General features: G+C 39.9%; 6 protein-coding genes and 1 long non-coding RNA gene across 14 annotated transcripts in view; 4 read left to right on the top strand and 3 right to left on the bottom strand.

The window, feature by feature from the left end:
* The first annotated feature begins 15,570 nt into the window (after nt 1–15,570).
* On the top strand, nt 15,571–38,600 carry tank (TRAF family member-associated NFKB activator). 3 transcript variants are annotated; one of them, XR_828898.5, is made up of 11 exons: nt 15,571–15,745; nt 16,764–16,905; nt 17,115–17,226; nt 17,633–17,742; nt 18,608–18,681; nt 18,763–18,881; nt 19,469–19,875; nt 22,305–22,647; nt 22,918–22,983; nt 25,795–25,918; nt 38,504–38,600. XR_828898.5 is itself a non-coding variant. In XM_010890864.5 (8 exons), exons 2-8 carry the CDS (start codon nt 16,807–16,809, stop codon nt 22,485–22,487), a joined length of 1,104 nt encoding a protein of 367 aa, XP_010889166.1. In that variant the 5' UTR covers nt 15,571–15,745; nt 16,764–16,806; the 3' UTR covers nt 22,488–22,782. The 3 variants fall into 3 exon arrangements, 1 of the variants encoding a protein (XP_010889166.1); XR_828897.5 differs by lacking the exon at nt 25,795–25,918; XM_010890864.5 differs by lacking the exons at nt 22,918–22,983; nt 25,795–25,918; nt 38,504–38,600 and having other exon boundaries at nt 22,305–22,782.
* A 9,760-nt stretch (nt 38,601–48,360) lies between these two features.
* tbr1b (T-box brain transcription factor 1b) lies at nt 48,361–53,582 on the top strand. Of its 2 annotated transcripts, none has more exons than XM_010890867.3 (6): nt 48,361–49,161; nt 49,555–49,688; nt 49,914–50,035; nt 50,348–50,506; nt 50,665–50,726; nt 51,305–53,582. In XM_010890867.3, the coding sequence occupies exons 1-6, from the start codon at nt 48,470–48,472 to the stop codon at nt 52,143–52,145; spliced, it is 2,010 nt and encodes a 669-aa protein (XP_010889169.1). In that variant the 5' UTR covers nt 48,361–48,469; the 3' UTR covers nt 52,146–53,582. The 2 variants fall into 2 exon arrangements, with proteins under 2 accessions (XP_010889169.1, XP_010889168.1); XM_010890866.3 differs by having other exon boundaries at nt 49,534–49,688.
* A 5,971-nt stretch (nt 53,583–59,553) lies between these two features.
* slc4a10b (solute carrier family 4 member 10b) lies at nt 59,554–100,750 on the top strand. 5 transcript variants are annotated; one of them, XM_010890868.4, is made up of 27 exons: nt 59,554–59,821; nt 62,776–62,802; nt 72,187–72,268; nt 73,849–73,995; nt 74,411–74,549; nt 76,452–76,612; nt 76,936–77,124; nt 81,534–81,625; nt 85,046–85,203; nt 85,350–85,437; nt 86,995–87,141; nt 87,256–87,350; nt 88,816–88,990; nt 89,211–89,344; nt 91,994–92,239; nt 92,366–92,471; nt 92,817–92,978; nt 93,602–93,715; nt 93,812–93,973; nt 94,173–94,424; nt 96,336–96,404; nt 96,599–96,772; nt 97,007–97,129; nt 97,305–97,369; nt 97,509–97,613; nt 97,992–98,028; nt 98,689–100,750. In XM_010890868.4, the coding sequence occupies exons 1-26, from the start codon at nt 59,774–59,776 to the stop codon at nt 98,008–98,010; spliced, it is 3,279 nt and encodes a 1,092-aa protein (XP_010889170.1). In that variant the 5' UTR covers nt 59,554–59,773; the 3' UTR covers nt 98,011–98,028; nt 98,689–100,750. The 5 variants fall into 5 exon arrangements, with proteins under 5 accessions (XP_010889170.1, XP_010889171.1, XP_010889172.1 ...); XM_010890869.4 differs by lacking the exons at nt 59,554–59,821; nt 62,776–62,802 and adding an exon at nt 63,943–64,171; XM_010890870.4 differs by lacking the exons at nt 59,554–59,821; nt 62,776–62,802 and adding an exon at nt 70,202–70,449.
* A 1,121-nt stretch (nt 100,751–101,871) lies between these two features.
* Nucleotides 101,872–103,257, bottom strand: gcgb (glucagon b). Its single transcript, XM_010890871.5, has 4 exons — nt 103,148–103,257; nt 102,886–102,991; nt 102,624–102,779; nt 101,872–102,250 (listed from the first exon to the last, which is right to left on the bottom strand). Exons 2-4 carry the CDS (start codon nt 102,978–102,980, stop codon nt 102,130–102,132), a joined length of 372 nt encoding a protein of 123 aa, XP_010889173.1. The 5' UTR covers nt 102,981–102,991; nt 103,148–103,257; the 3' UTR covers nt 101,872–102,129.
* Nucleotides 103,258–106,337: 3,080 nt separating this feature from the next.
* fap (fibroblast activation protein, alpha) lies at nt 106,338–118,653 on the bottom strand. Its single transcript, XM_010890872.4, has 26 exons — nt 118,325–118,653; nt 118,027–118,111; nt 117,376–117,468; nt 117,145–117,239; nt 116,977–117,051; nt 116,836–116,888; nt 116,669–116,741; nt 115,869–115,989; nt 115,621–115,775; nt 114,968–115,065; nt 114,736–114,865; nt 114,513–114,551; nt 114,321–114,419; nt 114,100–114,170; nt 113,935–113,988; nt 110,311–110,435; nt 108,753–108,803; nt 108,541–108,639; nt 108,374–108,443; nt 108,034–108,228; nt 107,740–107,794; nt 107,562–107,661; nt 107,394–107,452; nt 107,212–107,284; nt 106,883–106,956; nt 106,338–106,458 (listed from the first exon to the last, which is right to left on the bottom strand). Exons 1-26 carry the CDS (start codon nt 118,325–118,327, stop codon nt 106,357–106,359), a joined length of 2,247 nt encoding a protein of 748 aa, XP_010889174.2. The 5' UTR covers nt 118,328–118,653; the 3' UTR covers nt 106,338–106,356.
* LOC109616705 lies at nt 116,677–119,310 on the top strand. Its single transcript, XR_002197948.2, has 4 exons — nt 116,677–116,764; nt 117,229–117,265; nt 118,034–118,120; nt 119,193–119,310. It is a non-coding gene; the product is annotated as an uncharacterized LOC109616705 (long non-coding RNA).
* Nucleotides 119,311–125,361: 6,051 nt separating this feature from the next.
* ifih1 (interferon induced with helicase C domain 1) overlaps nt 125,362–144,179 on the bottom strand; it is a 20,249-nt gene continuing 1,431 nt past the window's right edge. The window contains exons 4-16 of the mRNA XM_010890873.5: nt 143,773–143,844; nt 140,449–140,666; nt 138,012–138,222; nt 136,607–136,824; nt 136,073–136,174; nt 135,210–135,333; nt 134,819–135,034; nt 132,104–132,360; nt 131,521–131,670; nt 131,230–131,391; nt 127,415–127,608; nt 127,104–127,197; nt 125,362–125,875 (exon numbers count right to left, since the gene is read on the bottom strand). Of these exons, the coding sequence (XP_010889175.2) occupies nt 125,681–125,875; nt 127,104–127,197; nt 127,415–127,608; nt 131,230–131,391; nt 131,521–131,670; nt 132,104–132,360; nt 134,819–135,034; nt 135,210–135,333; nt 136,073–136,174; nt 136,607–136,824; nt 138,012–138,222; nt 140,449–140,666; nt 143,773–143,844 (2,213 nt within the window). The 3' untranslated portion in view covers nt 125,362–125,680. The remainder of the gene's footprint in view (nt 125,876–127,103; nt 127,198–127,414; nt 127,609–131,229; nt 131,392–131,520; nt 131,671–132,103; nt 132,361–134,818; nt 135,035–135,209; nt 135,334–136,072; nt 136,175–136,606; nt 136,825–138,011; nt 138,223–140,448; nt 140,667–143,772; nt 143,845–144,179) is intronic.

Genomic DNA, 144,179 nt, shown 5'->3' with positions numbered 1-144,179 from the left:
GACACTGTGGTGAAAAATTTGGTCACCTATAGCATCTGTGTACTGGAAAAAAAATTTGGTTAAGAGAGAAGTGTGATAAGACACTGACTGGCTGCTTTGATTCTCCTGCAACTATGCAAGCCCATACTTATGAATTTAAGATTTTCTTTTACAAATTATAAAGAATATTATCAATAAATAATTTTAGATTTTTAATAACTCCTTTAGAACTGGTATTAGTACTGTTGGTATTATATCCTGTGACCAGAGAAGGCTGTCAAAAGGGTTTCATTGTCTGTTATTACACAATCTGCTCCTTCATCATGAGGCCTTTATGCCCTCAGATCATGTTATCACAATGTTAAGTTACACAAGTCACACAATAATATTTCTCATTCATGCTTTATTCAACATAATTTGTGAAAGCAGGATGCTTCTTCTCCATAATTCCTGGACATTAACCCTAACTTCCTAGTTTTTACTAGTGTGAGCCAATAAGCCAACCCTTCAATGCTGGAATCTATTAGAACAAATAAGCGGTTCTAAAATTAGATTAGATTCAACTTTATAGTCATTGAACATGTACAAGTACAGTAAAACGAAATGCAGTTAACATCTAATCAGAAGTGCAAATAGAAGAGGGCAGATAATTTACAAGTATTTACACGTATTAAGTATATAGATATGCAAAGGTGGCAAATGCAGTACAAATGGCAATACTCAATGTGCAATTAAGGAAAATAGAGGGCAGAAAATGAAAGTATTAAGTATAGTGTATGTTACAAGTGGGATAATACTTATGCAGGTATAAATGACAGTTCTAAGTGGCATTCTAGATGTGCAATCGAGGGAACTTGAAGGAGTAAGGTAGCATGTGCAACTGGGATGCAGAGATAGCAACAATGAGGTCCCCGACGTAAATATGCGTATGTAACAAGTGCAAAAATGCACATACAATGGCAATTCTAAATGTGCAAAGAGGCAAATAGAATGTGTAAGGTGCATGTTCAACTGAAATGCAGGGATAGCAGCAGTGAGGTTCCCAAGGTAGACATACCTGTAACAACTGAAAACTTTTGTTATCAGACTTTGCAAGGCAGTGTCAGAGTAGTACAAAGGGAGTAGTGCAACAAGATCCCTGAGATCTTGGATCACAGAGTTCACAGAATTCTCTGGGTCACTGAGTTCAGCAGGGTTACAGCAGATGGAAATAAACTGTTCCTGAGCATGCTAATGAGGGAAAGACCTGTACTGCCTGCCTGAAGGTAGGAGGGCAACCACTTTGTGGCATAGATGTGAAGGGTCCCGGATGATCCTGTGCGCCCTGCACAGACATTGATTGTGCTGGAGGTCTACGATGGCTGGAAGCTGGGCACCAGTGACGTGCTGGGCGGTTTTCACCTCCTGTTGCAAGTCAGTCAGAATGCTTTCGATTGTGCAGTGGTAAAAGTTCACAAGGATCTTGGAGGACAGGTGGGCTTTCTTCAGCCTCCTCAAAAAGTACAGGCGCTGCTATGCCTTTTTAACCCGGGCTGAGGTGTTAAGGGTCCAGGAGAAGTCCTCGGAGATGTGGACACAGGAATTTAAAGCTAAAATAGGGATCTTCTCAACAGTTCATTAATCATTTACACATTCTAAACATACTATGAAACATGGTATTAATTATCTTATATATATATATATATATATATATATACATACATCATTCATACATAATGTATTCATTTGGCCATCAGAAAATTCACAAATGCCTCTCTTGATTTCATTGTCTCAGATCATCTGTTATGTGCAAAGCAGCACATATTTGTTACAGAAACTTGGAGGCTCTTTCAAAGATCAAAGATTTGCTAGATGAACTTCTGCAGAAAAACACAATCAGTCAAGCAGATAAAGATGAGATTCTGAAGAAAAATAATCCTGTGAAGAGAAACAAGGCTTGGGAAATCATTGACATGGTGCTGCGGAAGGGAGAAAAGGCCTGTAAGTAAATGATATGTCTGCTGGCTGAACTTGACCCTAGTCTCAACCAATCATGGATGACCAACTGAGGGAACTGGCTACAGAGGTTGTAAGTCTGAATATGGACACATTCCACATTAAATTACATATTCATATCAGTCATTTAGCAGACAATCTTATCCAGAGCAAATTACAGTTAGTCCAATCATGTTGGTAACTAGGTCAGTGCTAAAAAGAAAATAAGTAGGGGTTCATGACGAAGTTGGACGGTAGTACACACAAACACCTATTGCAGCATAAACCTATATAACCATTAAATGGCTGGAATTAAATAAAATCTCTGTATAAAAAGATGGAAATCAAATTAATGTCCACAAGATGTGTAAATTATGGTATTCCCAAGACAGATCTAAACTGCACTGTCACGGTACGGAGTAGGCATCACACAAGGAGCAGAGCTGAAGTTTTAGTCATCTTAGCAATGAACAGACAACAACAAAACGAGCTGCTGAGTGCAAACCGTAACACAAACAACAAACCATACCATGTGTGGAGAATGACCCAACATAAATAGGATCCCCAATTAGAGGCCCTGACTACGTCAGGCCCTGACTACGACCCCCTGGTGTATTGAGCTGCCTAGAGGCCCCCAGCCAGGACCTGACATGCACAGTAGGCCAACATTACTGCGAGGGGAAAAAAACATACCATATACTGTATTTCTGCATAGAAGATGTAAATACATATCCCTATGAAACTCTGAGATGGTCTGTTGAGGTTAAGATGGTTGCATTGATATTTTACCGGTAAAGAGAAAACTCAGAGAGAAAACTTTGTTCATTGGGAGCACCTGAATTTCGACTGCCAGCTAAAGGAAGCCTGTGAAGCAGGCAACATAACAAAACTTCCTTCCCCTTCCAGTCGAAAAGGGGGCTAAATAGTCTCAAAATCCCTGAATCTGGCAACAATGGCGTATCTTACGTGCATTATGCCAATACGTCTCTTTCAAAATTGCTAATCATCTTGTTAGACGGTAGACATGAGTAAAAAAAATAGGCAAGCAGTGTTTAATAGCGCAGCAACAATGTTGTCTGAACAAGCTCACGTAAAACACCAAAAGATTACGTCCTTATTTAGAAAAGCCAGAGAGGAAGCCATCATCAGCCACTCCACAGACAAAACACTGCCTCCAGCAGCAGCACATCAGCACATCCAGTAGTTTATATTAAATCAAAGATCAATAAACCAGCTCATTTAAACTATTATGCACATTAGATTTTTTTTTAACTTTGGTTTTATGTTATGTTGTGTTAATTGTGTATGCTGGCATACATAGGGAGAAGCAAGACAAATAGATAGATAAAGAGAGAAATGCATGATGTGTATGTATTCATTATTGCACAAAGAGTACACGGGGCATAGGTAAACATCTGAGCTTGGCCCTCCCAGATTGAGCAGCAGTTTTGACATTACTGTATACTTTGTATAAAAAAAAAAGAACGCAGACATTTTACTAACAGGACATGCACAATAGGGCATCAGTGCTGACAGCTGGACTGAACTATTTGTCACCGTCTTCCAGAGTTTGTGAGCATAGTGTGGATGGACTAAAGCAAAGAGTTGAGTGCGCATCATTTTGCTTGAGCGTGGGGCAGTTATCCAATATTTAAGAGTGGCAGCTATCTGTCTTGCTCCGTTTACACTCTGGTAGCACTCCGTCATGAGTAACATTCATCAGCATTTTTGTTACATTCATTACTTTTTGGATGTTGGCAACTCAAGCAATACCGGTGAAATATTTAACATTGAGTGCATCTTAACAATAATACATAGGAAACCCAAGGACACTGTACAGCAAAAACCAAATAGAAAACAAGAAGAACCAGAAAGAAAGAACCAGAAAGAAAGAAAAGATTACAAAACTATGAAGCACAACTGAAACTAACTGAGGTTCAAGCTACACAGAGAGAAAAGCCAGCATGAACAAGTTTAAGTCTGTGGAGAAGGACTCTTAAGTAGTGGGTGGCTGAAGGGAGAGAGTTCCAGAGTTTAGGGGCCTCAACACTGGATATCTGGTCCCCCATGGTACAGAGTCTAGTTTTTGGAATGGTGAGAAGTCCAGCATCAGAGGAGTGGAGACTACGAGAGGGGGTATGTATGTGAGACTGAAGCAATATTTGTGAGAGTGAGCACTGTGCAAAGAAAAAGTAGGATTTCCAACAGCTCATCTCTGCTCACTTACTCTGGTCACTGCTGGTCATTGACGGATAACAAGCTACTCTATTAGTTAAGTCATGTCTTTATTAAGCTTTACTAGACCTATTTTGTGCCAAGCCTTCAATGTGCAATTTAGAATAGACTTGGAAAGTGGAACCGCCCATATTATGCCACCTTGGTTCCATGGGTCATGTGACCCATACATTTTTACCATAGACATTTAAATAAAAGGACTGGTTATGGACGTTTGCAATGATCAGTCAGTCCGCAAAGCTATCAAGTGAACGATCACTTTCAAAGCTCGGAAATTACAATTGCAAAATGATGGAAAAAAGCAAACTACTTATCCCATCAAATATTGCGTTCTGTATTGTCCAACTAAATACAGGTCTCCTCATATAGCATGCACATTGATCTGATGCGCAAACACTGAAGTCTGGAAGCTATAGCTAGCATAACATTGTTTGTTAACAGTCCCAATGCAACACGACCACAGTGTCCTTCAAAATAAAAGTGCCCTTCAAAATTCTATTTCAAGCCCAAATGCAACAATACATTTTGTATGTGTCACACCTATTTGAAGACGCAAGTAGCCAGTCTACCTTTTAATAATGGTTACCGCACTGAAATGATATTAACAAATTGGATTATGTATATTATCTCATGATAATAATGTACACTCACCTAAAGGATTATTAGGAACACCTGTTCAATTTCTCATTAATGCAATTATCTAATCAACCAATCACATGGCAGTTGCTTCAATGCATTTAGGGGTGTGGTCCTGGTCAAGACAATCTCCTGAACTCCAAACTGAATGTCAGAATGGGAAAGAAAGGTGATTCAAGCAATTTTGAGCGTGGCATAGTTGTTGGTGCCAGACGGGCCGGTCTGAGTATTTCACAACCTGCTCAGTTACTGGGATTTTCACGCACAACCATTTCTAGGGTTTACAAAGAATGGTGTGAAAAGGGAAAAACATCCAGTATGCGGCAGTCCTGTGGGAGAAAATGCCTTGTTGATGCTAGAGGTCAGAGGAGAATCGGCCGACTGATTCAAGCTGATAGAAGAGCAACTTTGACTGAAATAACCACTCGTTACAACCGAGGTATGCAGCAAAGCATTTGTGAAGCCACAACACGCACAACCTTGAGGCGGATGGGCTACAACAGCAGAAGACCCCACCGGGTACCACTCATCTCCACTACAAATAGGAAAAAGAGGCTACAATTTGTACGAGCTCACCAAAATTGGACAGTTGAAGACTGGAAGAATGTTGCCTGGTCTGATGAGTCTCGATTTCTGTTGAGACATTCAGATGGTAGAGTCAGAATTTGGCGTAAACAGAATGAGAACATGGATCCATCATGCCTTGTTACCACTGTGCAGGCTGGTGGTGGTGGTGTAATGGTGTGGGGGATGTTTTCTTGGCACACTTTAGGCCCCTTAGTGCCAATTGGGCATCATTTAAATGCCATACGGCCTACCTGAGCATTGTTTCTGACCATGTCCATCCCTTTTTGACCACCATGTATCCATCCTCTGATGGCTACTTCCAGCAGGATAATGCACCATGTCACAAAGCTCGAATCATTTCAAATTGGTTTCTTGAACATGACAATGAGTTCACTGTACTGAAATGGCCCCCACAGTCACCAGATCTCAACCCAATAGAGCATCTTTGGGATGTGGTGGAATGGGAGCTTCGTGCCCTGGATGTGCATCCCACAAATCTCCATCAACTGCAAGATGCTATCCTATCAATATGGGCCAACATTTCTAAAGAATGCTTTCAGCACCTTGTTGAATCAATGCCACGTATAATTAAGGCAGTTCTGAAGGCGAAAGGGGGTTAAACACAGTATTAGTATGGTGTTCCTAATAATCCTTTAGGTGAGTATATATTACTTAGCCTATTGTTCATGCAAACCACTAGTTACATAAATGGATGTCCTGCATCAACATTGACAAAATTACAGTACAAACTATGTTCCTGCAAAAAACTTTAATATTAACTTCACTTGTTTTTTCACATCATGGAAAAGTCTGCCCAAGACACCATTATAATGGCGTATGGCTAACCAGTGGTGCCACTATCATTTTGAGGTGAATCTTCAGTGACTCCGGCATGCAATTACCTTTAGGACTCCATATTTCCACTCTGTATTTCTGCCATGCACGCTCAATATGCTGAGAATGAGCACCCGTGTCAGGATCAGCAGAGTTTACTTTTATGGCAGACAGAATACTGGCTAAATAGTTTCTTCAAGTTTGACCATTAGGCCCATGTTCATGACAGGTTATGGTCTTGGTTACTGTCATGTTGTCATAAAAAAAGACACTGACAGGTTATGTTGTCTCAGTTAATGTCAAGTTGTCATAACAAAGACATTGACAGGATATTTTGTCTCAGTTAATGTCAAGTTGTCATAACAAATACATTGGCATGTTATGTTGTCTCAGTTAATGTCAAGTTTTCATAACAAAGACATCCTAAACAATGTCAACCTTGCATAAAAAATGACATAATCAACTGAATGACACCTAATGACAACATTCATAAAAGTTCAAAATGATTCCTTCATGTGTCATGTCATGGTTATGGTAGTGTCATGACAGTGTCATGTCACTCTTATGCACACCCCTTCAAATAAAGTAGGCATAACTCGTTTTAGTGGTTATAGTATTACATTAGGCAATAACATGTTTTTGTATTTGAAATCCCTGAACAGAAGGTCAGCTGCATGTCCTGCAAAATGAATGTGTGCTTGGTGACCAGTCCTAAAGTAGCTGTAGGAATTTCCTTCTACAAGAGAGCTGGATACCTCAACAGGAGAGGGATGGGTTACTACAGAGGAATGTGGTGTTTGGAGACAAGGCACAGGAGATTATAGATATGGTTTTATAGAAAGGAGATGAAATGTGAAATTATGATCACACTCCTGTACAATCTAGACAGTCACCTCTATAATACTGCTGTCTGGATTTACTAGGCCTGATTTATACTCCTGTACTATACAGTTTGTGGTGTTATATCACATGAGAATCACATTGTTTGAAGCCAAACATATGATGTCAGACATGCTCTTTCAATTGATTGGATTAAGAATGATTAGTGACTTTTTTTATTACATGGGGTATCTGGAGGATAAAGCCTCCTGAAAATATGAAAACGGTTGACCCTGCCCAAGACAAAATGTATTTTCACATCACCCTCTCCAAGCCTTCTGGAAAAAAACACGACCTTCCCCATTACAGTTACGTCCACTGTTCTGGCACAACGCCACCTTGAACGTATACAATTCACTTTCTATGGATAGCGTCAAGGCGTTGTTGACAGTTGCGCAAAGCATCTCGGGAAGGCGGCGCGGCCATGTGAGCAGTTCCAGCATGTAATGAATTGGGTCCACGGTCAATATATTGCAAATGAATGAGGCTAGCGTGAGGTGTTTATCCAATGGAATTAGAGTCTACCAAATGGAGGAAAAGCTAATTATAGCGGTTACAGAGATTCCCCTTTTACATGACTCTTCCTTGCCATCCTACCAGTTTGGAGGATGGTGGCAGATATTCTTGGTGTCTCAGGTGGGTTTTAAAAGTTAGCACTATGTTAATAAAATTTGTTTATAGCATTGAGTTGTTTGTTTTATATGGCGGTACCACCAGGGGTGACTGGTCATTAGGGGCAGGTGGGGCACAGCCCCACCTGTTGTCAACAGAAAGAACAGCAACAAAATTATGTTATTTTTATTTCTCGAACATTACTTCCTATAATTTATTATCTATGAATATAGCATCTTCCTAAATTGCATATCATTTGTGTTAGGATTATATTTCATGTTCATTAGTCCCTGCCTTGCTGCTTCAGACTGCGTTCTGCTGATTCAAGTTCGCAGTAGTAGGCCATAGGCTAAGCATAAGTGTGGGGCTAGCCCCTCTCTCACAATGCAATGTACACTGTACGTGTGAAAATATTAATACGCATGCTCAGAATGTTAGTGTGATGTAGATCACACAAATCTAATGCCAAGTAGGGCTAACAGCCGGTAGCCCCACTACAGCATAATTCCGTATTTCAGACCTGATTGGCTGTCTGTCTGTCTGGCGCCAACATTAGTTGGCAAGAAGAGTGAGGAGGGTAGATTGTCTTAGCTAGTTTGTTAGCTTCACAAACGCCAGATAACTTGAGAAAAGGAATAAAGTGGATTTCGTGCTAGAGCACCGGTTTGAAACCCTCAATTTGGAGGAGAAACTTGAAGTAAAGCGACTTGGTGCCCATCAGCCACGGGATATTGTCATCACTCAAACTGCTGGTAAAAGTAACCGCAGGTTTAACGTGGAGTGGTTTTTGAAGAAAAAGTGGCTAACGGTTAGCATCCAAAAGAATGCACTCTTCTATTTGCTATTTGGTGGAAATGGTACTTGGTCGAGGATGGGTTACAAAGATTTGAAACATCTTTCTGAGAGGATTGAAAAACATGAGAGCAGCGGAATGTTTTCATCTGGACAATGCTGTGAAATCGGGCTCACTTGGAAGGGTAAATGTCACAGCCCAAGTTGACAGTGCGTACAGGTGCTCCATTGACTAGCAAAACAAACAGGTGGAGGAAAACAGGTACGTTCTCAGTTGGATCATAACATGCATTAAACAGTGTGGAAAATGTGAAACCGCACTGCAGAGGCACAACGAGTCGGTGGACTCCCTGAATCCTGGAATATTCAGATGCATTTTCGAGACTATGTGTGAGGGCGATTCGAGTCTTCAGAGGCACTATGATGCTCAGCCCATCTTCAAAGGGACACCTAGCACTGTACAAAACGAACTGTTAGACTGTATGTATGAGGTGTACAGGGAGGAGATAGCCAAGCAAGTGGACGAGGCATCATTTGTTGCCATACAGGCAGATGAGACAACTGATGTCTCCTGTAAATCACAAATGGTGGTTGTGTTGCAATACATGTTACCTGACAATACAGTGACAGAGAGGTTTTTGGAGTTTGTGGAAGTCAAAGATAAAACTGGACTTGGCCTCATTAATAGCATCAAGGGTGTGCTGGAACCACTGAAGCTGGGAGAAAAGCTGATTGCTCAGACTTATGATGGTGCGGCTGTAATAAGTGGAAACGTCTGATGGGTACAGACGCTAATAAAAGAGACATACCCACATGCCCAGTTTGTTCACTGCTATGCTCACCAACTGAACCTGACCTTGCAGCAACTTTGTTCAGCAAGGATGAGCATCCTGAAGGTGTTTTTTGCAGACTTAACTGCCGCAACACGCTCCAAAAATGTGTTGCGGCATTTGCTGAGGCAACACAGACACGCATTCCAAGGCCACCCGCTGTACGATGGAACTTTAAAAGTAGAACTATCAATGCAGTTTGGGAAAACTGTGCTGCGCTTCTTCTATGTATGGAGGACATACACACACAACCAGGATAGGATGAGGCCACCAAAAGTGAGGCATATGGCCTGTCAAACTAACTCTGGGGCCGAGCCTTTCAGCAGCTGCTGGAAGAAGAAAAAACTCCTTATGCCAGAAGTTTATGTTTTATACAACACTCTGCAAAAACGGAGCATCGATGCATCTGGGATTTGCAGTGCGCTCACCCGTTTCAAGGAGAATGTGCAGAATATGCAGAAGCAAACTGATGAATGGGCTGCCACCGTTCATGTTTCCATGCTTATCTATTAAGGTTGTTGTCATAGAATGGATCTGTATCCCTAAAAAGTAGTCTTTCTGCTTCGTTATGGCCTTCAGTGGTGTTGAGCTCATTGCTGCTTGTGTATGGCCCTGTAGGCACATTGGTTCTGAGCTTGGTTGCATTCCTAATTTAGGTTTGTAAATGTGACAGTGGTAATTTTACATGTATGTGAGAGAGAAGGAGAGCAATTACACAAGAAGGTCTTTCACTTTCTCCAGTATGTGTACTACAACACCTGGTAGAAGCAAGCTGCTCTGTTGTTAAAAGCGTTTGTGGAGCCACGCTGTTTGTTGATGTGTTAAATAAACACATCAGTAGCAAGAGGGAGTTTTGTAGCTTTACTGGTATGTATCCTATATTTTGAAATGGTTTGTGCCACACCAATTTTTTGGCAAAGAAAAAGCTCAGATTTCCCAACCTTATGCAAATCACCTGCACCGCTGGGGACTGACCAATCACAAGATTTTGCGTAGGTGGTTGTGAAATGCTCTCTGCACAATTAAAAGAACAGATAACTTTAGTTCCACAATAAAAGTTCCATTGTCTGCTTTTGCAGTACTTAAAAAAAACTATTTAGTTGTAGTGATGGGATTCCGTGAGCTGCACGACTGCACAATATTTTCCTACAGAGACGCAAACAAAAAAATGCAGCGTGGAGATAGGTGGCCGAGATAGTTGGTGCTTCAGGTGTCAATATTACATATTTAGCTATGTTAACTGAATGGTGGCTACCTAATTCTAGCAAGCTGGTTTACTAGCTAGCATTGAAGGTTGTGTCAGAATTACATCAATGAGGCATATGAATTGAGTAGAGAAATATAAAATGTAATCAGTGGCCAGTCAGGCATATCAGGCACCTAGGTTCCCAAGTGGATTTCCCAAACACATAAAACACAGAGACACACATTAAAACACACAATCACCCCTCAAAACAACATACAAATAAACTACACAATATAGTTTATGGCCTGTGTTTTGACTGTTGCGAATCAAAATACTGTATTTTGATTTGTGTTGCATTAGTTTATGCGACTAGGTTCAGAATTATATACTAAAGATTTATTTTGGATCTAATGACGGCTCTCTAATTTATCTGGTGTCCTGTTGAATCTAGAAAGAACCCTTGGACCACAAGTCCACTTACGTTAGCTAAATAGTGGCTACCTAATTCTAGCAAGCTGGTTTGCTAGCTAGCATTGAAGATTGTGTCAGAATTACATCAATGAGACATATGAATTGAATAGAGAAATATAAAATGGAAAAATCTATTAAAATAAGTTTCTATTCCAATTTTAACCATTGCAATAAGCTGACTCCTTCATACAAATTTGCTATGCTCAAATCTTGATACACAGCTTACCTGCTGTTATAACGCTAGCACGGCCCTAGTTACGCCCACAAGTGAAGCACTCTGGGCGATCCTAGCGGTGGTTATCCAAAATTTTGTGAACAGTGTGAATGTCGCTAGCATCGCCCAGAGTGCTTTGCTTCTAGCATACTTGTGGGCATGTACAATAAAGTCAATGACCCGATGTACAAACACTGCACAGAGTTCTGAGTCTTTGGCCCAATCCCAATGTTCCCCCTAAACCCTCACAGACTTAACTGATGTGACCTGGTAAATGATTGAGTGCAAGAGGCTGCAAGGGCTCAAAATGCTATAAATAGTAATGGGACAGCACTTTGCGACTTTCATGTTACCTTGACAACGCTGAAACATGTTGCACACTATTGGGTTTGAGACTTTTATTTTACATTTTTTACTTTCTTCACGGCCAAGGCACTTAATAGACTGACTGCCTGATTTATGTCTTGCAGGCTCTTGCCCTACATAATAATAATCAATATTCGCATAGTTAAGTAAAAACTAAAATAAATAGTTGAATAAACTAGATGTGTAATAAGGTGATTACAAAACTCTGATTTCATGTGTTCAATGTGCCATCTTATATCCTTGTTAAAGTAGTGTAGTTTACCTTTCTTCTCTTATAAAGCGGGTTTTCTGGGATTTTTCTCTCGCTTCCGGGCTTCCCTTGGTAACCCCAACACTATGAACTGTGGGCAGTTCCCTCAGGCAAAGTCTATGGAAATGCGGACTTACAAAAAGGGTGCATAAAGGGTTCAAATGCCCTACAGTGTTTCCACTGGTGCCAAACACTGGTGTTTAAGCCTAAAGTCCAGATTTCTTTCTGTTTCCACTGACACGGGCCAGTCGGCCACTAGACCATGGCCGAGTTGTCTGGCTATCACTTGGTGACAAGTCACAGACTTTAGGACTCACGCCTGATGTCCACCAGATACGTCAACATTTAGAGTATGTTATTTTTGTCGGTTGTCCTGTACTTATATTTTCGTACTTGACGCATGTGTACTTTCACAAGGTATACGGATGGAAGCAGGGAGATTATTTTTGCAGTCTCTAGAGAACCTGCTCTATATGACTAAAGTGCAAAGGGCCTATTGCCCCCAGGACATCAACTCCAAAAATGCTGCCTGGAGCAGGATTGCTACTACAGTCATATATGCGCAGTTGAATGACTGAATGCCTGTTATAATTGTGGAAAACAAGTGCTGGTGATTCAGCTCAGTTAGAGAATGGTTTGCATTGTACAGTGGTTGTTACAATGCGAGCTAACAGTCAGCTATCTACTTAACTCGTTTTTGAGTTGGTTAGGTAGGCTACTGTAGCCACTTGAATTATTTTATTCAGCAGATTATCACATTTAGCTTGAACAATGTAGATTTGACATGGTAAAGAATGTAACGACCCTGTGTTCATTTAAAGTTCTAAGTTGCTAAGTTATGTTTCATTAGGGGGCGGGGCCTGACAGTTAGGTGGGGCTGTTTTACAGAGTGTAACGTCCAGCAGTGAGGAGGGCATCTCTGGGGACTCGGGGACAGCAGGGGCATGTCCAGGGGTCTCCGGCCATAGCTTATATAAGGTGGGGTTTTGGCAGGCATCTCTCTCTCTTGTGGCTCCACTCCTGTGTGTGATAGAGCAGTGGTTCCCAACCAGGGGTACTAGGACCCCTGGGGGTACTTGGCCTCTCCACAGGGGGTACTTGAAAACACTCATGACACCATAGACTTACTAGTGAAATTAACATGAGGGGGTACTTAAGGGGTTCTGAAAGCAGTGCAAAAACATTTTGGGGGTACAGTAACTGAAAAAGGTTGGGAGACACTGTGATAGAGAACCGTAACGTGTGATTCTTGTCTGAGCTAGCTACAGATAGGAGAGAGTTTGTCAAGGGTCTGTGTGTTAACAGATATTGTTGGGCGTATACAGTGGCCACACAGCTGTCTTGTTAGTGTTAATAAATTCTACCCGGTGTTCTTTACCTCTGACTCCGACTCCTGATTTAGCATCCCGGCCAGGGGTGTTACAATAATATAACGTTTGATAAACCTGCAATTTTTTTAATAGTCGGCTATGGTCTGCAGAACCTATAACACAAAATTATCCTATTAAAGGTAGATAGTTTTGACAAAATACTTATTAAACTGGTTTAGCTGCAGTGTCACGAGTGTAGGTGGAGAAGGAGACGGTCACAGGTGTTGGAGGAAGAAATTATGTATTACTTAAGTTCAAACGCTGTATTGTAAACAAACTGAGCATGGCGTTATTGTTATTTTACTATCAGAAAAATATCGCCTTTTATTTTTAGTAACCGGAAAACCAAATCGCGTTGATAGTTTACTCCTCCCTCCCCACGTGAGCCCCTCCTTAAGTCCTTGGTACCAAATGTATAGTGGAAACAGAAAAGTCTGGAGCCAACATTAGCATATATCACTGGGTGTGATTTAGCGAGAACGCGCTTCATGCTCCGTGAGTGTGGACATTGGGATTGGGCCTTTGTTTCCTTGTCCTGTTCTTTGTCGCGCTTTTCCACAATGCAAATCAATACGTTTTTCATTGACGTGGGGCCGCTGTGGAGAACAAGCCGTTTCCCTGATTATCATCAGTATATTAAAACAGGAATGCCATAATCGATGTTCAGCATGCAATCTTGAAACCATTCCTTCTCTACAAGACTTTATAAAATGGAGGAAAACAACTCGTAGGCATGCTGATAGTCTAACCATCCACATGGACTGTTCTCTACATTGGGTTGCAGCAACTCCGCCAACACAGGATACTGTCCACTCACTTTTCCCCCAACTGAACATATCTCTTCGACTCCAAAAGTTGAATATTTCATGAAAATCTACAGCTAACAGAGATTGCAAATAAATTCTTAAATTGTTCTGCAGAGAACATAGTTTACGCTCGCGTTCCTTCCGTAAATACGCACATACATGTTGCGCTATGTCCACGATCTGGATACGCCAAGCACAAAGACGGACATATCAAATAGCCGATATAAAGGGGATATAGAAATTATGTTCCACCAGCCAATATGTCAGTTGGAAAAATCTTTTAACTTGCTTACCATTTTCCCATGTAATTTCTTCCTTCACATCCAGTGAGTATTCATATATTTAGCGTGCGTATCAAAATACTTAGGGAATATGTAGTTTGGATAGTTTCTGTATTTGGCAAGGTAAAAATAATCTGTTGCTCTGCTCTTGAGAAACGCACTACATTTTATTGCTCGTGAAAGTCGTTCTAAATGTGTCTGCTAGGTTTTCTAAAACATTTATTTAATATAAATAGGCAAGGCTTTATCAAGACATTAGAACAGAACTGATTCCTGGCTAAATACAGATGATGTGGAACTGTTGAATTCATAATGCAGGCAATCGTGATGTGTAAATGGTCTTCATACAACATCCTTCCAATGCGTCATACATGGTGCCCACATTGGGCAGGCGCGTGTGTGCTATCTGGGGACTCTTCTTATTCCTATTTGATTCATTTTGTGTTGGTCTATGATTTCCTAGAAAACGAAGTGGTTCAACTAACTCTTTTGCTCAACTTACCCTTACCCCACTCTCCCCTATTTATGGTCATCAGTTGTAACTATATCTATTTATTGTGTCTGCTAGCCGCTTATGTTTTAGCGTTTCTTAATTTTCGTTATCCACCTATGAATACAATGCATGATTTACTCGTGCAGAAAGTATTTGAAAGCCAATTGCTGCCCTCTGCTGGTCACTGTTAGATTTAACACTAGTTCCACAGTTTCATGCACATTATGGTGTTTACAAACGGACTATTTTTCAGTGATCAGTGTGAAACATACAAACTAATAATAATTAATGTAGTTTAAACATTTTCGAAATATATGCATGAAGATGTTTTTTGTGTAGTTATTTTTGTGAAAGCTATTCTTTGCTTTTGACTACACAGTACCAGAGGCATGACCCCCTGTGCATATACCAGAATCATTACAATAACAGGGCCTTGTGCATGGCCACAATGTAGTCAATTCTCAAACAGCTATTGATGCTTTTTCTACATAGGCCATGCATTTTATATTTTCCTTTCTCACTTAATCTGTTGGAGGCCAAAAGGGTTTACCAAAATTTGATCAAAACTTTCTGCTATGGTTTTTCACATGTTCAACAGTGTGAGAACACTCACCAGACAGTGTGGCAGTAAATTCTACACATACCTTTTCTGCCATTTAACTTTGTTTTATCTGATTACTTTTTACATGCAAAACATTGCAGACGTGTAGGCAGCAAGAAGAACCCTCAACTTGCTAAGCCACCCAGCACGAACTCACTACCTCAAAGTTGATTGGTCAGAGTCCAGCTAGGCGGAAGTCTGCTAGGCGCGGGGATTCCCCGAGGGAAGTTCCCAGCGCATTATAAAACATGTAAAATATTACATTTGTACGAAATACACCATATCCTCTCCCGCACGCCGTAAATATAGGCCATTTGAAGAATAAGAAGTTGTCGCAGTATCAAAACAATAGTTCATTTTCGAATGAAGGTAAGATACTGCAATTATAGGCTACAGTCAGTATACAAAAGTTGAGGGCGAACTGAACGAGTATCTGGTTTTATCTGTTGTAGAGAACTAACTCAAATTGTTACCTGTTTATACTCGACACACAAAAAAACCAGAACTATAATGTATCGACTTTCAAAACTCACTAACGAATGTCAACATTCTACTATGTAGCCAGTTCTCGCTTGCCTTGCTACAATGTTGCTACAATTAAGCTACAGCGGTGCGTCTTCATAGTATAACGCTACTGTCTACAATCATAGGCTATACAGTGACTGTAGTATTATACTGTCTTAAACGTGTGTTAGAGTAACCAACGTTATCAGAGTAGGCGAACATGCTCAGTGCTCATTGTAAACCCAGATGTCTGAATTTTTTTTTACAAGACTCCCAGAGAAAGAAATCCCAAATTATTTTCAGTGTTAGATCTTTCATAGTTTCACGTTCTAGGTCATTGTTGACTTAGTAGCGAATGGCTGATCATGTCATACTATTTAGAACTTTATTCATAACGATAGGCTATTTGTTAGCTGTCATTACTAATGGCTAACAACACTAAGGTGTTGTTAACCTAAACTATATATTATAAATGACAAAATCTATTAACGCCAACATTGTGTGTGAACATAATCATTCTGAATATCTTTTTTTCTACACATTAGTGTTTTGTCCTTTGTATGTTCTAATGTATGAACCAGTCTTTACTTCATACGTAAAAAATCATGCCATTAATTGACCATGACTCTGTACACTTGGAGATATTATGTTGGTTTTCATTGTCTTATCAAGATGCTTTGTATGATTATTCTGAAATATTTGTTTTTTATTTCTAAAATTAGCCAGTACAGGCATAAAAGAGAAGTAGCTTGTGCACTTACCCCAGTTTCATGACGAGAAGACTTGGTTTTTAAAAAACATTAATTCTAGTGTTTCAATGATTATTAGTCAAAATAATGTGCTAATATGCTTAAATCCTTGGTTGTGTGATCATTTACAACAGGGCCTATGAGTACTGTGTCAGTGATGATTGTGGAGCACACGGCATGGAGAGGAATATTGGAGACCAGCTCAACAAGGCCTTTGAAGCTTACCGCCAGGCCTCTATCGAGAGAGACAATGCCAAAAGGGAACTACAGCAGACGGTATTATGCTTAATTCATGGTGATAGAAAACATACTCTTCTCAGTCACCTATGAGATGTCAGCTTCGTCCAGTGAGATGTGTCATTGCCTTCTACTTAATTGAAGCATCTGGAGATTACAGTAATTTACAATAGATGCAACAAAAGGCTACCTACCTGCAAACTGATGACATTCATGATAAATATGTAATGGAAGGTTTACTTTTGCAGAGTGAATTTTATAAACAGCACACTCAGAATCTTCAGAAACAGATAGAAGACCAGCAAAGTTTGATTTTGACACTCAAAGCTCAGTTGATATCAACAACTAAGCAACCCTCAGGTAAATAACAAGTAATTATTGTTTTATTAACACTGTTGTTTGCATGCTGACATACATTCAGGCTTATTCAGTTCAACACCAGTGAAAAAAACCCACCAGTGAAACAGTGGCCTGAGTGGTCTAGCGGTTAGTGCCGCCACCTACAGAACACATTCTTTTCGGTTTCTGAGTAGGGTGCAATCTAGCTGCCTTTGTCAAAAACTATTGACCTATATTTCCCATATCTCTCTCCACTAAAATCCTTAAATATTTACAACCCCCCCCCCCAAAAAAAAAAGTTAAATGGTCCTGTAACAAATATTATTGCTGTTTCAGGACATAGTACAATTCACATAACAAATTAAATTTCCTGTGTTCACTGAATGATTGGCCTACATTACATTTTTGTATGTTGTTTGATTCGTAGGAGAGGTCACAGATGAGGCTGCTCCTAGAAAACAGGAAGAGGAAACATTGTTTTCTTCCAACCATCTCCTTGACAACACAGGCAACTTCTTCAGGAAGATTCGTTACTTGGTAGCCATGTTTGTCATGATTAATGAAACAATCCACCTAAGTGGAGAATTGTTGGTTGTCTAATCGTGGTTACACATGACTCAGACAGACAAATGTAAGGGTGGGAATGGCATGAAGCATTTTCTGTTTTTCTTCTCAAATTAAAATAACAGTTCTTCTCACCTTCATGTGCAAGCACACATGCATGCGCATTTGAACACACACATACATGCAAACAGCCAAACAAACATTTTGTTATTGTTCATAAGCTGCATATTCCCTTGTAGATTTTCTCCAAGTCATGATAAAAATAACTTAATATGTTATGCCAAACGCAATACAATAGCTCAACTTCCTGTGGCATGGGTCATCTTTTCCTCTGTTTCCTCTATAATATGGAAAACTATAGATTTTGCCTGAAAACATAACAAAACTGAACATATTTGACCAGTGCAAAAACGGAATTATTTAAGTGATTTATTTTTCTGTTTGTTTAAAAGAACTAAAACATGTGTTTGTAATTTTGTCAAACTGTACTATCTTGTTCTTGCATGTCAAGAGTAAACACACGTACCTTCTTTCACCAACAGGTGGTGCTAGAGGATAGCATCACCGAACCTCAGTGTCATAAGACAGCTGCCTCATTGTTGAGAAGTAATTCCCTAATAGATCACAGGGCAACAACTATGTCATTAGAATAACTAACAATAATCAAATGTTGTTTTGTTTTAATCTGGAACTGTTGTAATTAAGTCAGATTTGTGATTCATAAAATGATTATGTTATTCATGAAACTATTTACATTAATATAGGATTTCTGACAAACATTTCGGTCAGGATAGTTAATATTAGTAAGTTCTTCAATGCCAATGTATCTGTTTTTCAGAAGGAGAATATGGAAACTATAGAGCTTGTTTCACCTTCACCACTCACAGCACCTGTAGCCAGCAATGTTGAGAAGTATGTGCATTACTCATGACTACATTTACTTTATTTTTGGATGAAAAGCAGCTTTCTGACTTGCCTTTCTTTGTCTCTCAGTAAAGACGTTATTGAGGCATTTCAAGCTCTTCAGGGGAAATTCCAGCAGATACGGACATTAACGCTGAGACAAAAAAATCACCTGAAAAAATTCTGCAGAGGAAATGACTTGGCAAATGGTAATATTAAAGTCTGCACAAAGTAATTTTGGATTTTAGAAATTACTTATAGTTTTTTCAGCACTACTTATAGCCTGAACAAGAGTCTAATTATAGCCTAATTACAAGTTAAACTGTAATTTAATTAAAATGGAGAAAACATCTTGAGTTCGGATATTTTATAATACGAAATGGAGAATTGATATATGGTCACATTAGCTTTGTTCCAGTACACAGATATTAACACCTTCACCAGAACAGTAGGACTACATGAATGCCTGGTTGGCCTGTTAAACCAAAGGTGGAGAGCCATGGTTTAACTAAGCTGATAAACAAGCATCTTTATTCCACAGGCACATGCTTTGATGTGGCGCTGCCTAGTTACATAATTATGTTAATAGAAAAATATGTAGGAATGTTTACAGTGTGCAATTAGAATACTCAAAAAACAAAGATGTTCTTGAAATTAATAATAAGTGTTTGATTATAGATGATGATTTGAACCTACTCATACTCAAATGCATAATACCGTAGTAGTACCGTCATTGTGAGGATGTTAAGAATGGAACAAAAACCAAATAACAAAAGCCTTGTTTGCCATTCGACAGAGCAGCAGTTCTCCATGCCCATACAATGTACAGACGTGACGGCGGAGCTGGCGGAGAGGCCCTTCCCTTCCGTGTCGGCTTTGAGGCCAGGAGTTGACTTGCATCACCCACCCACGCCCCTGGCCCCCCGTGGGGCCGGCCCAGAGGACAGGGACCTGGTGGAATCTCTCACCAGTCTCCGTGTCAAGTTCCCCCCCCCCACAGACAGTGAATATGAGTTCCTGAACAGCGCTTCTGAGAAACAGATTGACCTGGCCATGCCAAGACAGCGGCCAGCAGTCAGCGGTGGGCCCGCTGTCGTGGAGGAAATGTCTATGGAGCTGTCCGACCAGTTCCTGTATCCCACGTCTCCCCCTCACCCCACCTCCCCCTCCGCCTCGCTCGAAAGTGTGCGTGGACCCCAGCAGGTGAGATTCCTAGGAAATGCTCTTTTCTTAATTTGCTGGTAAAAGTAGGAAATTCTCAACACCTGATTTGTTCTGGCAAATGAATAAGACCAAATTATTTTTTTTTAAACTACCTCACATGTTGCCATTGTTGAGTCTCTGAAAGTTGTTAATCAAGATAAGAGGTCATTCTTCTTTGATTTCTAACCAAACTTACCCCTTGACACAGCACTCCTGCAGATGTATACCTGCAGACAGGATTGGGTAGATTACGGTTACCTGTCCACATTTGTTACCAGTAACGTAACTTTTTGATTACTCAAACTCAGTAACTTATTCCGATTACTTTGAATTACTTTTAGATTACTTTCATATTAAGAGGCATTAGGAAAAAAATAGGAATAGCCTAAAACCAATTTAACACATCTTGCGGGATCATTCAATGTAAGAGTTTACATAGCTGGCCAAAAACGGAATTTGCATTTTACCCTTTGGGTTATGTACAGTGTCTGTAGAAAGGGTTTCTAAACCATTGCTTACTATTTCAATATGATTGGGCTACATCTCTAGATTACAAGCTAAATGTCTGTCAGACATTCAGTCATTCCAATTTATCTATTAACCCTCGATCTTCCAGAATATGACTTTTTATCTGAACATAACCCAAAATCAAAGGACGTGTTAGCCTATTCTTTTATTTGTGTTATATTCATGTTTTTAATTGCTTACAATATTAACTGCCAAATTCTCGAACAGGGTATTGACATTGTGGTATTAAAAAAAATCAAGCTATCCATAGCTTTTCGCGCGTGCACTAAATCTTCAGTAGTCTGAAGTTTTTCTTCAAAACCTCCAACGTGGTCAAAACGCTGCCAAAGAATCAGGCACGCGAATGCACGTTTGCAATAGTGAACACCCGCTCATAAATGCGTTTTACCCGCGTGAACGTAACCTGCGATTATTAGGGCCACCAAAACGCGAATGAAAAAAATAAACTGTGATTATATACCTGCGCTCTTATCTTAAATTCAATCTCGTCAGCAGCCAATGATAACAAATGAACACAATTTTCTGAGATGTAAAGCAAGCAGGATCACATGGCCTAACAGTATGTACGGAGTTGAGGTGGCAGCCATTTAAACTAGCGCTTCATCCGTCACTAGATGGTTGTGCGCGTCCACCTTTGCGCGCATGATCACACGCACAACTGAGGCGCGCAACATTACATAAAGAAATCAAACATGCAACGAATCGTAATTATTTCACGCACCTATTTTTTTATTTAAGTTCTAAAGTAATCATTATTTTTTCAAAATATCTGTAATCAGATGACTATATTTTATTTGGAACCATAACAGATTACAGTTACAGTTTACACCCCAACTCTGCCTGCAGGAGACCAGTTTCAACTAATTGAAATATAAAAATGGTATCTACTTCCAATGATAATTGTAGTAATAATAATAATAATGCATTCTTTTATGTATAGAATGGAAAAGAGACGTTCAGAAAAATAGATAGTTGATGGATGATCTTGGCATGCATGGTAGTTCATTCATGGCTTTACTGGTCAGGGTCAGACATGATACGGAGAGGGGTCACATCCAGGGGGCTTAAGAGTTGTTTGTCAGTGAACTCAGTGGTGTTTCTCAGTAGTAGTGCCTGAAGATAAATACATTCCCATTACAAAACAACGTGTTTTGGGTGATAATGTTTTTTTTACCATGCATTTTGAGGGTTTTTGTAGTATGGTTACAGTTTGTTTTCATAAGTTTTGATGTCTGAACAAGAATAATCAATCTTTTAGGGCTACCATTATCAGTCCAGCTTTACGGCAATATCAAGGCAGAGATTTCAAAATGATAGAAAAACTGTCTTTTCGTTTCCGTTACGTGGTATTTTGCTAATACACAGCAATTTACCTCACAGATTTCATCATCCGACTGTCATATCACTGGATGTTTACATTAGATGTTTAGCTGTCATGTTTATTGTTTTAAAAAGGTCAGTGGGCCTTCATTGAGTATTTTATGGAAATGCTTTTTGCTTTATCAATACACAACAGAAATATACCTATGTTATGAAATGCTCTGCTATGGTTAAAGGTGGTAGAACACCCACACTTTCAAATATTGTTTTGCTGCTGATCATTTAATTGGTTGGATTTCTACTGTATATAACTTGGCATGCATTGTCATTGAGACATGCACCATTCAGGAAACAAGAAATGTTTCAATCCTACTGTAGCAATTATTACAATAGTCCAAATAATAGGCCAGGACCTCAGACAGGGCGTTAAAGTGGGACACAGTTTGCTTGTATTCCCCTGCGCGACGGATCTTTCACCACTAGAGAGTGGGACACATAGGCTCCTGTAAGTGGGTGAGTGTAAGCCATGCTAAGTGTATGAATAATAGAGTATAAAGTGGAGTGTTTGTCCCTCTGTGTAGGCCCTGTGGAGCCCTGAGCTTTGCGACGCTACAGCAATGAAGGCTGCGAGTGTGGAGCCGCAACAAGCGATCAACAACAACAGCCCTGATATCTGTGCCTACTGCAACGCGGTAGTTCCCCAAGACCACATGAAGAGCCACCTTTTTACTCATTGCCAGAGGGAAAGTGAAGCCAGCAATTGACACTAGCAGACACTGGCTGGCCAATGCAACACCTCTAGGATTGATTCATGGTTAATTCATGTCTTTGTTGCCCTGCCATGAATTGCATGCTGTGCTGGATGTCACATCACGCTGCCGTTTGAACGGGACTAGAACCCCCACTCCATCATTTATTTAATTTGTAAGACTTGAATGGTACATTTGACTGTTTTTGTCATAAGATATTACTTGGAAATGGTATGTCTAGACCAGACCTATGAAATGATATTGTAAAGTGTATAGGTCTGTAATAAAATATTCATTTAATCATGATTAATCATTGTAATGTCCAAATCAGATTATTTTGATTTGTCTTTATTGAAGACAGGGATTTGTTTACATACTGCTTATACATGTGGGCCTACCTGTCTCCCCAAAAGCAGTAAGAAATTGATACTGCATGTATTTTCAGGAGAACATCCACTAAGGTCTTTGAGGAGAGCATCTGCTTTGATTCTACACGTGGATCTGGAAATGTGTGAGTCGTAAAAATGATTGAAGCATTGAACATTCTTTTTGCAGTTATGACATATCGTAACCATACATACATATTGAGGGAATAAGATGCTACATTACATTCTTTTTTTAATCTAGAAAGACATACGCCAGCATAATGTTACTAATCAATTTATAGTAATGATCTCTAGCAGCATTTAAATTATTATGCTGTGCACATGTTGGTTAGTGAACTACTGGTCACAGGAGTTTTAATTAAAAGTAGGCAATACATAAATACTAATAGGCTAAATTTGCTTTTGTAATTTGTAGCAGCTGTATGGTATGCGTAGTACAGAAAGTGAAATCATTCCAGTTAATTAAAACAATTTATAAGTTATAACACCATATGGTCATTGAAAGCAGATTTGTGCAGGTAAACAGGTTAATTAAAACTTTGTGTTACTCCACATACCATCGAGTACAGGCTCATCTCTTCAATTACATGCACAATTATCTTACAATTTGTGGCGTAATGTTTTTTATCTATTTAGATAATGGGTACAGCTTAATTAACTGATGAATATACAAATGAGCATGGTTTATTTTATTTGGTTGGTGAAAAATGTGCTTACATTATCAAATGTAATAGAGTTTTATTCCTATTCATGTCATATATCGATGACCAGCTAGTAACAGTATACTGAATACACAAGCTGTTAGCAACACAGTCATTTCTCCTGATTAGACTTAACCTCTTGCCTACAAATAGCTTTTGACTTCCGTAATATTTATTCACAGCTTTGCAAACAATTGTAGTAATTTCCACTATCTTGTGTGATGTGTTAGGCAAATAGGGAAGCTATGGGTATTAAAACACATCCGTGTGCAGTGAGGACCTTGCAGCCCTTCGGATATGGGCTGGTAACACTTGTGCTGTGCAGACGAGCTGGTGTGAACACTGTAAACGGGTTCTTTTATTAATCCCATTTTAAATGCTTTACTCAGAAAAATGAGCGCTTCATAGCCACTTAATTTCCTTTATGCATATTCGGATCATATTTAATTTTGTCTTATCGCCCTTCAATAATCAGTGAATAATAAAAACTAAAACACAACATTGTCAGTGAATAATCACTGACATTATTGCCTGATTATATATGACTTCAGTCATCCCTGTGATTACGGACAAATCTTCTTTGATGGAGGAGTATCAGAAAGTGAGCAGAACATTACACTAACGTTCAAAAGTTTGGGGTCACTTAGAAATGTCCTTGTTATTGAAAGAATAGCCCATATTTTGTCCATTAATATAACATAAAATTGTTTAGAAATACAGTGTAGATATTGTTGTACTGTAAATGACTATTGTAGTATTTACAGGAGGCATTATCTTAATACATTATAAAATACAGAGGCCATTATCCGCAACCCTCAGTCCTGTGTTCCAGTGGCACATTGTGTTTGTTTATCATTTTAAAAGGCTTGTTGATCATTAAAAGATATGTTAGCACCTATCAAAACTGAAGCCATAAAACTGGCCTTCTTAAGAATAGTTGAGCATCTGGAGCATCAGCAATTTTGGGTTCAACTACAGGCTCAAAATGGCCAGAAATAAATAACTTTCTTCTGGAACTCATCAATATATTCTTGTTCTGAGAAAAGAAGGCTATTTGCTGCAATAAATTGCCAAGAAACTGAAGATCTCTCTCAACACGGACAAATACATTATAGTGTTTAGCTTGAAAAATTAACGCCTCACAGGTCCTCAACTGGCAGCTTCATTAAATAGTACCCACAATACACCAGTCTCAACATACATCAGCCATATCTCAGACTGGCCAATATAAAGAAAAGATTAAGATGGGCTAAAGAACACAGCCACTGGACAGAGGAAGTTGAAAACAAAGTGTTATGGACAGACAAGGGGTGAAATCCTTTCAGATTACCACAACTAGAATGCCAAAGGTCTACAAGGCTGTAATTGCTGCAAATGTAGGATTCTTTGACAAAAGCAAAGTTTCAATTAAAAATCATTATTTCTAACCTTGTCTATGACTATATTTCCTATTCATTTTGCTATATTTCCTGTTCAAACCCATGTCCTGTATGTTTTTATAGAAAACAAGGAAATTTCTAAGTGACCCCAAACTTCTGAATGGTTGCGTATATCCAAAGAGTGAGGAGAGCTGTGCTATTCATTCTTTTTGACCTATGCTAGCATTGTATTTGATACATTTGTTGCTGTTCAAGTGGACAAGGAAAGATCAAGGAAGACAGTGCCACACAAATCCAAACACAATAGATTATCTGAGAGGCAAATCGCTGAAACAACCTGTCATTGTGCTGTATTTACAAAGCTGAATATTACATTTGGGTCATGTGATGTACAGTCCAATGTGCCAAACATAATGTGCTACGCGTAACTTGGATGAACATAAACTGCTGAATTTTTACATCAAATTATGGACAGTGAAAGAGAGAGAATTTATTTAGGAAAATTTTGTAAATACAAATAACCAATGTCCCTAATGATTGTGCATTGCGAATCTGTGAAGAGTTGAACATGGTGCAGACTGTATGGTTCTCTCTCTGGAATCATCGACAGATGCTTGCACATAATTATGTTGTCACTGCTTGTTATTTGGAAGACAGAAGCTGCACTGACAGCTAGCTTTATGATGATTTTTTTCCCTTTTATATGTTTACTCACTTGTTAATAAAGCAAGGTGGACAGCGAGAGGAGAAAGTCACTTGAGCTCTTGGGAGCCCATTCTATGCCCACCTTGAGGCTTCCAGCTTGTGTACCTAACCTAATCTTGTTGTTCCGTTTGATTTGTGTCGACTCTGGCAGGTATGTTTGGAGGGATGAATTGAGGACCATAAAAAAATGAAAGAGGAGGAGGAAGATGGATATGGATTGAGAGTTAGAAGCAGCAGGATGATTACGAGGTGTCAAAATTGCCAGGAGCAAAAAGGTGAAAGCAATCAGGGGTGAGAAGAGTGCAGCATCCGTGAGGGGCAACTAATTATCCATCTCATTTGTGGAGAGCAGCATTTGAGTCAGCGCTAGCCCGCCGAACGGTGACAGATTGGTGCGGAGGAGAGGGGAGGTGTTAGAACAATGGAGCCCAGCTCACCATCATTACTGCATGCTAATCATGGAGTACTGCTGCACTGCCATTCTGAGCCGCAGAGTTCAGGGGAAAAATAGGAAGTCACCAGCTTCAGGGGACTCTAGTCAATTCCAACTGGAAGGGAAATAGGGAGAATCTGACATATTTGTGCTGGCACTAGTTCTGCCAACACTTGAATGAGCCAAAAAAGGTCCTCATATGCAGGAGTTTGATTTGTGTGGCGTGTATCACGTTTCTGTATTCTAATAAGCTTAGAAATGAGTCTGCACACCTGCTGAAGTTTTTTTCATTATAATTCAACTCTCAAATAAATTTAATAGAACTTGAAATATGGATTTTGTATTATCAATTACACAACTAATGTTGATGTTTACACAAAGAAACATTTCCTGACAACCAAACAAATTCCTCCAGTGGCATACTTGAATATTTCTGAGAGTAAATCCTCATGTGCTACTGCCATTACTCTGGGGTTAACAGTGCAGCTTAGGCTGGAAGGATAAACCACATTTTGAACAAGTCCAATGGGGCCATAGCAAGATCACTTGTCAATCTCATCACATTTAACACTAACACACTAAAAAGTGGTAGGCCCCCATGCACCACCGATTCCACACCACTGTGGGGTGATTTGGGATGCCATGTTTCCATGTACGTCTTCAGCCATTAGTATCCATTTGAATTATCTCAAGTCGTACGTTTTTATATTTCTTTGTTGTTTGTGGTAAGTTAGAAGACATCTACACAATGTTGTTCTGACATTGTACGTTAAACGGTACGCATAGAGGAGACTTATCTAGTTGTATTATCAGCAGTTGACTTACCTTGATTTTACATTACACACTAAGTTGACAGTGCGTCCACTTTATTGGATTTATTCATAATGAAATTAAAGTCTAGAATGTTTTTAATGGTAAACCTCTGTAGAGCCATCACACTTTTGCTTACCAGTGCATCTGGAGAAAACAAAATAAAATGTTTGTTAGATCGAAAAGGATGACAGATTCTGGAATATTAGTGTTAATTAACGAGAGGTTTCATCAAGCCTCGTAATTACCACCAACGTGTAGGAAGTTTAATGAGTAGACTTTTGATTGCTGCATTGTTTACAGTGGCTCTTTGGCTTTTACTTTTTTTTTTGGTGAGACTCAGCAGGTTGGAAATGCCCAGCCAGGTATGAATGGTAAAACGCTAAATGTAATGAACATTATTTAAAAAAATGTGTCATCACATATTGTGATATTTGAAGGTCTTGTCTAGTTGTTTGCAAAATCATATTTTTTATTGTCTTTATAATCTTACAAAATATCTCATCTTCTAGACAGGTGTTTTGCTTTCCTGTCTTAAATCTTTTCATGTTTTGAAAAACAAGCGTTCAGTGTAGATGTCTGTGCACACATGCTCAGCGGATGTATTAAGGCCACCTGGCCAGGACAGCATCTCCACATCAATGTCATGCAGACAATTAACGACTCATGAGAGAAACATATTCAGTTATCCACGTGCCGGTCACAGTGGAGCTTGGAACTGCCAAACCTCCTGGCATAGCGAGCCCAACGTATCACCTCACCCTTTTCATGCCATGTGCTGGGTGGCATCGTGCTCTTTGTGTTGGAGCGGTAGGATTCACCGCTGTCAGATTGAAATGTGTTGAAGCCATTGTTGCATTTGGAACGCCTCGGAGCGGCCCCTCTCTCCACGGTGTGTTTGTTTCTGTGCTGGTTTGAGAGGCCTGATTTCTGGAGAACTGATTTGGCAGTCACAGCAAGTGATGACAGAGGCAGTGGTGAGATCACACCCGGAACCCCAAAGGATTCTTCCATTTCATGGGACCTAGAGGCTGAGTGGTACGCACAGGAGTAGTGATCAGTGGGATCTGTGTCATTTTAATAATGCCATTGCTAAAATATCACTCTGTTACTAATTCCCATTAAGTCTCACACATTTTTTATTTTTTTTTGTTCTTTTATTGAATCCAGAAAAGCAGGTGTGGGGAAAAAATGAAAATAAAAAGAACAGACAATTTTGACAATTTAAAGAGAGCAGTTAAGAAAATATAGGTAGGAGTTTCAGTGGATAGGCAATAAACAGTAGCAGTGGTAGCAGCAATATAAGCGATACCTGTGTCGAGGGCGTTAAGTGTGTGAGTCAGTATACGTTTGTGTTCATGTTATGTATAAAGAAGTGCGTGTGCATGTTTGCGAGTTTGTGAGTCTAGTCTGTGAATAATGTAAATTCTAAAGGGGTAGTGCAAAAAGGTTGAGTGATGCGGGTAGCCATTTTATAATCACTAAGTGGTCTTGATTAACAGTCTTATGACTTGATGGGAGAAGCTATGCAGTCCTGTCAATTACAGACTTGAGGCTCTGGTTCCACATGCCAGGCCTGCCATGTGGTACAATAGTGTATTACTTGGCTGGCTGGGGTCATGGACTGTTTTTAGGGCCTTCCTCTGGCACTGCCTGGTGGAGAGGTCTGGATGACCTGGCGTTTGACCCCAGTGATTGAATGACAGGTGACACTCTTAAACACCTTGAGATTGGGATTGGTACAGTTTGGTGGTGATGCTACCTGTCAAGATGCTCTTACTGTTTCTGCTGTAGATCTGTTTGAGGATCTGATGCCACATATTTTCAGTCCCCTAAAGGGAAGGGGGCTTTCGCTGACTTTCATCCCAACTGTCTGGGTGTTTGTAGACCACATCAGTTTATTCATCTTGAAGCTCTCTATTCGCTCGATTTCAACCTTGACAACAGGGATGGTTGCGTTCTCACCTTTTCTACTCCAGTAGTCCACAACTGGCAAATTTGTCTTCTGGACATCTAGGTCTCTGACCTCCTCCCTACATGTGTCTTGTCATCATCCCGGATCAGGCTTACAACCAAGGTGTTCTCCTCAAACTTGATGGAAACAAAAGGTTGTGGGTGAACAGTAAGTACAGGAGGGGACTAAGCATGCACCCCTGAGGAGCCTCTGTGTTCAGGGTAAGCGTGGCGTATGTGTAGTTTCTGACACTCACCACCTCTGGGTGGACGGCAGGACGGCCAGGATTCAGTTGCAGACCGAGGTGTTTCGGTCCCTGGCTCTTGGACATAGTGTTGTCGACATCACTGTGGCCAGCAGCATAGCAGCCTGCTTCCCACTGTCAATTTGCCTCTGAAGCTAAGCAGGGTTGGTCCTGGTTGGTCCCTGAAAGGCAGACCAGATGCTGCAGGAGGTGGTGTTGGAGTCCAGGTTGGAGGGCTGTGTGGAGTGCAGTCAAGACTGTGTTAACTGTGCTTCTGTTACGTTACGGTACTGTATGGTACGGTACAGTAATGTGAAAAATGTAGTACACCTAGAGTGACCACACTTTCAAACCCCCAAACAGGGATTCTTAAGTGTACCACACGTTCATGCACAAGCTTATGTACGCACGTTGGTCATCGTGCATGTTTGTGGTTGGTGGAGCAGGGGAGCTGGCCCTGTTACTGTTTTCACTGCCCCGTATGTTTCTCCACTCCCTTGAGATTTGATGAGAATTGCTGCTTTAAGCAGTTTTACGCAGTTGACTGTTTGGCTCCGACTTGTGTGTGGAAATATTGCAGTATTATTACAATAATTATTATAAATTTAATTGTGGTGAAAACCGGGACAATTTAGTAGTGAATGTCAAAAACCGGGACATTTCAGTGTTTTACAGATTTTTGTCGGGACCCGGGACACCTAGATTGAAACCGGGACAATCCCGGGCAAAACGGGATGTCTGGTTACCCTAAATACACCCCTTGGAAAGTCGTTTTAGCGTAATGCACCCTAGCAGTCCATATTATGTCTAGCCTATTATTTAGCGATTGTTAACCTGTTTAAACCGTTTTACTCACATCAGCTACAGAAGGCGAGATCACACAGTCATCCGGAACAGCTGGTTTAATCAAGCATGGTTCTACGTTAGGAGCCTCAAACAAGCGTAGAAGCCTGTTAGCTCATCGGGTGGGCTTGCACGGCTGGGCAGCTTGCAGCTGGTTATCCCTTTGTTCTGTGGGATAGTTTACAAACCCTGGCCCCTCAGATAGTTTGTGTAAAGGATTCCACCATAGCCCTGTATTTACATGTTGCCTATTTGATGGCAATATGCATCAGGATTTCTGTCCTGATGCTTGAAAGCAGCTGCTTTGACATTAAGCTTGGTTTAAATGTTACTTTTAACATGAGGCTTCTAGTTACGATATATATATATTGGTTGCTCCTTACTTAGCTTTTTGTTGTGCAGGATATGTTAGTCCCATGTTGGAGAACAGCACTTTGCTTAAGTTATAAGAAATCCTACCACTCAAGCAAAGCGTTTGTTTCTAATACAAAATAAGACTAACGACCAGTTCCAGCTCATTGAAACAGACTAAATGTTTGGCCGGTTAAAGAGGGTGATCATATGTATATTGCTTTCCTTTAAAGGATTAGCATTTGCTTATGATGTACAGTATATAAGGATTCCCAAAATGTTGGGAAAATGACACTGATGCCTTTGCCAAACTTTAAGGCCGTAATTTTGTTTCTGTAGTTAGATGATGAGCATTCGCACATCTAATAAGTGCATTTGTCTTTCCAGTTAGACAAATTTAAACAAGCCTGGTTTGCTTTCCACTGTAAAAACAGGCACATATCTGTATAATCATTGGTTTTAATGACATGACAGCCTTAGTAAAGATGAGCGAAAAAGGCTCTGAAAAATTGGCCTTGTAGTCAGCTGGATGATTTTACGCTCCAAATATGACAAAAATCCAAACTTAAAATTAGGTCAAATGAAATTTGCAAATTACTAATAAATAATTCAATATTTATTTAAAAATGATATCTCATGATTATTGGCATTTGTGAATGTAGTACTTTGACGTTAGTTATGGCCCCACCACACCAACAGTATCCCCACATATTCCCCTCAGAAGACAGGAGGGGCACAGTACTAATACTGTTAAAAATATATATATTTCTGCTTTATTTGACAGGAAAGTGTGGAAAGATTAGAGTTTTTGCTGAAGGGACACTGGGCCAGATTTGAACCCAGGCTTACACCCCTGGACCAATCAAGGCCACAGTATACATTATTCTAGTCACTCTTACTTAAAGACTAACATCAATAACACAAACCATACAGAAACCAAAAAGAGACAGAGGAAGCAGTGCAGCATAAGAGGCTGGCATCCAATTGGTTTAACCGTGCTCAGATTTTGCCACGCGCTCACGCCTAACAGTTTCTACTGTATATTGTCTGGCCAAGGGCACCACAATGCCTCTAGACTGCATCCCTTCTTGTGGGCAGCCACATTAGTACTAAGAAACACAAAGGATTACATTTGCTCATGGTTGAGAACGAGGGCAATACATTGTGCCTTCGGGGAAGTATTCAGCCATGTTCACTTAATCCACATGTTGGGTCACAACCAGTGAAATGGCCAAAACAATAAAAGTAGCCAGCTCATTACACTAGGTAACTTGGCAATTGGAGTAAGATGTGATATCATTGGTCTCTCTCGCTGTTACTCTGGTCTACACTTGCAGGCTAAATACAGACAATCCCACGGATATATCAGGGGTGAACCGGTTCTATATTTCCTCACCATGTGGCGCTGATCACAACTCATGGGACTGTTGCCAAAGTTTGAGCTAATTTGGAGAAACACTTTAACGAACCAGTGGAACGATATTAAACATTTCTTAAAGGAGTTTCTTAATGTTTTCTTGGGGTGCTGCAAATTATATATGTACTTAAAGAACAGCTCTTTGTCATGATATATTGGTCATATACAGTACAACATTCCTTTGTACTTCAGTAAAAGGAATGCTTCTAAACAGTCCAGCGCACACAATGTTATATACACTGAACCAAATTATAAACGCAACACTTGTTTTTGCCCCCATTTATCATGAGCTGAACTCAAAGATCTAAGACTTTCTTTATGTACACAAAAGGCCTATTTCTGGTGTGACCACCATTTGCCTCACACAGTGCAACACATCTCCTTCGAGTAGAGTTGATCAGGTTATCGATTGGGGCCTGTGGAATGTTGGTCCACTCCTCTTCAATGGCTGTGCGAAGTTGCTGGATATTGGCAGGACCTGGAACACGCTGTCGTATACGTCGATCCAGAGCATCCCAAACATGCTCAATGGGTGACATGTCCGGTGAGTATGCTGGCCATGCAAAAACTGGGATATTTTCAGCTTCCAGGAATTGTGTACAGATCCTTGCAACATGGGGCTGTGCATTATCATGCCGCAACATGAGGTGATGGTCGTGGATGAATGGCACAACAATGGGCCTCAGGATCTCTTCGCTGTATCTCAGTGCATTCAAAATGGCATCAATAAAATGCACTTGTGTACGTTGTCCATAACACATGCCTGCCCATACCATAACCCCACCGCCACCATGGTCCACTAGATCCACAACGTTGACATCAGCAAACCGCTCACCCACATGACGCCATACACGCTGTCTGCCATCTGCCTTGTCCAGTGAAAACCGTGATTCATCCATGAAAAGAACACCTCTCCAAAGTGCCAGACGCCATCGAATGTGAGCGTTTGCCCACTCAAGTCGGTTACGACGACGAACTGCAGTCAGGTCGAGACCCCGATAAGGACGACTAGCATGCAGATGAGCTTCCCTGATAGAGTTTCTGACAGTTTGTGCAGAAATTCATTGGTTATGCAAACCGATTGTTGCAGCAGCTGTCCGGGTGGCTGGTCTCAGATGATCTTGGAGGTGAAGATGCTGGATGTGGAGGTCCTGGGCTGGTGTGGTTACACGTGGTCTGCGGTTGTGAGGCCAGTTGGATATACTGCCAAATTCTCTGAAATGCCTTTTGAGATGGCTTATGGTAGAGAAATGAACATTCAATTCACGGGCAACAGCTCTGGTGGACATTTCTGCAGTCAGCATGCCAATTGCACGCTCCCTCAAAACTTGCAACATCTGTGGTGTGTGATGGAACTGCACATTTTAGAGTGGCCTTTGTTGTGGCCAGCCTAAGGCACACCTGTGCAATAACCATGCTGTCTAATCAGCATATTGATATGCTACACTTGTGAGGTGGATGGATTATCTCGGCAAACGAGAAATGCTCACTAACATAGATTTAGACAGATTTGTGAACAGTATTTGAGAGAAATAGGCCTTTTGTGTACATAGAGAAAGTCTTAGATCTTTGAGTTCAGCTCATGATAAATGGGGACAAAAAGTGTTGCGTTTATAATTTAGTTCAATGTTTGGGTTAATATACAGTACATTAAAACCTTTTGCGCAGTGAAAGAGGAGGGGTTTCCACGATTCTCATCTTTTCACTAGACGAAAAAGTCAGTTAACGTCTCCTATATTGATAGTTATTGTATTGTACTTCACGAATGAAAGAAGAACTAGCGTTGTTGTACCATGAAATGAAATAGTGTGAGGTTCATCTTCAGTCTTGCTAGCAATTGCTCAATTGTTATGACTACTCCAAGTAGTAAGTTAGTAGATACTAAGCCTGTTACTGGCTAATAAGCTGTTAAAACGGCCCGTAGCAAAAGCTGTACTGTTCATTGATGCAATTTGTGGTGGAAGTACACTTAATAAGAAACGTTAGTTGGTTTAACACAATGCTTAATGGTTTCTAGTGAAATATTCAAACTTGCCGTGATGTTAATGCTTGCAAAATGATCTAATGTCTAGAGGCTATACCGACACTTAGTATGCATCCAGCTTCGTGGCGTCGTGGTTAGAGATGCAGCCTCACACATAGGATTCCCACGTTCAAATCCACCTAGGGCTACAACGTTCATCCCTTCTGGTCACGGGCTTACCGAACTAGGCTTGACTGGTTCCTTTTCTTGTTTTGTCAGCAATTTACAACCCTGTCTCCAAAAGTTGCAACACTTTGTAAAATGTAAATAAAAACAGAACGTGATGATGTGCAAATCATTTATACCCTACATTCAATAGAAAATTGTAAAAAGACAACATACAAAATTTCATTTTATTGTTTCTTGAAAAATATATGCCCACTTTGATTTTGATGCCAGCAACACGTTTAAAAATGTTTTGGACTGTGGCAACAAAATACTGGAAAAGTTTTGTAATGCGAAAAAAAACGAGTAATGTTGAACAATATATACAGGTTTTGGTTCCACATATGCTGCCATCCAGACAATGTATTTTTCAGGGAGGGCCTTGCTTATTTCAGCAAGACAATGCCAAACCATATTATGCGTGTATTATAACAGCATGGCTCTGTAGTGAAAGAGTCTGGGTGCTAAACTGGCCTGCCTGCAGTCAGGACCTGTCATCCATTGAAAACATTTGGCCCATTAAGAAACGTAAAATACGACATAGGACACCCTGCACTGTTGAGCAGCTGAAATCCTATATCAAGCAAGAATGGGAATACATTTAAATTAAAAAACTACAGCAATTTTTAAAAGAAGAGGTGATGCAACACAATAGTTGACATGCCCCTGTCCCAAATATTTTGAAACATGTTGCTGGCATCAAATTCAAAATGGGTATGTATTTTTCCCAAAACAATAACATTTCTCAGTTTCAACATTTGATATGAAGTGTTTGTACTACAGCAATTACACTAAACCTAATTTTCTTTTATTATTTCAGTTGTTCATTATGTCAATGTTACCTGCCACTTCATTAACACTAATTTGTACATGTTTGTCCAAGAAAAATGGGTTGGCGTCACCACAGATTTTATCACCCTGATGGACAATTCACAGCAAGGGGGCAAATTGTATGGTTAAAACAATTATTGACACATACACACATTTCTGACCACTGTATAAATGCTTCTGGACATTAGCATTGGATCCTTGTTAAAGGGTTTAAAGTGTACTCATTCTGATTGCATGCTCAAAAGGGCCCTGGGATTAAATTTTTCATCACCCAACGTTTTTGAAACCTGTTGCAGTTTGACAAAGGTTAGAGCTTGTCTTGTCCCTACCCTAAACCCTTCCCCTTACTCCAACTGTAACCTTGATCCTTGCCTAACCTTAACACTCTAACCGTTTTAGAAATAAACTGACATTTTGTGATTTTGGAGTTGAAATGTAAGCCTCATCCTCTCCTTGTGAATGGTTGAAAGTGATTTTCATTTTTATTACAACCAAAAATCAGGCATGGCTTTTTCACTGGAATTTAGTTGTGCTTTTAAAGGTTTGTATAAATCATGATAACACTGGAGATTCAACAACATTCTCGCTATCTTTGTGGATGAATAAAGGTTGACATTCAAGTTTTCCACATTGAAATTATGTTTTGTGTTCATATAAATGGCCCTCGTCAGTATTGTTTCATGGTGGGTCTCAAAAACGGTGTCATGTCAGTGCTTCGGGATTATCATGAGAATACATGCTGAGAAAATTGGTATAAAGGCTAGTTATTGAGGCAGATTTGGTAGATAGACATTTGTGACATTGAAAGCCACTGTCCTAAAGAAATGTCTTCTTCTTCACTGCCTCTCTGTATCTGCCATGCAGGTGGTTGTTCAGAATAACACATGGGGGCAGGATGGAGGGTGGGGGGGGGGGGGGGTTAATAGAAGAAAATGGTAACTCGTATTTCAAGGGTTAAGGCATGAAAGAATCCATTCTCAGTTTAATGACCTTGCCTTGCTGGCTAGGACAACAGGGAACACGGTCTTGAGTAGTACTGAATTTGCCAATTAACACCTCCGATAACAGGCTGCCTCTGAACAACACCCGCACCAGGAACGGAGGGGCAACTCACGTGCACTTCGTTTTTAATCCGTTGATTTAGGATTTTTTTTCAGGGACCAAAAATTCTGCATATGCCAAGTAATTGTTTGCCCATGTACAGCAAATCATTGTTTGTCCAAACCAATTCTCCTTTTAAGAGAAAAAGAAGAACCTGTTATAGATTTTGTCCATCAGGCATCTATTATATTAATAGTCATCACTGACTGTAAGGCTGGTAATGTTGGAAGGGCTGTCTTTTTTTCGTGTGCCTCATGAATCCTTATGCACTGGACATTCTATTTTCGCACTTGCCCATATGGCCATGTTCAGCTTCAATTAGAACAACCACGCTGGTGTCTAAGATACTGCTGCTCTACCATTTATTCTTTCTGGTTTTGTTTGTCTTACATGGAAATAAAGAAAATACAATCTGAGTTTCAATAATCTCTTGATTTTTATGTCAGAAAATCTTGACTCTATTTTTGATATTCATTTTACTCCTCCCCTTAAGTTTCACACATGTTTATCAGCCTTACAAACAACACCTCTTCTGGGTGTGAAGTCCCAGGTGAAATCACCATGGGCACTCCTTGAAGTCCCTTTGCAGGTAGAGGGTCCTCGGTTTTCAGCCTGTAATGATAGGGGCAAATAACAAAACCAGAAACACCTTTGTCTATGTGTAAGGTGGACATCCTCACTAGCTTAATGAATGAAAACTGCCAAAGATGTAATTGAAAAAGGTGCTCGCACACCACTGTAAATGTCCAGTGAATTGTGCTAGTGGAGACACCACAATCATACCATAACACTTGGTTTCACAATTCATTAGCAGGTATTTTAACAGTATATAACGACAGAAGGACGGCTAAATAATTGATACCAGTTTACACCATAGGAAAAGGTGACGTGATCCTTGATAATAATACATGGGACTGATATAGCGCTTTTCAAAGACCCAAAGTCACTTGATCTGTCTAATGATGTTAACAAATTGAGGTGAAGGAGGACTTGTTGGATAACACTTTCAGGTGTGAGCTATGTACAGTTACGTTGACAAAGACCCCTGTCTTAACACTTTGTCATCATAACAGCTTTGGAAACTGTGAAAATTGTATTCAACTTTAAATGCAGCCAAATCCGTTCCCTGGTAACACATGCTATCCAGGTTATTAGATCATAGCATTCCCCTTTTTCTGATGACCATTCTGTTGTCCATTGTATATGTACATGGACCTTGCTATAGAGGTCCACACATAAATCCATTTATTTATTCAGTGTTAAGAAACCATCTGGCTTTTGTAGATCCGAAAGTCATTCTGGCAGCCCAGTTCCCTGACTGACACCTCATTGCATTAGTGGGCGGATGACAGCTTCATTAATGATCAGTCTCTTTGCTCTGCTTCTCAGACCGTCTGAATGTCACCGCGTCAAATATCTATCTATCTCTCTCTCCACTGTTTGTTTTTGATAAAGTGTGCTTTGTCTATTCACCTGGAGTCTTTGTTACAATGTTAATCTCGTCTATTGTTTTAACAGTCTTGTTGGATAGTGAGAGGTAGCACTTTTTGCGTTGCCTTTGTCAAAGCTGTGAAAATGGCACACCATATGTAATGCTCCTGCTTGCTGTTAGCCCCGCCAATTCCCCATGGATCAGCCGTCCTCGTGCCAATTTTCACACTCACTCACTCTCTCTCTCTCTCTCTCTCTCTTTGTCTGTTAGATTAGATTGAAGTTCATGGGTTTGATATCTTATTAGTTTTATTTTATAGTTGGTATTATGTTTGTTGGAAGTTGAAAATTGAGTGGTAGTCAAAATGTGTTGGATAGTTTTAGACAAATCAGAATATTATATTCTGGTTATGTTTTTCTGTCTTTTAATTCAGCCCAAGACAAATTGGCTGCCTATTTTCTTCACACCTTTCTCTATCTGGGGATAGCAACCGCAATTCTCTCCCGTCCTTACCTGTGACAACAACCTACAAAATGCTCCTGTAGTGCCCTCATCTGCAAGTTACAGACCCTGTTCTGTCGTTGCATCGAGATGTTATTTTCTTCTTTCTTCACTGCGTGTCCCTGTGGTTTTTACATTTACACAATGCATAGAATTACATAAGAACAATATGTAGGTGTCTTGTAGGTCCGCCTACTTTAAAAAAAAGTTAGCTACCATTTTAAACAGTACAAGCACACTGATCATGTTCCATTTAGAACTGGCAGTCAAACCATGATTTCAACCAACAGATGGAGAATAGATTGATTTAAATATGTACATTTGGATTTGGAGCATTTTCACGTTTTGTAATACTACTCTATCTATGGAACCTATTCAGTCTCGCTGTCACTGTGTTAGTGATGAACTTGTCCAGAAACACTGTAGCTCCACTACTGTAGATTCCCTGCCATGTCTGTGGAGATATGCACTGGGACATCCCTACGTAACTGCATTATTAAACCACACTCCCTACCTCTTGGAGGGAAAAGGCGACTGTTGAATATTTGAAGGAAATATTAGATTTTTTATTTAAGAATATAGATTTAGATGGGGAGAAATGGGTTGATGTACAGTGACAGTATCAGCTGAGATGGTCCATAGAGATGTTGTTGAGTTTCCAGCCTTTGGGACATCTAATGCTATTCAGTAAAATCTTTCAGTCTTTTGGAAATGTGCCGCTGTACAAATAATGTTTTTCTTTTTCTTCTCTATAGCCGACTGTCTCAGCCTTGTGTGACGAAACGTCCAGTACTCCACTGAAGAACATAGGCATGCACTTTACTTGCAGCAATAAAGAAGTCATAATCTGAACAGACCATTGACCATTGACTTTATTTGATATTTCTAAACTCTTCCATGAAAATACAGCATACAGCTGAATCATGTAGGATGCTATATTGAAAGGGGCTAAACATGCCGTACAACTTTTCAGATGCCACACGAGCTAGGCTAAGTATTGATCCATCTGGCTCTGAAGACAATGTCATGTCACCTCCGTGTTTAAGTGTTAACTTGTCAGGATCTGATGATCTCCCTGTCAGATTCGGGAGAAGATGTCCATGTGACGTCTCCGTCTCTGGAGTGCATCATCACGGAACACGATCTGTTCACTTTTCAACCGCGTTAAAAGACACCTAATAAGTAAGTTGGTGTGTGTCTCTGTATTGCATTGTTGCGTTGAAGAGGAAAGGGGAGCCCTGTCGATTTGGATTAGTTCAGTCTATTTCTGTCGCAATGGTGGATTCTATTCGCTTCAACAGTTGTCACCCACCTCTGAATGTGAACAAAGGCTCAGCAGCAGAACAACGCTGTGCAAATTGCTTCATGATGGATGAGTCCCTGTGTTGATTTAATTGATACTAAATGGTGGGTATCCAGTCTCGGGTGCTGAAAGGCTACAAACTGTCTCAGCCAAGGTGTGGTAATGGGGGAGAATTGAAAGCAACCTCTACTACTAATGTGCATCTGGCCTAATGTTAGAACACCTTCCACTTCTAATGTACAGCTGGCCTAATGTTAGCACACCTTCCATAATTCACTCACAGCACCCATTCTGGTGTGGCCGTGTTAAAAAAGACACAGCTTTTTCATCTGCCTGATTTCTACCCATTTTGGTGCAGGTGCCCAGTCATTTTGGGATTGGCAGAGCTTCTTATAAGTCTATCTTGTGCTGCTGCCCTGAGATGGTGCTGATGAGGGTTATCAAAGCCACCCTGGTTCTAACTGCAGGTTGTCTAGAGACCAGATTAACACCTAGTGGAGAATCACAGTCTGGTTGGAGCATGCAGGCTGTGCTGTGGTGAAAGTGGATCCCTTCCAGGTTGTATATCTACCAGGTATGCTTTTATTTCTCACCTTCACCCTTCACCTCCACATGAAAGACAATGGGACACTACACAATGTGTAACAAAGGGTATACATGAACTAAAAGGCCCAGTGATTTTTACATGAAAGGAATCCAACTTGCTTGATCCTTTAGGTTCAGGTCATTCTAGTTAATCCAGTGTCAACTCAATTCAAGGATAACTCTTGTGACAGCCTACACGACTGTCATAGTTTCATTTTTAAAGCGGCATGAATATATTTGTTTTTCGCCTATGTTTGTTTGTCATAAAGAAGAGATATGTCAGTCTGACAATCATGTCACATTTCTGTCCTCTCAACATGAAGCATAGTTTCTCCCTGTAGAATTCAGAAATGATCATTAACCTTTCCTATGGTTTCCTCCCTTGCCTGGTCGCCTCTCCTCCCTTTCTGGTTCCTGGCCCCATATGCCGCTTTCTTATTTCCTGCCTGTAGACAGCAGGGAGTAGCTCTATTATCACCTTCACAGAGCTGTCTTTGAATGTGAGAGGCAATTCCATTTCACTTTGCCATAGGGAGGAGGAAAGAGTGAGGCGCACAGTGCAGCACAGAAATTGTCAAAGGGCTACCTCTCTGAGTGGAACCGGACACAGTTTGTGGGCTTGTATTCCTTCTTTTTTTTTTACTTCTTTTTATTCAAACTATTTTAAATGTATTGTAAGTAGACCTATAATGCTGGTCTAAAAATTCATCCTGAAGTTTAAAATGACTTTATATATGCCTGGCCGTGACCCGTAGACCTCATTGTTCCTCAGAGTAAAGTCTCCTCCTGAAATATTAATGGACATAAACCAGCGATATATAACACTGCTGTGAAACTGTGCTAAACATATTGAAGATGGCTCTAAAGCTTTTCGCTCTTGAATGTTCACTCAGCCATTTTGTGCAGCGACTGTGTTTGGCTGTCTTATTTCTGGCTTTGGCTATTTGGGTTGGGTTCCAGCTTTTATCAGTCACTATACCTTTGACAGATAGGGAGTCTGACTGTATTGCTCCAGGATAAATTAAACATGAGTCAGAGAGATAATCTGTGAGCCTCTCTTTTCACACTGCATTCCCAATGAGTTGAGTGTTGGCCTGCTGCGGTTGCCTGCTACTTTAATGAAGATTATTCTTGTAACATGACAATCAGCTGTGTGCTCCCATTTTTCAAATATCCTCTATTCTGTACCTTGCCTGTAAATTTGGGAGAGTTAGGGTAATTTACTTTGAAATATCATATGTTGGTGTTACGTAATATCTACTAATTAAGCCATGAATATGTTTTGCACAATGTTGTTTTTCCCCCAGATATATAAATATGCTCACGTGGTTTTCAAGTTAACATTTAGCCAACACACTGCTGAAAAACAGATGAGTAAATGAACTGGTTTCATAGCTATTTTCATTACAATATAGTTGTATGTAGTTTTATCTTCAGTGATTTCTGACATACTTGTTTTCATCAGAGGGGCACTGCTAAGGATATTAGAGATTTGGGCCGAAGTAAAATGTGCACACTTTGTGGAATGGCTAGTCTTAAGATGCAGCTGGTGTTTTATAAATAATTTCAAAGTTACAAACATCAGCCCCACAATCACAGCGATTCACTGATATTCATTTGGCATAAGTCAGTTTCATTTATTTGTGCTTTTCATCAGAAATGGCTTTAAAAGTAGAGTTTGCCTGAATTTTTTATGCCACGGGCTTACCAGGGACTGTGTGACCAGGGACTGTGGCCCATGTTCTTCACTTGTAGAAGTCTGAAAGTGCATGGCAGCAGAAATAACAAAATGGTCACAAACCCCAGCTGCACTCCCAGGGTCACAAAGTCCAGTAAATATTTAAAGGGAGTAGCAACAAACTGCACTGTTGATAACAGGCCAGTAGAAGGTGATAAAAGAAGTTTTAGTTGGAACATTAGCCCTTTTCTACACTTTGTGATTTCTGACATTATATCCACCTAGACCTGATAACCCTATATAATACACATCAGTGATTTAGCTAGGCAAAGCTGTAGAGAATAGAGTAGCGTGCAAATGAATATTGTAATGGCTTTAAATAGTGGTATTTGTCCTCATATACATTTTTTTACCACATTGCTGATTCTAGCGAGAACATAACGCTTAGTACTTCACTCCAAATGCTTGAGTTAAAATTTGTGTTAGTATAATTACAAAGTGTACATAATGTTTAGTATTGAACTCCAAATGCTTGAGTTCAAATATGGTGCAATCTGGACATCTGGATGCTCAGTAGCCATTTGCCTTCCACAGTAAAAAATGAAAAGTATTTCACAGCTTTAATCATTATCGCTCTATTAGTGTTCCTCTAAAAAGGCATGCTAATTTTTATATCCTGATCACAAGATACCAATACCTTGAAAATGTGTAACACTGCAGCCGAGGTCTTGAAATATTTCAGAGGGTGAAGCAAACAAACAACATAATCCCACCTTTTTTTGGCTAACAACGTGGAGTAGGATGATATGATATTCAGCCTTTCCACTGAAAATATTAGTTTTGTGAATCCAAGCGGGTTTGTGAGTTCAGGTTGACAACCGGAGTTTCCTTTTAGTTAGGACTCCAAAGTATTCAGAGACACCTTACGTCACCTGCCTTTTTACTGACAGCCAGGTAAAGCTTTGTGGTCAAGAATCAAAGGGATCTCTGACTCAAGGACCTAAAAGGACATCAATAATGAGGGCTATAGGAGTGCACTTCTGGGGATGACATGGTCGAGTGTCTGGCTGGGTCTCAGAGAGTGGGAGGATGGCTAATAAGGGTTTAAAAGCCACAACTGTCCACCAGCTGTCTTTTACCCAAAGTGCACTCTGATTCTTTCTGACAGTGGGAGATCTGTGGCCACAGGAGACCACTGGGGCCAACAATTATGTTAGAGTCAAGCAAACAAAGGCTTAAGACAAATTAGTCAGACTAATTACGCCTAGGAGTAAATTAGTTGCTTCCCTTTTACTATTCAAAAGCCAGAGAAAAATAAAAAATTGTAACTTGATTTATTGATGAACATTCCAATGTGACGTCTGGCAAACAACATATAAATAACTTAAAAGGCATCTTAAATGCATTCCCATGAAATTTTTAGTGCCACTGTAATATAAGCCACTACCTGTCATGAATCACAAATAACCTTGGTTCTATCCTCTTAGTTCAGCTCAGTATCCCTCATTCCTTATTACTGGCCTGACAGGGAAATGTTTACCCATCCGACAAGAGAGATGCCATTTCATACTCACAAAAAGCAATTGCTTCTGACTGGAGCAGCACACTCTGCCCCCCTATTCTTGCTGGCTATAATTTTGTTGTCATTTTGTGTGCTGTGATCACATCATTGATGTGACAGTGCCGGGCATTAGGTAAAGTCCCTGAGCTTGTGCTCACTTTCAGGCTTTTTCTCCCCTTGTCATCCACATTGATTAGATTAGACCCAGGTGGCAAACATGGGTCTTTGGGACATCAAAGAAAAGGACGATACCTTTCTCAAATTTCTGATTTAAAATGTCCAAAGATTATGTTTATGATATTATTATATAAGAGAAACTGGCTGGAAGCCATGGGCAGATGTGTTGGGTGGTCAGTCCTTACACTAAGTTAGTTTAATGCTTTCCTTGATGGTTATATTATGGTTTTTTTTTGTGTCTGGGTTTTCTAGTTGAATGACCTGCCCATTTGTTTATAGGTTTCTTAAAAATATATAAAAGATATAAATATATAAAATATGAGTTTTAATCAAATGGACTGAAGTGAAGAAAGTATTGTTATTTTATATCTTCCATGTACTGATGAAGATTTTTTGACCAAAAGCTCAATTATTAAACAAACAGCTTTTGACTGGAAGTTTGTAGAAACTTTTTAGTTTTCAGCACCTTCACCTTACCTTTTGTCTTTCACAGTGAGGTACATTCTGACCTTATATATTCCATTTCAAGAATGCTTATATTTACAGTAAAAGAAAAATGTAATAATTCCATATTGTCTTTATATAGTCTGGTCAAGGGAAGGCTATGTGCTGAACCTAAGGTGTGGTTCTTCTCTAACCTGCACAATAAGGTCCTGAGGGACTGACTGGCCACGGCATGGATAATCACCCTGGTCCCTCTGTGGTCATAGCCTCTAGCTGGGCTAATAAGACCGAAGTAATGGGGCTAATAACAAACAAATGGGAATAGAGAATTGGAAGAACACAGGCTGTACTACTGCTGCTGCACGGCTGATTCAACAATTGGTTCTAGAAAAGCGAGCCCACTTATTAAAGATCAGCGATGGAAGTGAAGCTTAATCCTGTAATGAGGAAAATGCCTGTGCCAGCTCCTGGTTAGAGACACAGACAAGCCCATGCTTGTACGTTTTACAGGAATAGATTGCTGGACCCTATTGCCCTCCTGTAATGACCTCTCTTGTTAGCCTCACAGATGCACAGCTCTTTATTAAAAATCAAAGACTTTCACCTCTCTGGGAAATCCACTATATCCAAGATGGAGTGTGTTTTGCACCATGTCGTTTTTGCTTGGTTTGTGGTTTAATGAACACTGTGCAACTTTATTGAACCAGAATGTGAATATTCCTCTGGATAACTTTTTTTTTTAAAGGAAAATGTTCATTAAAGTGAAATAAACAGAATGTATAACCATTTTACTTCAGTTCACTTTACGGATTTTCAATAGGCTGTGCTGGCCAGTTTAGTTATGAGCAGTGAAGTGCTTTGAACTGTGTGAATTTTATGGATCCTTGTAGTTTCAACGGCACTCCTGATTGTTCACATTAAGTAAGGTTATCTGCACACAAAAATATGATTATTGGGACTGGTTAGGGAAGCCTATTCAATTCTGCATTGCAGATTTTTACTTTGATATGTGTGCCTTCTGTATTTTCTCATCTACTCTGTCCTGTAAAGGAAAAAGCATTTTCTCAACAGTACTTGCATGACTACCAGTGTCCACCATAAGCCCCAGACTGAAATCTCAAATGTACCCTTGTGCCCGAGATGCTGGGACTCAGCCAGCGCTACAATAACGTAATCAGATGGTTATTCTGCTCCCTGTGAGTTAAAACATGAGTATGAACACTGCACATGTTTGCTGGAATTTTCGATGTCATGATGTCAAATATGTGGAAATGTGGGCATCCCAACTGCTGGCACTGAAGTCAAAACACAGAACATGTAAAAATATGTTTACCTTCACCTCTGCACTGCATAGTTTGCATTGTGGGTATTAAGTGTAACATTCAAATTGTTTTTGACTCAGGAGGTAAAAAACCCAGCACTGGTGTTAGTTACTAAAGTTAGAAGCAACAATTCCAAATCTACCTTAAACTAAGCCATGTCAGCAGTTTAAGTAATATACTGAAGTGCTATTTTGTACATTGTTATATACTCTATAGCAAAGTTGTGCAAAAATGACATAGTTTGAACATATTTTAACACCGCAACAGAGTTTTATAAGAATAATTTTAACACCCGTACTGAAAATATAAAAAAAATAAGCATATTGCCATGCCCACATGGTACATTCATGTCATATGTTAAAAACAAGACGTTGGCATCATAGTGTTGCTTTGTTGAGCATGAAGACAGGTCATTTAATTCCAAAGAAGACCAATCAAGTTTCCAAAGAATATCTGATCCCCTCCATGCATGCACAATTTGGATAATATGTTTCAGATTGTAAGTAAATAAATAGTAGGAATTTCTGCAGCCATACAAAGAAAGACATTGCATCGTCTTGGCTGGACCACAACATTCTTATTGGATCCCATCCAACGATGCTGTCATAGTGCCCCACATGAATGAAACTCATACTGAAAAATAATCACGATGAAAAGATGAGATTGAACTTTTTGGCAAAATAGTGCCCTAAAAATGCACAAATTTTACTCCTTGTATAATTAATTAGGACCTTACATTTCCATGAACTGTAAATGTTCATGATTAATTCCACATTCATGTTGCAATGTTAAATTAACTGACTCGTACTAATTCATGTGAAATATGACAAGTAATATACTTTTCCTTCCAAAATTTTTTAATTTACATTTGAATCTTGTAGGCGATGTTCTTATCCAGAATGACATGCGTAAGCGTTAATTGTCTCACTCAAGGACAGATTGACAGATGTTTACCAGCTCAATCTAGCAACCGTTTGATTAGCAGTCAGAAGCTCTCACCGCTGGGCTATCTGCCACCTTCCTGGAATGCGTGAACCAGCACAGCCACACCACCATGTGGTGGTGCATCCAGGCCAAGTAACACTATTGATTTCAATTTATCTGGTGAAGCTCAACCTAGGTGTCTTGTAAACCAGAAGAACCAAAGTCTAGGCAATTGATGACATTTTTTATGTCTAAGGCAAAATTAATCATCAGTAGTCAAGTTCCTCTTTACATTCAGTCAGTCTGTTACACTAGCAGCTCCCTCACCACACCGCTGGCTAACTGAGGTATTATAGTCATTCTACTTCTAGATTATGTTCATAAACAACATATTACACATCCCGAACAAAATGGAAGGTTTGAGAAAAATGCTTGTTTCTCTCAAAACTCCCGGACTGCAACTTTAACTGATATCTGAGAAGCTTGGCCATAGGCTTTGGTTTAATTATGATGTGCAGAAGATCCTTGTTTGCACCCTGTCATAACTGGGCTCAGACAGATCTTTGTGAGGAAGAGGAGGACAATGGGAAGGAGGAGGAGAAATAGGTCAGAGTGGCTGGTACCTAAAGTGGCTTGTACCTAAGGTGTTTCAGTGACCACACATGCATAATTACTGTAGGTCTTACCTTGACTTTGACCTGAGGAGTGGCAAGGGCTTGATGCTCTTCTGGTGCGCAGCAGGAGACCTGGGTTTGGCCTGCTGGTTACACCATTCTGAAGTCAATGCAGGAGACCTTGGATTGCGCCTGCTGGTTACACCATTCTGAAGTCAATGCAGGAGACCTGGGTTTGCGCTTGCTGGTTACACCATTCTGAAGTCAATGCAGGTGGCCTGGGTTTGCGCCTTGCTGGTAACACCATTCTGAAGTCATTGCAGGAGACCTGGGTTTGTGCCTGCTGGTTACATCATTCTGAAGTCAATGCACAGAGGCCCTGGACATGTAATTATTGCATGGGGTATGTAACTCCTTCCTGGTTCACATATGAAGCAATTGCATACCGTGTACAAATTGAAATTTCACTTTTCTTTTTACTTTTTCTTATTTTAATCAAACAAATTATGCACAAAAGTGTTCTCAAACTTCTACATTAAAATTACATGTGTATATATATATATATATCCAATTATCCGTTATCATGTAAGCATACATTTTAATGTAGAATATATACATTTTATATATATATATATATATATACACATATACATATACATGGTTTAACAGTTCTATTGGGCACAAAACAATCTGAAAACCAGCCAAAACGAACTTGCAATGCATCCAACACTTTGGAGAGTGACAAGCTTGATACTGTCATTGGTGCTTAGAATATGTTACCAGTATCAAAATGTGCGACTACTATTTTGCACTTATAATTGTACTTGTACAAAATTTCAGCCTACAGTACATTTCAGTGATGCACTATGTACATGAATTTATAAAAATATACAATACCATTAATCATCCGACCTGATATAAAACTATAAATGCGTAGGTCGTTAACCTGGTAAGGGTTTTCTTATCAGTTTCACCAATTATCATTTATGTATTTATAATAAAATAAAATGAGCACACCAGTGTATTATTTACAGTGGTATGATTCAACAACATTGAACAAGATTTTATGATTTTGTCGTTAGAATTCTAAAATGTCATGGAGGCATTGTTTGGTATTCTATGCACACACGAAACTGGGGTTCAATCTCCTTGTCAATCCTTCCCACGCAATGACCTTATCTTGCTGACCAGCTAAATGAAGAAAAATCATGAAATGTCATTTAAATCGGGTAAAATAATGTAAGATTTTACTATATTTTTTTTCAGAAAATATTTGTATTGATGATTTTGTTTTGTCTTTCTGGCTGATTTGATTATGATGTTGTTATTTTATTTGTCAGCGCACTCGCAGTTATGAGTGCTCTGATTCATAACTTTATACCATTGTAATGAAATATTTACCTGCCTTGGGACTCATAAACACACCTTCAGAGGAACGGTATGATTTCACGCTATATCACAAACATGTTATAGCATGAAGTGCCCTGCCTGTCATTGCCTGACATTTTTTGGTATGTTAATAATATATTTTTTCCCCTCCTGTAAACATATTTTGCCACTCTTACCACATGAATAGGTAAACAACACATATTCACCCTAATAATCTCGTAATCTACATGTGCAAAACGGGGTTTTATATCCCCAGCACACCGTTTTTTGTTTTTATTACTACATCCACCACGAGTAAGCAAAGCCTATAACATTTTTAAATAGTTGACATATAGGTGTGATATCTACACAGATACTGAATTTTAAATCAAGAAATCAATATTTTTATCAGATTATGACTTGACGCTTGATTGTCTCTAAGCAAATATGGGTTTATGCACAGCGCCCTCATGATTATCCTAATTAAGAGCTGTCTAATTAAATTACTGTCTTGAGCTAACCAATCGCAATAGTTGATTCATTAGCAATGCAGGAAGAGAGAAGAAAAGGAAATCCTTTCTGATTGCTGGATGGTGTCAATTGGTTAATTTGCTCTCTATGTCTATTTACTCTAAATGTCTCAAACCATAGGAAGGCGTTTTTTCGTTTGCCATAGAGTTAGGCGTGTGCAAAACCTTGTGATTTCATATAGGTTGCGTTAATAGCGGTTTGCCATTGGAAAGATATGCAGCTCGAGAATTGCATTTTGCCAGCTAGTGTGCTCTCCAGGAAATGTCTGAATGTGGGCAGTGTCTACCCAAGCTCCGATGGATCTGAGCTCTCCTGTCTGGACCATCCTATTATTTCTGCAAGTGACAACCTGGAGAGAAGTTCACCTCTGAAAAAAAAATCAAGAGGGATGACGAATCAGTCAGAGGCAGACAATTTCCCCGACTCCAAGGACGCATCAGGGGACGTCCAGAGAGGCAAGCTCTCTCCTGATCTACACGGAGTCTCTGAAATTCGTCATAATTTCGATGGATCTTCAGGAGAAAGGTATATTTTTTCTCAATCTAGCCAACCACAGTCAGTCTCCGCAACTTCAGGTGCTATGTTCCCATACCCAAGTCAACATGGACCAGCGCACCCGGCTTTTTCTATTGGGAGTCCTAGTCGTTATATGGCCCACCATCCAGTCATTACTAATGGAGCGTACAACAGTCTTCTGACCAACAGCTCTCCGCAAGGCTATCCAACCGCGGGGTACCCATACACGCAACAGTATGGACACACTTATCAAGGAGCCGCATTCTACCAATTTTCCTCGGCGCAAACCGGTCTGGTGCCTGGTAAAGCGCAGGTGTATTTGTGCAACAGGGCCTTGTGGCTGAAGTTTCACAGACATCAAACCGAGATGATAATAACCAAACAAGGAAGGTAGGTGTTACTGCTACATTCACTTAATTACATATTTGGATGCGAATATTGGATTGAACCATTTGATGCATTTATTTAATTACATGTTAGTAATTAGCAGACCAGAGCGGCTAATAGTTATATAAATATTATTTCAATGTTTCGTTTTAGGATCATTCAATTTTTATTTCTTTATTGTATTTTCTTCGATTGAATTGAAAAACATTTACAGACTATTTTCTTGTGTTGTTGCATCGGCAAAATATTTTTTTGAATTTGATGAATCACCAAACATTTGGTTCTGTTAAGCACGAAATGTTGCAACACATCGCCCGATCCTGTCACCAGATCAGAAATTTTTTACATAAGGTTTCTTCATTATTATTATTACAGACGAATGTTTCCCTTTTTGAGTTTCAACATTTCTGGTCTCGATCCGACGGCGCACTACAACATATTTGTGGATGTTATTCTTGCTGATCCAAATCACTGGCGATTCCAGGGTGGCAAATGGGTACCATGTGGCAAAGCCGACACAAATGTGACAGGTAGGCTACGTTCCTGTACGTCTAAATCTGTTAATAACATTTTATTGATAATGGTTAATATTTAAGAACAGGTTCATCTTATCATTTTTGTATTATAGTATTATGTTAACTGAAAAGCCAAGCTAATAAGCATCACCAACCTATTTGAAACTGTCTTGTGATTTGATTTCTGATGTGATCTAATAATAAGACATTTTAATATTTTCGTTTCTTTACTTCCTACAGGAAACAGAGTGTACATGCACCCTGACTCACCAAACACAGGTGCGCACTGGATGCGCCAAGAAATATCATTTGGAAAGTTAAAATTAACCAACAATAAAGGAGGTTCAAACAACACCGGACAAGTGAGCTACTTGTGTTTATATGCTTAAGTAACTAAATGTAAAATATTATAGACAATGATATTCGTATGGTGTGTGTGTTACGGTCACAGATATTACGCAGGGAAACACTAGTTATGTTTTCCCCATTACTGAATAATAATCTGCAATTTAACTTGACTAAAATGCTATGTTATGCTTTAAAAAATAATCTATAAATCAAGTCTGCACTTTGGTTAATTTACACAAAGAAAATAGCATGTGTTAATGGCTTTAAATGTAGGTGAAAATGACTGTCTTTATTTATGGAACGTCTTTTTTTACTTGCACCTCCAGATGGTTGTCCTACAGTCCCTTCACAAATACCAACCTAGGCTCCATGTGGTGGAAGTCAACGAAGATGGAACTGAAGACTCTAGCCAACCTGGAAGAGTTCAGACTTTCACCTTTCCAGAAACACAGTTTATTGCGGTCACAGCCTACCAGAATACCGATGTAAGAAATCTTATTGATGATAATGCAATTTGTTTATTGTCGTAGGGTTATTAGTCAGTCAAAAACAACAGTTTCTTGCATTTTGGTAATAGCGACAATGGAAAAAGCACTAGCCTAATAGCTGATATTTCTAATTACTGCCTCTTTTTTGTGTGCAGATTACGCAGCTCAAAATTGACCACAATCCTTTTGCTAAAGGATTTCGAGACAACTATGACACGTAAGATTATTTTACATTATTGCTTGTGCTTTGTATGAAAGTATTACGCGCTTCTCCGATTATAAATAAAAAATGTCAACTAAATGAAAACAACACATCTGAGACAAAACCAATGTATTATGTATTTAAAGTGTGTGAATAATACCTAAAGACATTTAAAAAAATGCTCAAGAAAACTTTTATTAAGCATTTTTTATAGTCATTCGCATGTTTTTGCGATGTTGTGATATGGTTGGGTAGTGTAAAGGAACAAAATAGCCGCCATAACATATTTTCTTGAATTGGAATGGGCACTTACTGATCCTCAAATTGGGAGCGAGGACTTTTTTCTGTCTTAGTCATATCTAATTAATATATATCTCTTTTTATTTTCCCCATTAACTATAATTACCACATTATGGTTATTGTTATAACGATACTGGTAGCCAATGTCTCCTGTATTTACTGATGCCTCCTCCAAAAAACAGCATATCAAATTAGCAATTAGAAAAGGTTTGTTCCTTTATTTTACGTCTCTTTGGCAGAGACAGTTATACTGCAAGATTCATAATTTGTCTTTTTCTCACTTATCTTTTCAGTGTCTATACAGGTTGTGACATTGACCGGTTAACGCCATCACCGGGTGACTCGCCTCGCTCTCAGATCGTGCCTGGTGCGAGATACGCCATGGCTGGTTCTTTTCTACAGGACCAATTTGTCAGCAGTTATGCCAAATCTCGCTTTCACCCTGGCGTAGGGACCGGTCCTGGCACGGACCGCAGCGTCCCACTTAGTAACAGCTTGCTATCCCAGCAACAAACCGAAGAGCCGACAGTTGCATCCCCGCAGCGATGGTTTGTCACCCCTGCCAACAACCGACTGGACTTTGCAGCCTCGGCATACGACGCGGCCGCAGCTGCTGATTTTGCCGGTAACGCGGCCACCCTCCTGTCCTACGCAGCGGCTGGAGTAAAGGCACTTCCTCTTCCTACCGCAGGTTGCTCAAACAGGCCTCTAGGTTACTATGCCGACCCATCCGGCTGGGGCACACGCACACCACCCCAGTACTGCAGTAAGTCTAGCTCTGTTCTCTCTTGCTGGCCTACAAATTCGGTTGGTGGCAGAACAGGCACCTCCAACTACCTGGTTGATGACGCGGAAGCGATTCCAACGGAGAGGTCACCCATCGGTGGGTCGGATGAGGCAAAACCAAAAGATTTATCCGAACCCAACTGGATAGAGACGCCGTCTTCGATAAAGTCTATTGACTCAAGTGATTCTGGGATCTTTGAGCAAGCCAAACGGAGAAGAATTTCACCGACTGCCACACCAGTAACGGAAACAGTGTCCCAGTTGAAATCTGAGATGTTGGCTCCAAGAGAGTGTGAGAAAAATTGCGCAAAGGACATTGGTTACTATAGTTTCTATCCGCACAGTTAGACAAACACAACACAATGCACCAATCACGTGTTCTTTTTCGATTATAATATATTTGCCCAATTCCCAGCATTAAAAAAGGATTTGAGAATGTGGGCTTAACAGCAAGCAGGGGTGAATTTAGGCCCTATAGGCCTACTAGCCAAATGTAACCGAAATTCTTCCATTTAACATTATTAGTTTGCTATCTGAGAAAGCTATTTATTTAATGACAACAATTTTAATCAACCTCTATTGTCTATTGTAATTATGAAAATAATGTATATACTATTTAACCATTTAGTGTTATTGTGAAATTAATTTAAACTATTCGATTTTTGATATTTCCATGAATAGAAATAGGCTACTCGTTGGTTGTGATTAAAAACCCATGTTGTAGGACTATGCTATAGTCTAGTGATGTTAAACAATTTCTTCGATAAGATCAACTATTGAGAGTCTGATGGCTATATCGTTCTGTATAATACTGTTAGCGGCAAGATCAGGGTCTCGTTTGACAGTTTCGATGTAACTTAAACGTTACGGTTATTGTAGATGCGTTTTTGTTGAATTCTACTTCCGTGCACCCGCTCCTAGAGATGTTGCCATGGCTGTACATAAGCTATTGAGGCATCATATCACAGATACATCGTTAACTCACAAATTACAGGCAGTAGCAGAGTTGCAAAATATAATCATGATTGAACATCATGTTGCCTAATCGTCGTTTTGCAGTCTATGATCGATGATTTATTGCTTTAAATATGATTGAACATAAGCCCATGATGCCCATTTGCCTTTGAATGCAAACAATTTTTTTTTCATCGTTAGCTTGTTTGTAACAACTGCAAAAGGTTTTGCAACTTTTGTCTTTTTTATTATCGACAGTCAGATAGGCTTTTCTTCTTGCTGCTAAAGATCTTGACGCTGCGAAGTCTCTGACCAACGAGCCCCTGATCTGTAGACATGTCATTATTTCTGTACCCTAGTATTCTATGGCCATCGTTTTCAATCAGTGTCAGTACAAAATATAACAATGTTAGACATTAAGGGCGCAGCCATTTTCTGACACGAAAAAAGACGGACCTAATAGGTGTGGTTATAAGCGTTATACATGATTATTTAGTGTACATTTTAGTACCTTATTAATGAGATAAAAATGTTTTAATTCTTAATTCTTTCTCGGACCTTCCATATCTTTTGTAATAGGTTGTGCGTTTTGTGGACAGCTTCTGTATCTGCTGTAATGTGCTTCATTGCAATAAAAATGATATACAAACGAACGAAGAAAGGATGAATATTACGGTACATTACAAGTTCATATTGGTAGTCACCATGCAGTATGCTCGTGCAGATATAAGTGGAGGTGCGCAATTAACCCACATTTTATAATTGACACGACTCACCCTTTTTTGTACAACATAGCACATATATAATTTAACGTTAATTGGCTAAAATGTAAGCAGGTTACTAAGATATTTAGTTAATACTTTGACCATGAGTACATTCATGCAGATAATACTTTCAATTAAAGTAAATTATTGAAGAAATTAATACAATTCCCTTCACCTATTCTTTTGTTTATAACACGGAGGTTTATTTGAAGAAACAATAGTTCCCAAGTCTATATCCATATAGTTCTAATTGATAATATATTCTTTCCAATATCAAACTTTATAGAGTTTAACGTAATGTTGTGATTGAACAATCAAGACTTTAGCCAATGCAGGGCGGAGAGTTCTCTTGTAAAGTGCATGGCCTTAACACATTGTAAGCTCAATCAGAAAATGTATCAACATATTGCACTTCACTTTTACTGTCACAAAAGTTGTCAGTTGAAACAGATTAGCAAAAAAGGCGATATAAAATAAACAAAATACATTCACATATGTGGAATATATTTTATTTCACTATTGGATTCAAAGGAATCAATCAAAAGTACTCTTCCCAAATTATAAATATATTACACAAAAAAGTGTCAACATAATTGCCACCACTGTTTTTAATACTTTAATATCCTACCCTGCAAGAGTGTTATTATTAATTCAATTAGACAACACATTGCCTGGTATATTCCTCCATAAATAATATTTACAGATCCTTGAGTTCTTTTGGTCTGCGCACCCACTTCATTTCAAACTTCAATGTAATTTTGTTGTCAATTAAACATTTAATTTTGGATTTCAGTGTGTGATTGGGGTCATTGTTCTTGCTTGTCTATCAGCCTGAGGTCAAGTTCTAGCTTTTTGGGACAGGTAACCAGGTTCATAATGACATGGGACTCAGGACTAGTGAAACCAAAACAGCCCCATAACACAATATATATGTCCATAATGTCCTGGTTTGGAGGTCTGGTCACACTGCCTCCAATGCGCAAAAGCGAGTGCCAGCAGGGTATAAATTGGTCAGCAGCATTTAATGCAAAACCCAATTAACCTGTTTGTCAATCAGTGGTCCTTAACTAGCGTTCCCAGTAGGCAATGGCTTCTTGAGGCCGCAAGGCTTGGGATTTCTGTCTTACCACTCACCGGCTTCAGAAACACATTTATTTTCTGAGACCCTGTTGTGGCCTCCCTTATTTACAGCATTCTCTAAAATCCCTTCAATATAACACATTTTAAATATTGGCTCTCATGGCGTTGGCTGTGGGTTGGGGCCCTAGGTTGGGTGCGCAGGAGTGTGCTTGGGTTTCATCTATCTCTGGGAAAGTGTGCTCTTGCACCTCATTACCTGCTTTCTAATATATGGCTTCCACAGCCAAGAAAGCAAAATGTTGTGCAAAGGATCCAATAACAAATCTGTGAGGTAATGATGAAAAATGGAAGTCCAGGGCCCTTTTGAGCATGCAATCAGAATGAGTACACTTTAAACCCTTCAACAAGGATCCAATGCTAATGTCTAGAAGCATTTATACAGTGGTCAGAAATGTGTGTATGTGTCAATAATTGTTTTAACCATACAATTTGCCCCCTTGCTGTGAATTGTCCATCAGGGTGATACAATCTGTGATGACGCCTATACATTTTTCTTGGACAAACTTGTACACATTTTTTTTAGGTTTAGGGTAATTGCTGTAGTACAAACACTTCATATCAAATGTTTTTTTTTGGGAACAGAGGAGACCAATTGCTGTAGTTTAGAAAGTGAAATGTATTCCAATTCTTTTCGATTTCAGCTGCTCAACAGTGCAGGGTCTCCTTTTCGTATTTTTCATTGCATAATGCGCCAAATGTTTTCAATAGGTGACAGGTCTGTTTAGCACCCAGACTCTTTTACTACAGAGCCATGCTGTTGTAATACAAGCAGGATGTGTTTTGACATTTCTTATTGACATAAACAAGGCGTTCCCTGAAAAAGACATCACCTGAATGGCAGCATATGTTGCTCCAAAACCTGTATATATTGTTCAGCATTAGTGACTCATGCCATGTGCGCTAATGCAACCCCATACCATCACAGATGCTGGTTTTTGAACTGATAATTAGCAAGATGGTCCCTCTCCTCTTTAGCCCAGAGGATGTGGTGTCCATGATTCCAAAAAAATATTTCAAATTTTCATTTGTGAGACCACAGGACAGTTTTCTACTTTGCCTCAGTCCATCTTAAATGAGCTTGGGCACAGAGAAGGTGGCAGCCTTTCTGGATCTTGTGTAAATTCTTCTTCGCATTGTAGAGTTTTAACTTGCATTTGTAATGTACTGTGTTCACAGACAATGGTTTTCCAAAGTGTTCCTGAGCCCATGCAATTATGTCTACTACAGAATTGTGTCTGTTTTTAATGCAGTGCCACCTGAGGGCCTGAAGATCACAGCCATCCAATTTTGGTTTTCAGCCTTGTCCCTTGTGTATAGAGATTTATCCAGATTCTCAGAATCTTTCAATGATATTATGTACCATAGATGATGAGATCCCGAAACTCTTTGCAATTTTACGTGGAGAAACATTATTGTTAAATTGCTGCACTATTTGCCTGCACAGTCTTTCACAGAGTGGTGAACCCCTTCCCATCTTTGCATCTGTAAGATGCATCCTCTCTGGGATGCTCTTTTTATACCTAATCATATTACAGACCTGTTGCCAATTATCTTAATTCGTTTTGAGATGTTCCACCTTTTTTTGCATTACACAACTTTTCCAGTCTTTTGTTCCCCCTGTCCCAGCTATTTTGAAATGTGTTGTTGGCATCAAATTCAAAGTGGGCAAATATCTTTCACGAAACAACAATGTTGTCTTTGTAATATTTTCTATTGAATATAGGGTTTGAATTATTTGCACATCATTGCATTCGGTTTTACTTTACATTTCCCACATTTTTTGGAAAAGGATTGTACATTAAAATTAAAGAGTTAAAATACCAGAAAATTATGACTTATTTATAGATACAACTGCGTAAAACCCATTGTTTTCTTTTTGGAATTACTTAAAGCTTCACATGTTTTCTATAGTCACACCACTGGACAAATGGAAGGCTCAAATATATCAAATGTACATTTAAAATCAATCTAAATTTAAACTGTAATGTGGCCAAATAACATTTTGCGTTATTTAAACTGTTAATTTTAATTGTTCTTTAGGTTATGGCCAAATGTTAACTCCCCAAATGCTACAAGTAAACACTGAAAAGTAACACTGAAAAATATTAACACTGAAAAGTAACAAAATCGTTGTGTGTTTAAAACAAGTCAAAATTGTATGTGGCCTCCCTCACAATGCAAAACTACCAATTTGCTTTTGTAAATTGTTATGCAATTTGTTCAAGTAGACCTGTGGTAAATTTTTCCAAGCTTCCAAGTATTTGTAAGGATTTGCCATACATCTTTAATGACTGGCTTATTTTGTGATCCCACACATATCCAAACAGAGGTTTCAAGTCTTGCTCTTCTTTGCGATGTTTAGGTTCATTGTCATGCAGAAAGACTTCAAAATATTGTCCACAAAGTGACAGTGTTGTCACGTCTTCTCACGACATTTGGAGCGTGGACTCCTGTTTGTTGTTATTGCCCTCACCTGTGTTCTTTATCACTGTCCCTATATAAGTTCCTCCTTCCCTAGTGAATCTTGTCCATCATTATTTGGTTCTCATTCCATTGCAGCATGTTGTTTCTGTTTTTGTTACTTCTAAGTTTCGTTATTAAAAGTCTTACGCTCTCCCTGAGCCTGTGTCCTGCCTCATACCTGCAGTGTTACACTAATTAATGAATTTCTCAGCACCAGAATATCTTTCATTTTTAAGCCGTTATGCTTCGGTTGTCATGGGGTTTGCCTTTTTATTTGCAATGATTGAACCAATCAACTATATTTTAGAACGAAATGTGTCTGTTTATATCCTTAATCATGTATATGTCTTTGAGCACAAAGGTTGTCCTTGACATTAATTGGAGGCCGTGTCAACAAATGAAAGCCAACATTCATTGTTGTGTGTACGTTCTAAATGTTGCTGACTCAGTCAGAGTTGAAGGACTCGTTTTTTGACATATAGGTAAAATCTGGACCAAATCTGAACCAGTTATAGATTGAATGTAATGTACTGTATACATAATTAAAGTGTATTGTACTGTAATCTACTTAATTCAGTTTAGATTACATTAGTGTACAGAACTGTTTAATTCAATCTAGAAATACTGAAATAATCTGTACTGTACTCTAAGGTACTCCACTATATACTGAAAATCCCTGTTCTGTGCACTAATTTACATTACTGTGCTGGATTATTCTCTAATAAACTGTAATGTGCGGTAGGCTCCTGTGCTGTCCCAGGTTTTCCGGAAAATATGTATTTTTTCTACGTTTTCTTGTTATGATGAGGGTGATTGTGACAAGAAACTCCTGTCATCTATGTTACAACTATCCAGAATGCTAATTAAAATGTTTGCACATGGCTAAAACTAATCAATAAGCACTCCCATCACACATCTCGACAAATCTTGATCTGTGGCTTAGACCACTGCATCATTTCGGAACCCACTTACATCAATGTTTTGAGATCCTAACCAGAATAGACCACATGGATGACCTCACCTAGGGACAAAAATGTTCAATGTATCTTGAAATTGCTACACAGTGCTGGTTGTCCCAGTATGCAGTACTGGGGTAACCTACCCCTGTGATGATAAACCTCTTGCTCCCTTTAGAAAACCTTTGTACAGGTTTAGAGGGAAGGAAACCCCTTTTGTTTAGGCATTGATTGTAAACCAGTGACCAGGGACAAGGCAATATCTGTCCTCTGTTACTCAGAAGGATACGTAGGCACCACTGTCATGTAGTGGCACTTATAATGCACCATATGGTGTACTTTATTTGTTCAGTATCTTTTTGTTCAAAAATATAACTAATGATGGATCGGGCTAAATGAAGACTTACAGTGTGGCTGAGCTGTGAAAAGCTTTCCCCACTGCAATACCATTTTCTACAATGGTCATTTAACAAAGATATGTTCTGGAGGCAAAGACTACTTCACTAATGCAGTGTTGCTGTTCCATTTACATACACCAGAGGGCGTCAAATGCTTTCCCATTACGTTATGCTGTACGTGAATAAGCAAGATGAATAAGTCCAGCCCAACTTCACCTGTTGACTAAATTATTGTTTGAATAAATATATTTCTTTATTGCCAAGCAGTGGACATTGTGCCCAGCAGCAAAGAGTGATGATATTTGAGTTGGATGATGTATTTTGTCGGATGAGATTATGGGTTATGTATAGCAGGGGGTTAGGGGATGTGTTGCACCTTAGTTAGTGGGAGCACCTTGGAAGCAAAAAGCCAAGAGAGAGCAGAACGCTTTTCAGCCAAGGTCAAACCGGAAAGTGCATTTGGAGAAAGCAAATTATCTAGCTGTGATGGACTGTAGACAGGTTAAGTAGCATAACCTCCAGGCTTTGTAACCTCCAAGACATATCTTCATTTAAGTAGACACAGAGCCACAATAAGTACTTGAGATCTATGGGCGCCATTAAATCTGGTGAGTCAGGGGTAGCTGGTGGTTATGATATATGTTCCTATGGACTGACCAAGTGTGTATGACCTTGGAGATGCTATAGGTGTTGAGGGAATAGGGCATACATCTAAAAACATCCTGATCTGATCTGACAGGCAGAGAGCACATTTTGTCTACCAAATAAACTATAGATACAAATAGACTATAGATCCCATTTTAATAACAATATGAAAGGATATGTAAATTACGAATTACAGTATAGCTACCCTCAGTTGTCAATTTTACTCGGCTGAATCAATCAGTTGTGTGAAGTTTATCTCATGTTATATCTTTTATTTCCTCTGTTTCCTTTGGTTTCCTTTCATTTGGTTTTATGTGCTTAGTTGTTATTTTATCTTCATTATAACATCCAGATAGGATTGCCAAAAACTATCCATTCAAGAGAATAACCATAAAAAGATGGGCTCCCCAATCTATTCTGTCGCGTCACGTTAAGGCAAGAGGTTTGGTATGCTCATGGTTTGTTAGCATGGATAAAATTTAAGCGGCGCCCCTGTGAGGAATAAAGCTATACGACAATAACGACTGCTAAACATGTGACCAGAGCGTGTCAGACAGTTTTTCGCACCGCACTTTTCAGACCTGACAGGAATAGTAAAAAGAACAGCAGCCATCCACGATTCCATTCACCGGGCATTATTGTTCAGGGAACGCAAGATGGACATCAATGACCAAGGCGCTCAAATGGAGCCGCTACTGCAAACGGTAAGGAGACATTCGCTACCATTACACTTGACAAATTCAGCAGACGTTATCTTCTTGTGGCGCATTTATTAGGCTATAGATTATCCCGTGTGTGTCTTTTCATTGTATCTGATACAAACATGTCACTGTAAAGTCAATTAGACATGATGAAAGCAGCATGTTGAATGTAGTTTACCACAGTGGCATATTCTATAGTCGATCACCTCAACAGAGCATTATTAACATAATTAGATTGACAGAAAATCAGGTAACCTATATATTTTCTATCTAATATCAACCACCTGCAGCAGCTTCTAAAAAAAAAACATATTCCTTTCACACGGCAATCCTAACAACCTATTTTGTGTTTTAATGTTAAAATTAAGGAAATCATTTTTCTTGTCGGAGGAAATCCCTTGCATTGGGACTTCGTATATGTAAAATGATTCCCATAGGTTATAGAATATTATTACGTTGCTAATTAATGTGTTTGAATCTGATTAATAATTGCTGACTTTTCTAAATTGTCTGCCACTTTAGGCATATCAGCAGTCATACAGTTTTCATGAATATCCACATTTTATTTGCATTATAGTAAGTGCCTCTAGCAGATGCCATTTCATTTCAGTTTGGTTAAACCAGTTTTAAACCTGTGATTAGATAATACACACACACACACACACACAAAAAACATTGTCTATACTTACGCTCACATTAAACAAAATCACATGTACATTTCACTAGTAAGCCTATGGTGTCATGAGTTTTCTCATGTACCCCCGGGGGTCCTCGTACCCCTGGTTGGGAACCACTGCTCTAGGGGTTGTCTCAGTGTGCTGGCCAACTAAAATGAGGAATCAGACATGTTTTCTCCATTCATAATTGCACCTACCGTGTCCTCTGTAAGTATTGGCATAGTAAGCATTTATTTATTATTTTAGTTCTATACTCCAAAAGTTTTGTTTTTAAGTGAACAATAACTGTACATTTTAAAGTAATGTTGAGCTTCTATGTCATATCGGTTTAACATTTGGAAGTAACCACACTTTTAATGCATAGTCCCTTGTTTCAGGGCACCAAATGTATTGGGTTAATTGGCCTGAGGTGTTTTTGGTTTGTTATGCGTATTCCTTCACATTATTATTATTATTATTATGCAGGCTCAAGGGATTATGTTACTGGTATCTTTCAACATTAGGACTAAAGAGGTGTCGATGAAAGTCAAGGAAGCTATGACGAGGTTGAACAATCTGAAGAAAAAAACTAAATTAGAATCATAGACAAAACCATGAGACAACCAGTGTGTGATCTGGTACAGAGGTGCAATGCAATGTGTCTGCCACTACCATCCACAGAATTCTTCACCAGCAGTAATGCAGAGACTTACACTGCAAGGTGAAAATCATTTTATAGTACCCAAGAAAGCCCTTAGAGTATAGATAAGACAAAGATAAAGAATTGTATCAGTGATATCAAAAGACAAAAATATGAAGAAAAAAGTTTCTGATCATACAGACTTATTCAAGAAATACAGTGAAAGGGGGTGTTATGTATGGCTGCCACTAGAACTCGCTCACTTGTTTTTATTGATAATTTAAAGGATTATTGCAGCAGCAATGTGACTTCGGAAGTGTACTGAAACATCCTTTCTGCGAAACTCATTGGATAGCACATCATCATATGACAAGACAGACCACCCCAAACAAACTGCCATGGCCAGTCAGTCATTGTTACTATTTAAATCCAACTGAAGAGACCTGAGGAAAAAATATGCTTTACAACAAGTGTTTACCATTGGAAGCACTGGAGAACTGGAGCTAGGAGATACTGATGCTGCTGTTGTAATACCTATAGAGACTATATAAGGGGATCCTGCATTTTAGGCTTAGGGGGTCTGTAATCCGGCATATAGCCGTATTCAGTATTTACCGGACTAAATTATTCCTTAGTTTATAGCATACAGTATGTTGCACTGATCAGAACCTTAAAAACACATTGGCTAGTTACATTGGAATGATGGACTTACTGTGGGTAAATTCAGTGACTGAACAGGCCTGAAATATTGTCCTCAGTGCATGTCTGTGGGAGCCTGTTATAAAGGGACAGATGCGAGCAACACTACAAAGTGGTCTGGATTTAAAGAAAAAAAACATTTTTATGCACTACAGGCGTCTCTGCCAGTCACTTCAGAAGAGATTTGCTTTCAGTCTCCATCTGCTGTTGACAGTGAAGCTTTTTGTAAAACCCCTCGAAGTATGATCCCCTTTTGGCATCAGTGGGGAGTTGACTGGCAGGTGGGGGAGGCGGTTCTGTTGGAGAGTTGACTTCTTGTCTCATACCGACGTTGCACTCCCTTAATTGGCGAGGTGAATCAGAATGCTCTGTGGGTTGTCGGAAGCCATGTGGAATGATGAGTAATCTCTGCCTACAGCCTGGTGTTCCTGACACAGAGCTCTTGGAAAATGCACTTTGGTGCTCACGTTACTAAATCAAACCTCACACTTCATCAGCAGTTGTTAAGTTCATTAATTTAGTTCAGATACGTTTACATTATATCAGGCGAATGTTGTTAAAAGTCCACATCCAAAACAAGCATGAAGACAATAGCTTTAGGGCTTTCTTGTCACCATCAAGTATTCTGTGTTTGTACTGTGCACAAGAAAATGCCAAATTCTTTTTTGTTTTTCATTCAGACGTTTATTCCGCAGGCATCATAACTGTAAAGACTGCATGTACCTTTCTACATTTAGTCCTATTTAGTGCACTACGTTTGATCAGTGGCATTTAGCTTTCATGGCAAGACCCCCAACCCTGCTGGGAAGAACTGGTGGCTCAAATGGATGTGATTAATGGCCCATAGATAATAAACACTGAACAAGTGCATGCCTCCACATGAACAACATGAAACAGCTTTCATGGAATGCCATCGATGGCTCGCCTTCGAAACGCTGATAATGACAATGTTGTCCTTTCAGGTGTCAACTCCTGGACGCAGAAGTGTGGTGAGTTATCTCTCAGATTTGTTTTCATGTTCTCAGAAAGGCATGTCATTTCCATTTCTGGTTATCATCTTGCAAAGCACATCATGGTGTCATAATTCCTTCATAGTTCATTATTTTTGAGTCATTAATGCGGTTCTGTTACCAAACACGTCCGCTTTAATCTTTTATTTGAAATGTTATTAATGCCACATTTAAAACATTCAAAACACTGGTTGGTAATGCCACATTTAAAACACTGAAAACACTGGTTGGTAATGCCACATTTAAAACACTGAAAACACTGGTTGGTAATGCCACATTTAAAACACTGAAAACACTGGTTGGTAATGCCACATTTAAAATAATGAAAACAGTGGTTGGTAATGGCACATTTAAAATACTGAAAACACTGGTTGGTAATGCCACATTTAAAACACTGAAAACACTGGTTGGTAATGCCACATTTAAAACACTGAAAACACTGGTTGGTAATGCCACATTTAAAATAATGAAAACAGTGGTTGGTAATGGCACATTTAAAATACTGAAAACACTGGTTGGTAATGCCACATTTAAAATACTGAACCTGCAGTGCAGGGATTTGTTTGCTACTTGGGGGGGAGATGGTTCCCTATATACTACGGGGGGGGGGGGGGGTGTTAGTTATTACTAAACTACAGTTTGCATTGCAGAGAGAGTGAAAGGGAGAGACAGAGGAGGAAAGAGAGTGCCAAAAATAGACACAGAAAAAGGGAGAGCTAGAGGGAGAGAAAGAAAGAGTGGGATTGCTTTGTAGACAGAGTGAGGAAGAGAGAGAGAGAGATAGAGGTAAGGCCATAGTGGCTAATTGGTCAAGCTGAATATCCTGGGGACACTCCCTGCATGTCCCATGGGAGGTGCGAGGCGGTGCAAGGCGGTGCTCTGCGGTGCGGCGTGAAGCTGCAAGCTGCTACCGGGGCTTTTCTCCGAGAGCCATACAAAAGAAGGAAACACGATGGCTTAGCACCAGCGAGCTGCCTTTTAGATAAGCCTTTCTGGCTGGGACCGGTGACGTCACAGATGTAATCTGATGCGGTGAGCAAATGGTTGCTCAGTTGTAAAAAAAAAAAAAAAGAAATAAATAAATATTGAGCTTGCGTGAACTCTGATTCAACTGATGGAGCGAATAGTGCGCCTGTGAGTCTGTTCCTGGCACGGTGTCGACTGCTTTGCAGCGCTTGTGCCTGTCCCGTCAGCTGGGGTTCACCGATACTACGGAGATTAGCCCAACTCGGCCTCCTCTCTTTTTGGGCACAGTACCTCCTTTAACTTCCAGAAGAAATCCTAAACGGAGAAGGTCATGCATTCTGCGGGAGGCTGGGATCTTAGCAGTCGGTTTTACTCGTTAAAGGTATGACTGTTCTCTGTTTACTCTTTAAAGGGATATTGCTATCTCCCCCCCCCCCAGCTCAGGTTTGGGAGGGTGTCCATGGCCAGATGTTCTTACAGCCGTCTAGGGTTAGAGGTGAAGGATGTGTGCCTTGTGTCCATGTTTGCTGGTGATGCGGATGGCTCAACATCTGTACACCTCAATGTCAAAGGGATTCGCTCAGTCATGCTTGGCCAAAAGCAGGATTCCCATTTTGTCTGAACTGTATCCCTCTGAGAGGTAGCCAGATATAGCAGAGATTTAGAGGACAGACAGCCGTCAGGAGATGGGAGGAGAGACATGGTCCTGCTGATGTCAGTTATTGATCTCTGGGTTACAGGAGGGGAGTGCGGTCATATTCATGCAGTGCCATTAAAGGCAAAGGTCTGTTTTCAGTTTTGCATTAGAGCATGTGGAGTTGCTTTTTGATGTCCTTCCTGAGCCTTAGAGATGTGCAAACTTTGTTGTGGGAAAGAGACTGTGGGAAAGTGACTCGCATTCTTAGATACTGTGCATGCTTAGTGTTTCAACCAGAGAGCAGAGTACTGTTGGAATCATTAGGATAATGCCAGTACTCCTACAGTGACCTTTGTCATCTGCAGATCCTGAATTATGTCTACCTCATCCAACTATATCACTTAGGCTGACCCCACTAATCCCCCACAGTCCACTTCAGGATGCCTTTGACTTTGCGCTAAAAAAATAGTGTGCGCTAAAACAACTGTTCTTCAGTCACGTTTGTCTCTTGATTATCAGGGGCCTTGTCATGAGTAATCAATCAATCAATCAATCATGAGTAATGAATTATGTGGCCTACCAGGTTAGTCCAAAATCACACATACAGATAGAGGTAAAACTAGGTCACAAGACATTGGTTCTGTGAAACACTAGATTAACCCTGAAACAGTTTTCATTATATTAATTTTCACTTAAACAGCACGTGTCTATTGGCCTACTTCATTTTACCGACTGCAAAAAACGCTATGAGGGCAACCAACGCACTTTGGGAACCTCACGAAGACTTTGAATACAGTAACAAAACCTTTTAATGTGGGCTAATGTAATGTTAATATGAAACAAAATGAGCAGTGTGTACTTTAATCCGGTAGCACTGGCCAGACTATGATCCCTCTCCAGTGTATTAGCATTGAGATTATCATTGTGTCCTGGCCACGCAGCCAAAACCATATGCTACTGCAGTTGTGAACCAATGGCCCTGTCCTTCAACATCCACATACCCCCGATGAACGTTTGTGTGAAGTTTTCAGACGCTGAGACGTCTTTTTATTTAAGAATGTTCAGCATCAGCAATCTGTGAACCAACATCCTGGATCAGGGCTTCTTACAGGGGCCAGGGCTTCTGACTGGGGCCAGGGCTTCTTACAGGGGCCAGGGCTTCTTACAGGGACCAGGGCTTCTGACAGGGCCCAGGACTTCTTAAAGGGACCAGGGCTTCTTACAGGGACCAGGGCTTCTGACAGGGACCAGGACTTCTTACAGGGACCAGGGCTTCTGAAAGGGACAAGGACTTCTTAAAGGGACCAGGGCTTCTTACATGGACCAGGGCTTCTGACAGGGACAATGACTTCTTAAAGGGACCAGGGCTTCTTACAGGGACCAGGGCTTCTGACAGGGACCAGGACTTCTTAAAGGGACCAGGGCTTCTTACAGGGACCAGGGCTTCTGACAGGGACAAGGACTTCTTAAAGGGACCAGGGCTTCTTACAGGGACCAGGGCTTCTGACAGGGACAAGGACTTCTTAAAGGGACCAGGGCTTCTTACAGGGACCAGGGCTTCTGACAGGGACAAGGACTTCTTAAAGGGACCAGGGCTTCTTACAGGGACCAGGGCTTCTGGAAGGGGAAAGGACTTCTTAAAGGGACCAGGGCTTCTGACAGGGACAAGGACTTCTTAAAGGGACCAGGGCTTCTTACAGGGACCAGGGCTTCTGACAGGGACAAGGACTTCTTAAAGGGACCAGGGCTTCTTACAGGGACCAGGGCTTCTGACAGGGACAAGGACTTCTTAAAGGGACCAGGGCTTCTTACAGGGACCAGGGCTTCTGACAGGGACAAGGACTTCTTAAAGGGACCAGGGCTTCTTACAGGGACCAGGGCTTCTTACAGGGACCAGGGCTTCTGACAGGGACAAGGACTTCTTAAAGGGACCAGGGCTTCTTACAGGGACCAGGGCTTCTGACAGGGACAAGGACTTCTTAAAGGGACCAGGGCTTCTTACAGGGACCAGGGCTTCTGACAGGGACAAGGACTTCTTAAAGGGACCAGGGCTTCTGACAGGGACAAGGACTTCTTAAAGGGACCAGGGCTTCTTATATGGGGCAGGACTTCTGACAGTGTCCGGGACTTCTGACAGTGGCATAAGGTTAGGCAATGTAAGTAGTGAGTACACTGGGGACCACAAACATGGTGGGGCCCACATAAATTCAGAGTCAAGATTTGCAGGAGTGCCCTAGATAAATGCAGAAATGACCCTGCATACTGCACCACAAGATTTAGATGCAGGATCCCACATGATGGGCCTCCTAAATATTTGCAGACACAGTCCGGCGTCCTGGGACCACTAGATATCAGCAGAGTCCAGAATAAGGGGCCTGCTACATTAGATATTTGCAGACACAGTCCGGCGTCCTGGGACCACTAGATATTAGCAGAGTCCTGAGTGATGGGCTTCCTACATTTCTGCAGTGTCGGGTATTTACTGAATAATCAGAGCAGTACTGCAAGTCTTTAAACCCTCAGTGACATGCTTCAAAAAATGGGAAACGGGAAGAGAAAAACTCTCAACACATTTGTTGTCTTCTCATTAAGACCATGAATGTGGGACACACCTCTCAGATTTCTGTATGTCTGTTGCGTTAGGTCGCTGTCTTCCAACCTATATTTAGCTTTTTGCCAGCCCGGAAGATTTTCCCCCACTTTGGTTGGCTTGCACTTCGATAGCTTTTAGTAAAAAATCTACTTATTTTAATTCACTAAGTATGTCGATTTTCAAATGTTAGTGTCTAACCATCTTAGTGAGAACCATCAACGTAAAGCTGATTTCATAATTCTAACGGAAGGGATGCTTTGGTCCGTCAAATCAACGCAGCTGGTTTTTCCCCCAACTTTATGTTATGCAATTTCTCATCCTGAAAGTAGTCTGTGGGTCAGTAGTAATCTGGAATCCATGACTCCGTTTTTTAAACAGCCCTTATAAACTTCAGCTAACTAGGTGGTAGTAATGTGAGCATGTGAAAAAGTTTTGCTAAGCACCTGATATCAAATCCATATTTGGTCTGATTACTTAGAGGGCACGTCACAACTGCAATATTTCTTAAATGCTTGTAGCACTTTTTTCCATGCAGAATACACGTTTTCAAAACAGTTAACACAAAGATCCAAATTAATCAGTTTTTTTCTCATATGCAGGACAAAAAGCCAGTTGTGTTCAAAAGTCCATATACAGGGTGAGATTGTAGAGATATTAAGTTAGGAGCAGAAGGAATCGGATTATGTCTTCTACAGATTAAATGTCATTTAAGTGCATTTCATTTTTAAGTGCATTTAATGGTTTTCTTATGATTAAAGTGCCTTCATATTTGTGAGCAGATTTACTGTGTGTGTGTGTATGTCGTGTGGGTGAGTGTCTCGTTGTATTGTTGTGTGTGTGTGTGTGTCGTGTGGGTGAGTGTCAGGGTGTATTGTTGTGTGTGGGAGTTGACTCATGCGGAGATCATATGGCACAATGAACTACCAAATCATTCACACGTTTATCAGACAGAAAAATGCATTCGAAATGTTGCAGTAAATTGACGTTAGCCAAGGTCAGAGTATGTTGCAAACCATGAATAGGGTTGAAAAACACATTTCACGTGGCACTTTGTGGGGAGCAGTATTATTGTGCTCCACTCCATAAGTGCTCCACTTAGCTTAGTAGAGCCGAGTAGAGGTCTGGGTGTGTTAGATGGGAAGCAAACAATCGGTTCTCGTAGTCCACGTTGTTGGATGCAGGAGTGAAGACCTGGCCACTTTGACAGGGGTATAATTGTTATGGCCAGACAACTGGGTCAGAGCATCTCTGAAACGGCAAAGCTTGTGGGGTGCTCCCGGTCAGCTGTGGTGAGGACCTATTGACAGTGGTCCGAGGAGGGACAAACCACAAACCAGCGACAGGGTGTTGGATAGAGATGAAATGGTATGAAAGTTTCATAACACGGTTATAGTGGCCAAAATGATCACGGTTATCACAATTATTGTGGTATTGTTAAAATGTGCTGGACATTTTCAAAAAGTACTGGTACACACACTGAAATCATTTCACCAAGTTTTATAGTGAAAACCCACAAAACAACAAATAAAATTAGCAGCACTATGCACTTTTTGTGTGCATAAACATTTAAATAATTAACATTAAAGATGGCACCATGTTGTCATGAGAGGTAAACGTTTTCCTACTGCATGTTTAAACAAACAAGTTTGTGCATATAAAAGCAACACAAGTAAATCAATGTGCATGTAAGAACAATACAACCATATATATACAAATCAATTATTCAGGTGTTGACATCAAAATAACTACACAAAATATTTAGACAAATCAAATGAACAGCACTGATTGTACATCCGTTCTCATTCATTAAGAAATAAGGTGTTGCTGGCCTAACACCCTGTATGTATGCATCATTGTTCACTCGAGATTGAAATATAAACATGTCAGCATATTTACTTTGTCCGTCTTCACTTACCTTGCATTAGCTATATAGTAGTGGGTGGTGGTCATGAAAATGAAAAGATTAGAATAGTTTTTTAAAGCAATTTTTGCATGTTCTGCAGACAGGGTGACCATCTTCGATTAAGTTTCCCTCAGCACTCTCGTAAAGCCCAAAATTCGACCACACTTGAGATTTGGTCTTCTTAGAAGGGTGAATATTCTTCAGAGCGCTGTCACTGACTTTCGCCATGTTTTCACACAAAGAAAAACCCACTTTGCAGGCTGTGTCTGCGTCAGACTGTTGCTAACGTTGGTTGATGCGGGAGAGTATTTACCATGAGTTTTTGAAACCATGGTAATCAAATTATAAATCAAGGTTAAAAAAATTTTTTTTTAAATGGTAATGCTTACCGGCGGGAATCTTACCGTGGTTTATAATGAAACTGGTAACCGTTTCATCCCCAGTGTTGGGCGCCCCAGGCTTAGTGATGCACGAGGGCAACGAAGGCATTCCCGTCTGGTCCGAACCGACCGAAGGTCCACTGTGGCACAAGTCACAGAGAATGTTAATGATGGTTATGGGGGGAAGGTGTCACAACACATAGTGCATCACATCCTGCTCTGTATGGGGCTGCGTTGCTCCGGACCAGTCAGAGTGCCCATGATGACCCCTGTACCGCCGTCAAAAGCACCTACAATGGGCATTGGAACTGGACCTTGGAGCAGTGGAAGAAGGTTGTCTGGTCCGATGAGTCCCTTTTTCCGTTACACCCCTTGTACATGTGCGTCGTTTACCTGGGGAAGTGACGACACCAGGATGCACTGTGGGAAGTCGACAAGCCGGTGGAGGCAGTGTGATGCTCTGGGCAATGTTCTGCTGGGAAACCCTGGGTCCGGGCATTCATGTGGACGTCAATTTGACACGTGTCACCTTCTTAAACATTGCTGCAGACCAGGTACAACACTTTATGACAATGGTATTCCCTGATGCCAGTGGCCTCTTTCTGCAGGATAAAGCGCCCTGCCACACTGCACACAGTGTTCGGGGATGGTTTGAGGAACATCAAGAGTTCAAGGTGTTGCCCTGGCCTCCAGATTCCCCAGATCTCCATCCGATTAAGCACCTGTGGGATGTGCTGGACCAACAAGTCCGATCCACGGCGGACTTACAAGACTCGCATCTTACAAGACTTGAAGGATCTGCTGCTAATGTCTTGGTGCCAGATACCACAGGACACCTTCAGGGGTCTTGTAGAGTTCACGCCTTGGAGGGTCAGCGCCGTTTTGGCAGCATGCTGAGGACCAACAGCCTAATAGGCAGGTGGTCATAATATTTTGGCTCATCAGTGTATATCTTCATCTGGCTAAGCCTTTCTCTGTTTTGTTCAGCTCTCTCTGTCTGCTGTCTCCTCAAAGGTGCCCTTCGGCCAAGGCGACAGGCAGTGTACTCTATTTCCTGCAGACGTCACTGAGTGGGCTGTTGACGTGCACGCCCCCACCCACCCCGATCTGCCACAGACACACATAAGAAATGGCAGTCATTAGCGTTGTAAGTGACCTGAAGGCGCTGAATGAGACACGTTAAACACAGAGGTGGGGAACTAGTGGGAGGGACGGGGCTGAGCTCTTATGGTGATCTGGGAATACAGCTGTTGCTGGTGCATGTGTGACTTCCTGACTGGGACTGGCTAGCCACATCCGTTAGTTAGCCTTCAAACATCTGATAACAGAAATACATGCATGCACAGGAAAATAATTTGTCAGGCAGTACCGGTGTGAAGGTATAAATGAAAACGCTAATATATGTACGGTGCAGTATGAGGTCAATATTTTAATAAAATATATGTCATAATTTTAACGCGACTGAGCAGCAGTGTAAATATGATTAAATAAACAGTGGGGTGATTGTGTGTGCGTCATTACTTATCTCCCCCGGTCCAACACTAACCCCCACCACATATCTGACACTTTCACAATTCCATTCAGGCAAGGATTTTTTCTCCTCTTATTCCTTGGGCTAGCGGAGACATTTAGCCAGGATTCTGTTGTGGGAGGTGCCAAATGTGTTCAAATGCGTTTTGTAACGGCATCACAGTTCACAGGGACTAAGTGGTCCTTCGCCCCAGCAGTACGTGTTTTTGAAAGACGCTGAAAATGATAAGTCAGGCTGGGGCTTCTCAAAACAGGAAACTAAGATCAAGCTGTCTGTCTGGCATCGTGTAATGACCTCACATATGCCTTATATAGACTCTTGGGGTAATTTGCCCGAAACTTTCAACCTCTTGACTCCTGGTCACAATGCTAATAGTGGTATTTGTACCAGTTTATGACTCATTACTCTGTAAATATGTCTTAGAAATATACTGGGGACATTCAACCTCATGTGTTCTTTAGTTTTCCTTGAGGGCTTTGTTGTTTACCCTCAAGTAGTTTATTGTTTGAGCTCCATTGAAATGCCTTGGGTCCTGCTACTATGTGCTTGCAGCTCTGGCTAAGACAACAAGGATTATGTGCCATTCTGATGAATCACATTGTCTTCAGTGGGATTTACTGCACCTCAAAGACTAACGAGACACTTGGGTATTGAAGTGATGTTTTAAAGCAATACTAGCCCCTTGGGGGAGATAATGAGTGCATAACGACTATATGGATTCAACATTGTAATTGGTCTAATTATGGAACCATATCGCCACAAATCAACACAAACCTTAATACTAGCACAGAACATCCGGTTCCTGTTGTTGATTGGCTGCTTTGTGGTTGGCTGTTATGATTATAATATTTTCCTGAGGAGATGAACAGACTTGCTATTCGTTGCCATGGATACTGTCTTATTAAGTCCGAAAGTGTGTTTAGTCACACAGCCCACTGAGGGACAGACAGAAGGTCAGCTGCTATTGAAATGCCTGCTTGGTGTCTGCTGTTTGCTTTATACTAACACAAGGAATCTGATGCAGCCATGCTATCTTAATACCATGGTTTAGAGATATTTACATTTTACATTTAAATTATTTAGCAGACACTTTTATCCAAAGTAATTTAAATTTAGTGCAAACATTAATACAACTAGATTGAACAACCACACTGTAGTAGTAAGATACTATTGGTATTACTTTTTAAAGAAATAACTTTCAAATATTTTTTAAGTAATGCTAGATATTGCACAAAATTGTGTTACAATGATTTCATGTGAAGAATATAAAAGTATCAAAGACAATGACAACTAATAACTGAGCAATTTCTGACCAATGACATATCTTGACAAAACGCTATATGTTGTTTAAAGAGAAATGATGAAGAAGCTGTGGTGGACAGAGGTGGAACCCGGACCATGTTGAAGACCAACTTCGAGAAGGAGGAACTAGAAGGTACATTGATATTACAATTTCTTAAAGATGTCTTTCAGTAAGTTTCAAACTTTTACAGTTGAAAAGTGATATCCCCACTCGAAAATGTAGAATACAGAAAAGGGCAACACGAGATGGCCCGGAGAGCAAGGTGGCAGGGGCCTCCACAGAGCATCTGACCAATAACAGAAAGATTGATCAAGCCAGCTTGGTTAGAAAAAATATGTTGTTCTGTCCATGAGAAAGGCAATAAACCAAAACCAAATTGTTTACATCAATTGACCAAAATTGAATTAGAAATATCCACATATTACACTGGAAACCTATACAGAAGAGAACAGCAGGCTGAATTATATGTAGGTACAGGTGTGGACTGCATGTGGGAACTCCAGGTAATGCTTGGAAGTCATGTGATTGGTGGCATGGTTTATTTACCTCTCTTCAAACTGGCAGAGAGGCATTTCGTTGGCATAAAATACCCATCTTTAAGAAAGCTTCCTGTTTAGGCAGTTTATAACCAAGTGCACAATAGATATTTGTGTGTAATCCTTGAATCTACTACATTACCGGCTGCCCTTTTAGTCCAAGTTTCATTCCTGAGGTTCTTTGGCTGGCTTTGCCTCTTGCATGACCCAAACTGGCGGTGTTGGATAGTCATCAAATGGGTCATCTTTAACTGTACACCATTTTGGTTCCTACTTAGATTCATACAATATCTCTGTATACTTAGTCATCCCAAAAGCGTTTGACCAAATTTAGCTTGTTCTTTAACCACTTGTTGACCGATTACCGTGGTTGAATGATATATTTGACTAATCCTTCATATCATGTTAAATTAGATGTGGATGCTTCGGTTAGTGGTCCAGACATTTCTAATAGACAAAGTCATGCTTCAACCTCTCAATCTTTTGACTTCCATTTCTGATCTACTGTTTCATGACTTTCAAGTTGGTCTGCTGGCTTTGGTTATTACCTTTCAGTGCGTCCGGTTAAGACCTAGACAACTAAGTGTGGGGAATCCCTAACTAATACGTAGCCTTAATGAAGTACATAGGAGTGATAACCAGGATTTGTGGGATCTTAAGGCATACCAAGCCTGCTTTGTACTGCTGTGACAATGTCAAACAGTCTTTGAGACCTAGGGTGACAAAAAAATGATATCAGTAGTTGCTACATGCAAAACATATCATGCAAAATATATATATGAAAAAATATATCTCCAATAAATACCAGTGACATGAGCTATTTAGAAGAAGTAATCCAGATTGTTATAATCTACGAATGCATACATTTTGAAATGCTTTATTTTATATCTTTATGTAAGATCATGTAATAATTCATGCTGCTATACGGAAGAGCAAGCTTTTAATAAAGATTAAGGTACTTATTATACTGCTATAGGCAGTGGCAGACTCTTAATAGGCATAAAGCTGACTAGTGTATCCAATATGGCCATATTGCAGTTAAATTTAATCCACACGGTTGTTTTTCCCAGAATAATAGTGGAAGGAGCAGGCTGAATTATTGACCTCTGAATAATATTCCCAGCGTTCTACGGTGTTACCTACATTATCTCTGGGTTTTGGGATGACCACCTGTAGGTCACAGGACTCTATACATCGGGGTACATGTACCCATGGGGAGGAAGAGCCACCGGAGCCACCGGAGACATCACGGACACCGACACAGGAAGAAGAGCAGAGAGCGGGACTCTGGAGTGGACGATGGAAAGGAGTCTCCTTTATACAGTAGGTTTCGCTACATTGTCTGGTTGGCCTGTTTCAAGGCTGCAGCCAGAGGGTCTGGGGTTTTCAGGAAGAAAAAAGCTGTTTTCCTTATTATCTGTTTTTACAATATAATACATGTATTAAATATAGTGTATGTAATTCATATTTTAGAATTGGATGAGTTGTAATAATCTGTAATGACATGTTATTTATTTATATATGGTTGCATATTGCATTTCAAAAGAGGGAATGCTGTACACCTATTCATCAGAAATATAGGCTATGGACTGTATTTGTCTCTCAAAAAGTGAAGTACTGTAAGGAGACAAATAGGACAGAAGTGTATGTTTCTAACCTGTTGCAGAGCTCCTTCCTGAGGGAGTGTGTATGACAGATGACACTGTAAGTGATTCTAGTACTTGACTCCGTTCACCAGACACGCCTTCCCAGAGAGTGCAGTTCCTTCTAGGCACAGAGGATGACGACGAGGAGCACATCCCCCATGACCTGTTTACTGAGCTGGACGAGATCTGCCTGAAAGATGGTGACGATGCCGAGTGGAGGGAGACAGCCAGGTAAGGTGTCACATGGCCCATCGCTGGACAGACAGCCAAACACAGCACAGACACGCCATTTCTGATAGCTTTTAGTCAAATGTAATTAACTAAATCATAAATAATTTAAGAACACTTATCAGTTACAATGATTAAATGGAGCATTTTCTGAAAAGGAGCATATGTTACGCAGTAAATTCAGTGTATATGCCATAAGTGATCAAATGTTTGATATGATTTCTAATCTAACATGCCTTCCCTATTAAATGTCAGACTCATAAGCCAACCGTCATAGAGTTGGACATTACATCAGTGATTACATCAGGGATTGCAGTGTCACTTTGGGGATGGGCTAAAAACAGCTCTGATTATGAAGACTTGCATAATTTGCAACACATGAGAGCCCAGATCTAATGACACATAAGAGCCCAGAACCATCACTCATTTACTTGTAGTAAACATGTAGTACCTCTGTTAAAGCATGCCTGGACAATGGAAAATGTCTGGACAGAAAAGCGTCCTACTCTCCCTACTTTTTACACCAGTATATTTTCTGCACCACTGTGCATTTTTAAATAAAGGTGAGTTTTTTTCTCCAATATATGCTGTAGCTAAATGGATTGTAGGACCACAATTTACATATGAGTTAACAGAATATGTTTTTCACTGGACGGTATTTTTAAGGTTGACCTTCTTAAGTGACGTGACATTTTAATATGATTATGATGAAGTATTCTTATTCATACAGATAGTGTTCAAACACCTTCACTTTATCCACATAATCATTATAGACATCATTTTTGGTTTATTACGTTTATATTTTGCCGTCAATGTACACACAAAAACGTGTTTTAGAAATGAGTGCCAATTTGTTGAGAAATGAAAAACTTTGTAGATCTTCAGGTCAACCCACAGATGTTCAGTGAGCTTCAGTTGACCAACAATATTCCAGCCTTTTCCTGATACACTCAAGGACATTCACAGACTTTTCCCGAAGCCACTCCTTGGCTGTGTGCTTCAGGTCGTTGTCGTGCTGACAGATGAGTCTTCAACCCGGTCCTGTGCCCTCTTCATCAGGTTTTTTTCAAGGACCTTTCAATATTTTGCTCAGTTCTTCCTTCCCTTGGTCCTGACCAGTCTCCCGGTCCCTGGCCCTGAAAAGCATCCCAGCAGTATAAGGCTCCCACAATTATGCATCATCGTAGGGATGACATTAGCCAGGCGATAAGTTTTATCTTGTTTTCATCAGATTTTGGGCTTGGCATTCAGGCCTTATTTTGGTCTCAGACCAGGCAATCATTAACCTCATGCTATTCTTCAGATGGCATGTCATTTACCTTTTACTCAGGAGTGTCTTCTTTATGATTGATGGAGTTCTTTGTGATGGTTACCTTTTGGCAGGTTCTCCTATCTCTGCAGAGAAACTCTGAAGCTCTGTTTTTTGCAGCCATTGGGTTCTCAATCACCTCCCTGACCAATGCCCTTCTTGCCCTGGTTACTGATTGGCTGAGTGGCCAGTTCTAGGAGGACTCCAAACTTCTACCGTTTTCAATGATGGAGCCCACATTGTTCCTGGAAACGTCTGGAATACTGTCTCTTTATGACAGAATACTCAAATTAGGTCAAACCAAAAATAAAGGCAAAGGCACTCATTTCGTTGAATGGCCTCTTTATTATTAGGTAAAAGAATGCTATTTCGGACGTTCAAGTTTCTAATTCAACCTCAGAATTCAATTCAATCCAAACTGGGCTGAAAGGCATTTGGGATTTGGGTTAATGTACAATGTGTTCTAGGTGTTCCAGTCTGTGCAAGCTGAGCTCTATCACCCGCAGAGCTTCCAGATGGCCGGGCAGCTGGCTGTAATCTATCCCCTGGTCCCTATTGCCGGTGTGACTGAAACAGAGCCTCTGTCCCTCGCACAGGTGGCTGAAGTTTGAGGAGGATGTGGAGGACGGAGGGGAGCGCTGGAGCAAGCCCTACGTGGCCACGCTGTCCCTGCACAGCCTGTTCGAACTGCGCAGCTGCATTCTGAACGGCGTCGTGCTGCTGGACATGAGGGCCAACTCCGTGGAGGAAGTAGCAGGTACCGTGATGCACAGAGTGGCGCCTGAAACGTCCCTCAATCCCTGAATTCTTTTGTTTTGTGGGGTGGCAGTGTATAATGCTGGCACACAGTTTGGCAACACGCCTCCAACCTCCATCTCCCAGGTGGGAACACTAACTGGCAAAGTGTGCTACTTTGCCAGTAAGCCTTGACAAGCGCAGCATTTGCAAGCAAATAAGGGGCTCCACTGCCCTCTTCCGCAGCTGGCGAAGCTGTGAGGCTGCTTGTTTTTGTTGGTGGGCATGAGGCATTTTATTTCATTTTAGTCTGAATGGGGTTCACTGTGTGGTCCTGTTTCTCAGACATGGTGTTGGACCAGCAGGAGACCATAGGTCCACTGGGCGATGTCTTGAGGAAGAAGGTGAAAGAAACCCTCCTCAAACAGCACCACCACCAGAACCAGAAGAAGCTGGCCAACCGCATCCCCATTGTTCGCTCCTTTGCTGACATCGGCAGGAAGCAGTCTGAGCCCAACTCGTTGGATAAGAACGGTAAGTAACAAGCATCTTTCTCTTAACATACGTAGCAGCAATCATCTTGTGGTGCTATACATGTGATTTACTGTATCTGCAATATTGGTGGTGTAATAATGTTTCCCAGTGTTACTTCTCCATTAGTGTTGTAATTGGTTGAATTCACCATATTGGTGATGCTGGGAAAATATTTAATGTGCGAAAACATCCGCTTAATATTTTAAGGTTTTATTTGCTGATGAATGTAGACATTTTAACCAAAAATAAAGTTTTCAAGCTTGTGTCTCCGATAAATGAGCGGGGAATGGGATGTTTTTTTTTAAATATTTTAATTCACCTGTCTTCCACATGGGGGAGAAATCCAATCTTTAGGATTTGTAACACTGTGTGCCAAATTCACAGACACAGATTAATCTGAGTATAGGACAAAGAAATCTAGTTCAATAGAAAATACCATTGAACTTGTTGCTTTAGTTCTAGATTAGGCTTAATCTGTGTCTTTGAAACCAGCCCTATAGGTTTGAATTTAGACTCAAACATATATACAAATATTTCATAATTTTTCTTCTGACCTTCCTGAACACAACCAAATAATAGTATTTCCATTTAGTTCCACAAAACACAATAGAATGTAATTTGTATCTTTTCCCTCATGTTATAGTGAAACAAGTGGTTAATCTTGAAAAACTGATATTTTGAAAAAAAGCTTTGAGTCAGAATAAATAAAATAAAATCAAAATAATATTTGTTAGTGCATTTCAACTAAGTGATTTTCCTCAGAAATGTTTAGTCAATCTGGGACCTGGTGCATCCTAAGGTGTTTTTATATATACTTACATTATTCTACTGGTCACAGCAACATTTCAATTAATCTTGTTGTTAGTTGGTTTCAGTCATCCCGAGTGGATAACTTGCTCATTCAACATTACATTGTCCATGTTTTGCCTTTCTTTCAGATTTCAGTGTCTCTCTTCTCTTGTTTCCGTGTGTGTGCGCGTGTGTGTTTGTGTTCTGTGCGTGTTTATGTGTTTGTGATGTCCTTGCATGCGTGTGTGTCTGGCAGGACGTCCATCACTCTGTTCTGCCCTTAAGTCCTCTTTCTGTGGATCATTTGTGGCAGTGGGGTCTGGGAATGACAGACAGGTCTCCTCTTGCACCCCATGGCAGCTTTGTTGCCCCCAGTTTGTCTCCTCCTCCATCTCTTCTCCACTTCCGATCTCATCCACCACCCACCCCCCTCCAGCCAGTCCACAGCCAGAGCCTAGACCACAGAAACAGGTTCCCCAGTCTGATGTCCTGCCCGTGGACAAGGAGGATGACCAGGACCCAGGCAACTGTTAAACCTTGACAGATCCTTTCTCTGCTGCTAGCCCTTCCTTATACATAACTTGTGAAGGTGGTAATCTCAAAGTTGTTGCCGTCAATAATATTGGTTGTGTTTTGTCATTCAGGTAATTTAGTCAATAGTCCGTTACAGCCTGTCAGGTTGGAAAAAAGAATTGCTGTAGGTATACGGTATCAGTCAAACTAGTTGCTGTTATAATTTGTAATCACATAAAGTGCAGTTCGAAATTTGGCAGTCCACAAGCAATTTTCCTCTTCTAATGCCCTACTGACAGGCATAAAATAAATAATTCAATGAGCTTTACATTGTATTCCATTGAGAACAATGAGACATCCGTACAAATTATTAGTATAACTATCAACAGGAATATGAGTTGAGAGTCACTGTACTAATAACAAATCACTTGATCTAAGTTTTTAACATCAGACTTAAGAAATAGGATGTAATTAGTATGGACGGTGTGGACAGACAAATATTCTGAAGACAAAATAGTGGCACTGACAATAAGAGACTTCTGTTCCATGCGAATGATACCGCATTGAGAATGTCCATCACCTTTTACAGGAATTATGTTTCGGAAGCAAGTTTGCCAGCATTCCAGATGCCAATGTTGACACATGAAGAACACCCAAAACCCTTTTAGTGAATCATTCTGTGCTGTAATTTAATTCAGAGTGGCATGTCACAGGCAGAGTCATTCTATTAAAGTGCATAGATTAACAGAGGCAGCAGCTAGTGTGTGACTAATCAGCAAATCCGAGCCCGGGCTCTCTCTTACTCATTAGTATTTCCATTTAAATCTAAGGGGGTTGTTGCTCTGGTGTTTCTTCATGGGCAGCAGAAGATACTACGGTATACTGATTGTTATAGATGTAAGGCCTCATTGATTTCTTGTGGAAATATGAGTTGAAATGAATCCAAGCAATGCATGTTGTTAATTGAGATTCTCTTGCTTCTTTACCCTGTGAGACCAAATGTTGCAAGGTTTTAAATAACAATATATTACCCGGCATAATGTGTCAACCTAGGCTCACATTTATTTCTGTTTATTAGTTGTGTGTCAGCATGATTATTATTGAAACCAGTCCACTTGTCTGAAAACACTCTGTACCCCTACACATGCATGTTGGTTGCCACCCATGCCATAAATGTACATAGAATATACTGTGCCTTCTGGAAAGTATTCAGTTCCCTTCCCTTTCTTCACATTTTGTCCTGCCATATACAGTAGTTATATTTGTTTTCATAATGACAAAACTAAACACCATTTGGTATTTTTTTGCCAATTTATTGAAAATGAAAAACAGACATTTCTCATTTACCTACATCTTTGGACCCCGTACCATGACACTCCAAACTGAGCTCAGATGTTTCCTATGCCCTTTGATAATCCTTGTGCTAATTGTCTCTAGAATGTGATTGGATTCCACCTGTGGCATATTCAATTGATTGGACATTTTTTAGAAGTGCACATGTCTGTCTGAAAGAGGTCCCACCCTTCACGCTGCATTGCAGTGCAAAAACCAAGCCATGAAATCAAACACACTTTCTGTGAATACAAGGTACTGCTCATCACCTGGCTGAGGTCCTTGAATAAAAAAAAATATCTAAAGCACACAGGACCTCAGACTGGGGCGAAGATACGTTTTTCAGCACGACTCCGACCCAAAGCACATAGCCAAGACAACGCTGAAGTGGCTTCGCAAAACAAGTCTGTGAATGTCCTTGATTGGCCCAGTCAAAGGTTGGACTTGAACTCCATTAAACCTCTACAAGGAGACCAGAAGATCACAGTTCACGCTGTTGGTAGAGGCTTACCCAAGAAGACTTGAAACTGTGATCACTGCCAAATGCGCTTCTAAAAAATACTGAATAAAGGTTCTGAATACTCATGTACATTAAATATTTATGTTTTTTATTTTTAATAAGTTGGCACACATCTCTAAAAACATGTTTTTACTCTGTCATTATGGGGTATTTTGTATTGGTTGATGGGCAAAAATATATACAGCTCTTGAAAAAATTAAGAGACCACTGCACCTTTTTCTTTCATTTCCAAAAAAGATGAAAAGGAATGTTTTGAGTGAGGAACAGAAGCGTTCAATTTGCAGTGGTTTCTTAATTTTAACCCTTCTGTTCCTCACTAAAAACTTTCCTTTTTTGGAAAGGAAAGAAAAAGATGCAGTGGTCTCTTAATTTTTTCCAGAGCTGTAATTTTCCAGTTATAATTTAAGGGTAGAAAATAACATGTGGAGAAAGTGACAAGGTCTAAAAGGTGCTCTTTATAGGGATGGCAGGTATAGGTTGGAGCATCTGACAAGCAACCAAAATGTTAACCTTACCTGTTCCTGGATACGAGTGTCTGCTAAAATGACTAAAATCTAAATTTATATGACCAATATACCACAGATAAAGGCTGTTCTTAGACACGGCACAACAAGGAGGCCATTGATGCATCTTTGCAACGATCCATAAAATGATATGACCACCTTGAAATTGTACAAATATATTTTTATAGTCAGTTATTTTTTTATACTTTTGTGTAATATATTACGTGTTTTCTCATTTTGATCTATGCTTGGGTCTCACAGGGTACAACTCTTGGTCTTTGACAGTTTCCACTGGCTTGTGAACAGATCAAACACTGAAATTACTAATAAATTGCTCTACTTGCTCTACTTTGGCAGCTGTTGGCTAATTTCGTGTTTGTATCGTTCAGTCTTTTTGATGAAATCATTGAGCTGAAATCCAGGGCCAGTTAATGGACAAGCTTCACCCACCTCCACCAAAGCCATTGACAGATTTCATTGTTCACCATGCACCAACTCTTAGGCTTTATCTTTAGTTTTCTCTAAGGATCTGCGTTAAATAAGGAACGTTTGCCAATGTCTGATAAATCACAGATTACGTCAACTTTAGAGAGTAAATCCAAAACGTTGTTTATTTTGGTAGCCAAAGATCTATCTCACCTCTCTCTCTGAGACGTTGCTGTTATTTATTACTAGTGGCACCTTCATTGCTGTGTTGGTCTGATGAATGTTTCTGTTGACTTACTGGGAACCTTCCTCTCTGTTTGATCTAGGTCAGGTGGTTCCTACCCAGACCTCTCTGCCTGTCCCCAATGAGGGTAAAGCTGAAGTAAGCAGAGAAAACAGTGCTGTGGACTTCAGTAAGGTAAAGTACATCCCCCTCCCACTATTTATTATGATGTAAAAGTCTGAACTGTTTCTAGATCAGCATCAGAACTAATTCAAATACACTTTAGGAATATCATCTTTGAACCTTCGAACATACAGTGGGTACAGAAACCTTTGTTTGCAATTACAGTTCATACGTTTCCTGTAGTTCTTGACCAGGTTTGCACACACTGCAGCATGGATTTTGGCCCTCTCCTTTGTACAGACCTTCTCCAGATCCTTCAGGTTTCGGGGCTGTCGCTGGGCAATACAGACTTTTAGCTCCCTCCAAAGAATTTCTATTGGGTTCAGGTCTGGAGACCGACTAGGCCACTCCAGGACCTTGAGATGCTTCTTACGGAGCCACTCCTTAGTTGCCCTGGCTGTGTGTTTTGGGTCGTTGTCATGCTGGAAGACCCAGCCACGACCCATCTTCAATGCTCTTACTGAGGGAAGGAGGTTGTTGGCCAAGATCTCGTGATACATGGCCCCATCCATCCTCCCCTCAATACGGTGCAGCCGTCCTGTCCCTTTTACAGAAAAGCATCCCCAAGGAATGATGTTTCCACCTCCGTGCTTCACAGTTGGGATGGTGTTCTTGGGGTTGTACTCATCCTTCTTCTTCCTCCAAACATGGCGAGTTGGAGTTTAGACCAAAAAGCTCTATTTTTGTCTCATCAGACCACATGACCTTCTCCCATTCCTCCTCTGGATCATCCAGATGGTCATTGGCAAACTTCAGACGGGCCTGGACATGCGCTGGCTTGAGCAAGGGGACCTTGCGTGCGCTGCAGGATTTTAATTCATGACGGCGTAGTGTGTTACTAATGGTTTTCTTTGAGACTGTGGTCCCAGCTCTCTACAGATCATTGACCAGGTCCTGCCATGTAGTTCTGGGCTGATTCCTCACCTTCCTCATGATCATTGATGCCCCACAAAGTGAGATCTTGCATGGAGCCCCAGACCGAGGGAGATTGACTGTCATCTTGAACTTCTTCCATTTTCTAATAATTGCCCCAACAGTTGTTGCCTTCTCACCAAGCTGCTTGCCTATTGTCCTGTAGCCCATCCCAGCCTTGTGCAGGTCTACAATTTTATCCCTGATGTCCATACACAGCTCTCTGGTCTTGGCCATTGTGGAGAGGTTGGAGTTTGTTTGATTGAGTGTGCTGACAGGTGTCATTTATACAGGTAACTAGTTCAAACTGGTGCAGTTAATACAGGTAATGAGTGGAGAACAGGAGGGCTTCTTAAAGGAAAACTAACAGGTCTGTGAGAGCCGGAATTCATACTGTTTGGTAGGTGATCAAATACTTATGTCATGCAATAAAATGCAAATTAAATATAAAAAAATCATACAATGTGATTTTCTGGATTTTTGTTTTAGATTCCGTCTCTCACAGTTGAAGTGTACCTATGATAAAAATTTACAGACCTCTACATGCTTTGTAAATAGGAAAACCTGCAAAATCCGCAGTGTATCAAATACTTGTTCTCCCCACTGTACTACAATGCCACATATGACATAAAACTGTCCTCTTTCTGTGGGTTAGAATTTAAACCATGCTATATACTAAAAACATTAATCTCACTAGTACGGCCATTAGCATTGCATGTTGCTCTGGGAAAGTCTCTTACCCGGAAATCCTGCTAATATAGACATTTGTACCCGAGTGTCAGAGGATTTTTGCTATAGGCTGGAATAACATGGAAGTCAGACACAGTTATCTTTTATTTTGTAAATAATGTTGGGTCTTTAGTTATTAGTTATTTAGGTATTTCATATTTGTAGTGTCTATTTGTTATTTTTGTTTTTTATTGTAAAGGTTTTGGATATAGTATTTTTTGGATTGATTTGTTTCAGATACCCAGGAAGACACCATGGCATATAATACTAACATTACTAAGCAAATGAAATCATGAAGTAATGCTGGAGACATTGGGATCATACCATGTCCCTCTTCTCTATCTTGCCATCTCAACCACAGTTTCTATTTGCTAGCAATAAAAACTACAGAAATGCTCTATTTGCTCTGTATTTTTCTATATTCATTTTCCTATGACACTATGAAAAAGTAAACTTGGTTTGTGCATCAATCTGTTACACATTGTAAATTCACCACAATATATTTCCATTCCTCTTCATGCTGTGAGCATGCTGTTTATAACTGGGACTCTGATGCCCCTACTGCTTCCTCATAAAGTTACAGCATTTCCCTTTGACGCAGTGCAGCTCCATAGCAGGCTGACTGACAGACAGACAGACAGCAACACAGTAGTATAGAAGGAACAGTTAGCAGGCAGGCAGACAGACAGACAGACAGCAACACAGTAGTATAGGAAGAACAGTTAGCAGCCAGACAGACAGACAGCAACACAGTAGTATAGGAGGAACAGTTAGCAGACAGACAGACAGACAGCAACACAGTAGTATAGGAGGGGCAGTTACCAGCCAGACAGGCAGACAGACAGACAGACATGCAGTAGGATAAGAGGATCAGTCAGCAGGCAGACAGACAGCAACACAGTAGTATAGGAGGAACAGTTAGCAGGCAGGCAGACAGACAGACAGCAACACAGTAGTATAGGAGGGGCAGTTACCAGCCAGACAGGCAGACAGACAGACAGACATGCAGTAGGATAAGAGGATCAGTCAGCAGGCAGACAGACAGCAACACAGTAGTATAGGAGGAACAGTTAGCAGGCAGGCAGACAGACAGACAGCAACACAGTAGTATAGGAGGAACAGTTAGCAGGCAGGCAGACAGACAGACAGCAACACAGTAGTATAGAAGGAACAGTTAGCAGCCAGACAGGCAGACAGACAGACAGACATGCAGTAGGATAAGAGGATCAGTCAGCAGGCAGACAGACAGACAGACAGACAGCACCACAGCAGGATATGAGGATCAGTTACCAGACAGACAGGCTCAGGTCTGGATGAATGGGTGTCACTGTGGGGGCAGGCAGTATCAATAACCTCTAAGATGATAACCTCTGAAAATGTTATGTAATTTATTAAACCAACTGACCGAAGGAGAGTAATCTGCTGTTACATTTCACCATAACACATATGGAAGTATTAACACGATATAATATATCCATGAGTAGGATGGCAAATGTCCACGTCTCCCGGGGTTCATTTAAAAAAATGTTGATGGTTCCTGGAATAAGGAGGAAGTGAACAATCTGGAAACCCAGGAACCTTGGGGAAATTACCAGAACTTTATAATCATAGTCACATATTTTTACTGGGGATTAAATGCAGGGATTAACGTGTATATGTTTAAGAATATATGTCATTCATGTATTTTAGATGTAATGCTTTTCGTATATTCATTTGTTGATTTAGGAATTAATATAGTAAGTAAAATGCACTATATCATCCACTGAAGACTGTTAATGTGTTTCCATATAGATTGACCTCCATTTCATGAAGAAGATTCCCCCGGGTGCGGAAGCGTCCAATGTGTTGGTTGGCGAGGCGGATTTCCTAGAGAAGCCTGTGGTGGCATTTGTTCGTTTATCTCCTGCGGTCATGCTTAATGGCCTGGCTGAGGTCCCCATCGTCACCAGGTTCGCCAACTAACTAAATCAGCAAACTTTCCCCAAATCCTCAGGATTTTGGGGAATCCATCCAGTTGTAATTTTTGTGGTGACGCCCTGTCTAGAAAGTGCAGTGCTCTGTCTGGCTCTGATAGTGGCCCTCGTATTTCTGTTAGGTTCTTGTTCATTTTGCTGGGGCCTCTTGGAAAAGGGCCTCAGTACCATGAGATTGGCAGATCCATCGCAACGCTTATGACAGATGAGGTAAGCCTCTGCATTGATGAACATACATTGCTGTGGAAAGACTGCTTTAACTTAGTGACATCTGGGGTTTTGTGCATGAACTCCTTGTTGAACACTAACCTCATCTGAGGCGAGAGAGGACTCCAGATCTGTAGATGTTCTAGGGTTCTTTGTGACTTCCTGGCAGATTTTACACCTTGCTCTTGGAAAAACTTTGGCAGGGCGGCCACTCTGAAGATTCACTACTGTCTCAAACTTACTCCATTTGGACAATCTAGCCTTCAGTGGGGTTCAATATAGCCCTCAGTGGGGTTCAGTATAGCCCTCAGTGGGGTTCAATATAGCCCTCAGTGGGGTTCAATCTAGCCCTCAGTGGGGTTCAGTATAACCCTTAGTGGGGTTAAATTTGGCTCTCAGTGGGATTCAGTATAGCCCTCAGTGGGGTTCAATATAGCCCTCAGTGGGGTTCAATCTAGCCCTCAGTGGGGTTCAGTATAACCCTTAGTGGGGTTAAATTTGGCTCTCAGTGGGGTTCAGTATAGCCCTCAGTGGGGTTCAATATAGCCCTCAGTGGGGTTCAATCTAGCCCTCAGTGGGGTTCAGTATAACTCTTAGTGGGGTTAAATTTAGCTCTCAGTGGGGTTCAATATAGCCCTCAGTAGGGTTCAATCTAGCTCTCAGTGGGGTTCAATATAGCCTTTAGTGGGGTTCAATCTAGCCCTCAGTGTGGTTCAGTATAGACCTCAATGGGGTTCAATTTAGCTCTCAGTGTGGTTCAATATAGCTCTCAGTGGGGTTCAATCTAGCCCTCAGTGGGGTTCAGTATAACCCTTAGTGGGGTTAAATTTAGCTCTGTGGGGTTCAATATAGCCCTCAGTGGGGTTCAATCTAGCTCTCAGTGGGGTTCAATATAGCCCTCAGTGGGGTTCAATTTAGCCCTTAGTGGGGTTCAATCTAGCTCTCAGTGGGGTTCAATATAGCCCTCAGTGGGGTTCAATCTAGCCCTTAATGGGGTTCAATCTAGCCCTCAGTGGGGTTCAGTCCAGCCCTCAGTGGGGTTCAATATAGCCCTCAGTGGGGTTCAATCTAGCCCTTAGTGGGGTTCAATCTAGCCCTCAGTGGGGTTCAATCTAGCCCTTAGTGGGGTTCAATCTAGCCCTCAGTGGGGTTCAGTCTAGCCCTCAGTGGGGTTCAGTGGAGCGCTTAAATTAGTCAGATTTATATTGGCCCAAATCAGGCTAGGTTATTTGCCAAGGTATCCAAACACCTGACTTTAATAATAATGTTTATTGAGTCAAATGTAGCGTGCAATAACCTTTTCATACTTAAAGGTTGTGTGTTTGTTACCTAGTACAACAAATAAATGAAGCAAAGGCATAACATTGGTGACATTTCTTTCTTTCAGACTCCCTCTATATATTACAGCAATCCACAAAGCGATCTGACCCAATTCAATCTGAAAATGTATAACAACGCAGATAATCTGAGAGGGGGCCAATACTTTTTCACGTGAATGTAGTTCCGAGAAAGTATTAGACAGCAGTCAGTGACAGCATTTGTATGCATCCCAATTCCCAGGTTTTTCATGATGTTGCATACAAAGCAAAAGACCGCAATGATCTGATTGCTGGAATCGATGAGTTCCTTGACCAGGTGACTGTCCTTCCCCCGGGAGAATGGGACCCCTCCATACGAATAGAGCCCCCAAAGAATGTACCGTCTCAGGTGAGTCTGTTCACAGCTTTACCACGTCATTACACAGAAGCCATAACCGTGACCGGAATATCTCCTTAAATATGAACAAGGATACAACATGATTCTTGTCATTCTCTAAAACAGGAGAAGAGAAGGAGTGCCGCATTGCTTGGAACAGACCTGGGTGATGAAGAGGAGCATGAGGGACATGGTGGTCCTGAGCTGCAGCGGACTGGAAGGTAGGTTAAGGGGTAGGGGGGCCTGAGGTACAGGGGACTGGATGGTAGGTTAAGGGGTAGGGGGGCCTGAGGTACAGTGGACTGGATGGTAGGTTAAGGGGTAGGGGGGCCTGAGGTACAGCGGACTGGATGGTAGGTTAAGTGGTAGGGGGGCCTGAGGTACAGCGGACTGGATGGTAGGTTAAGGGGTAGGGGGGCCTGAGGTACAGTGGACTGGAAGGTAGGTTAAGGGGTAGGGGGGCCTGAGGTACAGTGGACTGGAAGGTAGGTTAAGGGGTAGGGGGGCCTGTGGTACAGTGGACTGGAAGGTAGGTTAAGGGGTAGGGGGGCCTGAGGTACAGTGGACTGGATGGTAGGTTAAGGGGTAGGGGGGCCTGAGGTACAGTGGACTGGATGGTAGGTTAAGGGGTAGGGGGGCCTGTGGTACAGTGGACTGGAAGGTAGGTTAAGGGGTAGGGGGGCCTGAGGTACAGTGGACTGGATGGTAGGTTAAGGGGTAGGGGGGCCTGAGGTACAGTGGACTGGAAGGTAGGTTAAGGTAGGGGTCTGTTTTTCTGTATTATGAATGGTTGATTTCATGATTTGAGCATGAACACTAAAGGACAGCTTTGCCACAATCCCCTCCCCAATTGTCAGTGTACAGCTCTGCTTAAGTGTGATCGAAAGTCATGCACCGTTGCCATGGCAACCAACTGCAGCAATGCCTGGTCTACAGTATATTCTGCCGCAGGGATATGAGCTCATGCTAAGTCATCCTCAGGACTGTCTCTATTTCATGACAATTACAGTCCCAATGCAGTTTTTTTTGGTTGCCAAAATCATCACTTCGGTCAAATAAATCTATATTACATTTTATGAAATTTTACTCCAAAATATATTTGTGGTAATTAATTTATCTGAGTCTGGCCCTTGAAATTCTCTATCATGGGGCGTTATAGGAGACCAAATTGAAGATCTTTCAAGAAACAGAACTAATTGGATTGTAATGGTCCAGAGCCCACCTCCTTACCCAGCTGAACTCTCATTGGTCTATTATCACATCTGCCTTGGGAAATCATGCAGTTGTTAGATTCGGTCAATCTTTTATCCATGAACGAAATTAATTCAACCGGATGTCAGGGGAGAGACATATTTATTCAGCATGAGGCTACGATGTTAACCTTCCATAGTTATTTCCTTTCCTCTCCAATATTTAGGAAGTTAACACAGTCTTTTATGCCAGGATACATAGGAGGTGGCCAGTGGTCATAACCAACCATTACACACACACATAAAATAAACAACTGTAATTTGTACAATTTCAAAGTGGTTTTCAATGTCTTAACTGTAAGTCTCCCTTGATAAGATTCCTAAATGACTAAAATGTCAAATGTAAATGTTATTTTAACATTCTAGTGTGGAAATTTTTTGGACTGCAGTGGACCATAAATAAACAGTCGGCTAAATGGCTTTTTTATGTTTCCAGATTCTGTGGGGGTCTCTGGTTGGACATCAAACGCAAGGCGCCCCACTACCTGTCTGACTACACAGACGCTATCAGCCTGCAGTGCTTGGCTTCCTTCCTCTTCCTGTACTGTGCATGCATGTCGCCTGTCATCACGTTTGGTGGTTTACTAGGAGAGGCAACAGAAGGACGCATAGTAAGAAACCATGCTTTCATCCCAAACGGCTCCCTTTTCCCTGTCAAGTGCACTACTTTTGCGGCCAGGTCAATGGTAATGCACTGTAGGGAATCAGTTGCCATCTGGGACACAGACCATCCCTGTCCAAGTCACAGTAATTTAATGAAAAGCTGATTAGAAATGTATGTTCAGCCTTTCTGACTCACACATATTTTCTGTGTTTCTTTGTGTCTTGTAGAGTGCAATTGAATCTCTTTTCGGCGCCTCAATGACAGGAATAGCCTATTCCCTGTTTGCTGGCCAGCCACTCACCATATTGGGCAGTACAGGGCCTGTGTTGGTGTTCGAGAAGATTTTGTACAAATTCTGCAAGTAAGTCACTACAAGGTATTTGTGTGTTGGGTCCCCTGTAGCTTACTTGGTAAGAGCATGGCTCTTGCAGCAGGTTTGATTCTGACAGGGGGCAAGTGTGAAAATATTTGCACTCACTACTGTAGGTCTCTTATAATAACATAATGTAATGTATAGTTACATATAATGATTTATAGTGGGATAACACTATAATCTGTGTGATTAATCTTTTATGTATAGTCGATAGCACTCAGGCCATTTTTGATCATCTGTGATTGGATTGTGGGATGATCTTTCCTTCCTATAACAATAGTTATATGACTGGATGTCCTGCTGCAGTACATGGATCGTATAATGTTCTGTAGTAGAATATTAAAATATTGTGATAATTACGTCCTAAGATCTCCTGTGCTGCTGATAGGTCAGATAGAGGTTGAAAGCTTTACAGATGTTTTCATAGGAATGTATAAGATATCAGTGCTGCCATGTCACTGATATATATTAATATGTTACCGGGTTATGGCGTTAAGAATGTTCTATAATCTCACTTCCCATTTAACTTCAGAGTCATTCGGCGAAACATCTCTGAATGTCAGACAGAGTGGCCTTGACTTGTGATGTAGCAACTCCTTGTGGTACAGTAGGTCGGGTGTTAAACTCATTTGAAGTTGTTGGTTGGGAATTGCGTTCGCCTCCAGCTCATGCAGAAATACCCTTGAATGAGTAGGTGTGTCCAACATTTGGCATAACACTGTGTATATACATTATCTCACAGAAGTGAGTACACCCCTCATATTTTTGCTAATATTTGATTATATATTTTCATGTGACAACACTGAAGAAATGACACTTTTCTACAATGTAAAGTAGTGAGTGTACAGCTTGTATAACAGTGTAAATTTGCTAACTCAACACACAGCCATTAATGTCTAAACCGCTGGCAAAAATAGTGAGTACACCCCTAATTAAAAATGTGGGCCCAAAGTGTCAATATTTTGTGTGGCCACCATTATTTTCCAGCACTGCCTTAACCCTCTTGGGCATGGAGTTCACCAGAGCTTCACAGGTTGCCATTGTAGTCCTCTTCCTCTCCTCCATGACGACATCACAGAGCTGGTGGATGTTAGAAACCTTGCGCTCCACCTTCCGTTTGAGAATGCCGCACAGGCTTTAGGTCTGGAGACATGCTTGGCCAGTCCATCACCTTTACCCCCAGCTTTTTTTAGCAAGGCAGTGCTCATCTTGGAGTTGTGTTTGGGGTCATTTACATGTTGGAATACTGCTCTGTGGCCCAGTCTCTGAAGGAAGGGGATCATGCTCTGCTTCAGTATGTCACAGTACATGTTGGCGTTCCTGGTTCCCTCAATGAACTGTAGCTCCCCAGTGCCGGCAGCACTCATGCAGTCCCAGACCATGACACTCCCACCACCAGGGTAGACTGTAGGCAAGACACACTTGTCTTTGTACTCCTCACCTGGTTGTCGCCACACACGCTTGACATCATCTGAACCAAATCAGTTTATCTTGGTCTCATCAGACCACAGGACATGGTTCCAGTAATCCATGTCCTTAGTCTGCTTGTCTTCAACAAACTGTTTGCAGGCTTTCTTGTGCATCATCTTTAGAATAGGCTTCTTTCGGGGAGACGACAGCCATGAAGACCAATTTGATGCAGTGTGCGGCATATGGTCTGAACACTGACAGACTGACCCCCCACCCCTTCAACCTCTGCAGCAATGCTGGCAGCACTCATACGTCTATTTCCCCAAAATATCCTCTGGATATGACGCTGAGCACGTGCACTCAACTTTTTTGGTTGACATGGCGATGCCTGTTCTGAGTGGAACCTGTCCTGTTAAACCACTGTATGGTCTTCGCCACCGTGCTGCAGCTCAGTTTCAGGATCTTGTCAATCTTCTTATAGCCTTGGTCATCTTTATGTAGAGCAACAATAATTTTTTTCAGATCCTCAGAGAGTTCTTTGCCATTAGGTGCCATGTTGAACTTCCCGTGACCAGTATGAGTGAGTGTGAGAGCAGTAACACCAAATTTAACACACCTGCTCCCCATTCACACCTGAGATCTTGTAACACTAACGAGTCACATGACACCGGGGAGGGAAAATGGCTTATTGGGGCCAATCTGGACATTTTCACTTAGGGGTGTACTCACTTCTGTTGCCAGCAGTTTAGACATTAATGGCTGTGTGTTGTGTAATTTTGAGGTGACAACAAATATACACTATTGTACAAGCTGTACACTTACCACTTTACATTGTAGCAAAGTGTCATTTCTTAAGTGTTCTCACATGAAAAGATATAATCAAATATTTGCAGAAATGTGAGGGGTGTACTCACTTCTATGAGACACTGTATATATGTTATTAAGCTATACAAATGGTACCTTTTGCATGTCTAAAATGTTTGGTACATTGTCAAGGAGGGCAGTCAATGTGTATGATCAAAGGATCCCTGGATCAAGCCCGGTGTGAGGCAGCCGGACTGTGGCGAAAGGGACATTTCTACACTGCTGTTGGTTTCGTACAGTCTCTCTCTGTGTTTTTAATCTCGATTCCTCCTCTGCCAGGTCTCCATTATAACAGAGGTATTCTGACTTCAGTGCAACGTCTTGAATAAATAAACAATACAAGCTTTGTTTCTGTCTGCTCAGGGAGAACGGGTTATCCTACCTCTCTCTGAGGACCTGTATAGGGCTGTGGACAGCATTCCTCTGTCTTCTCCTGGTGGCCACGGACGCCAGCTCCCTGGTCTGTTACATCACACGCTTCACCGAGGAGGCCTTTGCTTCGCTCATCTGCATCATCTTCATCTACGAGGCCCTGGAGAAGCTCATCCACCTGGGGGAGCACTACCCCATCAACATGAACAACAACCTTGACAAACTCACCCAGTACTCGTACGTGTGCATTCACCTCATCCAAAGTGTCATCCTTTTCACCCTGAATCTGGGATCATCTGAATGACACTGTGAATTGACATTGATGGCTGAATTTGTGTTTGAAGTGTTCTGTCGTTTCCATAGGTGTTCCTGTGTTGAGCCTCCGGATCCCAGCAATGCCACACTACAGTACTGGGAGCAGAATAACGTTACTGCTTCTGAGATCTACTGGGAGGCGCTGGAGGTCAAGGTGCTGTACTGTTTGAGAGCATGTAGTTATATCGGTGGAATGTGTGGAAAGGCTCAAACGGAATCAGAATAACAGTTCTGATTCAGTTCTTGTGAGATTTTTGTAAATGGAGAACATATTTCAGTTGTTTCCCACAAAGCGGCGTGGAGTCAGCAAAGTGCAGGAGATTTAGGACATGTGGGCGGAATTACTCTGGGTCATCATTAAAGCAAATTTTGTGTTCATTTAAATTGATGTGAACAAGGGTTCCATTAATGTATTACAGTGCCCTGTATGATCGGTTGTCATGTGTTACTAATTCCATTGGTAATAGGGCAGATCATGTAGCTCCATCTGTTGTTGCAGGACTGCATAGAGAAACGAGGGGAGTTTGTGGGCAGCGCCTGTGGCCCTCACGGACCATACATTCCAGATGTTCTCTTCTGGTCTGTGGTCCTGTTCTTCTCTACCGTCTTCATGTCGGCTTTCCTCAAAGAGTTCAAGTTCAGCCGCTACTTCCCTACCAAGGTAAGGCAAAGCCAGGCCCTACTGTAAACCCACTTTGGTTGTATCTATCATATGTCGTTGAGAACGTACAGTCGTTATCTTTGTACTGCTTGAACGAACATGGGTTGAGTTATATGGTGCAATAGAGCCATCTAGTGGTCAATGTGAATAGTGTACGATTAATATGGTTTACAGCAGGGTTGGGCAAACCTTTTTGTTTAATACTGTACGATTTGCTTGTCAAAAATCTATTTACGTGCCATTAAAGTGCAATTAAGAGAATGTTAGTAGTTCCATAATAATTTCTATACATTTTCAAACTAATTTGACATTTTAGGGTAGGCGGGAGTCGTTTCTTTCTACCCTCTCCATAAATATTTTACTTTATTTTATAATAAAACCTACTAAGAGGTGTGTTGAATTGGCCTTACTTTGCCCAACCCCGGTTAACAGACAAATCCACATCTACGTTAGTGTTTAAGTTCTCTGAGAATTCTAGGACGTACTTTTTTTGGGGACCCCCAGATGCCGAACAATATCGCCGAGATACATAGATAGATCCCTAAGAGCAGACACTTGACTCCCGGCCTTCTCTGGGATATTGTTCTGCATCTGGATTTGACTCCCGGCCTTCTCTGTCTTAGTTGAGAGCTGTCATCAGTGATTTTGCAGTGTTCATCACCATTCTCACCATGGTGCTGGTGGACTATGCCTTAGGGGTACCATCTCCAAAACTACAAGTCCCCAGTGTGTTCAAGGTGAGCGTCATAACAGAGTGCTGTGAGACGATGATAGGTGTTCACTCAAAATCCTCCGCCTTGCCATGCTAAACAGAATTATCCTAATCCCTGCAGCCGACTAGAGACGACCGCGGTTGGTTGATCAGCCCGTTAGGTGGCAACCCTTGGTGGACCGCAATTGCGGCAGTGGTCCCTGCTCTGCTCTGCACTATCCTGATCTTCATGGACCAACAGATCACCGCTGTCATCATCAACAGGAAAGAGCACAAGCTTAAGGTACTCCAGGCTGATTTAACGGGGGAGGGTTTGTTCACTATTACCCGAATGGCCGCATTTTGTGTAGTCAATTATGAAAAGGTGCGAGTTTGTCACTGGTTGTCGTGCGCATGTCTTAAGTTCACTTCCGAAGTGCGTTTTATCAAAGCTTCCAACCTCCCGTTCTCAGTAGCACTGAACGGGTTCTCCCTCCCTGCAGAAAGGCTGTGGGTACCATCTGGACCTGTTTGTGGTGGGCGTCATGCTGGGGGTGTGCTCCGTCATGGGCCTGCCCTGGTTTGTGGCTGCCACTGTGCTCTCCATCTCCCACGTCAACAGCCTAAAGCTGGAGTCTGAGTGCTCGGCCCCCGGGGAACAGGCCAAGTTCCTGGGCATCCGCGAGCAGCGCTTCACCGGCCTCATGATCTTCCTCCTAATGGGCTGCTCTGTCTTCATGACCTCGGTGCTCAAGGTCAGATACCTTCTGTGAGGACATATTGTGTTGGCTCTGGACTGCCCAAAAGCTTTTCCTGGCACACTGTTACACAGTGTTAGATAGTGTTAAACAGTGTTGTGTAGTGTTAGACAGTGTTAGGCAGGGTTTGAGTTATTCAGTGTTGGAGAGTATTTTACACAGTTAGACGGTGTTACACGGTTCCGCTGTTGGTGTTATGAAGTGTTACAGTCATTTGAAAAAGTAAGTACACCTCCTGGAACATTTCGGAAAACGTTTTCTTTTTCCATATATGGACACATTGATATTTAAAGCTAAATTCAAACCACATGCATTGATAAACCACATGCATCACACAAAAAACTTACTTAACCTTTGTGTAATTTAATGAAATGCAGTTTTCTTATACAGAAAGGTTATAACCCTCCCAACTTTAGCCTTCCATAAAGATTAGAAAGCGGGACTGGTTTTGTCTTAACTCTATGGATGTCTGATAATATGTCATGCAGTACATCATGCCAATTTCAAAAGACCTATCAGAGGCCCCCAGAAGAAATAATATAGAGTCTGGAGGGGTTACAAAGCTACAGAATTTCAAAGCAGTTTAAAGTACATCATTCTAATCTCCAACGGATCATTTACAAATGGAGAAAAGTCCATACCGCTATCTACATAGGACAGGTCATCTCACTAAATTCAGTTCAAGAGCTCACCAAAAGATTCTCATAGAACTCATGATCAAGGGATGTACAGGCCTCTTTTGCCACAATCAGTTTCAAAGTGCATGAGTCAACACTCAGAAAGAGACTGCACAAACTGGGCAGTTAGGGAGGATGACTGTTCTCAAAAAGAATATCAAGACACATCTTTTGCCAGACAACACCTGGTTAAAGACCAAAACTACTGGATCAGTGTTCTCCAGACAAATGAGTCAACGGTGTGGTTTGGCAGTTAAAAATATACACTGCTTTGAACAGAAAAAGGATATACCGACCTAAAGCATGGAGGCGGTGACATTGTGGTTTGGGGCTGCTTTGCTGCCGCGGGGCCTGGTCAACTTGCCCTCATTATGTGAATCATGAAATCGACATTGTGCCATTCTTAAGGAGAATGTGAGGCCATCTGTCAAAAATATTAAGCCGTACCAAACATGGACCTTGCAACAGGAACATTTTCCAAAACTCACAAGCAAAGCTACAGCAGAATGGCTCCAAAAGAAGAAATGGAGGGTTATGGAATTGCAGAGTCATAGCCATTGAACACTACAAAGTTGAAGCAGTACTGTTGAGAAGTGTTGGCCAACATTCCTCCCAGTCGATGTTCGAGACAGTTACATTATTTCAGCCAAAAGGGGTGTGGGAATGTGAGAGTAATGTACAATTGCGTAAATCATGTTGTCAGTTATTGTCTCTTGTTCTGTCAGCCATCAAAACTGTTCTGAAAACAATAGGAAACAGATGGTTACACAGGTAGTGACGCCTACCAAAAACATTCCAGGGTGTGTACTTCTTTTTTTAACTGTCATTCGGTTTTATGCAGTGGCAGATCGTGTTGTGCTGTGGTAAACAGCGTTAGACAGTGTTATGCAGCATTACATAGTGTTTGTAATATGTAGTGCTATTAAGTGTTATACAATGTTATGCGTGGTATGCAGTTTTATGCAGTGTTTGCGTTTTACAGTGTTCTGCAATGCAGTGATTTGCAGGGCTATGGATTGTTAAGCAGTGTTGTTGTTATATTGTGTTGGTGTTCAACAGTATTACACAGTGTTAGTGTTAAACAGTATAATGCTTAGGACAATTAGACACCTTTGAATGCCCAAGAAACACCAGAACGGCTTTCCAGTATGTTTTGTTGGACCATGTCCTGTCTGTATTGATGCTTGTAGACTATTACAGATTCATAATATAACTGCTCTTGTCCCTTTAGTACATTCCCATGCCTGTGTTGTATGGAGTATTTCTGTACATGGGAGCATCTTCCCTCAGAGGAATCCAGGTAAGAGATCATTGAACAGACTCCCATCCAGGTTCTGTAGACCTCACTCTCAGTGATCACCACAGGCATGTAGGGCTAGTGCCTACCGCACCTACGCTTAAATACCAAATGAAAAAGTGGACACTCATCTCTGCATGCAGTTGGCTTTAATCCAATGCTTCTGAGGTCACCATGTAACCCTTTGTTCTGCTCAGTTCTTTGACCGTCTGAGACTGTTTGGGATGCCAGCCAAGCACCAGCCTGACTTCATCTACCTGAGACACGTTCCTCTGAGGAAGGTCCATCTGTTCACCATCATCCAGCTCAGCTGCCTGGTTCTGCTCTGGGTCATCAAGACCTCCAACTATGCCATCGTCTTTCCCATGATGGTTAGCAGACATCTGTCTCCTTCTTGTCTGTTACTCTAGATTCATCTGAATGCGACATATACCCAACTGGCTTAGACTGTCAGGGTTTATTTTGCCGTTTGTGGTTAGACAAAGATACTGTTGTCTTAGGTTATATTGTTGAAGCCTAGGTGCCTTGATGCAAAATAGAAAATAAATTACTGATGCTGATGATTCTGTCTGTATGGTAATTTAGTGTTGTTTTGTCCCATACAGGTGTTAGCCCTGGTGTTTATTAGGAAGCTGATGGATTGCTTCTTCAGCAAGAGAGAGATGAGCTGGCTGGACGATCTCATGCCGGAGAGTAAGAAGAAAAAACTGGAGGATGCTGAAGAAGAAGTATGAAAATAACCCAAGATGGTTTAGACCTTTGGTTTGCCAACAGTGATACACAAAACAGTATATCAGTATTGTTTACTTCACTTTTGTAACTTGTGTTTAACCATGTAGTCACACTCAGTACTAGGTATCACCAGTGTAACAGATTTCTGTTGATTTTCTTGTTGCAATGGAGGAGGAGCAAAGCATTTTGGGAGAGGAAGACGGAGTTGTGCAAGTGCCATTAGAGGGATATCAAAAGTAAGCAACCAGCAGTTGTGTGTGAAAAAAATATGAATTGAATGACACTAACCTCAATCAAGTTTTCACATGTCAGTGGTAATAAAATAGTTAAAAGATTATTGTTTGATATTGTACATGATTCTGTTTTTTTTCTTAGGGGTGAATCAGCACTCAACATCACTGATGAAATGTCGAAAGGCTCTTTTGGAAACATGTGGAATGTCAACTCTGACAATTCTAGAAAAGAGCTAGACTCAAAAAGGTATTTAATTGCCTCAGTTATTTGTATGCAAAATCAACACATTTGAATTGTGACTAAATGAACATGTGTGAATAAGTTAAGACTTTCCATGTTGCGTTTCCATGTTGTGAATGATTATTATAGCCAGTTAAACAAACATGTTTATTCAGGAATGCATTGAATATATAACAGGCCTAATATTTATCAAGATTTATGCCAATATAGGGGATTGTCAGGATACATATATATATATATATATATATATATATGCTTTCATAAACCAAACTGTTGATTTTATTTTTCTAAATTTACTGTAGAAAGTGTTTATTGTTCATTTTAGAGTTAATGAGTTGTCATGTTTCTTGACTGTATTTCTTTTTCTATTTCATTTGTCAAAAGCTCCCTTATATCCACTTAGATGCTGAATCCTTCAAAGGTAAGTGTAAATGATGGTTATCTTTGCGAGGTACAGTATGAGGACTGGAAAATGTCCCATTCAGTAAACTATTTAATTTGTATTCTACAAACTGTCATTGCCCTCACGTTCTTCATATTCGGGGTCTTCATGAACCATTGAAGAGGATAGCTGTTTGGAAGTTTGGGATGACTACAAATGCAAAGAAAAGATAAACATTAGGGATGCTAAGTCCACTACCTTTTCACTGCTTGGAATAGAAGCCTAGTATATGACTGGCAGTGAAGAGTAAGTATGCGCTTTGTTTAAACTGAGGCCGCAAGGATGTGAAAGGCATTTAAGAGCCGTGTCTGCATGATGCTTCTATATCCATCACGCTCTGATAGCATGCCAATTATCCTTCTACTACAAGCCACAGCCAGTGTCTGTGAAGGAGGTGGTTCAGCAAGGAGCACTACATAGAATAGCAACTGGAGAGTGGCTTAGACACAATGCATATTAGCTATTATGAAGCAGTTATGCAATGTCATACCTGTTATATACCATGACATTCAGCCAATCAGCAGTTAGGATTCCAAACACTTGGTTGGTAATTAGAGTGTTAATCGAGACAACTGATAGTCATCTGGTCAGTTCTCAAGCAGTATACGTGAATCCATTAACAGCCCTTGTTTCCCACAGCTTATCCAAGAGTGGAAGGAAACAAAGAGGAGGAAAATGCAGAAGGGCTGCTTTGACAGGGAATCTACTCTATAACGTTTCCCTTCTTCACTGTGTTACAAACAACTCAATATTGTATGCCAGAGTATGATATTATTTCATGTTTAGTCTTGTATATCTATGTATTTAAAAGTGTAAAACAGTATTTTTAGTTAATGTGTCCAAAAAACATCTTTGTCAAGAAAAATAAAGAAATGCAAACATATTTTTCTTTAATTTTGTTTGTGTTTGTAAATGTTATTAAAAACCAGCGAAACATTGGAGTGGTTAGTTTGACTCTATGTAAATGCAACAGAATGTTTTTGTGGAGGATTCATACAATTTTACAGCTGTGTTTGTTTGTTTTTAAATGTATGTGGATTTTGTATGTTTTTGTATTTTTTCCGGTATCATATCACAGAACCTGATAAATCATCCAACTAGGTAAACTATTGAATGAAAAAGTTTGTACGATACTGCTATTGGCTGTAGTTTTTCTGTACTACTGAATATCATTGCCGGTGTGTGATATACATTTTATGGCAAACTTTCCAGAGAGTGAATTTACAATTACACATAGTCTACTAAACCAGAATTCATAAATGATGTTCATATTGCATCTCAGAGCTTAACTTTGACACAGATTTAATAGAGCCTTATGAACACAAATACATATTTAGAATGAATTAATATGTAGGTAACGTGTACCGTATGCATGCAGCTTTAATTCATATTTTTAAATACTGCACACAGAATCTGCTTGAATTCTGTAAACTTGGAATGTTGTTGAATTGTTTTACTACTGGTATGGAAATTAAAATGTTTGTATTTATTATTTATGGTTATAAATTGGTACATAGTACAAAACTGCTTTTACCATTTTGTTAGTTAAAAGACTTACTCAGAGGAGCAATATGTAGAATGTTTTGAATTGCAATATCAGAAAATGTTTGTAATACATCTACAGTAACAGTAAAACAATTATTGTTGTTCACAGAATTTATTTACCCAAAGAAATAATTTTGGGTGAATAAAAATGCCAGGACCAGCTTCTGTTGCCAGATGGAAAAGCTGCAGCCCTCCTTTTTTCCATCCACATCACTAAGAGACATGATGTCCTACCCAAGGGCATTGACGATCAATGGCAGACTGGAGAAAGCAAAACCTGTAATTTTCTTGTTACTACAATTCTACACAGTTCACTCAGTTTCTGTAAATGTGAGAAAACAAGCACCAAAAAGTGTAGAAAATCATTGTGCCATCTAAATCGCTATGAAACATCTTTTAAAAAGTCATTTTTATACTGCTTTTTAATTTAGTCACTCAAAAGTGAAAGTAAAACACTAGCGTGAGTGGGAAGTGGGGGATTTGAGAGAGTTGATTTGAATGCAAACTGTTGTTGCAATTCAGCTAGCTTCCACATGGAGAATAAATTATTTGATTGTATGACATTTATTTATTTATTTTTGTCATGGTGCCATTTTGTGTGCCCCAAAATGATTGTCAAATCAATAACTAAATATGAAGCTAAAATAATACTCCAAAGTGTCTGATAAAGGGGAACATACATTCCATGGTTAACTGAAACAATTGCAATAGCACTTTTTCTAGAGAGGGAAAATGTATAGTATATACTCTTATATTGTTCTAAAGATTATAATACTTCAGTATATATTTTCTTTGTACTATAACAACAATGAATATGTTCAAATATAATTTGCTAAGCCTATTTTCATCCATTATGACTGTTGCTTAATCAGACTGCACAATATTTTAACATCTCTTGTTGAATATTTCTACTCTACTCCTTCTTGTTAGAAGTTATTACTTAGCTCTGAATTAATGTTCTTAAATGGTCACTCAGTTTTGTTTGTGGCAGTTATCTCTGAAGCAGTACAGTGTAAGGAAATAGTATTGTACTGCAAAGCGATTTTCCTTGTTATTGGTCATTTCAACTGAAGTTATGCTGCTTATTATGTATCTTGTATATGTACATAACTGTGAAAATGTAAACTTCAAACTTAATAAATGTACTTGAACATGCTTTACCCTTCAAGATCATTGTATGCTATTAGGATTGTCTTATTTAGTTTAAACAACTCTTGAGACACAAATCTATTATACAAATGTTGTGAGTTTTTCGATTCACTGTACGGTCTTGACCTTCACGAGAAAACCATGGCCTGTGCACATCTGTGAATAAAGGTGGAGAGGGTCTACTTTGAGTTCAAGTTGACTGGTCAGACATATACCTTAGATCAAGTCACATCAGAGCGTACAGGATCAGGTTTGACACCAGTTTTGTAAGCTTAAGTTGAAGAAAAATGTTAAACAATTTGCCTGGATTTAATATGATGGATTTATGCTCAATTAACATACTGCAAAGAAACACAGGCATTGTTACTTAGTTTTTATTCATATAACAACAAAGGACACCAGAATTATTACTCTCAAATGCCCAGTATGACCCTTAGAGATTTGGGGTATAAATAGAATTGAGTGGGCAGGTTGAATTTTTTTTGTAATCAACAGATGGTTTGATGGTCTGCCTGACAGCTCAGAGAGATATAGCATGACATATCTGGCTCATGTGTCTAGTTTATTTCCGTTCTAATAGGACCTGTGCAGTGCTGCCTGATTGATCACTGATCCCTGCCAGGGTTTTGATTGACATGGTTTGGTGTGGTTTCCTCAAGTGTCCTTGCTGTCAGTGCTACATGGGGAAACGTGTTATGACGCTAAATTAGCAGATGTGACACATCACATTATTCTATTACCTGATTGAAATCCCTCTGTGTTTTTTTTTTTACCTTTGGGAGATGGCTGGCCTTAAGGCTGATTGATTTAGGTTCCACATCCGTGAACACATTGTCTCTATGTCAACATAGTGTTTTTGAAGTTAAATTATATATATTATAATATATTTATCATAAACAAAATGATTTTATTTGCACTTAACCTTAATATAGTATTTCCATTTATGTTCATGTTTTCCTGTCTCATTATTATTATTAATATTTAATATAAATAAATTACTCTTTGGATATTTGAATGTCTTTTGCTACAGCAAGACTAATGGTTTATTTAAATGTTTCTCTCCAAGTTTGCACCCGTTATTATTAAATGATAGGACAAAAACAATGTTTTATGAACCTAGTCTTCTTTTTATCAACTAAATAATGTTGCCTCTGATGTCAGTTAAGAATGGAGATAATGCCTTATTGTCAGAATTTTGTCTGCTGACCAAACAACACGATAAATTGACACGCGACATTTATTTCTGGTTAGGGGATTTATTAGCATGAACAGAGGATGGACGAGACAAAATCATGAAATGGAACAACGGGGTGATTCTGGACGAGTTGCATTCTCTCTAGATTGGAAGGTGGTGAGACCCAAGGACTGTGTCTGAGTAGAGCAGCCCTATTCTCGTCTGCCTCTGCCGTTTTTCAACCAGGACACAAACTCCTTGGCTGCCTGGTCCTGTAGGTAGGAACTCACGTCGCTAGTGTAGGTACCCTCCGCATGGCGTTTGATGGGGCCACTGAAAACACACAGACAGATGTTAAAGTGTTGATACCTGTAAATTATATTTTAAGGAAAAAGCGCTCACTAACCTGACTGCTTCACTTTGCTTTAAGATGCTGTGGTAAGCTTAAGAAACATGACCGTAATACAGAGCCGCAAATGAAAACTTGTTCAAACCACTATAAACTTAAATTTACAGCATATAAAATGACCAACAAACAGGGAAAATATACAGTTGTACAGTTTTAAGAATATATTTAATTATCACTCAGTAAAAATACACTAATCATATCTCTTTTCACAACTTCTACATTCAGAGATTCAGTTTGGAAGATGATCTGCTGCTTTCTGAAGTTAAATAAGTACCAATGGAAAGAAGAAACACTCACCCACTTCTCTTGGAGTTCATCAGCCACTGAACAAAGTCTTGTGCTCGTCTTGACTCAAGATATTTACTGTAATCATTAGAGAATGTTCCCTCTGAATGCCTCTTCATGTTTGAAAGCTCCCTTGGCTCGCTGAACATAGAGTCCTCTATCAATAAGCTGCAAACAAACAGACAATTCAACAGTTACAGTTTGCAAGATCCACAGAGAGACGAGCCACAACGTGAATGGTGCTCAAAAGTTGCTCTGAGACTGGGGCTCTTACCTGGAATTGTCCTCTGTGTCCTCCTGTGGTATCTGCCAGCTGTTCTGTACGATGATCAAGAGCAGAAGACCAACGAAAGAATGGGTGCCTTTCATCTTTTTACTTCCTGGATATAAGCAGTGAAGAACAGTAGAAATTGGTCAGAATTTCAGTCAAACAGTAATACAATAGAAAATAGTGTCATTCTAAATTTGATGTAAAAACTTCCTGTAGGATAAGGTCATCGGTTGGAATGGAATATCTGATCTTTGGGGATGCTTACCTGTGTTCTCTCTTTTGAACGGTGATCAGAAAGGGGGAGCGTGTGCCTGGCTTCCTGCTGTGTTTGTAGATCTCCTCTGGCTTCTCCTGTCTCTCTGGCTCCCTGGAGCTGTTTCATGGACATGGTCCTTTCTTGGTCTAGCCAGCCTTTAAATAGTTGAGCAGGGTGACTGTATGCTCAGGTGGCACCCTCCTTACAGACGCAACTGCACGTTTACTCCTCTCAAACCATTAGTCAGAACTCGACTCAATTCACTGGATACAAATGCAGTACATCTTTGTTTGAAGGAAGATGTGGAAACGTCCGGAGGAAAAAGTCACAGGTGTCGAAAATCAATGATTTCATCCTGTCCAAATAATTTAATCATATATGCAAACATATACCATCTGTGCTCAGATAACCTGTTTTGCCCTGCAGGTTCTGTATTGGTGGAATAAATACCCTTTTAGCATTTATTTCTAATGGTCTTCAAAGAAATATCTAATTCCAATTTGATCAAAACACAAATAATGTATTTCAGTTATGTTTTATTTTATATTAGCAATAATCTTATGACACATGGCACAGTTTGTACCAATTTGCAATAGTGTGTCAAAATAAAACTTTTTATATACTTAAAATAAACACTGTCTGTTCCATTACTACAGTTATAATGACTTATATTATTGTGCTTGTTAGTCGTTTTTTTAGTACTCAGTAACTGTAAAGGTATATGTATTTTTTATGAGAACAGATGGTGTAGGATCTTAGACTGACTCCATACTGAATATTGCAAATCTTTTATTTACTTTTTTTGCACTCATGGACTGCCCACCAGAAAACCTTCAAATGTTTTCAGTGGTTGAACTCCAGACACTGGAATGGCAATTAAATAATTATTTTATAGTACATTTTGGATTTCTTTGTGGATGTTGAAGTGTATCTGAGGTTTCTCTCTTGCTGGACGATCCACTTGCAGCCAAGTGTCAGCCTCATGGCAAAGCGAACCAGGTTTTTGACCAAAAGGCCAAACCGTCCATAGGTGTGCATGGCCAAATAGCTCTATAATGTAATGTATACTATATAGATACAGTATATAATACACTGACAAAAGTTTTGTTATTTTGTCTGTTTACCAAAATATATTCAATTTACAGTTAAATAATGAATATGAGCTTAAAGTGCAGTCTCTCAGCTTTAATTTGAGGGTATCAAAATTGGAAGAAGCATTTAAGAATTACAGCTCTTTAATATGTAACCCCCTCTTTTATAAGGGACCAAAAGTAATTGGACAATTGACTCAAAAGCTGTTTCATGGACAGCTTCATCAGTTAAGCAGGTAAATGATCTGGAGTTGATTCAAGGTGTGGCCTTTTCATTTGGAAGCTGTTGCTGTGAACCCACAACATGCGGTCAAAGGAGCTCTCAATTCAAGTGAAACAGGCCATCCTTAGTCTGCAAAAAGAAATCCATCAGAGAGATAGAAGGAACATTAGGAGTGGCCAAATTAACAGTTTAGTACATTCTGATAAAAAACTAAACACGGGTGATATCAGCAACACAAAAAGCCCTGGATATGTCCACAGAAGACAGCAGTGGTAAATGATCATAATATCATTTCCATGGTAAAAAAAAAAAACCTTCACAACATCCAGCCAAGTGAAGAACACTCTCCAGGAGGTAGGCATATCATTATCCAAGTCTACTGTAAAGAGAAGACTTCTCAAGAGCAATTACAAAGGAATGAATGGTTTCCACCACAATGTGCAAACCATTCATAAGCTTCTAGAAAGGCCAGATTACATTAAAAAAAAAAGCCAGCCCAGTTCTGGAACAGCATTCTTTGAACAGATAAAACTAAGATCAACCTGTATCAGAATGATGGGAAGAAAAAAGTATGAAGAAGGCATGGAACGGCTCATGATCCAAAGCATACCACATCATGTGTAAAACACAGGCATGCATGGCTTCCAATGACACAAGGTCACTAGTGTTTATTGATGATGTGACAGAAGACAAAAACATCCAAATGAATTCTGAAGAGTATAGAGATATATTGTTTGCTCAGATTAAGCCAAATTCAGCAAAGTTGATGGGATGGCACTTCACATTACAGATGGACAATGACTCAAAACATACTGTGAAAGCAACCCATGAGTTTATTTAAGGCAAAGAAGTGGATCACCTGATCTCAACCCGATCAAGCATGCATTTCACTTGCTGAAGACAAAACTTAAGGCAGAAATACCCACAAACAAACAACAACTGAAGATGGCTGCAGTAAAGGCCTGGCAAAGCATCACAAAGGAGGAAACCCAACATTTGGTGATGTGCATGCGTTCCAGACTTCAAGCAGCCTTTTTTGCCTGTGAATGGTTCTCAACAAATTATTTAAAATGAACATTTTATTCATGATTGTGTTAATTTGTCCAATTACATTTGAGCCACTGAAATGTGGGGACTCTGTATGAAAATGGTTTCAATTCCTAAATGTTTCATAAAATATTTTTGTTCCACCCCTTGAATTAAAGCTGAAAGTCAGCACATCAATTGCATCTTGGTTGTTTTATTTCAAATCCATTGTGGTGGCGTACAGAGCCTAAATTATGGAAATTGTGTCTCAAACTGTATATAGTACATACATATCGGTTCTCTTTTTTGATGATACGGTACTGTTCAAAACATGCAAGATAGATAATAAATTAAAGAACTGGCTGTTTTTACTTCATACATCTTTAAATGTTTTCTCTTTTAAATACATTTAGGGACAAGTAACAGTATCTGTCAACATTTACAAACCAGATATATGCAATGGTTACAGTTGAATTACAATTCATGTGCAATGTAAAAAAATAAAAAAAAAACATTCAGTGCAATAACACGTTTAACCAATATTACTGAATAAATCAATATAAAACGCCATTATACTAACATGCAATTAATTTGAGTACACAGTGGTCAATTCAAAGGTCACATTTTTCTTTGATTAGCACAATTATTTCATATCATAAACCAAAAGTCAAACAAGCAGCAAACCTTTTTATTACAGCATATAATGTTTTTTTTTGTTTTTTTTAAATGACTGCAACGTTATGGAAACCCCATTACATCTACAAAATTATAGAAATTTGTTTTCGAAATGTGAAACATACTATATATATATATATATATATATATATATATATATATATATATATATATATGATAATACATTGAAGGGGTTATACAGTCTATTTGGGTTTGACAAGACATTTCTGTAGGAAGTGGCTCATGTGTGTGTAAACATGATGGTAGGCAGATCCTTGAAGACCATGATCTTTGTCAGTGTACCACTAAAATAAAAACAGAAAGACACAACGATTACTACTCTAGGTAAGTTATTAGGTGTACATTAGCGTTTGCTCCAGGCTTTGCTCACAGGGCCAGCCACAGACTCACATACATGTAGCATGTGCGGCATTCGTAGGTCATATCATACCATTATATCATAGATACTTGTAAGATAGGTTAAATCCAAACCTCTCAATGAATCACTTCAAAATGCCTTATAGTCTGTAAAATGTGTTAATGAAAGTTGCTTAATGTCAAGTAATTTCACCTGACGTCCTCAAACAGCCCTGGGACAATCAATGAAGGGCTTTAGGAAAACTGTGGTTCAGAATCATTGAAGAGTGATTCACTCCTCATGCCCAAGTGCCATTTGTCATCCCCATCAGGACTTCTCAGGAAATCCCACCTCCCCAAACCAATATTTACCATTGCCTCAAAGTCCACTTGCTGGTCAACCAGGGCTTTGGAGATCTGTGCAGATTGCTGGAAGTGAACATTGTCTGCAGGAAAAACAAGCTATTTGTCACACCTGATTGAACAAGGAAGTGTATGCAGTTGTCAAATGGGACTACCATTAGTCATCTGTTGAATGGCCAGGAGAGTATACCTATTAATGACTATACTGGGTACTGTCTTCTATACATGACAAGAATACAACAGTGTAGAGATCAGTCATTGATCACCATGTATAATTTCCCTGACAAACTGATTAAGAAAACAACTGATAACTGACAGCTGATTAAAAAAACACATACCGTCAGCAGTCCCATGAACTAGCAGATAGTCCACTGATTTGAAATTCTTTGCTCTATTCGTCACTGTGGAATTCTGTTGAATACAAAGTTGTTTTTATGTAGCCAGAGCTACAGTTAAGATACAGAAGTTTCAAGAAATGACTATCCAGATGAAGTGGGACAGTGTTTTCAAATGTATTTACCGTGTATGACTCCTCGTTCTCCTTTGGTTTACTCATGTAGCGTTCAGTATACACTGAGTCTGTAGAAGGAATATTCGGTTAGTAAAAGGTGAAACAAACCACAACCGATTAAACAAACATGCATTTTGCGTGATTAATTGTTGCACCATTATATGCCAAGATACGTACCGTAATATTCCCACTTACATACTGGGGCAACGGCTATTCCACACTTGAAGAGTCCACTGCCAGAGCCCAAAGCCATTGATGTAACATAGCCACCATATGACTGAAAAATACATTATTTTAAACCACATCTGTTCAAGTTAACAACTGTTAACAAACTGTAGGAAAATGGCCAACTTACCCAACCCCATATTGCTATTCGTTCCTTGTCTATGAATCCCATGTCGATGAATTTCCTAGTGATAAAAAAAAAACATCTTGTTAATCTCATTGGAATAAAAAATATAATAGGAGCAAATACAATGTATGAGACTCATTACATTTTTTTTAAGAACAACAGATAGCCTTTCCCCAATTGGGATTAATTACACAAAAAATGTCTACCTTATTATTACATCTTGTATACTGTATGTAACATAGTTTTAAAAAGATATACTTGACAAACTAAGCTCTCTGCAGTAAACAGGCACTTTACCTAACAGCTGTTATTTGATCTTCCACCTCAAAGGTTCCAAGACGTTGGTAGATGGAATGCATTATTTTGTCACCTTGATAACCGCTTCCCCTTCCATCAAAACTGGCCACTATGATTCCCTCTGTACTGGAGAGGTATGTGCCCCAGTTCAATCGGTAACGATAATCTGCCTTCTGACTGCCGGGGCCACCATATCTGTAGGGGAAATCAGTATACCAACTAAACACAACTCCAATGGAAAATGAATGTCCCGGACATGGACACACTGAAGAGGTAATGGTGAAAGGACTGATCGGCTATCTGCTAATCTGTTTGAAGACACGTAAGTCTAAACACTCACACGTCAATTAGAAGAGGGTACTTTTTGTTTTTTTGGAATTTGGGGGGTAACATCATCTGATACCAAAGATCTGTGGGCAGAAGATAGTGAAATATGAGTCCATTAGAAATGTGTTTGATTTAGCATCATTTCAATAGGTCCATTAACTTTAAAGCTCTTTGTCTTACCAAATCCTGCTACCTTCAGTGTACCTAACTGCATAGTTGGCATTAGGAAGTCTTTAAGCATGTCTTCAAGGTCTCTGTTGTCACGAAGAACCAGGAGCTCTGAAATAAAACACCTGTCAGCTGGAAGTTACTCGGACTTTCCTCAATTAAACATTCATGAGCTTTTGTATTACTCAGTCACAGAGAGTAGCTTCATAAAACTATTTACATACCTTTACCTGCCCCTCTATTATCCCTAAGGGTGAACAAAGGTGTTCCGGGTCCTGTTGAGAAACAAGAAACACACAGAGAGCATGTATCATACAACACAGCGTACATGTATCCTACAACACAGAGTACATGTATCATACAACACAGAGTACATGTATCATACAACACAGAGTACATGTATCATACAACACAGAGACCATGTACCATACAACACAGAGACCACGTATCATACAACACAGAGACCACGTATCATACAACACAGAGACCACGTATCATACAACACAGAGACCACGTATCATACAACACAGAGACCACGTATCATACAACACAGAGACCACGTATCATACAACACAGAGAGCATGTACCATACAACACAGAGACCATGTATCATACAACACAGAGACCATGTACCATACGACACAGAGACCATGTATCATACAACACAGAGAGCATGTACCATACAACACAGAGACCATGTATCATACAACACAGAGACCACGTGTCATACAACACAGAGACCACGTATCATACAACACAGAGAGCATGTACCATGCAACACAGAGACCATGTATCATACAACACAGAGACCATGTATCATACAACACAGAGTACATGTATCATATAACACAGAGTACATGTATCACACAACACAGATTATATGTATCATATAACACAGAATACGTGTATCATATAACACACAGTACATGTATCATACAACACAGAGTACATGTATCATAAAACACAGAGTGCATGTATCATATAACACAGAGTACATGTATCATATAACACAGAGTACATGTATCATATAACACACAGTACATGTATCATACAACACAGAGTGCATGTATCATACAACACTGAGGTATGTATTATAATCACACAGTGCATATATCATATAACACAGATCATGTATGATATAACACAGTGCATGTATCATACAACACAGACCATGTATCATATAACACAGTGCATGTATCATATAACACAGACCATGTATCCTATAACACAGTGCATGTATCAAACAACACAGACCATGTATCATATAACACAGTGCATGTATCATATAACAAAGTGCATGGATCATACATCACAGACCATGTATCATACAACACTATGCATGTATCATATAACACAGACCATGTATCCTATAACACAGTGCATGTATCATACAACACAGACCATGTATCATATAACACAGTACATGTATCATATAACAAAGTGCATGGATCATACATCACAGACCATGTATCATACAACACAGACCATGTATCATATAACACAGACCATGTATCATATAACACAGACCATGTATCATATAACACAGAGTGCATGTGTCATACAAGCTGGGTTTTTTACTATCACCACAGGTATTGGCTTAGATCAGAGCTGAGACTGTGGAAACGTCCCAAATGGTAGCTTGATGTGCACAACTAATGGTCCAAATAAAGAATAGTGTACTACATGGGACAATTCCCAATCACTCCACAGGACAGTTGTGTTTGAGCATTGATTATGGATGGGTTAGTGCTCAGGGTGTAAAAGGGGAATGAGGCAACAAACCATAGCAGTCCAGGCGGTAATAGGAGGCATTGTAGCTGAAGTAGGCTGAGTTGTACTGACACCTGTCCTTATACAGGTCACAGGTGAGGCACTGAGGAGCCGAGTGGCTGCTTCCGATCGTAACCCTGACAAACAAACACAGGTTAATATGAGTGTATGCCTCTGTCTGAAGGACACATTCATGGAAGCAATTGAACTCACTTTCTTCCTGTATTTTTTATTCAGAATGATAATGGAATAAGGAATTGATGCCCATGTGTGGATCTACTCTTAGAGATTGGTTGTTGTTCAATCAAGTTAAAACACAGGTGACACGATGTCTCCAATATCACTCAAAGATGTATTCTATGTAATCAGACTGAATATAACAGCATAGTTTTACATTTAATGTAACACAAATCACACATGGTCAAAGGCTTACATTGTGTAGCTAAATAGAGTGGTGGGTCATGCTACAGTTTGGTAATGACAGCTGTTCTTAAAGGGCCATAACACCTTGGGGATCCTTAGGTTGTTTGTATCATGTCTGAGAGATTTCACATAATTAACCAGAAGGAGATGGTGAATGGGATTTGTGCGCTAAACACACTCGACGAAATATGTATTGAAGGATGAGCAAGAACTGAAAGAATGTTTTGTTTCATTTGGTAAAGCCTCCATGTTGTTCCAACAGTGGTGCAAGTGAATTGGTGTGTAGTCATGGTTGACAGAGCCATGGGATGTATTTCAGTGATGTTCCTATTATCAGGCATATTGTTTAATGTACATGATGTCAACATGTTTCCGTAATCTAAAGGACTACAACTTTGGCAGTGCATGACTGGAGTATTTAGACAGATGTTATTTCCAAGGAGAAGGTGGTTATATTGGCATATAACCACTAGTAGGTGATAGGAGTTTTGTATTCTCAGTAACACAATCTGGTAAAAAAAACATAAAACTATATACAGAATGTTTTGTGTGTACACGATTTGTCCATATTGACTATAATATTTCTGTTAGAACAAACAGATCTCCGTATTAAAGAAGGACAGACAGTTGTATAGTCTTGTAGAACATTGTTAATAATGAACACAGCCATGTTATTTGTTGTAGGTAGCACTTGTACAGTATGTTATCTATAATGAATGCAGCCCAGTTCGCAGGCGTGCTCTGTGTTGCAGACCCTGACATAAAATTGTTGATTCTATTCCGGAACAAACAGGAAGAGACAAAAAACTAAAACATTAAATAGAGCCCGATATACTTAGTTAAAAACAAATCATTTTCAACTCTGTCCAAACTGTGAGAGGCCCACGGATAACTTGAAGACAACAACTGTGGTCCAAGCTCAACAGTGTTGATCAATCTGGAATACCTTTTTCTAAAAGACAGCAGGTTTTGAAACACGAATGAGCATAATGGGGCGATAAAGAATGAAATATGGGGTTAATCGTATTCAGTCATAACGCTGTTTTCCTTAGACAGGAATGTTTTAGATGCATTTTGATGACATTGACCGTAGTAAGTTTTTCTCAATGGATAGAATTGTCATATTATGCAATGATATTTGAAAATACGTAGCACACTTCAGTATATGATAAAACTAGTAATAAGCCGTGATTACTGTCTTTTAGAAACAAGCCCCAGAGGAGGGTCATTTTTAGGGCTAAACCTACTAACAGTGGCATAGACCCTAAGTCAGTGTGAGCATTTTGTAAACTACAGGCGACTTAGAAACACCAGATGGGTTATATCTCAAGTCTAGTGCAGGCAAGCAAGAACCCGTCAACAAAAGCTTTCAAACTCTCTGGAGCAACATCATCAAGATGCAGAGAGAGATGGTGTGAGAGTCATCTAGGTGTATGCGTGTATGCATACACAGCAGGAGAATGAAATGTGTTAACCGTGGATATCTAGATCATTACCTTAACGTTTAACGAGTTCAGCCCAACAACAAATTAAAACATTAGATCGATACATTAGGCCAGAAACTTGATAAATGTGACAAATGTGAAAAGTAGACTAAACAAGCATTAGAATAGATCCCCATCAGTTTATATAAGATTGTATAAAGATTGATTTTATATAAAATTTATTTCATTGATGGAATGGTATAACAACTAGGATGTTCTTCCTTCATCATAGAGAAAGACAGGACAAGGACATTTGCGGGGTGCCGTAGGGCAGGAAAAGGGACACAAAAAATTCATTTATCAGAGTAAATGTATCAGTTTAGGAGGATGAAGTAAAGTAATCTCAGTAAAGTAATTTCTGTACCTACTTTCGTTTTGAGAGGGTAGTCTTGAATAGGGATAATGTTTAATAGTTTTAAGATATACATCTTACTAAGGAGAGCAGTCAACATTCAACATTAGCATGTTCAGGTCTATCACAATAAACTAGAATTAAAGCACTTGAGAACAATATATTTAGGTGACAGTAAAGTATAAAGGGTAGAGTAAATCATTTAACAGTGATTCATATTTTCATTTAGAAAGGATATTTTCATTTTCCCTCCAAGACCCAGCTGGGGAACAATACTACTTGAGTCAGGCCATTTTGTTATCGTTTCAGACAACTGGGTTTTTCAAACTTCAAGCAGTTTACTCAATAAGAGGTGTTAGTAATTAGATGAGATTTTGAGGGTCATTGTTTAGGTCATTGTACAATAACTGAGATTTTCTTGAGTAGTTAACGGATGAAGTATTACTGGAGGATGTCTACTCTTGAAATAAACTGTAAATAAAATGGAGGAATAGAAGCCTAGGGTTGTGATGAGCCAACTCTATTTAAGAAGATTATTTCGACATACAGTGCTGCCTTGAAGTATGTGAACCTCTTGAGCAATCATATATTTGTTTTCACCATGAAATCATAATTTAATCAGAACCAGTCTGTTTGAATTACAGTTACCAATTGTGTGGGTTTAGAAGAAATAACGCATTTATGACTGCTACTTACAAAAAGGACTGTATGAAGACACCAAAATACAAATCCCTATAAAACTGAATGAGATTGATAGGGTTGCATGCAGATGCTGGATGGATGTTTTTGCAGGCGCTGCTGGTAGTCCCTCGTGTCAGACTAAAGCATAGATGGGAGTGTGCTTTTGCAGTGGCAGGGCCTCGTCTGTGGAACACCCTGCCTCCAGAGATCAGAACGGCTCCAAACCTCTCTGCTTTTAAGTCTTTGGTTAAAACATACTCTTTAGCATATTGATGATTTTTCTTGGGCTGTTTTTACTATTTTACATTTGTGTCTTTGTTTTAAAGTTAATCTTAGATGTTCTCTATATGTTTATGGGTTGTTTTGCTACTTTTATTTTTTATATGCTTGTTCTGTAAAGCACTTTGGTCTGTCTAGTGGCTGTTTAAATGTGCTATATAAATAAATGAACCTGAACTTGATGTTTTACCAATTTTAAAATATTGACTGGGGAAATGTACAGGAGAAGACAAAAATGGGTACACAAAATAAATGCATAGATATGTGTAAAAAGCTTCTTCCTCACTCATCCGGAGATGGTCAGGGAAAAGTGAAATTTAAGTGAAATATCTATTGCGTTCTTAAGAGAAACACATTAAAACTGTGTGGGCCTAGTGATTGCTTTTGTAATTAAAGTAAGTGAAATAAATGTCTTACTTGTATACATTTCTCTGGCCAGGCCTTCCTTGGTACTCATTACTTACATAATATCTGTGAATAACAAGAGGCAGTGTCGAAGCATTCTGAAGAAGCAGCACACGATATACAATAATGGTTTTCTATGAGTTCTTACACCCCCACATCATATGCATATGTACTTACATGGTGTCTTTGGTTAGTTTTGAAATGTAAATGACCTCCCACCTGCCTTTCGTAATGGCTGTGGCCTTGCCCTTTAGAACAACACACATTTATTTTCATAAGTATTGTAGTATTGCTTTCTCTAACATTTAGACTAGATGAAAACCTTCAGATCTGCACATTGAATGAATCCCAGCCATGGACCTTAAAGACCAGCATCATTTTAAAGTTAAAATACTTACATCTTTCACATAGTGAAGTTGTTTATAACCATATGCATCACTCATCACTTTGTAAAAACTGATATTATCCTCAGCAAACATTGGTTGGAGGGGAGTATACTGGAAAATGGAAATAATGGATTATTATAAAACATAATCATTTATAACAAACTAGTTTTCACTGGACTTGAATAACACAGTATGTGAACTTACTTGGCCAACCCAACCAGTCTTGCTTATTTGTTCAAAATGCTAAAAGATAATAAAAAAAACACTCCTTTCAGTACATTCATCAAGAAAAAAATTATTTAGCCTATGCAGTTAAAGCTTGTATCATTCCTGACGCTTAAGTTTTAAAAGACATGATGTCCTGTTTACTGGGTGCTCAGTCAAACAAGCAGCGCAGAAACAGAGTCTAAGGTGAGATGACAAGTACCTGCTTCTCATTCCACTTGTTTCCATCAAAGTCATAGATCTGTAAGACGACATGGTTCTGCTTTCTCTTGGTCCACTGAACAGCAATGCGTTCATCCGTCACCCATGTGACAGAACCCAAAAAGTGATCTCTGGGGACAAACCACACAAATGTAACCACGCTTTTAACATGTGAATGGCTACAGCTGGGCTATACGTCCATCGCTATCAATGTATATTCAAGTGTACTGTACCCAGCCCCGATGGAGTCTGGCACCACCACCTGGGTCCGTTTGGAGGGATTTGTTGTGTCCACTACAAACAACTTGGCTTTAGGATTAGTTGAGCCAGCCTGGATAGGAGATAACAAACATGACCAAAATGCACATGCATTATGTATTGTACAGTTATACACTACAGGGTTTGAACCCACTAAGCTGATTGGCAGAAAGCCATGGTATGAGTCATATTACTGTGGGGTTGATAAACAAAATAATTTTGACTCTATCTTGAGTTATAATAAGAGTTTGTAGAAATGGAAATATACTACGGACATGGGGTGTGTCCAGGCACCCTGTACTGTATCGTGCCTAAGAACAGCCCTTAGCTGTGTTATACTGACTATATACCACAACTCACTGTGCCTAATAGCTTAAGTAGGGTACATTGTGAACTTGACCTAACATAACAGAGCAGGGTGGCACCTAGTAATTTTCCAGCCTGTTGGCACATGCGTACATAGCTGTAACAGTAGTTCAGCAAATTTCCATAACAGCATACATTTCAACATATTGTGAATACTGTACAATCCCAATAATGTATGTAACTTAAATTATCAGCTTCTACCTGTCTTGTTCATTCTAGACATTCACACCAAGCTTTCAAAAGTTACATTACAACTTCTCACCTTAGGGTACGGGACAACCATTGTCTTTGGGTATTGTCCATATCCATACAAAGAGTACTCAATGGCATGGACCTCTGTGTCATTAAACTCAGCATAGGCCAGAAACTTTCCAGTTGGTGACCACCATATTGCCTCATTCGATGAGAAAACCTCCTCTGAAAGAGTATGGAGAAATCAAGTTACTCAAAAGCCTTGCATGATGAAACCCACATCACCCCTCTCATTGGTCAATGCTTCTCAGTACTCACCCTCATACACCCAGTCAGGGACCCCATTAAGGACCTTGTTCTCCTTCCCATTGTGGGTCACTTGAATGGCTTCAGCAGTGGCATTGAGTTTCAAATAAACGTTGTAATTCCATACGTATGCCTGCCAGAGAGATCAGCAATCAAGTACATTTCAGCATACCATTCTCTTTACTCTGTCTACTGGGACTTCCTCTGCAGTGATTTCATGTCCTGGCATCCTACTCTGCAATATGTTTGGTAGGTGTAACCAACGCCACTGGGTTTTACATGTTTATCTCTTAGGACCAACGCCCATAGTCGCCATGGGGATGAGATAGAGAGATTATTTTGGGGCCAACAGTTTAAGCTGGTGAATGTTGCAATATGTTGACAAAAACTAAATCAAGCCTTTCCTCTTGTCATACTCCTGCCAGGGGTGTCAGAGAACTCCCAGTCAGGTACAATGGACTGTACTGTTTGGTTTTTGTTTGCTCTGAAATCCAGGACTGGTACATAATCACCTCTATTTTTAGGGTGCCGAAAAGCATTTGAAAAATTGGCTTAGTACAGCTGTTTCTAGTAGGCAGATGTGTTTGATCTGTTGTACTTTGCTATTGGCCATGGATAGCTGTGACAGCATTTTAAAAGATAGCGTTTGTGCTCTTTAAAGACCGTTTTTTACCAAATTTAGCATTTCTCAAGACTAGTATCAAAATAGGAACACTGGGGGAAAAAGGAAACCAGCACACTGTCGAAACTAAGACAATATGTAATATTGAGTAATCTGTAGATCAAACTTTTGTAATTTTTTTATTCCTTACCAGTTTATTTCCTGTTGGCGCCCAGGAAAAATATTGTACGAGTTGTGGAATGTTCACAGGATTTATAAAGGTTCTGGGGTACAAAAGATGGCAATTGTGAGTTGAACCTGGCTATTCCTTAATAACAAAAGACACTTTCATTACTAGGAAAACAGTGATGTACTTACGAAGTGTCATAGTCATAGATGGAGTAAGAGGCAGTATATGAATGTCGCCATTGCTGTTAAAACATTACACAGTGATTAAGTAATGAGTTATTTAATGGAGAAAGACACTCCATCAAAGCATAAACATATTCAATATAATACCTTGGAGTAGTTGCTCTCAAAGCAGATATATTTCCGATCAGCAGAAATGATGTAGTCTGTGGCATGTACTTGTTCCTTCGAACATAGAAATGAAAAATATTAAATGTCAATGCATTATAGATTGGTGTAGTAGGTGATCAAATTGTATTTGCATTAAATGTATCTTACAAATGTTTTGTTGCTGATATACTCAACGAAATTGCCTGTTTCAGCATTGTGAAGCATAATGTTGCCTTGTCTTGTTTTATGCAGATATTCATAATCTACAGAAGAACAAGACAGAAATGAGGTAAGTCATAAGTTAGGACAGGGCAACATCAGAATTAACAAAACAAATTATTACAAGAAATGCTTGAATACTCTTTTAGAAGCAAATAAAATAATAAAATAATGAAATACCTGATATCCATCGCAAATTATATATTTTATACCTAATAGTGTCATTGAAATAATCTTCAAGGGTAAAAGGCCGCTTTGGGAGTCCGTCCTGTCCTGAAAGACGAAAATGTTCAGCTACAGATGCTTTTCACTAGAATCAATCCCGGCAAAAATGTGTTTTTGTCACAAAAACTATCACTACATATTATTACAGAGAATTACTGTAAATATATTTAGAAAATCATTCATGATGGTAAACCACGATTACAACAGTAGCACATGGTGGCGCCAAATAGACTAGATGAGCTGCATTAAGTGAAGTGAATTCAAAGTGTTAACATTTACGAATACAATAACCCATCAATAACCCATCTCAACTCTGGATTTAATTGTATAAAAATTCCAGTGAATGCCAACATAGATATTTCAGTGAATACATTTATTATAATAATAAAGTATTTTAAGATGGTAGGTCTATTTATTTTGAATGACTAAACTGAACTTTGGGAAGTTGTATAATAATGTATTGAAACTGTCTTTGGTCAGCAAATGAACACAGGTCACTGGCCAGTGGATGCATGGGTGTCCAAACTGTTTATATAGACGGAAATAAAACTTCTCATAAGATTACATGTTAAAATAATTTACGAATAATACGATAAACCAACTTACTTTTCAGATATATTGCCATGGGGACAGTTATTAACGCGATGACGACAGCCGCCCCTATAACCGCCCAAATCACCTTGCTGCAGCCCTGTTAAAGGTGAGGGTGACATAATTGAAAGGTTCTTTGAGAATTATACTTACAGGCTAGTTTAAGAGAGCTCAATGACATTCTGACTATTCTTTGTAAGTTTTCATGTTGCCTGAATTTAAAAACCAACGCATAATAACCAGTCTACTTATTACATACATTCTGAAGCAGTTGCATTTTTATACTTTCGTAATGTGCATAAGTTTTACTGACCATAGTAGCACGGATGATTGTATCGTCATTCACCGGCGAATGGACATGTAGCTCTCAACCTGAGGAGTCGTTAAGGTTGCTGACGCCGTGTGACAGTCGACTTCACTTTTTGGACGTCAAAAAAAGAACATAATGCACGAATAGGTCTAGACCCTTGATTATAACTTAACTTCAACAGCAAAAAAGAAAGAATGTAATAACTCCCTCGATGAAAGTGGCACTTGGCTTCCTTTTTACCATTACACTCCTGGACGCATCCGTAAAGACCTGGAAATTCTTTCCAATCACAAGGATGACTGTCGAAGTCAGCAGCCCACATAACTTTCAAGGGTGACGAGTTTGTGAAGATTTAGGAAGTGACTTTCTACATGGGGCGCAAGTCTTAGATCGACCAGTAAAATATAGTATCAAGGTTTTTATTATCAGTAAGAAAGTAGTATATGGAGACAGTATATCTGGGCGATACAGTACAAATGTTATTACATCAGCTTCATTATTCCACTGTGTACCAACGAGGAAATAGTAAGAGAATTATAACCAGAGATTACCTTCTCAGTTTGTGTCCTTATACAATTTACTCAAGATATGACAGAAATTTAACGAAATCTAAACATATGGGATTACACTTAATCGAAACAATATAAGCAAGTCCAAATATACAAAATAATAAAAAATTTGAAAATATAAAAAACACAATTAGGAAAAATATTAAGAAAGTTAAGGCAATAGTCCATCGCTTTTCCCAAGCTTACGTGAACTACACATCTAAATAGTTACTTCACAATTTAACAGGTCACATATGGGATAATAGCATTTACTGAATTATTTTTATTTGATTTGTAATGCATTTTATTTTTGTATTTTCCAGCAACCTTGAAGCGGGAAACTCTACCCGTCCTCTTCGTCATATCGAACGTGAGCATGTTCGGTGACAGGTGCACTGCGATGACAAAGTACCACAGGGACCATATAATCACCAGAAGATCCCAAGGGATAGAAGGTGTATATAGGATTTTATTATCATCTTGTCTAATTTCATTGTTACAACTAGAAAAAAATAACAGTGGCTTCAAACTAACTCATGCGTATGATAAAAGATACAAGCACGATTGGAAGAAAAAGATAATGAAAAATGTTTGCACAACTACAGTAGTTATTCTATCTAATCGGTATTTGTGAGATATATTTATATATTTTTTTTTTTTTACTTAGGTATGATTAATTGTGAATTTGTTGTTTTTTGTGAAGTCTTGGAAAAACACTCAGTTACTGTGGGTAATGTAATGAAAAAAGATGGATGATTCAGTTTTGTTCATCAGCTTGATCTTACAACCCAAAAAAGTAAATGAATCTAACCTTTAAAGATGCATTCCGCAATGTTTGGCAAATTATTGTAAATTTGGTGCCATTGAGCCAAAAAGGGTGCCAGAAAATTGTGTTCATTTATGTGCAGATCTGTGTCACACATCATCCAAACCACCGGCTTTCAAAATGGAAATTTATAAGGGCACTGTGTAGAATCCTGACTTTTAAACATTGACACGACTTGTCTTCTCCTGTCCTTCTCTTACCTAACATGACTGGAATAGTGTTAGCTAGCCCAGTGGTTTAGGGTGGTGGGGGATAGTAACACGAGTGTCTAAAGCAAGTATGAGGAGATTACTGTCACATCTAGAAGCAGGACACAAGCACAGAGGTAACTAAAAGGTTCTTTAATCAAATACTTAACATCAAGGCTCTAGCGATTCGGAATATGAAGCAATGACCAACAAGAAAAGCAGAGAACTGTGGAAACAAAATTTGAGCATGATGAGCGACAAATGAGACACAGACTACAGGACTAAACTAGACACAGTTGAAATCAATGAACACAGGGGATTGAAACATAACATAGAAACAAACTAACTAGAACTACAAGACACAGCCGTGCCCAGCTGTTACAATCAGAGATGGAGTCAAGACCACAATCCTGGAGACCCAGACCAATACCATTTTGAACAAAAAAATAAATAAGACTAAGACCGAGACCTTAGACCTACAGACCTTAGTACTACAGGTGCGCAAAGGGACTAGCTAGCCTATAAGAATCGGTTTCGTTACACAGAGGAGACCAAGACCGCAACACTGGAGACTGAGACGCAGACCAAGACCCAAACCCTGGAGACCCAGACCAAGACGAGGCCTTTTATTGTGGCCAGCCTAAGGCACACCTGTGCTATAATCATGCTGTCTAATCAGCATCTTGATATGCCACACCTGTGAGGTGGATGTATTATCTCGGCAAAGGAGAAAAGTGCTCGCTAACACAGATTTAGACAGATTTTAGACAATATTTGAGAGAAATAGGCCTTTTATGTACATAGAGAAAGTCTTGAGTTCAGCTCATAATAAATGGGGGCAAAAACAAAAGTGTTGCATTTTGTTCCATGTATATTAATTTATATAGTTCAATGATGGCTTTTATTTTGAAAAATAAAATCTGAGTTAGCACTGCTGGCATAATATCCGGCTGCTAGAAGAACGGTAATGAAGCCTTGAATGGCCATCACTAACAATAACTGACTTTTTGTCAAGTGAAAAGACGAGAGAAACATGAAGCCAGCAATGTGTTTGTTTATCCTGAACAAAACCTAAACCAGAACCGTTTTATTTTAGGCTTCTTATTACATAGCTACGTAAAGCTGAAGCCAGTGAAGTTTTTTCTGTCCTGAACCTCAAGGCATTATGCGTTCAGACAATTATGGGAGGCGAACGCGGGACCTGTTGTTCCGGAGCCCGCGTCTCTAACCACTACACTATTTAACAAGGGGTAGTCAGTCAGACTAACTAACTAACCAGAAGTGCAAATGCCTTTGCAAGGCAGTGTCAGAGTCCAGTAGTACAAGGGAGTAGTGCAACAAGGTCCCTGAGAGGCAGTACTAAGCGGTCAGTGGGTGGGTGGGTATGGATAATGATGGGTCACAGAGTTCAGCAGGGTTACAGTAGATGGAAAGAAACTGATCCTGAGCCTGCTGGTGCAGGAATGAAAAGACCTGTACTGCCCGCCTGATGCTAGGAGGTTAAACAGTTTGTGGAATGGGTGTGAAGGGTGCCGCATGCCCTATGCATACACTGCTTGCCCTGGAGGTCTGTGATTGCTGGAAGCTGGGCACCGGTGATGTGCTGGGCGGTTTTCATCACCCATTGTAGGGCCTTCCGGTCGGCAACGGAGCATTAGCCAAACCACACTGTGGCACAGTTCGTCAGAATGCTCTCGATTGTGCAGTTCAGTTTCACAAGAAACTGGAAAGGCAGGCAGGGCTTCTCCAGCCTCCTCAAAAAGTACAGGTGCTGCAGTGCCTTTCTGACCAGGGTTGAGGGTCCAGTAGAGATCCTCTGAGATGTGGACACCCAGGAATTTGAAGCTGGACACACACTCCACCTTAGTGCTATCGATGAGGACTGGGGCATGACAGCAGCTTTTAGACTTCCTGTAATACACAATGAGCTCCTTGGTCTTTTTTGCATTGAGGGCCAGGTTGTTGTCACCATGCCACCAGGCACTTGACCTCCTCCTTGCAGGCTGATTCGTCATTGTCACAGATCAGGCCGACCACCGTGGTGTTGTCTGTGAACTTGACGATGTTGTTGAAAGTGTGTACAGATCCCCAGGTCATGGAGTTTGTTGACCAGCCTAGAGGGGATGATCTTGTTGCATGCAGACCTAATGTTTACGAATAGCATTCTCACATTTATAAAGCCCTTTTTACGTCAGCAGTTGTCACAAAGTGCTTTTACAAAACACCCGGCCTTAAACCCCAAGGAGCAAACAACAGAGTAGTGTTGAATTTCAGTGGCTAGGAAAAACTCCCTAAGAATGCCAACATTTAGGAAGAAACCTAGAGAGGACCCAGGCTCAGAGGGGTGACCAGTCCTCTTCTGGCTGTGCCGGGTGAACATAATAAGATTACAATTGTAATAATTAATAAATGCATGTGGGCTGAGTCTAGAGTCTATTTAAACTTAGTCCAGGTCGGAAGCATGACCAGATGGACAAGGAAAGGGACAACACAGGGGAGGGAGGAGGTGTCAGCTGAAATCATCAGGTATCTGCATGATCTGCAACACAACCAGAAGGACTTTGAACAGGAACAGCAACAGGTCTTTCAAGCCAGGTACTCCGCAGGTGTGGGCCAGGACCTCATGCCCTCAAGTTAAAAAACGGGAGGAGACTGGGAAAATTCAGAAAATGCATTCCTCATATCAACAAGGATTTATAGTTGAGAAGGAGAACTGACCCTACTCCCCCAGCACAATAATATAGCAGCATAAGAACTTGGGGCTGAAACAGAGGGGTCCAGTGACACAGTGGCCCTATCTGGGGGAGGCCCTGGACAGGGCCCAAATAGGCAGGAAATCAATCAACCCACATCGCCAAGCATCAACCAATTTGTTTATAAATTCTAGGTACAATTAAAAGGCCTGTGTCTTGCTATCTAAGGTTACGTGTAGGTATGTATGGCTGGATCATTTCAGCGAAGTAAGTAACAGGCAGCCAGTGTAAAGAGGCTAGTACTGGAGTAATGTGTTCCAATTTTTTTGTTCATGTTAGGATTCTAGCAGCCGTGTGCAGCACTAATTGAAGTGTATTTATTGATTCGTCAGGGTAACCGGAAAGTAGAGCATTGCAGTAATCTAGTCGAGAAGTGACAAAACCATGGATTCGTTTTTGTGCATCTGTTTTTGATAAATCATTTCAGAATTTTGCAATGTTTAAAAGATGAAAATAAGCAACTCTTGAGACATATTTTATATGTTCATCAAAAGAAAAGTTCAGGGTCAAGGGTAACGCTGAGGTTTCTTACAGTTTTTTGGGATACGACCATGCAGCCGTCGAGGTTCACAGTGAGATCTGCTAACAACGCTCTTTGTTTCTTGGGTCCTAAAATGAACATTTCTATTCTTGAGTTTAAAAGCAAGAAGTTCTCTGCCATCCACTTCCTTATATCCGAAACGCATGCTTCCAAAGAAGCTAATTTAGGGGCTTCTCCATGCTTCATTGAAATATATAACTGTGTCATCAGCATAACAATGAAAGTTGACATTGTGATTACGGATTACATCACCCAGAGGCTGCATATATAGTGAGAACAATAATGCGCCCAGAACCGAGCCTTGAGGAACACCAAAACATACCTTTGACTTGTCAGAGGATATGCCATCCACACTAACAAACTGATATCTTTCAGATTAATAAGATTTAAATCAGGCTAGAACATGTCCACGTAGCACAATATGGGTTTCCAGTCTCTCTAAGAGAAGGGAGTGATCAATAGTGTCAAAAGCAGCACTAAGATCAAGAAGCAACAGATCGGAGGAACCTTTGTCTGAGGCCATTAGAAGGTAATTTGTTACCTTCACGAGTGCAGTCTCAGTACTATGATGGGGTCTGAAACCGGACTGGAGCATTTCATAAATGTTATGTCTTCAGGAAGATTTTTCAGAGAAACAGGAGGTTCGATATTGGCCTATAATTGTTTAATATATTGGGATCCAGATTCGATATCTTTAGAAGAGGATTAATATCTGCTATTTTTAGTGAGTTTGGTACACATCCGGAGGAAAGGGAGCAATTTATTATGTTCAACATTGGCTGACCTGCACAGGAAATAGCTCTTTAAGTAATTTTGTTGGAAATGGGTCAAGCTGACCGTTTGTGGGTTTAGAACACATTACAAATTTAGTGAATGTGTCGAGCGATACGGTATAAAAACATTCAAGTGTCCCCATTGACACCTGGTCAGGGAGGTTCAGGACATTCTCAGGACAACTGAGCTTTTGAGGACCATAACTATTTAAGGAGGAGTCAGTTATTTGTTTTCTAATGGTGATGATCTTTTCATCAAAGTAGTTCAAGTATTCATTACAGCTAAAGTGAAGACCCACGTCACTTGTTGAGCGTTGCTTTTTTGTTAACTTTGCAACTGTATCGAAGATTACATTTTGGATTGTTTTTGTTGACCTCAATCAGGTTGTAGAAATAAGCTGATCAAGCAAATGTGAGTGATTTTCGGCATTGTAGTGTACTGTCTATCCAGGCTAGTCTGAAAAGTGTCAGTAAAGACCTTGGCCAGCTGCCCAGCACATGCTCTGAGCACACGCCGGGGGACACCATCAGGACCAGCAGCCTTTTTTGCATTCACCCTGCTCAGTGCTGACAGCACATCTGCGGTGGAAAGTCTGGGGGGAGGGGTTCAGCTTTAATGGCTGCCTCTTTGCTGTCCCTGTTGGAGCGGACGTAGAACCTGTGTAACTCATCGGTGAAGGAGACGTCGCTGGCTGTCAGGGTGGGGTTCTTTGGCCGGTAGCCTGTGATGGCTTGGATACCCTCCCACATGCGTTGGAGTTGTTGTTGAAGTGCTCCACAATCCGCAGTTTGTGGTCATTTTTAGACATCATCCTGGCAGGGCCAGACAGGTTTTGACTCAAAATATCCTGGTACTTGATGGTGTCTGTGTATCCTAACAACGTTTACCAGGGCCTTTGGAAGTAAAAGAGGCTCACCACATTGCAGATCCACCACCTTAATTCACAGTGGGGTTTATCTTATTTTCTGCATCAACATGTCTCTTTACACCAAACCCATTTCTGGTGTTTGTTGACAATCTACATTTGGTCCCATCAGACTTAGAACCTGGTTCCAATTATATTTGACAAACTCCAGGCACATTTGATTGTGGTTGGGTGACAGCTGAGGCTTTATTTGGGCAACTTTTTCAAATAACTTGCATTGTGGTGGGGTCTAATTGTAGTTTAGGAGACTTTGCGACCCCCAGATGTCACCTTCTGCAAATCTACAACTGTCATCCTTTCATGTTTTTAAATACAATTATTCTTTCTTGATTACTTTTTTGTTATACACTTTTCACTTAATTTAAAGGTTACATTCATGTTATATTTTGAGTGTAAGACCAAGCTGTCAGGCTGATAATCACAATCACAGACTTTTTTTATTGATATTTACCTAACATAACAATAATTCTGGAGGGAATTGTATATTGTTTAATACAAGGTTATTCATTTAATTAAACTTGTGTTGCTGGTCATAAGGAATCATTTGAATACAATAATGACTTTTACAATTGTTTAACATTCATACTATTTCCTATCAACAACTTATTAAACTTTCAGACATAGCTCCCCAAGACTAGACATGACAAGGCATGTTTATTACACTGCAGTCAATGAGTTGGATCATTTGATTTCTAAGAAATTGTTTATGTTCTTTCTTTATAATTAGAATATAAAGGATGAGCTTGGGCATTCCCTAGCAATTCTTGTAAATTCTTGTAGGTTATTATTGTAGGTTATATGTTATTACATTGACTCTTCATCCTCAGAGCTTTCGGCCATATTTCGCGCATATTCAGCATAGTCGAAGGCAGGAAACTGGATGGTCAGCTCATTCCATTTCTTGATGTTCTTCTTCTTCTCGTCATACGTCACCAGAAGGTTTTTAACATCAAGACAAGGACACTCAATACTACGATAGAGCATCAGAGAACCCCATCTCTGTAAGAAGAAATCAACCAGTCAGTGTCAGCATTGTAACATGTACTTACAGTAGATACAATATACAGCTCTGGAATTTATTTTGATAAAACCTTCCTTTTCAACTTTTTTGGAAAGGAAATAAAAAGGTGCAGTGGTCTCTTAATTTTTTCCGGAGCTGTATATTGATTTTTGAATTGCTCTTCAGGGGTTGATATTAATGTTGGTCATATCGCCTCGGGCAAGAGAACTGAGCATGAAAAACTGGTTATTTGAAAATGTCTGTATTTGAACAATTAAGGCCAGACACCACACTTTAATAGGTAAATGTTTTTCCTTTACTCATATCAGACTGAAACTTTACAAGTTGCAAGTATTCAGAAATACAAGATATTTTTGTATTACAAGTTTTATTTATTTAACTATTAAAATATGCAAATAAGGCTAAACGTCCTTAAATATTCACTAATTTGCATATCACGAGAATACGTTTTTCAACACATTACTTAAAACTAGAATGTTTTTTGTTTTTCTGTTGTGATTAGACACCCAATGGTCAGACCTTTATCGATCAGTTTATCAAAATATTGTTATTTCATTAAATTATATTTCCCTATATTTACAGATAAAATGTAAAATCTAAATGACACAAGATATTCAAAAAAGGCTCAGTAAAAGTCTGGCTATAAGACCTAAGAACCTGTGTGTGGAATATTGTGAATGTATCTCCATTGAAAACATGTCATTTTGAGAAAATGACCGATAGAAATAGGCTAATGCAATTAGAATGTACTTTCCAAAAATAGGGATGATGCATCTTTCAACAGAAAACACCAGATCTACAAAGGATGTAGACATGAATGGACTAGCTAACGTTATGCTCTGAAAATTGACAGATGGATGCAAAATCAAAATTTTTAACTGTGGTGTCTGGCCTTAACAACACCTGTAATCCAAAGCAGTTATCAAAAGGCAAGAGTCAGACATGTCAACTGAGAAAGCTGAGACGCGTCTTTCAACAGGTCTGGTATTATTACGCCCTTCCACATGAGCACCAAAACATTGCAGCAGCGATTTTGTAAATATGTACTGGTAACATGCGTCAATCTTTAGAGGTGATGTCGAACCTAAACAAGAATATCTGATCTACTGAATTATTACATAGCAAAAGGGCAGGATAGGCTACTTAATAGGTAAGCTAATCCTTATCTTTCTCTCTTTATATAATAAGGACATGGTGTCGGCCTACCTGTCCACAGTCTTTGCATGCTATGAAACCATTGGTGTCGTAGTCCAGCAGTCTTTCAGCAAGTGTAGTGTTTTCTCTTTGGATGAAAATTTCCCTGCAAGTGAGCATTTAGAAACTGTTTAAAATATTAAGTTAATGTGTTGTAGAGGGCCAGAATGCCAACTCAAGAAAAACATGCCACATTTTTACAATGGGTATATATTTTAGTTTTTTCTAATGGTATAGCCAGACACACTTGACCAAAACTGGGTAGTGTATATTACGCTACAACATGGCACAGGATGAGTTACTAAGGCTGCTACAGAACATACCTAAATTGGGGTTTCACGTTGACTCTGTGCATGTTTTCAATGATTTCAATATCTTCCCCCGAACAGACAGGCTTGTTGCAACCTCTGCAGCTGAACTTTACTTTGGAAGGGCTTTCTTTTTTCAGTCCTTTCTGCTTCTTCTTGGTTGTTCGTACTCTTTCCTCCATGATTGCCTGAATCTGGTATTCCTTAATCTAGTAAAAAAAACAAAAAACAGAACATAATATACATACACTCACCTAAAGGATTATTAGGAACACCATACTAATACTGTGTTTGACCCCCTTTCGCCTTCAGAACTGCCTTAATTCTACGTGGCATTCATTCAAGAAGGTGCTGAAAGCATTCTTAAGAAATGTTGGCCCATATTGATAGGATAGCATCTTGCAGTTGATGGAGATTTGTGGGATGCACATCCACGGCACAAAGCTCCTGTTCCACCACATCCCAAAGATGCTCTATTGTGTTGAGATCTGCTGACTGTGGGGGCCATTTCAGTACAGTGAACTCATTGTCATGTTCAAGAAACCAATTTGTAGCCATCAGAGGATGGGTACATGGTGGTCATAAAGGGATGGACATGGTCAGAAACAATGCTCAGGTAGGCCGTGGCATTTAAACGATGCCCAATTGGCACTAAGGGGCCTTAAGTGTGCCAAGAAAACATCCCCCACACCATTACACCACCACCACCAGCCTGCACAGTGGTAACAAGGCATGATGGATCCATGTTCTCATTCTGTTTACGCCAAATTCTGACTCTACCATCTGAATGTCTCAACAGAAATCGAGACTCATCAGACCAGGCAACATTCTTCCACTGTCCAATTTTGGTGAGCTTGTGCAAATTGTAGCCTATTTTTCCTATTTGTAGTGGAGATGAGTGGTACCCGGTGGGGTCTTCGGCTGTTGTAGCCCATCCGCCTCAAGGTTGTGCGTGTTGTGGCTTCACAAATGCTTTGCTGCATACCTCGGTTGTAACGAGTGGTTATTTCAGTCAAAGTTGCTCTTCTATCAGCTTGAATCAGTCTGCCCATTCTCCTCTGACCTCTAGCATCAACAAGGCATTTTCGCCCACAGGACTGCCGCATACTGGATGTTTTTCCCTTTTCACACCATTCTTTGTAAACCCTAGAAATGGTTGTGCGTGAAAATCACAGTAACTGAGCAGATTGTGAAATACTCAGACCGGCCCGTCTGGCACCAACAACCATGCCACGCTCAAAATTGCTTAAATCACCTTTCTTTCCCATTCTGACATTCAGTTTGGAGTTCTGGAGATTGTCTTGACCAGGACCACACCCCTAAATGCATTGATGCAACTGCCATGTGATTGGTTGATTAGATAATTGCATTAATGAGAAATTGAACAGGTGTTCGTAATAATCCTTTAGGTGAGTGTATATACAGGTGCTGGTCATAAAATTAGAATATCATCAAAAAGTTAATTTATTTCAGTAATTCCATTCAAAAAGTGAAACTTGTATATCATATTCATTCATTATACACAGACTGATATATTTCAAAAGTTTATTTATTTTAATTGTGATGATTATAACTGACAACTAATGAAAATCCCAAATTCAGTATCTCAGAAACTTTGAATATTTCTTATGACCAATACAAAAAAATGATTTTTAGAAATGTTGGCCAACTGAAAAGTATGAACATGAAAAGTATGAGCATGTACAGCACTCAATACTTAGTTGGGGCTCCTTTTGCCTGAATTACTGCAGCAATGCGGTGTGGCATGGAGTCGATCAGTCGATCATGTGGCACTGCTCAGGTGTTATGAGAGCTGAAACCCATGTCTTGCATACATCTGTGCGTGGTGCTTCTTGAAGCACTGACTCCAGCTTCAGTCCACTCTTTGTGAATCTCCCCCACATTTTTGAATGGGTTTTGTTTCACAATCCTCTCCAGGGTGCGCTTATTCCTATTGCTCGTAAACTTTTTTCTACCACATCTTTTCCTTCCCTTCGCCTCTCTATTAATGTGCTTGGACACAGAGCTCTGTGAACAGCTAGCCTCTTTAGCTATGACCTTTTGTGTCTTGCTCTCCTTGTGCAAGGTGTCAATGGTCGTCTTTTGGACTGCTGTCAAGTCAGCAGTCTTCCCCATGATTGTGTTGCCTACAGAACTAGACTGAGAGACCATTTAAAGGCCTTTGCAGGTGTTTTGGATTAATTAGTTGATTAGAGTGTGGCACCAGGTGTCTTCAATATTGAACCTTTTCACAATAATCGAATTTTCTGAGTTAATGAATTTGGGGTTTTCATTAGTTGTCAGTTATAATCATCAAAATTAAAAGAAATAAACACTTGAAATATATCAGTCTGTGTGGAATGAATGAATACATTATACAAGTTTCACTTTCTGAAAGCAATTACTGAAATAAATCAACTTTTTAATGATATTCTAATTTTATGACCAGCACCTGTATTATATATGTATACGTATTTACTAGGGAGTCAATCACACCTTGAACTTATTTAGCATAGACAAGACCAGTGTCCTCAGAGAGGTTTTTCAGGCATTGCTAAACTAACAACTAGAACATGAAGTGCATTTAGCAAGATTTTGGAACATGCAATGAAATATGCTAAGAGGAACATACACGGCTCTCCACATCAACAATAAGCGATATTGTCTGCACTTTAATGGAATTTACTTTGTTGGAGAACATTTTGCAACTGAATAGAGGACAACATATCTTGAGTATCTGATGCACATCACTTCTCTTAAAAAGGAAGAAACACTTCATTAAATGTCAGCAAAATGGGAAGGTTATCTTTTGCCCCATGTAAATCAGGGACATATGAGATATGTTGTGTGGACATACAAGAAAAAGTCTGCAGTGTCATGAAGGTAAAACATTTGTAAATCAAAAACTGTGTTGGAATCATTGAAGAATGAAAAGTGTTGCAACAGTGGTGGAAATTACCTCACAGTCAGATTTTTTGACTCACCAGTGCTATAGGGTTCCCCCTCTCAGGCTTCAGAACCAATTCAGGGATACAACGTAGGAGTACACCATGGTTTTGGTTTATTTATTTATTTTTGCTTGTGTTTTTAATTAAACTTAAATCTTTTCACTTTACCTGAAAAAAATGATTAAGGTCTGCCCAGACAGTAGTTGGTATTACATAGTAGACAGTAGTTGATTATATTTATTTTTGAATATTGAACAGTATGTATATTTGTTTAGTTAGTATGTTTAGTTTTTCAAGAATTGTAACTATTTTTTTATTGTTTTTAAATAACATGGGGTATAACTGTGGTCAGATAGTATGTGATTTGAAACTGTACCAATTTTTTTTTTTGGAACTTTTGAATAATGTAAATAAATTCAAAATTCTTACCAAAACTGATTTTTTTAAACTTCCAAAAATCACATTATTTTAAATACCAAAAAGCAAATTGTAGTATGCTACAGCTTACAAACGTAATGTTTATGGTTGTAGGTAGAACCATTTTGGTGTAAGAATTGGTAGAACCCTCACAGAAAGTTCTAGGAAGAACCCTTCATTGTTAAAGGGTTTTCTTTGCGGCACCTTACATAGAGGGTTCTAGGAAGGACCCTTAACTAATAAAGGGTTTAATTAAAGAACCATACACATAGGGTTCTATGTAAGACCTTTCTAGAATGACAGCGTGCTTGGAATCACTTAGTTACTGGGTTCTAGGTAGAATCCACTGAAAATAATTCTACCAAAAACCAAACCAAAGAGCAGTAAAATTCTACTTGCTCTTATTGTACTAAAACTGTAGCAGGAACCTGTTCAACATAACCTCAATCTGGGATTTCGACTTACTCGGTTCTCATATTCCTCTTGATTTAGTTTCTTGACTTTTTCAATGGCTTTGCTCATCATCTTTTCACGATATTCGTTGACACTCTCTCGCTCAGCAACTCCAGAGCCCTCCCCAGCAACTAAAGTGTAACTACTGTCCTCAGCTCTTCCTCTGCCTCTGGCCTAGAAGACATTCAGAGTGAACATGCTTTTAATAAAACAAGTTCTAAAGGTATCCTGACAATGCAGAATGTGACACACATTATTAATGGCACAGTGGCTACTGACAAGATGTTTTTGGCAAAGTTTTACCTGAATCATTGCGATCTCGTTTGTCACAAGACAATATCTTATAACAAAGTTACACTCGGCTATATCCAGACCTTCTTCAGCCACTGTCGTCGCAATTAGCAAGTTGACCTCTGCAATACGAAACTTGTTCAAAACATCCCTTTGCTCTGCCTGATAAAACATTTTTGGGGTTAGAAAGTATTTATTGAATACAATGTAGCTAATGAATCTCAACTTTACACAGTAGTAGTCAAACAAAGGTATAACATCCCGATATACTACTTTCATACAGTAAATGTTTTCAAAGTAGCTTTGATATAATCTACAGTGAGGGAAAAAAGTATTTGATCCCCTGCTGATTTTGTATGTTTGCCCACTGATTAATGGTAGGTTTATTTGAACAGTGAGAGACAGAATAACAACAACAAAAACACATGTCAAAAATTTTATAAATTGATAGTATAAATAATATAAAGTTATAAATTGATTATTTCTTTGTCAGTGGGCAAACGTACAAAATCAGCAGGGGATTATTTTATTTTTTACTCATTGTTGGTTAAATAAAGAGAAATAAGCAGACTTGTTTGGGAAGTTGTTTACTCACAGCAGTCATTGGTTTCACCACACTTTGGTCTCCTCCTCCGATCACATGGCAAGCTTTGACTCCAACCTCCTGGAACTTGGGGTTCTCCTGAACCCACTGAGCTAATGCAATGGCACTGCGACGGGTTTTGGTAAAGATTATTCCTCTTGCTTTTTCTCTAGATGTAAATTCCTGGAGGATTTTGGTTCTCAGTTTAAAGAGGCTGTTATTTTCATACTGAGGATTCTTTGCCAGCTCCTGCAGTTTCACTTTGTTATCTGCAATAAAATAAGGGAAAAATGCCAAACCGTTACTAAGTGATGAAAGGTCTGAAATTCAAGAAGGCCAATGTTATTATGCACTAAAGCTAATAGAAACCTAGTGCAGCATAGGCATAGCACTGGACCATAAAGCTCTGTCAGTGGTATGTATTCAAAAATGTTCCATTTCAGTCCAGGACTGGGCTAATTCTGTGTCCAGAAAACTGCCCAAAAACTGCCCTACCAACCAAGACAATTTGGTAAAAAATTTGTGAATGCAATTTTTGTTACATTAAATACATGCTTTATCATATGGAAAAGTTTCCTGCGTCTACATTTTTTGGAGAAAATGGGGGGGTCATCATAGCAGTAACCGAATGAAGTTACTGTGAAACCAAGGAAAAAGGCAGTAACTAAAGTACATTTGTACCTAAAGTTCCTTTGCTACAGGCACTGGCTTTTACTTTGGAATGTCATTTGAATGACGAGCCAACTTAGTTACATCTTCAAGTAACTACAATTGATCTCTTACTGAAGAAACACAAGAAATGCAATTTCAACTGCAAATAAAAACCAAGATTTTTAAAATATTTAGAAATATACTGAACTAAATACTGCTATTTGCTTTGATTATGCTGCATCATTTGTTACATACAACAGTTGTGTTCATAAGTTTGCATGCCCTGGCAGAAACTGTGAAACTTTGGCACTGATTTTGAAAATATGAAAGAAAAAAAAACCTTTTATTTAAGGATAGTGATCACATGAAGCCATTTATTATCACATAGTTGTTTGTTTTTAAATCAGAATGATAACAGAAATCACCAAAATGGCCCTGATCCAAAGTTTACATACCCTTGAATGTTTGGCATTGTTACAGACACACAAGGAGACACACATAGGTGAAAATGGCAAACATGATTTTCCCACACCTGTGGCCTTTTAAATTGCAATTAGGGTCTGTGTATAATTAGTCAATGAGTTTGTTAGTTCTCACATGGATGCACTGAGCAGGCTAGATACTGAGCCATGGGGAACAGAAAAGAACAGTCAAATGACCTGCGTAACAAGGTAATGGAACTTTATAAAGATGGAAAAGGATATAAAAACATATCTAAAGCCTTGCAAATGCCAGTCAGTACTGTTCAATCACTTATTAAGAAGTGGAAAATTCTGGGATCTCGATACCAAGCCAAGGTCAGGTAGACCTAGAAAGATTTCAGCCAAAACTGCCATAAGAATTATTCGGGATACAAAGAAAAACCCACAGGTAACCTCAGGAGAAATACAGGCTGCTCTGGAAAAAGATGGTGTGGTTGTTTCAAGGAGCACAATATGACGATACTTGAACAAAAATGAGCTGCATGCTCGAGTTGCCAGAAAGAAGCCTTTACTGTGCCAATGCCGCAAAAAAGCCTGGTTACAATATGCCTGACCACACCTTGCTTGACACGCCTCACAGCTTCTGGCACATTGTAATTAGGAGTGATGGGACCAAAATAGAGCTGTATGGTCACAACCACAAGCGCTACGTTTGGAGAGGGGTCAACAAGGCCTACACTGAAGAATACCTTCCCCACTGTGAAGCATGGTGGTGGCTCACTGATGTTTTGGGGGTGTGTGAGCTCTAAAGGCACGGGGAATCTTGTGAAAATTAATGGCAAAATGAATGCAGCATGTTATCAGAAAATATTGGCGGACAATTTGCATTCTTCTGCACAAAAGCTGCACATGGGATACTCTTGGACTTTCCAGGACGACAGTGACCCTAAGCACAAGGCCAAGTTGACCCTCCAGTGGTTACAGTAGAAAAAGGCGAAGCTTCTGGAATGCCCATCACAGTCTTCTGACCTTAATATCATCAAGCCACGAGACAACCAAAGACTTTGCATGACCTGGAGGCATTTTGCCTAGACGAATGGGCAGCTATACCACCTGCAAGAATTTGGGGCCTCATAGACAACTATTACAAAATAATGCACGCTGTCATTGATGCTAAAGGGGGCAATATACAATATTAAGAACTGAGGGTATGCAGACTTTGGAACAGGGGTCAGTAAAACAATTTCTTTGTTGCCATGTTTTGTTTTATGATTGTGCCATTCTGTTATGACCTACAGTTGAATGTGAATCCCATAAGAAATAAAAGACAAGTGTTTTGCCTGCTCACTCATGTTTTCTTTACAAATGGTACATATATTACCAATTCTCCAAGGGCATGCAGACTTTTGAGCACAACTGTATAGCAGGCCAAGGAAGAAGGCAGTAGCTGCTATTTTATTGTCAAAGGCTATGTCAGAGTTCAGGGTCAATATTTAAAAAATAAAAGCACATACTGAAACAACAAATCCCTACATCTCAAATTAACTGCCTAAAATTCATTTAGCTGGGCAATAAAAAAAAAGCTTTCTATCCTTTTTTCTAATTTCCACTGCCTTTTTGCTTGGTAGGGCAGCACACTCGCCCATTGAGCTACCTTTGAAGAGTGTGAAGAGGAATTTCTCTGTGTCGGTCTTTATGATGGTCTCTTCGCCCTCTGGGGCCACTTTCTTCTTCAGCTCCTCGTCAAAGTATTTCTCTAGGAAGCTGAAGGCATCACACATGCGGATGGTGTTGTTCTGGTACAGGGCCTCGTTGTACTGCCTCAGATGCTCAGCACAAACTCTCACCTTCTGGTTCTCCTCTTTAGCAGCTGTAGGATAACAAACCATTTCTTAGGAATGTCCATTAGGGTCAAAACAAGGTCTCTGTTTATTTAATGTAACACTTGGTATGAATTTTGTTTGAGATTATTTAGATTTAGGTTTTGTAGTAGGTCTTTTTAGTAACTCGTAAGTCTCATGGATCGTGATAATGTCTTCTCTCACCATTTTGCTCTTTTTGGACCACCCACTGCTCATAGTTCTGGGTGCCTACATCACAGGTAGGGTTCAGTTCAGCATGGGTGTGGATGGCATTCATGATACCTTTAATAACATCACCGAAGGGATCCTGAGGAGACAATCACAAAAATGTTTAAGTACATTAAAATAGACTCCTGCCTCCAGGGGTGGGAAATCTCCTGTGCTTTCTGTTGTGTTACTTGGTATGTTTTATATTCACATGCTTCATTTCGGTTCAATGGTCAGAGAAAGACCAGTACTATAAACATGAAGTGATGGAAATATCTCCTAAAATTATCAAATGTTCCCGGACCAATTCTCACATGTTGCTGAATTACAAATGTACATTGGAATTTCATTCTGTTTGATATTTTATTTCAAAACACTAAAGCTCAAAATCAAGTATTGTTGGGAAATATTTTTAAGAAAAACTGCTCACTGGAAAATCAAAACACTTTCCAAATACATGTATTTGTATTACTGTTACATCTGCAGAATGCTCTTGGGTATTTATTTTCTAGATTCACAGCCTGCCCGGTTATCCATCAACAGTGGGGTTCATAATCAAAACATTGTCCTGGTTAGTGCAATTTCTTTCATCGGTGTGAACTGGGAACATCCACAGTATATAGGGTTTGAATATTTATGCAAGCAACATATTTCAGGTTATATTTTCTTATACTAAAATATCTCCTAAAATAAAACCAATTTCACCTTCCTTCAATTCATTTTGAGATAAATTGTTTCAAAATAAATCAATTAATGTACCAGAAATTCAGAGATTTGAGAGTAATGGTCAACTGAATACATCAGCAAGGCAGTTTCTCGCCCTACGAGAAAAAAAATACCTCTTTCCTCGCTTCAGCCGTGGCAATGTTTTTGTGTGGCTCTTTTTTATTTTCCCCAAGGTCTCCCGTCATGATTTTATATGCATCCAAATTTGCACAGATCTACAAAAGATAAAAATTAAGTTGGATATGGAATATATACCTCCGTAACAAACAATGGCAATGCAATACTTAAGTAGTGTTCAGGTAATCAATCACACTGTATATTAGTGTTAAAATAAAACACACAATAACAACTGTTTCACCAGTGTGACAAGTAAAGGGTTAAGCAATGAATCTCTTCCCAATATTTCCCTCTGTGGTTCAAGCATGAGATGCCTGGTAAAGTTTATTGCTGCCTGGAGGCCGGGGGCCATGTGGAACATTGGAAACAGCTTGGCTGAGCATGGGTTGAGCTTTGAGCGGAGTACTAACTATGTGAGGTAGGGGCATAGGGCTTGACCGAAAGGGAGAAAAGTATTGAATGAACAGTGGGAAGAAAAGAATAGAAGGCATGAGGTTCTGTCTTCAGTAAGAGAAAGACAAACTATTTACTCGAAGAATGTGCTCCTCAGCTTTTTCCATTTTCTTTGCTCCCCCGACGCCAGGTGAGGCAGTCAAACCCAGAATCTGTGGGATGGCTACTGTCTCCTTCTGGTCTTTCTTTAACTTGACGTTCTTATGCTTCTGCTTCAGATAGCGGATCATTATGTTGTTGTACACTCCCCCCTTCTGTGTGTGGTGGCACTCATCAATCACAATCAGTGATAAATCTACATAACATAAATAAGAAGTAAAAACACCCATATGATTATTGGCAGTCAACAAAAAGAACATGAAATACATATTGGTTTAATATAACATCTTTTGTATGGTAACACTGGAGGAAGCTTTTTTCCAATCATAAACAAGTCTGATATTACTCATTCAGAATTCCATCTGATCTGTAGGGACAGTATAAAATCCTGAACAGAGTGTCTTGTCCAAAGTAGGATGTTACCCATTACAGTGTAGTGTGGGTGTGGTTACACTGCTGTTAGATTTCTAGGAACAACAGTTTTATCCAAGCCCCTTCTACCTATATCCAACATCTGTTTTATTTTCTGCTCCATGCTGAAAACATATAAGCAGCTTAACGACATCCACAAATGACACCTTCCTCTATATCGGATCCCTCCCACACTAACCACTAGTTCGTCTGGAATTTGACAATGCTGTTTTAACCACACTGCATGACTGCAGTGTCACTAGAGGCCATTTTCTCAAAAAGGTTTTAAATGTACATTTCACAGCAATGAGAGATGTGTGATGAGGTATGAACATTCACAAATAGAACTTTAAACAGGAGTGCTACAAATCCCATCCCCAGATGGGGTATAGGTCGTCTGGAGTCCAACATTCCGTCTGATGTAATGACAAGAGGCTCTCATGTGAATTTGATCATCCACACACTGATGGCTTGAACAGACGTGTGGCCTGGAAAGAAGCAGAAAAAAACTAGCCTTCTCAGGCGTTTCAACAAACAGCATATGTTACACTGAGGGATATTCCACCTTGGACTGGCGAGTGCCAGCAAGAGCAAGCAGGAGAGCTGGAAGCAACTGACTGACAAGAACCTGTCAGATTAATTCTCAGAGGAAACACACCAAGTCCTGCTGTTTACTTTCCTTTCCAAATCCAAACCCAAAAAACGTCCACAGCTGTGGGAAGGAAGCAAATGCACATTGGACCAAGGGGACGTATTGGCTGAGATAAAACACAGCAGAAGATTTGCAGGTTTAGCTAGCTACCTGTAGATATAGCTACTTGCCATTAAGTTAGCTACCTTTGTGGCCTAGGGTGGTCCAGTGAGTCTTACGTATGCTCTTTTATGTAAAACTCTCACCACTTTTCCCCCACTTTCCTGTCTAATAAAATGCCTAACATAAGCAACTAAATTCAAGTAATGTACATGTCAAACCTGAAAGTTTAATCCCATCGTCATCTCCACTATGAGCCCTTTCTAAGTAATTCTCCAGAATCTGGGCTGTACAAATAATGATATCATTTTTCTGGACGATCTCAGTGAATGATATTTTTAGTTGAGAGTCCCCGCTGACCCTCTCCACTTTGTATTTGTGTTTCAGAAACTTCCAGAACTCAGTAGAGTAGTGCTGCTCCACCAGGGGCACCTAAAAGATAACATAGCATTATGAAAAAGAACAATTCAAGAATGTACGCTGGCCTCCAGCCTAAATAACTGGGAAAGACTAGCTAGAGATGAATCACAGTCACAGTTACAGTCCTGGCAACAACATATTTCAAATAATATTTGTTGTGTTTAGCTAAGCGCTCTCTTATGAATGTTTTGACATAAGGGTAATATACAAATATATTTCTTCCTCCAAAATACCAAATGCTGGAATAATATTATATAAATGGTTCATTTTGTGACCTTTTTTTTATGCTAAAATAGAAATGTAACTTAATATCAAAGCAGTATTTACAACTTTTTTTGTTACTTTACATGGGACCAATGTTATTATAGTAAACTAAAACATGAATTGGAAAAACAACTTAAAATAACATTTGAATTATGAAAAAGTGATTATTATTGTGCCAGGGGAGTAAGCGAGTAAGGTGTCTAACTATCCTTGTGTCCTGTTCCATATAAATTTAGGAGGACATCAGGCCTTGGACCACGTCTTAGGACTACCAGGCCCAGAGGCCTCGTAGCTGTCCCTGTACAAAGTCCTCCTGGTTGTGTTGCAGATCAAGTAGTTGACGATACCTGATGATTCCACTGATCCCACCTGATTGTCCCTATCCTTGTCCACCTAGTCATGCGGCTGACTTAGATTGTTGCCCACATGCAATTATTCATTTTTAGAATTTGTACACACTTTAAAAACACATTTTCACCACCAGAAGAGGACTGGCCACCCTTAAGAGCCTGGTTCCTCTCTAGGTTTCTTCCTGTTTCGACCCTGTTAGGGAGTTTTTTTCTAGCTACTGTGTTACTTGCTCTACAGGGTTTCCCCTCGTAGAGCGTTTACACCACCCTTTTACTACGTGTTCTTCCAATTTTAACGTTTAGTTTACTGTAATACCCTTTCTGTTCGAGAAAAAGAGCATGAATGTTTGGACCAAACTTAAATTTTGTAAAGTAGTGCATTTATGTAATATTACGTGTCTTGCAAAAGTGTTCAAACCCCTGAGCAGTTCTCTCATATTAATAAATTACAAATGGCACATTGACACTTTATGTTTTAGGGCAATCAAGACAAATCGACGAACTTGAGCAATTTGATTAGAAAGAAATAATTGATTACAGTTTACTGCCTCAAGGCTTCTATTAAAAAAAAAGGTTGCGAACACTGAGGGATGTCTTGCATGATCCCAGCAAGAAAAAGACAGATGTCCAAAGTTTGGGAAAATGTGACTCTAAAAAGTAATGATAACCTGGTTGTAAGTCGCTACGACAAGACTGAGCTTGTGTTGCAAATCACCACTGCATCCATGCTGCCTTTTTAGAGGAAGCTGCCTGCTCAGGTTAGGTTTACGTTAATTTAGCTAGCTGCAGCCTACAATATGCACAGCCTAGACTATGCATTCTCCTGTGAGGGAGAGTAGGGAATGTACAGTACTTTAGCTTGTTGGGTTGAGGTTTTGTTTTAACATTAATAATTGTATTCTGTTCTGAGTTCAAGTTACTCCATCCTTTCTTCCTTACATTTGAACAAGATTCCCAGTCCCTGCTGATGAGAAGCATCCCCACAGCATGATGCTACGACTATGAAACGTAACTGTAAGGATGGTGTGTCTTGAGGCCTGGACAGTGACAGTGTTTTGGCCAAAAAGCTTTCTTGGTCTAATCAGATCTGCTTCCACTCTCATGACTCCATACATGATTAGAGATTATATGTTTGAGTAACAGCTTCTTTCTTGCCACCCATCTATACAGTTCAGAGTATTGTATTGTAGAGATCTGGTTATGGTTGACTGGTATACCATTTCTCCACTATCCAAATGTTATTCTGTACCCTTTTCCTAATCAATACACTTGTTTTCCTGTATCTCTTACGTCTGTAAAATGTTCTTTGGTCTTCATTTTCCATCAGATTTACAGACAATCCTTCAACAGTTTTCTAAAATGTTAATACTTTAGTGGTTCACAGGCAGAGGCAGAGGAAAGTAACTGTGTCCTGGTTATGGCACTGTTTTCCCCACAACATTTCTATGTAGCATTTAATATGAGAGAATTGGTCAAGGGACTGAATACTTTTGCAAGGAACTACAATTATTGGGTATTAAGTGAGACAGACTGTATGAACCACAGTAATGTAATGTGCTACGCTAGTTGTGAAACACATGCTACAATGCACACATACATACGATGTGATCAGGAACTGGAGTACCTTGTTAACTAAGATAACCACTTTCCCTTGTCGGCCCTCTCTCCTCCTGTTGTCCAGATGTTCTTTAGTAATATAGACGGCAACTCTGGTTTTACCACTTCCTGTTGGGAGGCATATGATGATGTTTTTTCCTTCCAAGGCGGGCTTGGCCACAGCCATCTGATAATCTCGAAGAACAATGTCATCTTTTTCAGGGCCTTCAGCCACAGTGGTGCAGTCTGTAAAATATTGCAAAGGAGAGAAGATTACACCACTACTATTGTCCACGTCAGCAACCTACAATTAGGGCCAATGGTTCCACAACGTTCCCAACAAGTTTGTCATTGTATGGTGGGCTGGGGCGGGGGGGGGGGGGGGGTTGATGTGTACTTCCAAAACCTGCTGTTAAAACAAAATCATATAAACATGGAAAGCTTTTTAATCTCCCTACTCAGACACTGTCTGTCTTGCCTGAAGGAGCACTATTGAATTGAACTATGTAAACTCAAAAGCAAACACGTAGATACAATGAACTATGTGCTCTTCTGGCCATGCAATTCCCAGAACACAGAACATCCTCCATTGGCCGTGGTTAATCCCATGTCAATTAGATCCCAATCTGTCTGTTTTTTTAAATATAAAACATTTTTAAACTCTTTATTACCACTCCCCACATATATCATATATAACTGTATCTACAGCCCTGTCATAACATACAACCACAGCTCCCAGTGGATTCGAGAGAGTAAAAGACGCCCACAAGCTTTCCTAATTTCCTCATATCCAAGCCATTCGGCTTTTTTCCACACTTCTGCCCAGGAGGTCTTGTGTGTCAGTGCGCGTGAGGGTACTCTGGCTCATCTGATGATTTCAGTGACCTTTTTACAGGCACCCAAGTCACCTGAACTAAGTCTCTAAAGTATGATGAGATAAGGAAATTCCTGCTGACGACGCTTCTCCACTTCCTAGGTAATGCTAGCTAATTTACATGTCACATGAAGCTTTCCAGACACGTATAAGCTAGCAGCACAGATAATATTTTAACCAATTGTGGTGGCCAGCTCGGTGCTATGAAAAAGAGCTTTGAACCACTGTGCAATCTAGAAGCCAAAACTGGTATTCTGCATGATTGGGAAAGCAGAAATGCAATTGTGAAGTACTCCCAATGACTTCACAAGCCTCTGGTTTGTGGAAATGCCGGATAACCACAGATGTATAGAATCTGTACACATCAGGCACTCTGCTGTAACTCTAGAGTAGTTAAATATACGCCATCTGACATTTAGCTGTATATGGTGACTCAAAATCTTGATAGCAGGGTGAAAGAAGATTGAGAGTAACTAGAAATCTGGGTGATACAACAGATGGATGGTTGGTGGAGTCATCAGGGGCTGGTTCAAATGACGGGAGCTGTCAGCCTTCAGGTATGTCAGGGTTCACCTGGCTGTGTCCACTATTTAGCATACCTCACGCATCACATTGACTTCCCGTGACTCATCACTCTACATTATAATCATCATGATGTCATAGACCCCTTCTGGTAGATTTACTGCAATCATATCAATTGGATGACATTAAGAAAATAAAAATGATTCCCAGTTAACCAATCAGGCAGGTGAACTAAGTAGTGGGGCTTTTAAAATGACATGTTCCATAATACTCATTGATTTTAAGGGTGAGCTTGAGAAAGTGTATATGAACTCAGGGCCTTTCAGTTATTTAGCAGGGGCCATACTGAATACTCTGAATCCTCTGCCTTGAACAAAATAGCAGAAGCTTCCTGAAAAAACGAATACTCACCTCTGTACACAGAGATGATTGCAGGTCATATTACAAAAGAAATGTGAAGATTAAAACCAAATGAAACGCTATTTGAGCTTATATTTACAAAACTGTATAAGGAGTATATTTTTAAGTTGAGGAAGTAAGCACTTTTTAAAGTGAATCATAACCATGCAAGTCTTCCTAAGCCCTTATATGGAGTCTAACTAACATGTGGTTGCAATTTGGCTTTGGCTGTGCTCCGTCTTGTGTGGTTGGGCATGACACACATGGAACATATTCTCTGAGCCAAATAGGACAGACTCGAGGAACTCATTCAAGCTTAATTTTCTTCACACTGAAACTATGAACTCCTTGAAATCTGAAAAAAAAGAGAATGTTCCTTTCACCCCACAGAATATTGCTGTACGTGCTTATTGTAATTGTATTCTATATTGTATAATTATTACATTAATTTGATATTAAATACCAAAATGTTTTTTTCAGTTTGAGCTTTGAGTTGATCGTCCTGACAGAGATCAACTTACATCCATAAAACAATGAAAAGGGATTTCAAAGAATGTTACGGGGACATGATGAAATACAAGACTGACATCACAGCACTTTGAAAAAAAGCAGATTCCTTTTAACCTAAGGTAAATGTATAAAAAGAATAGTGTGTGGGATTTCATTGCACATTTGGCCTCAATTTGAAGCCAGCTTTGAAAACTGTTCCTTCAACTCTCACGGTACATTTTTCCAGCGCTTCCTCACTCTTCCCAAATCTGTTTGACATATTCCACTATTATGGTTTCAAGATGGATGCTAACATACACGATACAAGTCCTGCTAACTTAATCCAGAGCTCCAGACTGAAGAGGGTAGCATGTCTTTGATCTTCCCTTCATGTGTGTTTTTTGATATGAAGTTTTGCACTTTAAACAGAGAGGATATCTTATGGCCCAGTTGGTAGATTATTGGCTTGAAATGCCTGGGTTGTTGGTTCAATTCCCTTAGGTTTCTAGTACAAATACAGTATGAAAATGTATGCACTCTCATAAATTGCTCTGGATGAAAACGTCTGTGGAATTAATTGTAAAGTAATGTAATGTAAAATGAAGGGTTCAGGAGGACTAATGTATTTGTCTAATTACGATTTCCTGATTCTTTCCCGCAACTCCCAATGAACTCAGGGGAGTCATTGTCAAGATATATTATATGTGCTCTGTAGCACATTTAATGCTGTTCTGGTTCTTATCACACTGCTCACTAAATCAGACAGAAAAAGTCTGGACAGGAATCCTTACTACCTTAAGCTCACAGTCACCCAAGCTGCCAGGAGTTGCTAGGCAAGGCAACTATATTTTATAACCAACGTCCCTAACCTGGATGGTGCTGTCCAAATGCATTGCCCTCCACAGGACCCCTGGGCCTTGTTTTAAACAGAGCCTCTACTGTGCATGTTAAATAATATTCAACTACATTATGTTGATCTCAGATGCATTATACACATATATTGCAAAGATTGGACTAGATGTAAAAAATAAAATGCTGAATATATAAGAGAACAGCAAAGTTAATTACCTGACATTGGGACACCCAAGCTATTTCCAAGTTCCCCATTCCCCGCTTCAGCTTCTTTGCCATTATATAGGTCTAAAATATGAAATAGTACTCAATTAGACATTAAAAGCACACCCTTTTCATGAGTTAAAACAGCCTGGCATAAAGTGTTATTTTGAGATAAATGGCTTTGCCTTTATATAGACAGACAGAGTTTTAAATACAAATATTGCATGAACTCCTACTGCTTCATGTGTTTAAAAACATTTTTCATCCAGTATTACAACATTGACCAGCCTGGGTACCAGTATGTCTGTGCCGCCATGTCACTTCCTCTTACACCTCATCATGGTTTGATGGCCCTAACTGACTGGTACCCAGGCCATCTTGGCTTTTACTATTGGGATACATGCTGTACAGTATGTCAT

Source organism: Esox lucius, chromosome 16, assembly GCF_011004845.1.
Source record: "Esox lucius isolate fEsoLuc1 chromosome 16, fEsoLuc1.pri, whole genome shotgun sequence".
NCBI lineage: Eukaryota > Metazoa > Chordata > Actinopteri > Esociformes > Esocidae > Esox > Esox lucius.
The sequence above is the reverse complement of the archived record's forward strand: the minus strand, read 5'-3'. Positions and strand labels throughout refer to the sequence as shown.

What these genes read in the sequence shown, in the direction of transcription:
- gcgb (XM_010890871.5), bottom strand. Translation starts at nt 102,980, where the DNA reads ATGAAAGGCACCCATTCTTTCGTTGGTCTTCTGCTCTTGATCATCGTA. An exon ending in GACACAGAGGACAATTCCAG is followed by an intron (nt 102,780 to 102,885) that starts GTAAGAGCCCCA and finishes GTTTGTTTGCAG; the next exon opens with CTTATTGATAGAGGACTCTA. An exon ending in ATGAACTCCAAGAGAAGTGG is followed by an intron (nt 102,251 to 102,623) that starts GTGAGTGTTTCT and finishes GTGTGTTTTCAG; the next exon opens with TGGCCCCATCAAACGCCATG.
- tank (XM_010890864.5), top strand. Translation starts at nt 16,807, where the DNA reads ATGGAGAGGAATATTGGAGACCAGCTCAACAAGGCCTTTGAAGCTTAC. An exon ending in AAAGGGAACTACAGCAGACG is followed by an intron (nt 16,906 to 17,114) that starts GTATTATGCTTA and finishes TTACTTTTGCAG; the next exon opens with AGTGAATTTTATAAACAGCA. An exon ending in GTGTGCGTGGACCCCAGCAG is followed by an intron (nt 19,876 to 22,304) that starts GTGAGATTCCTA and finishes CCCTCTGTGTAG; the next exon opens with GCCCTGTGGAGCCCTGAGCT.
- fap (XM_010890872.4), bottom strand. An exon ending in CATGGCAATATATCTGAAAA is followed by an intron (nt 117,469 to 118,026) that starts GTAAGTTGGTTT and finishes TTCGTCTTTCAG; the next exon opens with GACAGGACGGACTCCCAAAG. An exon ending in ATGTAAGTGGGAATATTACG is followed by an intron (nt 107,453 to 107,561) that starts GTACGTATCTTG and finishes TTCCTTCTACAG; the next exon opens with ACTCAGTGTATACTGAACGC.
- slc4a10b (XM_010890868.4), top strand. Translation starts at nt 59,774, where the DNA reads ATGGACATCAATGACCAAGGCGCTCAAATGGAGCCGCTACTGCAAACG. An exon ending in CTCCTGGACGCAGAAGTGTG is followed by an intron (nt 62,803 to 72,186) that starts GTGAGTTATCTC and finishes TGTTGTTTAAAG; the next exon opens with AGAAATGATGAAGAAGCTGT. An exon ending in AAGTCCCCAGTGTGTTCAAG is followed by an intron (nt 93,716 to 93,811) that starts GTGAGCGTCATA and finishes TAATCCCTGCAG; the next exon opens with CCGACTAGAGACGACCGCGG.
- tbr1b (XM_010890866.3), top strand. Translation starts at nt 48,470, where the DNA reads ATGCAGCTCGAGAATTGCATTTTGCCAGCTAGTGTGCTCTCCAGGAAA. An exon ending in ATAATAACCAAACAAGGAAG is followed by an intron (nt 49,162 to 49,533) that starts GTAGGTGTTACT and finishes TTATTATTACAG; the next exon opens with ACGAATGTTTCCCTTTTTGA. An exon ending in AGCCGACACAAATGTGACAG is followed by an intron (nt 49,689 to 49,913) that starts GTAGGCTACGTT and finishes TACTTCCTACAG; the next exon opens with GAAACAGAGTGTACATGCAC.